This window comes from Felis catus, chromosome C2 (assembly GCF_018350175.1).
Source record: "Felis catus isolate Fca126 chromosome C2, F.catus_Fca126_mat1.0, whole genome shotgun sequence".
Taxonomy (NCBI): Eukaryota; Metazoa; Chordata; class Mammalia; order Carnivora; family Felidae; genus Felis; species Felis catus.
Genome location: NC_058376.1, coordinates 68,487,501 through 68,619,110, shown reverse-complemented (window position 1 = coordinate 68,619,110; position 131,610 = coordinate 68,487,501). Strand labels below are relative to the sequence as shown.

At 45.7% G+C, this 131,610-nt stretch overlaps 1 protein-coding gene and 1 pseudogene across 1 annotated transcript; one reads left to right on the top strand and one right to left on the bottom strand.

Moving 5' to 3' along the window:
• Positions 1-36,021: 36,021 nt before the first annotated feature.
• On the bottom strand, positions 36,022-127,391 carry PDIA5 (protein disulfide isomerase family A member 5). Its single transcript, XM_003991711.6, has 17 exons — positions 127,221-127,391; positions 105,342-105,468; positions 102,363-102,450; positions 94,007-94,090; positions 93,712-93,757; positions 89,576-89,668; positions 85,144-85,204; positions 78,517-78,584; positions 71,539-71,630; positions 71,374-71,445; positions 64,836-64,972; positions 52,288-52,358; positions 51,580-51,740; positions 47,340-47,470; positions 43,048-43,118; positions 36,625-36,759; positions 36,022-36,252 (listed from the first exon to the last, which is right to left on the bottom strand). Exons 1-17 carry the CDS (start codon positions 127,266-127,268, stop codon positions 36,172-36,174), a joined length of 1,566 nt encoding a protein of 521 aa, XP_003991760.1. The 5' UTR covers positions 127,269-127,391; the 3' UTR covers positions 36,022-36,171.
• Positions 48,174-48,235, top strand: LOC111556428 (annotated as a pseudogene).
• Positions 127,392-131,610: the final 4,219 nt, after the last annotated feature.

The window sequence follows — 131,610 nt, the reverse complement described above, 5'->3', positions numbered from 1 at the left end:
TACACTCACACTGTTAAAAACAATACTAGGGGCACCTGGGTGGCTCAGTCTCAGTCAGTTAAGCATCCAACTTCAGCTCAGGTCATGATCTCAGGGTTCTGTGAATCCGAGCCCTGCATTGGGCTCTGTGCTGACAGCTCAGAGCCTGGAGCCTGCTTCTGATTCTGTATCTCCCTCTCTCTCTGCCTCTCCCCAGCTTGTGTTCTGTTTCTCTCTGTCTCTCAAAAATAAATAAATGTTTAAAAAAAATTTTTAAAGAAAGAAAATACTAGAAAAGATCACAGAAAAAGCCACATTCTACATAAGGAACAGACAACAATCACTACTGACTTCACATCAGAAAGAATGTAAGCCAGAATATAATAGAATAAAATCTTTACAGTCCTAAAAGAAAACCTCTGTCAATCTAGAACTTTATATCCAGCAAAAATTATTTCAAAAAATAAAGGTGAAATAAAGGCACTTTCAGACAAACAAAAGATGAGAGAATTTGTTACTAGCATACCTGAATTATAATAAATGCTAAAGAAAGTTCTTCCGATTAAACAAAAATGATTCTAGATGGAAATTTGAATTTACACAAAAGAAACAAAAACTGTCAGAAATGGTGAATATGGGAGTTAATACAAAGACTTTTCTCTTTTGCAATTTTCTCTAAAATATAAATAATCATTTAAATCAAACACAGTAACCAGGGCGCCTGGGTGGCTCAGTCAGTTAAGCGTCCAACTTCAGATCAGGTCATGATCTCACAGTTTGTGAGATTGAGCCCCACATGGGGCTCTCTGCTGTCAGTACAGAGCCTGCTTCAGATCCGCTGTCCCCCTCACTCTCTACCCCTCCCCTGCTCGTTCTCTCTAAATAAATAATTAAATAAATAAATAATAAACTTAAAAAAAAAAAAAGAATTAGCCACTATCGGCTTACCTAAGCTCTTTAAAAAAAAAAAAAAGTAATAATGTTTTGTGAGGTTTATATCACATGAACAAGTAAAATACACATTAGCAATATAAAGAAAAGGAGACTGGATATAAGGATACTATGACTGGATATGGGATACTGGTATAAGGTTCTTACACCATACTTGAAATGGTATAATTTGAAGGTAGAATGTGATATTTTAAAGATATGTATTGTAAGACAAATGACTACAAGGAAAAAGAAGAGGTATTTAAAATTTAATCAGCCGACAGAGGAATTAAAATCAGAATGCTATAAAATACTCAATCCAAAAGAAAGCAAGAAAAGAGTTAAAATGGAACAAAGAACAGATAGACAGATAAAAACCAAATAGCCTGGGCACCTGGGTGGCTCAGTTGGTTAAGCATCTGACTTTGGTTCAGGTCACGATCCCACAGTTTATGAGTTTGAGCCAGCAGTGAACTCTCACTGTCTGTGCTGACAGCTCATAGCCTAAAGCCTGCTTCAGATTATGTGTCTCCCTCTCTCTCTGCCCCTCCCCTGCTTGCTTTCGGTCTCTGTCTCTCAACAAATAAATAAACGTTGAAAAAAAAATTTAAAAAAAATAATAATAATAAAAAAATTTTAAAAAAAACAAATAGCCTATATGACTGATTTACACATAACACATTGAAAACTATATTAAATGCAAATGGTCTAAACTCTGCTTTAAAAGGCAAATTGTCTTATTGGATTTGAAAAATTAGTCAAGGCCCAACTATATGCTATCTACAAAAAAATTCAGTTTAAATATAATGACATAGATCAGTTAAAAGTAAAAAAAATGAAGAAAGAGGGTTGCCTGGGTGGCTCAGTCGGTTTAGCATCCAACGTCAGCTCAGGTCATGATCTCACAGTTTTTGAGTTTGAGCCCCACATCAGGGACAGCACAGAGCCCACTTTGGATCCTCTGCCCCCTCTCTCTCTCTACTCTCTCTTTCTCTCAAAAATAAATAAACATTTTTTTTAAAAAAAGAAAAAAAAAACCCAATCACTAATTTAAAAAAAGGTGAAGTAGTTATATTAGTATCAAAGTGAACTTCAGAACAAGGAATATTATCAAGGTTAAAGAGAGATATTTTATAATGATAAGAGATTTATTTCATCAAAATAAGCACACATCCTAATAGAAATGCATCTAATAACAGAGCTTCAAATACACAAAGCAAAAATGGATAGAAGAACTGAAAGGAGAAGTAGGCAAGTCCACAATATAGGTGGAGATCTCGTCACTTTCCCTCAGTAAGTGAGAACAAGTAGACAGAAAGTCAATACGGTAATAGAAGACATGAATTAGCAACCAACTTGGCACAACTGATATTTATAAAACGGTTCACCAAACAACAGCAGAGTACACTTTCTTTCCTAGCCAAGATAGACCATATGTTGGGCAATAAAAATAATTTTTTTAATTTTTGAAAATGTTTTTATTTATTTTTGAGAGAGAGAGAGAGAGAGAGAGAGAGAGAGAGAGAAAGCAGGGGAGGGACACAGAGAGAGAGGGAGACACAGAAACCAAAGCAAGCTCCAGGCTCTGAGCAGTCAGCACAGAGCCCAACACAGGGCTCGAACCCACAAACTGTGACATCATGACCTGAGCCGAAGTCGGACACCCAACTGACAGCCACCCAGGTGTCCTGGCAGTAAAAATAATTTTTAAAAAACATTAAGCAAAAGAAACCAGATACTAAAAAGTACATTCTGTATTTGTCCATTTACGTGAAGTTCTAAACAAATACAACTAATCTGTAGTGAGAAGAAAATCATAAAATGGTTGCCTCTAGTGGCTGGGTTGACTAGAAAGGGGCATGAGGGAATTTTCCAGAGTTGGTGATAATGTTCTCTCTTTTTTTTTTTTTTAAGAAATTTGAACTTTTCTTTGTTTTATGTTTATTTTTGAGAGAGAGGAGAGAGAGAGAGACAGACAGACAGAACATGAACAGGATAGGGGCAGAGAGAGAGGGAGACACAGAATCCAAAGCAGGCTCCAGGCTCTGAGCTGTCAGCACAGAGCCCGATGCAGGGCTCAAACCCATGAACTGTGAGATCATGACCTGAGCTGAAGTCAGATGCTTAACTGACTGAGCCACCCAGGGGCACTCTATCTTGACAAGGGTTTGGGTTGCAGGGATGTATGCATTTTCCAGAACTCATTAAATGGTATGCTTGAGACTTTTGCATTTCATTGTATATAAATTTTATCTCAAAAGTAAAAAATAGCATAAAAATATTAAAGTCTATTTAGCAATTCTGAAACTACTTTCTGCATTTTCTAGGTCTCAGCAAATGAGTAAATACATTGAGGATAATGCAAGCCAGTTTCCTCACATCAGAGAAGGTAGTTAAAAATAAGGGAGTTATCTAAAAATAAGGAAGTTATCTAAAAATAAGGAAGTTACTTAAAAATAAAGGAGTTACTTAAAAATAAGGGAACATAGTGCCATTTCCACTGAAAGGAACCAGAGATCTTGGTGGGGGGGGGGGGGATTTCATCTCAGTCCTGAGCCACAGAAAGAATAATGTGAGCCTGTACCATCTTGTGTCAGAAAGCAAAGAAGTACCAAAGAATGTCAGGACATAGCAGCCAGCTTAAGGAACTCCCACGGATTCAGTCTGGGACATTATAAACATCAATCTAAACAGTGATTGTAATATTTTATAACGCATTGACTGGAATAAAAGTAATGAGTTAAACAAATAGTCCATAGTCCATACACATAAATTTAAATAATAAATAAACACATTTAAAAATAAGGAGGGAAAGCTTTTCCTGATAGTAGAACACCAAGTAATAAACACCAAAGGAATGATGGAGTTAGAAAATCATGAACAGATGCCAATGCCAACATTACTAGTCAAAAGTTGAATGAGGGACAGGATACTTATCCATTCTCAAAACATCTCCCCAAATTGCCTATTAAACAATGGAACAACCAGGAACTTTACAGTAAAGAAGTCTGGCAGACAATGATAATGACAATGCTAATTGCAATAAGCTAAAAGTCAATAAAAATCTAACCAAAGGTTCTGGGAGGATTACAAAGGGATAACTGACTGAGCTTGAGAGAAGCAAAAAAAAAAAAAAAAAAAAAAAAAAAAAAAAGTTTGTTTTACAAAAAGGGGTGATGTTTGAGGAGACTTACAGGAAGAAGAAAAGTGTATCAGGCAAACTGTGGTGGGGCATGGAGAATTTAGATATTTAGATATAGGCATGTGGAACAGCATTAAAAATTCAGGGAACTGCAAGTGATCTCCTAGTGCTACAGTGTGGATGGGAAATGAAGCAAAAAGAAAGGCCAGACTTCAAAGAGCTGATATGCCAAACTACCAAGTTTGACTTTTTCCTGCAGGCAATGGGAAGGCACTGAAGGATTTTAGGCAGAATAATAGTAAATGCATGTATTCTTGAAAGAAAGAAAGAAAGAAAGAAAGAAAGAAAGAAAGAAAGAAAGAAAGAAAGAAAGAAAGAAAGAAAAATAAACCTTAGTGTTTTAAAAATAAACACATTCTAGAATGGTACAAAAAAATGTCTAACTATAAAATAGCTGTAAGAAAATAAAGATGGATTTGGCTTTGAGATAAAGAAATATTTCTATGCATAAAAGCAATGAAGAAACCGCAAAGAAAAGGATTAGAAGATCACATCAAAGTATAAAGTGTCTGTACATGAAAACAAATAAATGAAAATTCAGGCAACAAACTGAGTGAAATATATGCAACATATGACAAAGAATGCCAACATACCTCAACAAAATAAAAAGCTTCTGCACAGCGAAGGAAACAATCAGCAAAACTAAAAGGCAACCAACAGAATGGGAGAAGATATTCGCAAATGACATATCAGATAAAGGGTTAGTATCCAAAATCTATAAAGAACTTATCAAACTCAACATCCAAAACACAAATAATCCAGTGAAGAAATGGGCAAAAGATATGAATAGACACTTCTCCAAAGACTATATCTAGATGGCTAACAGACACTTAAGATGCTCAACATCACTCATCATCAGGGAAAAATACAAATCAAAACCACAATGAGATACCACCTCACACCTGTCAGAATGGCTAAAATTAACAACTCAGGCAACAACAGATGTTGGCGAGGATGCAGAGAAAGAGGATCTCTTTGGCACTGCTGGTGGGAATGCAAACTGGTGCAGCCACTCTGGAAAACAGTATGGAAGTTCCTCAGAAAATTAGAAATAGAACTACCCTACAACCCAGCAATTGCACTACTAGGTATTTATCCAAGAGATACAGGTGTACTGTTTCAAAGGGGCACATGCACCCCCATGTTTATAGCAGCACTATCAACAATAGCCAAAGTATGGAAAGAGCCCAAATGTCCATCGATGGATGAATGGATAAAGAAGATGTGGTATATATATACAATGGAGTATTACTCAGCAATCAAAAAGAGTGAAATCTTGCCATTTGCAGCTACATGGATAGAACTAGAGGGTATTTGCTAAGCAAAATTAGTCAGAGAAAGACAAATATCATATGACTTCACTCAGATGAGGACTTTAAGATACAAAACTTCACAATGAACTTAAGGGAAAAGAAGCAAAAATAATATAAAAACAGGGAAGGGGACAAAACATAAGAGACTCTTAAATATGGAGAACAAACAGGGTTTCTGGAGGGGTTGTGGAAGGGGGGATGGGCTAAATTGGTAAGGGGCACTAGGGAATCTACTCCTGAAATCTTGTTGCACTATATGCTAACTAACTTGAATGTAAATGAAAAGAGAGAGAGAGACAGAGACAGAGAATTAGGAACATGCCCATTGCAAATAGGCAAGGGCACTAAAAAGATAATTCACAAAAGAATTATAAGTGGTCAACAAACATTTAAATGGTAATTAAACGGGGAAACATACCACTTTTCTAGAAGGAACTGTATTTCAGAGTAAACAAGTAGTCCCAGTTGATGAGAGAAAGCGCTACTTAATAGAATAATAAAAATAAATATAACAGAAGGGATGACAGATTTATAAAATCATCACTTTCAACTCAAATGAAAACATTGATTTAGGCAGAAATTAGCCAGGTGGTAAAGTCAGGAGGTGAGTGGTGGATGAACAAAGGACATTCTTCTGATGCCAAAATACACCACATAGATTACTGTTCAGTTGCAAAGGGGAAAACCCACCCATCCAATGAAGTGGAAAGGTTGCTACCACTCTAATCCCAAGTCAATCTGAACATCCCCAATTGACTGTAAAATGTTATAGCTCAGCCACCTGATGTGATGAAGAAGTGCACATCACCTGTGATACATTCTTTCCAAAACAATGTTTAGCTTGAATCTATCATATCGTTACAGCTAGCTCCCCATTCACAAAAAAACACATAAAATTTTAATTTTTTAGACATAGATAAAGTTAAAAAAAAGTCATCATTTAACCTTTAGATAAAGTTAAAAAAAAGTCATCATTTAACCTTTTTAAAAGAATCTTCCTCTTACTATTTTAATGGGTATCTTCCACACAAACTTTTTTTAAAAAAATGAAATTGGGGGCGCCTGGGTGGCTCAGGTGGTTAAGTGACTGACTTTGGCTCAGGTCATGATCTCCCAGTTCGTGGGTTCAAGCCCTGCATTAGGCTCTGTGCTGACAGCTCAGAGCCTGGAACCTGCTTTGGATGCTGTGTCTCCCTCTCTCTATGCCCCTCCCCCACTTCTAATCTCTCTCTCTCTGTCTCTCAAAATTAAATAAACAGTAAAAAAAAATTTTTTTAATGAGATCATAGGGGCGCCTGGGTGGCTTACTTGGTTAGGCGACCAACTTCGGCTCAGGTCATGATCTCACAGTTTGTGAGTTCGAGCCCGCATCGGGCTCTGTGCTGACAGCTCAGAACCTAGAGCCTGCTTCAGATTCTGTGTCTCCCCCTCTCTCTTCCCCTCCCCGGTTCAAGCTCTGTGTCTCTCAATAATAAATAAACATTAAATTTTTTTTTTAAAAATGAGATCACATTCTACATCTTGTTCTACAACTTGATGATATTTCATGGACAATCCCTCTTCCTACCCCATCTGTCACTATCTGTGGATTTACTTCATTCTTTTTCACAGTGGCAGATGGTAATACGGATGTATGGTAAGTTATTGAATCACTTTCTATTAATGGATGTTCAGGTTCCCTTTTCATGTCATTACAAATATTGCTATCAGAAACACCATCAAATGTACATCTATGTGATGTATTTAGGTTGGACAGATCCCTTGAAATAGAATTTCCTGGTTAAAGGGCACGCCAGATTGCTCTAAAAAACCCTATACTATCTTATACATACATAACCAATAATGTGTGCAATTTTCCCACATCCTCAAACAAAGCTGGATTTGTATCATCAAGCTGTTTCATTTTTTCCAGTTTGAATAGTGGGGAGGGGGCGGAAGTTTACCTCATTGTTAAGCTCATAATTTTGATATTATTAATGAGGATGGCAATTGTTTTATATGTTTCTTGGAAAAATGTGTTTCATCTTTTATAAACTGCCCATTCATCTGTCTCTTTGCCAAAACAACCTATGAATAACTATTAGTCTGATGAAATCCTGGATTTAAAGTAGCTTTTCTAGGGGTACCTGAGTGGCTCAGTTGGTTGAGCTTCTGACTCTTGATTTTGACTCAGTTCGTGATCTCACAGTTTGTGGGTTTGAGCCCCATATCAGGCTCTGCACTGACAGTATGGAGCTTGCTTGGGATTGTCTCTCTCTCTCTCTCTCTCTCTCCCTACTTCTCTCCCCCTTCCCCATTCTCTCTCTCAAGATAAATAAACTTAAAAAAAAATAAAGTAGCTTCAAATATTACAACCTCCATTAACCAAGAATAAAATGTTTCCTAGACCCTTGTTATTAATGTGTGTCTGTTTGGATCCAAGAGTCCAAAAATCTTTTTGATGTTCTCCCTTTAAAAAAGTAGACTTTCATGCCATACTTTCCAGATAGTTATATTATCATAATCTTCCAGGTGGAGAACCAGAGCACGACTACGTTGTACTCATTTAGAGTCACAAAATGATTCAGTGGCAGACATGCATCTCAAATCCATCATTCCATCTTATTTTTCAATTATGCTCCCCACACTTTCCTTCTCCAATTCACTCCCCACCAGTCTCATTTACTGGAATAAAGAGCCAGTTAGTATTCATAGGTTTTATTCAACACATAAATATGTAAGTTCATGAAAGAAGGAAACGATCGCACATAAGCTATAAATTATTTCTTATTCCTGTTTACAAATAATGTTTTAATTACTGTATACTTCTTGGCTATAGGAAAAATGACTTAGAAATGATTTCCCCTCCAACCAAAATTCAGTAATATATATGTTTTAGTACAGTGGTGCTTGCACAGAGAAACCTCAATGTGACATTGCTGCTGTAGTTTAAGGAGAAAAAAAAAAAAAGTAAGCTGCAAGGAAAGGACTTTAAACTTTTATTACAGGAGAGGGTTTTAGGTAGGGGAAGTTCTCCAAATCCAAAATACTGTTTCCCTAACAGCTATAAATACATCCGTCATTTCTTCACCGCCCCCATACAGCAGTGACCTTGTAGGATAGATGCAGTGAAGAGAAAAACCTATTTCAGAAATGAGGAATTAACCATGTGGTATAACAATACCTCCTCTTTAACCATTTCCTGGGGACTATGAAATGTCGCTATTAACACGGATAAAAATGATTTAAAATAACAATTACCATTTGTTTATTATATGCTAATTACTTTGCACTCATTTTGTTTTTCTAGCAACTCTGTGCCTTAACTATTATAATTAAATTATTATTTTATAGGACTAACTAAGCCTCAGAAAACTTGGCCATGTTCCCACAGTTAGTGAATATAAGAGCCAGGATTCAAATCCAGGCTGCTGACTCACATGCTGGTTCTTTTCCCTGCGAAGCTTTGCTGCCACAGCACCACAGGTGGTTCTGCAGGGGTGATGGCAGACCGGCTGTTTTAGACTTGTCCTCTTAGGACACTGCACATGTCACCGGGATCCAGCCACATCTGGGTTTTCCTTTCAGCTGTGCAAGTTCAGAAAGTCTGTGTTGTGAATTGGTTTATCCTGGAGTGGAGTAAAATACTAGGCCATGAGCATCCCAAGCAAGATCTAGCCAGGCACAGACAAAATCCACAGGTCTGTGGAGGGGAGAAGAAATAAAAACTAAGGAGGGCACCGAGATTGGAGACAGAAATACCAAAGCAAGACAACATAAGAGGAGATGTGAAGTCCATGCCAAAGATCATAGCAGTCTATTATTGAAAGCCACATAATGGTATGGTCAAGGTTCTCCCGTGGCCAAACAGCAACCAGGGGCAGTAAGGTCTACAGGAGCTTTAGCTTCTCCCACTTGGGGAGAAACCAGCCTGTGCAAATCTGGAAGCTAGCTGTGAATGAAAGGCAAACTGTGGGCTGGGGCTGCAGAGCAGAGGGCAGGTGCAGCTTTTTGAGGTGGCCCAATTGACTCAGAGGGGCAGCCATATTAGAAACTAAGTTGTTTCCTGAGAAACTTAACAGAAGACCATAGGGGAGGGGAAGAGGGAAAAAAGGATACAGAGAGGGAAGGAGGCAAACCATGAGAGACTCTTAAAAACTGAGAATAAACTGAGGGTTGATGGGGCGTGGGAGAGAGGGGAAAGTGGGTGATGGGCATTGAGGAGCGCACCTGTTGCGATGAGCACTGGGTGTTGTATGGAAACCAATTTGACAGTAAATTTCATATTAAAAAAAGAAAAAGAAAAAAACCTAAGTTGTAGGTTACTTCGCCGAGCACACTCAACTTCCCTTTCCAGCCTGTTTCTGACTTATATTCTTGGAAGGATTAGTTTATCAATTACATGATCCATTCCTGCTTAGCCACAGCTGACTGAACCATCTGACCAAAGGAGCTGGTCAGCAACCAGTCAGACTCTAAATTTGATCTAAGAAATATAAAGAGTGAGTTGGTCAGATGCCATGTTCATGGAGCTGCAAGGTCATGTAGTGGGTAGGACAGTGAGTCTACGAAGTGCCACACATGGCTCAAATTACAGGGGAGCAAATTGTTTGGAACATAGCAAGAAAAGCCCAAGAGAAACAAACAAGACTGTGTATGCTCAGTCAGAGACACAGGCAAGTAACTCATTTTATGGTTTCCAATTGAGGAGAGGGGATTTCCTCCAATTAAATTCTCTGTGAGGTTCCCCTCAATCTTAATTTTTTTTAAATCCTCTTTTTATGAGTTTTTTAGAGTGGATTTCTTTTCTTACCAATAATTTCTGACTCAGGCATTGATTTGTGAATATGAATAACATTGTGGTACAGCATAGGGAATACAGTCAATGGTATTAGAATCATGTTGTATGATAATAGATGGTAGCTACACTTGTGGTGAGCATAGCATAACATAAACTTGTCACAACACTATCTCGTACACCTGAAACTAATGTAACACTGTGTGCCAAATTTTTTAATTAAGAAAATGACAACACACACACACACACACACACACACACTGCATGCATGGAGGACATAATTCTACTTAAAAAAAAAATAGAATGCCATTGTATTCATGAACAGTGAGACAGTCCTTTCCAACAAGAACTTTTACGTCCAAATACATGGAAAATGGAATTCGTAATCTTTGTGATCAGAGTGCCAGAGCCCAGAGTGTTGGGTCATCTTATAAGAAGTTTGGCTTTGGCCAAGGCAGCAGCTGGAGAGCGCTCCTTCCTGGAGAAGCAGAGGGAAAAGAGCCATCTTTGAGCACCTACGAAGGGACCCTTGGATGTTACATAGAATTATATCCTTTAACTCTCACAGCCTTATTATTCAGTTATAGAAAGAATGTGAAGCTCCAAAAGGTTAAGTAAACTGCTCAAGGTCACAAAACTAAGAACAAACACAGCTGAGAATCAAAGTCAGGCCACTTTTCCTTGTGGGAACTCTGTTTCCCAAAGACCAACATCCTAACAGCCACCCATTACAGCCCCATCCTCCTTGGGCAGTGCAATGGTTAATATTATGTGTCGACCTGGCTGGGCCGCAGTGTTTGGTGGTTGCTCAAACATTATTCTGGATGTTTCTGAGATGGTGTTTTTTGGATGAGATTTCATTTAAATCTGCAGACTTTTGAGAAAAACAACTTGTCCTGCATAATGTGAGTGAGACTCATCCAGATAGTAGAAGGTCTAAATAGAAGAAAGATACTGACCTCTCCCAAGCAAAAAGGAATTCTGCCAGCAGACAGCCTTCAGAATTGAACTGCAGCACTGGCTCTTCTTTGGGTCTCCAGCCTGCTGGCCCACCCTGCAGGTTTTAGCCTTATTAGCCTCTATAATCGTGTGAGCCAATTCCTTAAAATCAATCTCTCTCTCCTACTCTCTCTGTCTCTTTCTCTGCATGCACACACACACACACACACACACATACACACACACACACACACACACACATCCATCTGCATCTCTAGACAGCCCTGCTTATACAGGTAGTGATAGATAATTAATATTAGATTCTTTTTATTCTAGATAAGTTAGGGCTATTACTTCTAACATCTTAGGTTCATAGGAAAGCACACAAAACCACAAAACAGAATATGGTATAAAAACTCCCCTCCCTTGTATATTAAATCCCATTAGACTCCATTTTAGAGACTTACTTTCCTAACCTTGTCTGCAGATTCAAGCTTTAGCTCAGTGGGAATATATAAATTCACCAGGATATTACTTGTCATACTTTAACACCAGCAATAATAAGTACTGATTCTGGACCTATATTCTTCGGCACAATCACAAATCTCCGTAACCTCTATCCACACACAAATGTCATTGGTACCTGCAAGTGCCAGAGGGATGTTAATTTGAAAACTCTTACTGGCTGTAATTTGTTTGAAGATGGCGAACTGAATCACAAATCAACTAAAGGTGTGCTTCAATACTCTTCATTAGTATACAAAATTATCGGAAAGGTATGGGGACAGTGCATCAAAACTGAAACCTCTGATCATTCAGTCAATGACACACACGCTATTCTGAAACATTCTCCTCTTTCCAGGCAGCCAATGACTGTTTTACTGGGAAGAGCAAAGAGCAGATGGACAGTATTTATTAAAATTGTACTGTGAACCTTGTGCCAAATGGCAATTATATTATTTAGAGTATAAGAATGCCCATGTTGTAATAAGATAAAAATCATCATAATAAAAAATTACAGTTAAAAATTATATAAATTCCATGTTAAATTATATATTTAAAAATATAACTTTTATTTTTAAGTTATATAAAAATATATCCTATACATTTTGAAATAAAAGGCATACTTATAAATAACCCATGGGTTAAGGGAAAAATATTAATAGAAATTATGACTGTTAACATTGTACAACAATGATCCTGGAAGGCTCAGTCAGTTAAGTGTCCAACTCTTGATTTCGGCTCAGGTCATGATCTCACGGTTTATGGGTTTGAGCCCCACATCGGGCTCTGCACTGACAGCGTGGAGCCTGCTTGAGATTCTCTCTCCCTCTCCCTCTGTCCCTCCCTTACTCACTCACACATGTGTGCACTCTCTCTTTCAAAATAAATAAATAAACTTTAAAATAAAAAGATAAGAAGTAACAAGTGTTAGCCAGGATATGGAGAAAAAAGAACACTTGTGGACTGTTTGTGGGAATGTAAATTGGTACAGCCAGTGTGGAAAACAGTATGAAGTTTCCTCAAACAATTAAAAATATGACACATATGATCCAGGAATGGATCATACCCACTAATGAGTATTTTCCCAAAGAAAATGAAAATACTAATTTGAAAAGATATATACACCCTTATGTTTACTGCAGCATTATTTATAATAGTCAAGATATAGAAGCAGCCTGAGTGTCCATCGATAAATGAATAGATAAAGATGTGATACACACACACACACACACACACACACACACACACACCGGAATATTACTCAGCTATAAAAAAGAATGAGGTCTTGCCATTTGCATCAACATGGATAGATCTAGAGGATATTATGCTAGGTAAAATGTCAGACAGAGAAAGACAAATACTGTATCATTTCACTTATGTGTAGAATCTAAAACACAAGTGAATAAACAAAAAATGCAGAAACAGATCCATAAATACAGGGAACAAAAGGGTGCCCGAGGGGAGAAGTGGGGGTGGGTTGGGTAAAATGGGTGTAGGGGAACGGGAATACAGGCTTCCAGTTATGGAACAAACAAGTCACAGGAATAAAAAGCACAGACTGAGATATATAGTCACTGGTGTTATGATAGCATCGTATGGTGACAGATGGTAACTGCACTATGGTGAGCAGAGCAGAACATACAGACTTGTCCAATCACTACATCATACACCTGAAACTAACATAACATTGTATGTCGACTATACTTCAATTAAAAAACAAAGTGTGTGGTTTCATGGAATTAAGTGATTTGGTGGTAGAGAGGTGCCCAGTAGTGAGGGTGAACAAAAGGAAAGAGAGAGGGTGATTGGGGCTGGTGGCAAAAGGGGCACTGGTGACAGAGAGGAGAAAGCTAGAGGGAGGCGGGTCTGGCAGTAGAGAGGATCCTGGTGGCAAAGATGAGAAAGCTAGGACGGGGTGAAAAAAGGGTAAGTGAAAAATAAAATGAGCCTGGTGGCAAGGATGGCTTTGAGGCAGAGGAAATAAGACATTGGTAGGAGGGGAGCAAAGGTTAGCAGACAGGGACCCAATGGCAAAGTGGTGGCAGGGAGGACAGTTCCAGGTGAAGGGAGGGAATGGAGTGTGAAGTCCAGATGAGGTGAGAGACGGGGAGAGACAGGGAGCATTAAGAGGTCAGAGCCAAGGTCGGTACCTTGCCAGAAGCTGCTGATAGGCCAGCATTCCGAAGGACTCCTGCAGAGGGCTGCTAACTGCTCTCCCAGAGAGTATGGTGAGAGCCTGGATGCCAGAGTTAGAGAGGGTACAGCCACAGTCACTATGGAAGCCAAGTAGGACCAGAGGGAGCATCCCTTCCCACATACTCAGCCACCACTGATGCGTGGCTATCCTCATCAGAACACTTGCCCAGGTGGCTGCAAGACACAGAGGAGGGAGCTGCGTCAGAAGCCAGATGAGCAAGGAGGGCCAGGCAGGCTTGTCTGGTGCTCGGGGAAGGAGCACCAGAAGCTGTAACCCCCTCACTTCCAAGAATCCACTCTTGGAGAAGTTCCTTCGTGTACACAAGAGAACATGCTCAACAATGGTCACATCAGCATCGTTTGTCACAGCAAAAATAAAGTTTAGTCATGCAAGAAAACAGGTGGCAATGGGATTGGAATGAATTAGAACCGCACATATTAAGAAAACAAAAGTCTCCAAAGAAGTTCAATAAAAAAGTAAGTTACACAAGGATACTAAGAGTACAATATCATTTATATAAGATTTCAACTCTACCAAATAGTACTACTGTTTTGGATGCACATAGGAGTAGTAAACGCGTAGACTTACATGGGAATCACAAACACAGAATTCAAGATAATGGTGATTTTAGAGGTGGAAGGATAGAGGGGAATTGGATCAGGAAGGTACTTTCAACTGTGTAAGCTCTAAAGCTGAGGAATGGATACAGTGATGCTCTATATTCTTTTAGTGTCTTTTTAAGTATCTGAAATAAACTAATTTTTAAAGAAGAAATTTGGAGGCACGTGGTTTATTATTCTCTCTACTTTTCTGGAATTTGAAGGGTTTTTCAAATCAATAAGATACCATATTTTAACATATACTCTACATGAATAACTCCCCCTCTCCTGTCACCTGTATTTTACCACTCAAATGAATTAACAGGAAGATGGAATGAGGTAGTGATATTATTATGAAAGTAGTGAGCCAAGGCCTTCTCTACTGAGAACCAGAACTTGAAATAAATTAAGTTCGGTTCAGTCTGGAGTATTAATAGGATTTAATTATTTATAAGCTAAGTGTCATAAGGGTCCATGATCCTTAAAAGAACTAATCACATTTCACAGGGCATTGAAAACCGTATAAACGTAATAAAGTTGCATAGTCTAATCATCAGCTTGTTACCTGAAAGTCTGTGGAGGAAGATACCTTACTTACTTACTTATATTCTAGAAACCAGCCTATACTTCCATCAGACTTTATAACAATGTTATTTAACATTTACGGAGAATAAACAAAGATTTTACACATAAACATACACACAAACGCACACACACACTCACACCCAACCCATATTTTATAAGGATACGTACATATTTAACAACATCAGATACATTGGGAGACGACTATCAGGGTGCATGGACTGATGATAATTTGCCATGAATCAAGGAGTAAGCTTAACTCAACTCTCAGCACTTGAGATTAAGAGCAAAAACACAAACCAACCAAACAAAAATAGAAACCTGGTCCCCTGACCTTATGGTGCTTATAAATTAGAGGGGAAAAGCAAATTTGTAATATGAATGTGATGGCTTATAAAATGCTAAGAACTTCTGGATTCTTAGCAAAAGAGACAGTATGATAATCTCTCTAATGAATTAGTAATTTGGTTACCAATTTTTTTTTCCCAAGAGGGGAAAGAGCTACCATCTTGAGTTGAAAGGAAGGCATTTCATAGATACACCCTTTGTCATGCTCTTAGTTCTCTTGAACTGTTGCACGTGGCTACAAGTGAAGAACCAAGAGAAGCCCATAGAGAGAAAAGAGAGCTCTGCTGAAGGATGTCACATCTCCTGGCATGGGTAAACACAAGCCTTCTCTTATGTTGAAGTGAAAAGAACATAAAGGCAAATATCCAAGGGATGCCACGTGTAACATGTAAGGATACAGGCTTCGTCAACATCTGATCCTACTTCTATTACTAAAAGCAGAACCAAATATATACCAAAACTACTCACAGTTAGTATGATGTGACACCACCCCTGTGATGGGAGAATTCGGGGTTTTGGGTATTAAAAAGCAATTTGTTTTGATAAGACAGGATATAGGCTTAATACAGTAAAGGTTTTAGGGGCGCCTGGGTGGCTCTGTCGGTTAAGCGTCCGACTTCAGCTCAGGTCATGATCTCACAGTGTGAGTTCAAGCCCCACGTCGGGCTCTGTGCTGACAGCTCAGAGCCTGGAGCCTGCTTCAGATTCTGTGTCTCCTTCTCTCTCTGCCCCTCCCTTGCTCATGCTCTGTCTCTCTCTGTCTCAAAAATAAATAAAAAATACAATAAAGGTTTTTATTTACCACTCACATCACCGTCTGGGGTAGTGTGGCTCCCTTGGCAGCTCCTCTCCAAAGAGGAAGTCAGGAATCTTGGTTCCTTCATCTCAAACACATGGAAAGTAGGGATGAGAGAGTTGGAGGATCACACAGGTCGTTTTAAGACCAAACTGGGGACACCTGTGTGGCTCATTCGGTTAAGCATGGCTCAGTCGGTTAAGCATCCGACTTCAGCTCAGGTCATGGTCTCAAGGTTTGTGAGTTCAAGCCCCGCGTCAGGCTCTGTGCTGACAGCTCAGAGCCTGGAGCCTGCTTCAGATTCTGTGTCTCCTCTCCTTCTGCCTCTCCCCTACTCACGCTCTATCTCTCTCTCAAAAGTAAGTAAACAGTAAAAAAAAAAAAAAAATTAAATGAAAAAAACAAAAAGAGCCAAACTCAAGGTGGCTTACTTCACTCCCCTACATTTCATGGATAAAAGCAAAGCCATAGACTCCCGTACCTGCAAGGAAACAGAATTTCTGAGGGCCCAAGAAAAGCAAACAGGATGAGAAATGCATTGTGCTCCCCCTGCCAGAGGACTGGCTTAAGGAAAATTATTGAGGAAATAAAAAACTGCTAATTTTTGATGCATGTGACAATAGTATGTGGCCACTTATTTATAGAAACAGCCAATCCTGACTTTTCACACTGATCTCAACAGCAAATCTAAGCATAAAAAAGAGCAAAAAAATCCATCCTACTCTCTCCCTAGTTGTGCCAATGCTCAGTAAAATTGTAGAATTTATGCTGACAAGACAGGTCTGATAGTGATAAATAAACCTTCTATCCCATTAAGGTCCATTCCTTTATGTCTCTCAAAGTGTAGTTTTTTGAATCCTAGTTGAAAAAGAAATTAAAATTCAACCATTTATTTGGATGTGAATTTCAAAAAGAAAAATGAAAGGGAACAAATTAATTGTACAGAGCAGCAAAAATAAATAAATAAATATAAATATAAATATAAATATAAATATAAATATAAATATAAATATAAATATAAAGAAATATAAATATAAATATAAATATAAATATAAATATAAATATAAATATAAATATATACTCTGCCTCTGCCTGGCTTCCCTCTGGGCTGCCAGAAACAAACAAAACAAAACAAAGCTCAGAAACAAAACAAAACAAAAACACAAAACAAAAACAAAACAGTAGTAGGAATTCACATGCTCAGAAAAGCAAAAGAAGGCTTCTCTCAACATTTTCTGCAGAAGCCCTGTGAGTTGCCTTCCTTGCCCTCCTCTCTTATAACAACTGACCAACCTGCAGAGAGAGGGCCTTACCACTGGAGGTGCCTGTACTTATCTCGTCTTTTCTGGCAATTCTGGGTCTCTTATCACTACTACCACTAGTACTCCTACCACTACTGTTATCCTGTGGTCACTCCTATCATCAACCTGCAGTTCGTGGGTTTGTCATAGGCCGTGCACTGGGCTCTGCTGTTTCGCAACTTTCTGTTATTGCTTGAAACAACCCAGTATGGAGAAATAATCATGATATCTTTTGTGAAGAAGAAATTAAGGCACGGAGACATCAGGTAATGTTATCCAAGGTCGCACAAGTAGATGATAGCAGCCTGGAGCAAGGACTGTGACCTAAGCCCTAACTGAAGCATTTAGCACCTTTGCCTCACTGGCCCTCTGATAATATTTAACAGTAATTATTGATATTAATACTGACTAACACAAAAAATGGCGGGGGGGAGTCACGTGCCATTCTAGAGGCTACATTAAGAGGTAACAACTATTAATTTATCGCTGTATTTCCTTTAACACTTTTTTTTCACCCTTGGGTCAAAATAGAGGTGATGTTATTATTATTATTATTATTATTATTATTATTTATTATTATTATTTTAGAAATAGAGAGCAAGGGAGAGGGGTAGAGAGGGACAGAGAGAGAATCTTAAGCAGGCTCCATACCCAGCATGGAGCCCAACATGGGACTCAATCCTATGACCCTGGGCTCATGACCTGAGCCAAAATTAAGAGTCAGATGCTCAACTGGCTGAGCTCATTATTTCTTTTTTAACTGCTTTGTTGAAGTATAATTCACATACCACATAATGACCACTTAAAGTACAGTGTATGGATTCATGGCTTCTAGTACCTGGAAAAAGTTGTGCCAACATCACTACCATCTAATTTTAGATTATTTTCATCACTCCAAAAAGAAGCTCCATATACACACCCCCACACTCTTACCTCCAACTCCAGGTAACCACTAATGTATTTTCTGTCCCTATAGGTGTGCCTACTCTGGACACTTCATGTAAGTAGAATTATGCAACATACAACACGTGGTCTTTTTTGATGACTGGCTTCTTTCACTTAGCATGAAGCTTTCAAAGTTGATTCATGCTGTAGCACTTATCAGAACTTCCTTCCGTTTGATAACATTCCATGGTATGTATATGCCACATTTCTTTATTCATCTGTTGATGGACACTTGGGTTATTTCTACTTTTGGGCTATTATATATAATATTGTTTTAAAGATTCACATATGAGTTTTTATATGGACACACATTTTCATTTTTCCTACGAGTGGAATTGTTGGCTCACATGGCCACCTGATGTTTTAATTTTTTTCCAAACTGTTCTTCAAAGTAGGTGCCCCACTACAGATTCCCACCACAGTGAATGAGAGTTTCTCTTGCTCCACATCCCGCCAACACTGGTCATCTTTTTGATTATAGCCATCCTAGTGAGGGTGAAGTTGTATCTCATTGTGCTTTTAATTTGCATTTCCCTAATGGCTAGTGATGTTGCCCATCTTTCATGTGCTTCTTGGCCATTTGTATATCTTTGGAGAAATGTCTATTTAAATATTTTGTCCATTTGAAAAATTGGGTTACTTGTCTTTTTTGTTATGAATTCCTTACATATTTTGGATATAAGTCCTTTGTAAGATACCTGATTTGCAAATATTTTCTCCCACTCTACAGATTGTCTTTTCACTCTCCACTGGTGTCCTTTGAATCACAAAAGTTTTTAATTTTGATGAAGTCCAACTTATCTATTTTTTCTTTTGTTGCTCGTTATTTTCATATCATATATAAGAAGGTCAAGGCTTATTTTTAATAAAAAATATTTAAAAATAAGAATCATATTAGATAAAACATTTTGTTCCCATATACTTTTTTTCACATATTTCATCGTGAGCATTTTTACCTGTAATTTACCTAAAATTTTCCCCCAAAATTTTACTTTAAGGTTATACTATCTGGTTTTATCAAGCCTTCAAAGAAATAGTAGAATTGGAGAAGATTCTGGGAAAACATTGCAAAAAAAAAAAAAAAAAGTCCTAAACTAGCAAGTTCCCAACAAGAATTTAATAACCCATTCATTTCTATTTATTTATTCTTTAAACATATATTTATTTTTGAGAAGTGCAAACAGGGGAAGGGCAGAGAGAAAGGGGTGTATGGAGGATCTGAAGTGGGCTCTGTGCTGACAGCAGCAAGCCCAATGCAGGGCTCGAGCTCACAAACTGCAAGATCATGACCTGAGCCAAGTCATACCCCAAACCAATGGAGCCACCCAAGCATCATCCATTTATTTTTAAAGTAATATAATCACATCACAAAAATGCAGAAAGTAGAAAAAAGGTGTAAAAGTGCCCACACTCTGATCACCCTGGTAGTCCCATCATTATCATCTTCATGTACTTACTTCTGGTACATTTTTGTAGCTTATCTTTGCAGAATTGCAATCATACAGTATATATAAATTTGCATTCTGCTGTTAAGTTTAACCCACCATAAGATTCTTGACATGTTTCTCCCTCATTTTCATAACTAGCATTTTTACCAGCTGCAGGATATATCAAATGAATGTACTATAGTTTACATAACTATTCTTTTATTCAATATTTGGCATTTTTTCCAGAAACTCTCGCCTTTTGCTTTGTTTCCTACTATGAGTAATGCATAGATGAACATTTTCTTGCTTATAGTGGCTGTTTCCACGTTTGGGATTATTTCCTTGGGATACATACCTAGAATTGTTAAACTGAAAGTTATAATTTTGTGTGTGTGCCTCTCAAGAGAGATTGCCAGATTACTTTCCAAAAGGTTTGATTCGCTTCGAATTGCTGCTGGTGATGATTGATGATGATATTTTGGGCACGATCATTTAAAAAAATACTTCATTAATTTAAGTGAGAAAAAAAAGTTCCTTGTTTTAAGTTTCATTTCATTTTTTTTTTTTTTTAAGTAGGCTTCACACCCAGCACAGAGACCAACGCAGGGCTTGAACTCACAATCCTGAGATCAAGACCTGAGCTTAGATCAAGAGTAGAATGCTTAACTGACTGAGCCACTCAGGTGCCCCAAATTGGCATTTCATTTTATGACTACTTAAATTCAACATCCTTTGTAGGTAGGACATTCCAGTTTTATTTCTTCTAAATTAATTATTGTGAGGAACATGGTCTGATCTGTCATGTATTACATACGTGGCTATCTACAGCTATAGATATATGAATTTGAATATATAGGTCTGGGGATCTATTACTTTCAAATGTTATTTCAATAGTAAATTTATGTTTATAACCTTGTCACAGAGATACAACTCCAGTAAATTTCTCCTATACCTGCTGAACCAGGGTCTGTATATAAGTAGATTTGGGTTTGTTTGTTTTTTTCCCTAGGCAGAAGGGCAAGTGAGGTGAACAGATAGGTTAATAAAAAAAACATACTCATTTAGGTAAGGTATTATTATGTCTTGATATTGCTCGGTTAACATTTTATAGCCAAGTTCCCATCATTTTGTAGACATCTTTTAGTATGTAATTATTTTAAATATAGCCTATTATTTTAATTATCTCTAATTAAAAGCACTTTCCAAGATCAATGTGTATTCTAGTAAAAAGGAACTTTGAATTCTTCCCACTTTATAATACAGTCCCCTATTTCTCTCTTCAAAGTAATTTTATATGTAGGCAGTAAGTCCCAGGGAGCCCCTTTAGAGGAGCTATGAATTTTAAAACTAACCCACATTTTTATTTTATTGTGCTACAAAAATAATGTTACAGGATTTTTCACTAAGTGTTTTTGTGCCTTCACGAAGTACTTTCCTTTTATCTGATTATTCACATGCAGCTTTCCATGAATACCAACTACTTCTATTTGGCATTTTACTTCATAGTGAGAAGGTGGATTCACCTTATCTTAATTATCATTATTATTCCATCACCCAAGTAGTCTTTGGAGACCACAAGAATGTGTCCTGTTATTTGCAGTTATGGTCAGTCATCACCATTGGAATTAATGCACAATTAAGTCAAGTCATGAATACGTAGACTCAGGTGCCTCTCTTGAAAAACTGGAGTGAAGACTTTGGGGGGTAATTTCACAATGTATTTTTTTCTTCACTGCTTTTTAAAAGAGCCCATCAGAAGTTTACAAAATAATATCTATTTACTTCCCACTTAACTTTGGGACTTTTCCAAAATTTAGGATGTTCTGAGGGCAGGCATTTATCTGAATCAAATGAAGGAAAGTCCAACTTACTTAGTTTTAAGGCCATTGTTCCACTTCTCCTTCTCCACTATTATATTCATCACTCCAAGTGGTTGGTTTCTTCTTTCCCTATCACTATTTTATTTTAGTCTCATCAAGGGCCCCATTCCCATATTATTCCTTCCTTCTGGGTGCCCTTCTTTTTATCTTCTCCTGTTCTTTCTTTGAATACCACCAAATATCTGGCAGCATCTCTAGTTAAGGAGACCTCATTTTTTATAATTTCTGTTTTTTCATATTAATATTTGTCTTAATTTTCATAATCAAAGTAATTCATGCCCATTATAAAAACTGCAAAAGTACAACAAAGTAAGAAGGAATGAAAACTTCCTGTTATTCCAACTTCCAGAGGTAATCACTTTTAACTGATTGCTGTATTTCCTTCAAGTCTTTTTTTTTTAAGTTTACTTACTTATTTTCAGAGAAAGAGAGAGACAGAGTGTGCAAGCAGGGGAAGGGCAGAGAGAGAGGGAGAGAATCCCAGGCAAGCTCCATGCTCAAACCCACAAACCATGAGCACATGACCTAAGTCGCAGTCAAGAGTCAGACACGTAACTGACTGAGCCACCCAGATGTCCCAAGTCTTTTTTATTTGTATACTAATACTAATACTAATACTAATACTAATACTAATACTAAACCTGAACAAATCAGGATCAGGATCTTATTAGATACATTTTGTAACTAGCTTTTCTCACTTTTGCTTCTAATTTATCTAAAATTTGTAATATGTCATTGAAAAGAAGTCAGAATATCTAGAAAGCAAGATAAAGAAAATGAAAATCAACCATAATTTTATCATCCAGAGATAATCACTTTTAATATTCTGACCTATATATTTCTGGTCTTTTTTCCTATGTATATTCCTATGCACATTATTGTGAAAATTGGATCATACTCTCTCTATATTTTGTAAAATATTCAAGTCTTTGTGAAAATTTCCAACATTTACTCAACACACATTCATCAAGCACTTACCATGCTCTTAGTGTTGGGTCAATATGGAAAAGTAGACAGAAAATTTCTTTGCTGTCCTAGACCTTATAGTCTAGTGAGGAAGAAAGACAAGAAGCAAACAAATAATAATAGATAGGACATCCAAAGAGACATGTGCTATGGAATAAAAGAAAGCAAGGTAAAGGTTAAAGACCAATGGAAAGGGAGCTGCCTTTGCATGGGGAGGTGAGAGAAGGAGGGCTCCCTGGGGAGATGGTATTTGAGCAGATTCCAAACTAGCAAACAAACAGTATTATTTTCCTGGATTTTGTGGTATTTCTGGTATAGTGCATTTTTAAGTGTTTTATTTGTGATTTCTCCTTTTCATTCTGAATAAATATTTGCCGTTGTCCCTAATTTTGTATTCCCTTTATTAAAGAGGGCCCCTAAATTGTGTAAGCATCAGTCCTCACTCATGATGGATCCATGGCTGGCAGCACTCTGTAAGGGAGGCTGGGAGATGGACCTCTTAACAATGATATTGGGCATCAGTCCCTCATCTCTGTCAGGGGTGGGTGGTCACTGGCTCAGCAGATCGGAAGCCCAGCCTGGTAGTGGAAAAGCCCAGAAGCAGATTCATGTTACAGAACTCTGGGCAGGCTTAGGATTTGGGGGTCCCAAGTACACCCAAAAGTGAGGCTGAAAAAAAGAGGACAGGTATAATACACGCAGGGCAAAAGATACACTCCCAGATTCTACTGCCAACCTCCCTCCCCACCCTGGCCAATGGAGCTTGGTTTGTTCCAATTCATTCTCTGAGTTCTTGCTATCAGCAATTTACCTGCTTCAGACACCTCTTTTATTTTCAACATGTCAAAGACTTCTGAAACCAGTGTCTGCTTGCATTCAGATAAGCCCCTCTATGCTTCACATGTTAGTTTATTTCTTGATAGAAGAATTTTGAAACCCAGACCAATTTCTTTCCATGCTACAGAAAGTGGAAGGTTTGAAAGCAGTCAGATGATGACAGGAATTAAAGTCTTAGTCTGCTGAGGCTTTAACATCCTGTTAGAAGAGACATTTGCCTGGCAGACTCTCAGCCTAGATGCCAGGCTGATCACCCAGTGATGTGGCAGCATTTGAAATGTCATGTTCTGCGTGTCCTGCTCACTCTATGCTCTGCACAAATATAGTGGTGTTGTTACCATCACTTACTTGGCTTTTGAGTCCTGGAGCCAAGATATTTTAGCTGCATGGATCCTGCATTGCATTGATAATGTGGACAGATTTATATATGTAGCTTCCTATTGAATGTTTCTGAAACAATTTTCAGAAGAGTTAAAGGTAGCAATAGATCACAGCAACTTAATCACTTAATCATAATGAAAAATTTCCACCTTTGGAGAATAATATTGGGAAAACATATTTCCCTTAATTTTTTTCAAATTCCTCTTGCCTTGCTTCCATCTGTATAAGTGAGCTCGGTATTGCACACTGGTGAAGCCTGCAGGACTCAACCTGCTGGTTCTGAACTTCAGCAGCACATCAGAACAACCTGGGATCTTGTAATACATATCGATGCCAGGGATTCATTCCCTGAGATTCTGGTTTGGTGGTTTGGGGTGGGCCCCTGGCTCTGATTGTTTTCAAGATCCCTAGGTGGTTAATCATGCAGCCAAGATTGAGAACCATTGTATCTAAAAACGGCAAAGAATGTCGATCTATCCCTTTCCCAAGGAGTGAAAGAGCAGAAAATCCTGGCAAGTGTACTGAATTCAGCCCTTAGGGCTAACAATTTCCAATGACAAAATGCTGATGGCATCTCTTCCTTCTTTTTTCTCATTGTGAGGGACTTAGAGCTTGAGAGAGGAGGACATCTGGGCCCCATGGGGCATAACTCTGCGCTCAGACTATAAGGTGCTGTTGTAGAAAGAACGCCTTCCCTCTAAGCTAAAATACTTGGAGTAGGAGATGTGATCCAAGAGGATGAAGAGGTTCTTGGAAATGTATTTTCTGACTTTACACTTGGAAGTGATCTCGGTGAAAAGAAAAGGAGGACACACAGAAAAAATATCCAGTGGAGGCCGGCTCAGATGGGAAAGCAACAGGGAACAAGGAGGGCATATAAAGAGATCTGGAGGGTGTTCCTGGGAAGCCCAATTGACTGAGGCTTGCAACGAAAAGCTATGGATGAGGGAAAGGGCCGCTGTAATGAAGTGAGAAGAGGTTCTTGGAAGGAGACATGGGCTCACTGCTTAAAGCCAACTACTTAATGTTGATGGATGATAAAAGAAAGTGAAATGCCATAACTGTTAATCTTTTTTTTTTTTACCATCTCTACATTATACTTAATTCGTTCAATCACTGCTTACCAAATCTTTTTTTTATATAATCTATTGTCAAGTTAGCTAACATACAGTGTATACAGTGTGCTCTTGGTTTTGAGGGTAGATTCCTGTGATTCATCACTTACAACACCCAGTGCTCCTCCCAAGAAGTGCCCTCCTCAATGCCCATCACACATTTTCCCCTCTCTCCCACCCCCATCAACCCTCAGTTTGTTCTCTGTATTTAAGAGTCTCTTATGGCTTGCCTCCCTCCCTCGGTTTGTAACTATTTTTTCCCCTTTCCTTCCCCTATGTTCTGTTTACTCTGTCAAGGAGGATGATCACTGTACTGAAAAGGATAGAATGATCATTGATTATGAGGAACGGAGATCCAAGACAGAAAGTTTAACTAAAAAAAAATATGCAAAAACAGCCAGGAAAATTCTAAAAATAAAAAAAAGTAGTTAGAATGGGATGTTTAAAAATGAAACGAAATGAAAATGGGTAAAGCAGTGGAACAGGGCAGGATGTACAGCACCCAAATAGATTTTGAAATTTGCTATGCAATAATAGTGGCATTTCAGTGAGGAAAAAAAGATAAATTATTCAAAATGTTGTTGGGGCAAGTGGCAAGCCATCTTGGATATTGATTCCTCAAATTGAAACAAATTTGAGAGGTATTTTTAAATGCCAAGAAAAACACAAAGGAATGTATACAGTTGATCCCTGAACAACGTGGGTTTGAACTGTGCAAATCCATTTAATGTGGACTTTTTCAATAAATACAGTGCTGTGAATGTGTTTTCTCTTCTTTATGATTTTGAAAATGACATCTTTTCTAGCTTTTTTATAAGAATACAGCATATAATACATATAACATACAAAATATTTGTTGATTGCGTTTTTAGTAATGCTTTTGGTCAACAGTAGGCTATTAGCAGTTAAGTTTTGGGGGAGTCAAAGTTATATGTAGAGTTTTGATTGCCTGGGAGAGGGAGGTTGGTGCCCCTCATCCCCATGTTGCCCAAGGGTCAACTATATGGTGGAAAAGAATTTTCTTTTCTTTTCTTTTTTTTTCAATATATGAAATTTATTGTCAAATTGGTTTCCATACAACACCCAGTGCTCATCCCAAAAGGTGCCCTCCTCAATACCCATCCCCCACCCTTCCCTCCCTCCCACCCCCCATCAACCCTCAGTTTGTTCTCAGTTTTTTTTTTTTTAATTTTTTTTCAACGTTTATTTATTTTTGGGACAGAGAGAGACAGAGCATGAACGGGGGAGGGGCAGAGAGAGAGGGAGACACAGAATCGGAAACAGGCTCCAGGCTCTGAGCCATCAGCCCAGAGCCTGACGCGGGGCTCGAACTCACAGACCTCGAGATCGTGACCTGGCTGAAGTCGGACGCTTAACCGACTGCGCCACCCAGGCGCCCCTGTTCTCAGTTTTTAAGAGTCTCTTATGCTTTGGCTCTCTCCCACTCTAACTTCTTTTTTTTTTTTTTTCTTCCCCTCCCCCATGGGTTTCTGTTAAGTTTCTCAGGATCCACGTAAGAGTGAAACCATATGGTATCTGTCTTTCTCTGTATGGCTTATTTCACTTAGCATCACACTCTCCAGTTCCATCCACGTTGCTACAAAGGGCCATAGTTCGTTCTTTCTCATTGCCACGTAGTACTCCATTGTGTATATAAACCACAATTTCTTTATCCATTCATCAGTTGATGGACATTTAGGCTCTTTCCATAATTTGGCTATTGTTGAGAGTGCTGCTATAAACATTGGGGTACAAGTGCCCCTATGCATCAGTACTCCTGTATCCCTTGGGTAAATTCCTAGCAGTGCTATTGCTAGGCCATAGGGTAGGTCTATTTTTAATTTTCTGAGGAACCTCCACACTGTTTTCCAGAGTGGCTGCACCAGTTTGCATTCCCACCAACAGTGCAAGAGGGTTCCCATTGCTCCACATCCTCTCCAGCATCTATAGTCTCCTGATTTGTTCATTTTGGCCACTCTGACTGGCGTGAGGTGATATCTGAGTGTGGTTTTGATTTGCATTTCCCTGGTAAGGAGCGACGTTGAGCATCTTTTCATGTGCCTGTTGGCCATCTGGATGTCTTCTTTAGAGAAGTGTCTATTCATGTTTTCTGCCCATTTCTTCACTGGGTTCTTTGTTTTTCGGGTGTGGAGTTTGGTGAGCTCTTTATAGATTTTGGATACTAGCCCTTTGTCCGATATGTCATTTGCAAATATCTTTTCTAAATCTGTGTATCTAAATACACATGCATATATACATGTATACATACATATACACACAAACATACATACACACACAAAAAGCATACTACATGTTTGTTCATAAACTAAAAGAAGAAAACAAAACAAATTCTTGGCAGGATGCACATCAAACTTGACAGGAGTTATTTCTGGGACATGAAACTAGAGGACAATAAAGATAGTTTCTCTCTCTCTTTCTCTCAATCTCCCTCTCTCTCTCTCTCTCTCTCTCTCTATATATATATATATTATTTGGTTATTAACTTAGTGTATATATATATTTCTATATATAAATATACATATACAGACATAAAACATATATGTATATGCATACATAAAATATATGCATACTAAGTTAATAACTAAATACATTATCTTATATATAATATAAATATATATTATATATTTATTTATTAGCTAGGTATTAGTTGATTTAGTATTACAGAGAAGATATATAAAATAAAGACAAATTTGTAGAAAAACAACATTGGTTTAGAGTTTGAAGAAAAGCACTTGCTTGCTCTAAATAATTTCAAAATTTTTAGCTCAGAAAAATCTCCCCCCAGGGTCCTGAAAGAATGTGAGATGTGGCTGTGTCATAGCCCAGGAAGTGAAGATGTACTGAGCAGGCATTATGCTGGTTAGTTCAGTCATGACTCATGGGGCTGGGGAGGAGGCAATGGCCACTAGAAAGAAGCATCAGCAACTAAAAGTTCTGTTGGTCATGGAGGAGACAAAGGGACCCTGTGTTGCATCTGAGCTCAGCTACTCCCCAGCCCTGTGAACTTGGCCAACCTGCCTAACCTCACCTAACCTCCTAGAGCCTTGGCCTCCCCATCACACCACAGCTGGGTGTGAGCACTGGCTGAAATGGAGCAGCTAAAGATGCTTCCACACTGTAAGGGGCTGTGCACAGGTGAGGGGAAGCTTTAGTATTCTTTCACAGGGTTATTAGATTGATTCAGCAGAGGAACATGATTAGATGCAGGATAGCCAGACCTCAACAAAACATCTGATAACATTTTTCATTGTATTCTTCAGGCGAGGCTGGAAAATAGGAGTTGGAGGCTGGGGCAACCGAGTGGGTTAGGAACTTGCTGAATGACCGTGCCTCTGGATGCTGAACTAATTGACTGACAGGAAATTTCTGTTGGCCCGTCACAACGTTCTAGGCTATACTCTATTTTCACATTTTAATTCTTATCAAACTTGCAAGTGACATGAAGTTAAAGATAGAAAGCTTGTCAGAGACAAAAACAGAATCTAAAACACCCTGTCAGGCTAAAACAAAGATGGATTTTTCAAGATAAAATGTAACTAAAATAATTTTGTCTCATAATTATATCAAAAATATAATTTGCAAAGATCTTTAAAAATTATAATTCCCAGAGTTAAAAAAAAAACAGGTAATCTCAAATACTCTTGGTAAGAGTATAAATAGGTATAGCACAGAAGGAAAATTGACAGTACATATCACATGCCTTAAAAGTAAGCATATTCTAGGGCTCCTGTGTGGTTCAGTTGGTTAAGCGTTGACTCTTGATTTCCTCTCAGATCATGATCTCACGGTGGTGAGAGCGAGTCCCTTGTTGGGCTCCATGCTGGGCGTGCAGTCTGCTTAAGATTCTCTCTCTCTCCCTTTGCCCCTTTCCAGACCCATGCACGTGGCACACACGCTCTCACTCTCACACAACAAAAGCTTATTTTTTGACCCAGAAAGCCGCTTCTGAAAATGTGTAAAATAGCAAAACCAAAGATATCCATCCCAGCATTACTTATGACCAAGAATAACTATAAATAACATACACATCTAATGATATAGATTTGTAAGTAAAGGATGGTATTCACATAGGATGAAGTACTATATAGCAGCAGTTCTCAACTGAGGGGTGATTTTGCCCCCCAGGCGATTTTGGCAAAGTCTGGAGTCTTCTGGTTGTCACAACCTGTTGGGGAGGGGAGGTGGTACTGACATTAAGGGGGTACAGGCCAGAGATATCGCTAAAACTTCTCCAATGTACAGGAAAACGACAACAAAGAACGATCTGTCCCAAAATGTCAATAGTGCCAACAAATAGTGTTGAGAAACTCTGCTATATGATCTTTAAAAATTATGTTGAGGAAGAATACCGGATGATACCAAAAAATATTTAAACATTTTATAAAATTTTTTCAAAGTTATAAAATACTAAAAGATTTCATTTGTGTGTGATAAAAAAATTGAAAGACAATACACCAACATACTGGATAATAACTGATGAGTAGCAAGTCTACAAGTGATTTAAATTTTCTTCTGCATGCTTTTCTGCAAAGTTTCTTATCACACCTTGAAGATCAGTGAAGAAAAAATTCAATGAAGATGAACTATCAAGGGTTGGTCTTTTCTGTAAACAGTGTGAAAAAGTTTTGATGGCTTTGGTTGACATTGGGCCTGCAGTCTTGGACTAGATTAGCCAAGATCTATCTTATAAGATCTGGAATGAGGGATTCATGGTCCTCTCCCCCTGTGCTGTCCAGGTCTCACCTGGACTCTTGTGTTCAGTACTGGGCACTACATTTTATCAGAAATGTAGGAGTTGTGTATTTACACAGTGCCTATTTATCCAGAGAAAGATGCATGTGAGTGTGTTTTCCCATTAACTGATTTAGTAGAAGCAGTGATCTCAGTCTGACCCAATAAACTGAAAATTCTCTTTAGGCAACTATAGGATGACTCCCTAGATAAATGCCCAGTCTTTCAGAACTCCCTTCCTCTACAAGGGAGAGGATTTAGATGCACAGCCAGGGAGGGACTTAGATGTACACCAGGTCCTGCAGGTCCTTGCACCCCCTGCTGGTCAACACTGCACGTGAAGTGGTGGCTGCTAAGGGCCAACTGGGCCTGCTCTGGGGTCTTCAGTGCCTGTCTGCCACTGAAACCAGGGGCTTCCTTCCTCCTTTAGTGCTGGCTGGGCACCACCTCATCCCTGCCGGTACCGCGGACCCCTGAGGTTGGCTGTGATCTCCCTGCCGTGATACCCCCTAGCAAACCCAGCCAGATTCGTCAACTTCCCTACCCTTCTGGGTGAGGGCACAGGAAAACTCCGGTTCCTGGACACAATGGAAGCACGGCTGTCTAGAGAGAGAGTTAAACTCAAGCTCTCCCTGCTAAACTGGGTCGCTGAGTTTATATATTGAGGGCAGGCTTTTTCTCCCCCATATATAAAAATGTTTTTGTGGGAGATTGGAGGAAGGAAAGCACTTTTTATTTTGATGTAATTTTCAAACTTATAAAAAGTCATATATACCCTTTGCCTAAAATTCAGCATTTACATTTTGTGTATTTGGCTTTATCTTTCTCTCTGTGTGTATGCATGTGTATATGTATGTATATATATATATATATATACACACATATTTCTATATATACAGAAATATCATACAGAAATATTTCTCCAGAAATACAATATAAATGTATATATATATATATACAGAAATATCATATATTTCTGTATATATACACATATATGTGTACCTATATATTCTTTTCCTGAATCATCTGAAATGATGAAATCCCAGAAAAAATTTTGATATAGATATGTGTATATGTATATATACACATATATGTGTACCTATATATTCTTTTCCTGAATCATCTGAAATGATGAAATCCCAGAAAAAATTTTGATATAGACAAGATTATTCTAAAATTTATGTGGAAAAGGAACTACAACAGCTAAAAACAATTTTGAAAAGAAAAGGTAATGGGAGAAATCAGTCTACTTGATTTGAAGACTTATAACAAGTACATTATATAAGTATAATCTTATATAATCGTATATATCATGTATTATGTATCATATATATAATCAACAGAACAGAGAACCCAGAAATAGACCTCTGGAAGTACAGCCAACTGATTTTCTGCAAAGGCACAAAAACAATGCAGTGGAGGAAAGAGTCTACAACAAATGTTGCTGGAATAATTGGACATCCACGGGCCTGATCAAAGTTTCACACCTTGTACAAAAATTAACTCAAAAGTATCTTATGTTTAAATGTAAAACTTTAGAAAAAAAAAAAAAAACAGAAGAAAATCTTTAAGACCAAAGGCTTGGTCATGAGTTCTTAGATATGACACCAAAAGCATGATCCATGAAAAAAAAAAAAAAGTCGATATACTGGACTATGTCAAAATTAAAAATTTTTGCTCTGTAAAACACCCTACAGATGGGAGAAAATATTTACAAGCCATATATCTGACAAAGGACTAGTATCTAGAATAGATAAAGAACTTTTAAAATTCAACAATAAAATCTGAAAAATTAGAAAATGGGCAAAAGACATGAATAGGCATTTCATTGAAGAGGATAAAGAGATGGCAAATAAACACATGAAAAAATATCCAACATCACTAATTGCTGGGGAAACATATGGTAAGACCATGATGATATCTTATTATATACCTATTAGAACAGCTAAAATTTAAAAAATAATAATAATGACAATACCAAATGTCAGGAAGGATATGGAGAAACTGGATTTCTCATACATTGTTGGTGAGAAAGTAAATGATAAAGTCACTCTGGAAAAGTTTGGCAGTTTCCTTAAAAGCAAAATACACCCTTAACATATGATCCAGCATTTATATTCCTGGGTATTTAACCTAGAGCAATGAAAATTTACATCTAGATAAAAGGCCACTTTATTTGTAATGGCCCCAAACTGGAAACAAAAATGTTTCCTAATAGGTAAATAGTTAAACTGTGGTACTTCCATCTGTACCATGGAATACTGCTCAGCAATAAAAAGAAACAAAACATTGAACACAAATTCGGATGGATCTCAAGGACATTATGTAGAATAAGAAAAGCTCATCTTAATAGATAACTTATTGTATGATTCCATTTATATAACATTCCCCAAATAAAAAAAGGATAGAGATGGAAAACAAGTTAGTGGTTGCCAGTGTTTGTGATCAGAGGGAGGGGAGAATAGGTGTGAACATAAAGGAACACAGCAGAAACCTTTAGAGTGATGGAGCAGTTCTACATTTTGATTGCAGGGTGGATTTTGCAAATTACACACGTGATTAATGGCATAGATGTGTGGAATTTTAAGGAACCCTGAATAGCCTAAATCATCTTTAAAAAGAATAGAGTTGGGGCGCCTGGGCGGCTCAGTCGGTTGAGTGTCCAACTTCGGCTCAGGTCGTGATCTCACAGTCTGTGAGTTTGAGCCTCGCGTCGGGCTCTGTGCCGACAGCTCAGAGCCTGGAGCCTGTTTCGGATTCTGTGTCTCCCTCTCTCTCTGACCCTCTTGCGTTCATGCTCTGTCTCTCTCGGTCTCAAAAAAGTAAATAAAGGTTAAAAAAAAATTAAAAAGAATAGAGTTGGAGGAATCTCCCTTCTTGATTTCAAAATTTACTACAAATCTACAGTAATCCAGTGTGGCACTGTGATAAAGACAGATAGACCAATGCCAGAAATAACTCCTCACATTTATGGTCAAATGATTTTTGACTGTTCATTGAGAAAAGAACAGTCTTTTCCACAAATGGTGGTGGGGAAACTGGATAGCCATGTATAAAACAATAAAGCTGGACTCTTTACATTTAACTCAAAATGGATCAAAGTCCTAACATAAGACCTAAAGCTAGGGACACCTAGGTAGCTCAGTTGGTTAAGCATCGACTCTTGATTTTGGCTCAGGTCACGATCCCAGGGATATGGGATCAAGCCCCGTGTTGGTCTCTGTGCTGAGCATGGAGCCTGCTTCGGATTCTCTCTCCTCTCTCTCCCCCCCCTCCATCTGCTCCTCTCCCTCGCTCGTGTGCTCTCTCTTTCTCTAAAATAAAAAATAAAAGACCTAAAACTATAAAACTCTTAGATGGAAACATAGGACAAAAGCTTTGGATGTTGGGTTTGGTAATGATTTCTTGGATATCACACCAAAAGCACAGGCAACAAAAGAAAAAATACATAAACTAGACTTTATCAAAATTAAAAACTTTTGTGTATCAAAGCACATTATTAAGAAAATGAAAAAGACAACCCACAGAATTGCAGAAAATATTTGCATATCATAGCTAAGGGATTAATATCTAGAAATATATAGAACTCCTATAAGACAGCAACAACAACAAAAAACAAACAACCCATTTGACAAATGGGCAAAGGACCTGAATAGGCATTTTTCCAAAGAAGATATAAAAATGTCCAAAAAGCAGTGAAAAGATGCTCAACAGCACTAATCACTAAGGAGATGAAAATCAAAACCACAATGAGATACCACACACACACACACACACACACACACACACTCCTTAAACCTAGAGCATCATCTTCCTGTGCCTGGCACAGAGCTTTCTGGAAGCCAAGCACCTCTAGAAAGGGAGGCAGCAGCATGGGGAAGATGACATGGGTTGGGGGGCTAGCTCTGAAAGCTCCAGTTAGGCAGTGATGGGGAATCACTGGTGTGTGAGGGGCATGGCAGGGCAGGGGGGTACAGAGTAAGGTGGGAAACTAAGGCAAACCAGTGGGAGGGGTAAACAGAAACAGTAACCCAAAGGAGAGAAGCTGAGGTGAAGGTTATGTCAAAGCCTCAGAAAGAAGACTGGGAATCAGTTCTCTCCTATCACATATACTTCTGTAGAGACCTCAGTCTGCAAATGCAGGATCCAGAGGAATAGAGGCGGTGAGGTGACAGCAGGTCCTCAAGGGATAGACAGGGGTCTGCACGGAGGACCAAGGAACTCCAAATGAAACAAGTGTGGGCATGAGGAATGGAACTAACCAGATGCCGTGGTACATGCTCCATCTGCACAGAGCTCCAGAATTGAAGAATGAGGGTGAAGGGTGCAGGAGACAGTGTACAAGCAGAGGGTGGGGGTGGGGAGTGGAGGAAAAGAGCTCTATCCACAGAGACCGTTGCCCAGAGCTGGGGTGAGCTTGCTCAGGTCATGCCCAAAGTCATGGTAAACACTAGACATTCCAACAAAGCCTTTTAATGACAAAATCCTGCAAATAGAGAAGTGAAGAGGATGCCATTCCTTGGTGCTTTCAAGCCTTCACCAAGAAGCCAGACCAGGCAAATCTGACCTTGAGGCTATGAAATGGACAAAAAGAAAGCAAGCTCCATGCCTTGAAGGTGGGTGCCAGTGGTCCTCAGGCAGGAAGTGGCTTTTGTCAGGTATTGTTCTAAAGATGCAGTTAAAAATAACTTTTTTTTTTTAAGTAGGCTTTACATTCAGCACGGAGCCCAATGCGGGCCTTGAACTCAGAACCCTGAGATCAAAACCTGAGCTGAGATCAAGTCAGATGCTTAACCAACTGAACCACCCAGGTGCCTCAACAACTTTTTTTGAAGACACGAGCAAATCAGTTCCTCCCACAAACACTCCACACCACCATTAAGGAAAAGCATGTCCATGTGCACACGTCCTCCCCAAATCCCCTTGTAGGAATGAGTATACTGCACAATGTCAGGATTACGCGGCTCCTGTATGCCTGTGTACAGAACCCAGCAGGAGCTCAGTACGTGTGTTTAAATGCATGCTTCTTTCTTTCATGCCCATTCACCTGGGGCAAGACCAGGGGCCACTGCTGAGAAAGTGCCTGCTTGGGATTAAAAAAGGAAGGCTGAAGCAGCAGGAGGTGGATTGGGAAGCTGGGAACCCCCAATTTCCCCCAGCAGAGCAGTGGCACCCGTCAGCACAGCCATGAGGAGCTCTGTGGCTCTGTGCTGCTCTGGCCCTCCTCTCAGCAGACTCGTCAGCAAGAAGGACAGAGGCCACAGGGCGGGGGGCTGGTCTAGGAGACAAGAGTGTTCCTGAAGGCCAAGCCACCAACAAAACCACCCTACTAAGTAGCTAAGTGCTTAGGCAACCCCGCTTCTGAACTGCCCAAATCCAAGGCTAGGATGGCTGCAAGGCAGAGGGAGCAGGGCTGTTCTCCCCGTGAAAAAGTACCACTGGATGGACGAGACACGTCACAGGGTGCTTTGGCTCTGACAGCACCGCTGGGCAAACAGCTGGTGTTAGTCACCCAGCGATGCAGAAAGCACGACCAGCATGGGAAAGCCAGTCAGGACAGAGACGTATGGAGGCAGGAGGCAGACTGAGATGTAGGGTAGAGCAGGGGCCTGGGTGGCGCCCATCCATGGAGAACACGGTCGGGGGAAGGTTTGGAGGTTACTGTGGCGGGTGAGGGGATGCTGACCCAGCATCTGCATGCCTACAGAGAATATGCCACCCACGTCCCCTACCCTGCCCCTTCCCAGCCAGTGTGCAGAGCAAGCAGCAGCACAAAAGCCCCTTCCCCACTCCATTCTAGATGGCCCTTTGAGCCCGGGCTTCACCACTATACTCGTCCCCAGAGACTTAGCTTTTCTGTAAAGGGAGAGCAGGGAGGGACTGCAGAGAGGAACAGAGAAGACAGAAATAGCTGAAGAAAGGGAAACATGTCAATGAGTTCCAGGAAAACGCACACACACTGAAACCGCAATGATCCAGAAGAGGCTAGTACTTGGTTACCGTCAGCTTCAGGATCCCGTTTTCCCTGATTATCTTAATGCGTTTCCTGTCCGAAGCAGTCATTTCCAACAGGATATTCTGTGGTCTGATCTCCCTGTTCTGTTCTCCAATGGCTGATAGAGGCAGTGCCCTGCGCAACCCTCCTCATGCCCTGTCCCCGCCCTCAAGAGTCTCTGCCCCGCCTCCCAGAAGAGGACTTCATGAGTACCCACCTGTTACTACAGGCTCCGTGGAAACAACCCACACCACCAAACAATTGGTTTAATTTTATTTCAAAATTGTACAAAATGGCCATAAGCGGCTATAAAAAATTTTGTCTTCAGAACACGTGGAAATTCAGAAAGAACAACAAAACAGGTATTATTCACAGTGTAATGGAAAAGCTTTCTCTGAGGCAGAAATTACAACTCTTCCTTCTTCTTCCCTAGTCTCTCGTGGTCTCCTTCCCGGAGCGTTCGAATAAAATTGGTAAACCCCAATTCCTATAGGGAATGGGAAGAGAAAGAGAAAAAGGAAACTTTAACCCCTGATGTGGATGTGCACCCTCTCTCCCCCTTCCCTGATGCCCCACGTGCTCACTTCTCTGGACAGAGGAGCAGCCAGTGGAAGCAGCTGGCAATGCGGGGACAGTCTGCTTGGCTACTGGGGAGCCCTTTCCGACACCCTGGAACCTGTCCCTGCTCCGGGAGCTGGACTCTGGGACAACCTCTTGGGGAACTCTTCCAGCCAGGCTCACGGCCCTTGCTTCCCAGCAGAGTGCTAGCGCTGACCTCTGCCCTGCTCTGGAAGCCTCCCTCTGCTGCCCTCTCGGTGGCTGTTTCCCTGCCCAGGGCAGATGCCTCTCCCCAGCTCACCGTGCGATCGCTGTCATACTTTTCTGCAAATTTCCCGTAGTGGTAGTAGTGGAATGTGGGGTAGGCCTTGATGGCCTCTTGCTGACACAGGTCCTGGTTTTTGTCTCTGACGCAGTCAACAGCAGCACAGGCAATCTACAGGCCCAAAGAAAGGGTGGGTCAGCACAGGAGGCCTCCCACGTGAGACCTGGGGCCTGGACCCTCTGCACACAGACGGCACTTCAGGCCTACGTCATGTGCTTTCTTTTTTTCTCCTCAATAGCAGGGATGAGCCGAACCAAACAGCCTCAGCCCAGAGCTCCACTGAGACTGGTGATGCCTGTTTCCAATTCTCAAGGCAGCTGGGTAAGGTTAGGGGACTCAGCTTGCAGCACCCTCAGACTACCCTTTAAAATCAAGAGTATAATGGCCATAAAGGAAATTATGACTTGAAAGCATCTGTAAACACCACAGGTTTTGTGAGGCTCATTTCTATGAGGCATGGTAGGACTCATTCATTTATCAACTAACACTTCCTGAACATCTGTTTGCAGAGGGAGGACAGTACCAAGGTTAAGAACAAAAGCTTTGAAGTGAAGTTTCCCAAGTGCAAATCTTGGCTTGGTTGCATATTCAGACTTAAGGAAAATTACCTAGCCTCTAGCCTCAATTTCCTCATCTGTAAAATGGGGGTAATAACAACACATAGGTTATCAGGAAATTATGAAGACTGAGTAAGAGAATTCAGGGGAGGTGAATCGGCCACAGGACCTGGCACATGGTTAGTGGTCAGTAATGTTAGCTACTGTTATAGTCACGCCTACCGGCTCCAGACACAAGCCCTGTCTCCAGTAGGAGCTCAGCGTCCGGTCAGGGGAGTCAGATAAAGAGACAACTCCGAGGCACGATAGGGGGTGTGACGTGACGGAGGTGGTCCAGGGTGCCAAGGGAACTGGCACAAAGGTGCTCTGCCCTAGTTTGCCGTCTGAGCGGCGTCCTGAAGGAGGAGGAGAAAGAAGTTTCGGCCAGGGGAGCACATTCCAGGAACTGGAAGAGTTAGTTCAGCAGGACTACAGCAAACAGGGTTTTTGGTCAGAAGGAGGTTCCCAAACTGGCCACTGGCCTCTTCCTGCCCTTCTAACAAATTCCACATGCTGGGTAGTTTTTCCTAATTATTGTTCTTTCAAAATAAGAGGGTATCAAGCAGGCACGGGAGAACCTTTTTTCTGTTGAGGGTCACAACGCAGAGAAGGGGGGAGAGGGTCGCTTAATGGGAATACACCATACACAAGCATTACAGAAGAAGGGAGGGCAGATTCTGAGGAAAGGCAGCATTTCACCCAAGTGCTGCTATGTGCCAAGCCTGTCCTAGATGTCAGGGGTACAGTGATGACCTTGAAAAAATCTAGTCATCAAGTGACTGCCATCCTTACTGCAGGAAAGCAGTTAACAGACACATAACAAGGGAGATCATTTTAGAGCCCAGGGAATGCTCTCAAGAAATTAAAAGAGGGTGATTCAAGAAAACGATAGCCGGAGGGGCTCCTTTCTGGCCAAGAAGGCCTTTCCGAGGAGATAGCATTTGATCGGAGACCTGAGTCAGGAGGAGGCAGCAGGTGCACGAAGGCCTGAGCAGAGAGCACCCACCTAGAAACCAGCCCATGCCGGGACCAGGGAGAAAAATAAGCACGCTGCCTCAGAGAACCAGAGCCCATTAAGGCATTCAGACTGAACTCTTACCGTACTTGAAAGAAAGTTAAAATCGTTCAATAGCCACAATTCACATGGTTCTATGGCTACGGGTTTTTCACATTGGGATGGGGGCCCCCTTTCCAGGCAGAAGAGCCCTGCAGGCCACCAACAGTCACATTTACTGGTCACTGACCTCGTGCCCGAGTGAGCAGGGCCACTGCTCTGCAGGCAGCGGGACTGACAGAGTGAAGTGTGGCCCGCTCTCTCTCTGGTGACCAGCATGCCACACTTGCCCCTCCCCCGCCTTCACGCTTCCCTCCCACTTCAGCTACATAACGTCTGTATAATAAGACTTCTCAGAGCAGAGTTTGCAAACTTGCTGCGCACAATCCATATCTGGCTTTCAGTCCTGTTCTATTTGGCCCACACAGAATTAAAAAAAAATAAACCTGAATTAGCTGCCAACCTAGAAAAAGAGCCAGAAGATTTTATATAAAAGTTTGGCTCTCCAGCTTCTCTTTAAAAGCCAGATTTGATGGCACTTGCCCTGCATTCCCACAGGCAACACGTGGCTGGAGCAGAGGGCAGCGGTCTCCTTCAGGTGGGTTCCCCCAGCCGTTTGCTGAGGTCTACACGGAGCCTGACTCGCCGGGCTAGGAGGTGGGCCCCTGCAGTCTCCTGAGAACCTCAGCTCACCCTGTAAAACACTTCCTGAATTATTTAGAAACACGAGGCAGGTGCTCCTCTGACTGTCCTCGGCGTTCCACTTCTTGGGGCCCGGCCCAGGGGAGCCCTCACACACCGGGCAGCCCTCTGCGTCCGGCCCTCAGTGAGCGGCCGATGCCCCTCTGCTACGCTGACAGAGTGTCTGAGGAGTGTTGCTCCAGGCTGCTGCTCTCCCCGCATCTGCTTTAAATTATGAATTTAATTTGTATACATGCCCTGGAGCTGTGGGAAATATAGTGTATGGTTTTATAAATTGACTAAATTAAAAATGTGTACTTATTTTGAATCCCCTCAACTAGCTGCCAGCCACGTACATAGAGTGCTACTTCTGGCTGCAAAGGCTCCTCTACCCTCCATTTCTACAGGAAGAGAGGAGTGAAGTGCGGCTCCTTCTAAAGGAAGTGGCTTAGGGGGCGCCTGGGTGGCTCAGTCTGTTAAGGGTCGACTTTGGCTCAGGTCATGATCTCACAGCTGTGAGTTCAAGCCCCACGTCAGGCTCTGTGCTGACAGCTCTGTGCTCACAGTTCAGATTCTGTGTCTCCCTCTCTCTCTCTGCCCCTCCCCCTCTCATGCTCTGTCCCTCCTCTCTCTCTCAAAAACAAACAGACATTAAAAAAAAATTTAAAGGAAGGGGCTTAGACTCTGGAAAAAAGACAGCAAATATTCCGCTTCTCATCTATCCCCATTTCTCCTGTCTAAATGCCTGCACCCCTTACACTCACTCCAGGTTTGCACTGACTGAACTACAGCACTGAACGTACACTATCACTTTGAGATCTGCTCCACGGTACTTGGTATCCTGCTGTGGCCCCTTGGCCAAATACTTGTTAACTGGCACCCATAACTCTTGGCTGCAGGGAACAACTGCGTAAGGCCAGTGATGGACGGGGCTTGAGAATGTGGTCCCCCGTGAGGTCTCCAGGGACTGAACCTAATCACCCATGCACTAATCTGCTCATCAACCCCCCCTGCTCTGGCTCCTTCCCCGCCTGCTCCCCGTTCCTCCATCCTTGAGGCTGTAGCCTAAGACCATCTCCCAAATAAACCCCCTACACACAAGGGCCAGAACCTGAGTTTGCTTTGGGGAAACATCTGACAATGCCTGTTTATCTGGTTCTGAGATGCTCCTTTCCAGCTGGACAAGTTTGACAGAGTTTTTTAACCTCTGTAAGATCCAATCTCCTCTTTTGTAAAATGGGAGATTAATAATATCTCCTTGGTTATGCTATGATGAGGACAACATGACATAATGCTCTCAAGTATCAGTGGAAGAGTTTTCAGAAAATATCAAATATATTATTGCTTCTTCATTCAGTCAACATTTACAGAGGCTTCAGGCATCAAGACTGGAGGGAATTCAAGGGCAAATGAAGTCCCTGCCCTCAGGGAGCCTTCCTTTCTGAAGGACAGAGAGCCCTGTAAACACAAGGGACTAAACACACCAGGGCCAGGGTTCCATCAGCTCCTGCTGCCTAAGGGCACCTGTCCTGGGATGACCTTCACACCTCCCCAACAGCTGCCTTCAAGGCCAGTCCCACCCCCAGCCCCACACCTTGCCAGCCCAGTGGTCGCCTGACCCCTGCCTGCAATCCACCAGCCTTCCACCTCAGGTCCTTGTCCTCCATGGCCCCTTCCCTACGGTCATCTGTTCCAACATTAGCAGTATGCAGCCTTTTCTCCACCCAGTGTGTCAACTGCTAAAGCTCCCCAGTAAGCTCCTGGGAGGGTGGAGGCTCCCCAGCTAAACTATGAGCTGCCTCATGCGGATTTATTGATTCAGTAAAATAAATCTCTGCAGGAGCTAATATTGACTTTGGCTATGAAAATGGAAGTGAACAACCAACTGCATATTGATTGGGGAAGGAACAGAGACTGGCTTCTGGGTAGAAAAAAATACAATTCCAGCTAAGAGGTGGCAGCATGGGTGTCCGGAAGAACTAGGAGTCAAGAGACTCTGTTCTGGCTATCAGTGACCAGCCAGGTGTCCCTGGGCAAGAGACACGGTCGTCTCTGGGCCTTGATCCCTCATGAGTAGGAGAGGGCTGGACGGGCCACCACTCCCCAAATACCAGCCAGTAGCCAGTACAAGAGCTCTTAAAAATTATAAATTCCTGGAACTGTCTCTAGACCTCTGATGTGATAGTTCTAGGATGCACCCAGCAATCGTGGCACCAGTAACTTTAGTCCCCCAGGCCGAGAGCGAACACTTCCCTGGTGTTACTGAGAGCCACCTCCAGGAACCTCAGGCCTGCCAACTGCCTGGCAGAGAGGGACAGAGAGAGTAAACATGTTCCTGGAAATGAGCGAGGGTAATCTCTGGCTTAGAATAAGGGAAGCTGGAAGGAGAGAACAGAGGGAATGACACAGAGGAAATGACCCCCGGAAAAGGCCAGTGACATTACTGGCTCAAGTTAAGACAATTAAGCAAGGGCATATCAGTGTCTCAGAGAAGGAGGGGGTCTCCATAGAAATGGCGTCCCTGTGCATCAGCAGATGGGAATGAGGAAGAGGAGGGCTGGCCCTCGGCTGCTCACTATGGGCATAGCCAGCCTGGCCCTGCTTGGACTGATGTGATCCCTTCACAGATCCTGGAGCCATGGAGACCCGAGCAGCCGGAGGTCGGGGGGCAGGGGGTGCAGGGAGACCCCACACTTCAGCCACTCTCTTGTCTACCCAGAGTTCTCCGGGTGAGGGGTGAAGGGAGTCAGTGTGGAGTGACTGACAGTCCTGGGCTGGCTCCAGGGAGTAAAGGCATCTCCACACCGACCAACCAACACCCAGATTGTGAGGGAGTCCTGCCGGGATGGACCTCCCCAGGCCCCCAGGAGGAGCTCCTGTGTATGCACTGGCCCTGGGTGGCAGAAGAGGGCAGGTGGGGACAGAGATGAAGACGGGAAGCCCCTTCTTGCCACACCCCTCTCAATGCAGGCCAAGTGGCAGGCAAAGGAGAAAAGGACAAGTGAGCCATAGGGGCACAGCCAGTTTTGTGGGTGATGACAGGACATCGTGAGTCCAGGGAAGGGTCCTGGGGTCTGAGTCCTGAGTCTGCCCCCTCCCCACACATGCGCCCCAGCCTGGCTCTCTCTGACCTGCTGGCCCTGTATAGTTCTCACATGTCATCACAGGGCCAACCCCAGGAAATCCAGCCTGCCCTGGCTGCACCTGAGGAACTCACTCAAAAAAATGTAAGGCACCACAGCAGAGATGCGTGTGACTTTGAGTCTGGGTGTGTGTGAGCACACTTCTGGGGCCTCTTGGGTGAAGAGAGTCCCAGGCTGGGAAGAGTCTTCGTGATCGTCTAGAGAAGCACCCCGATCTTAGAGAGAGGAGAATTCAAGGCCTGAAGAGCTGATGTGACTTCGCCAAGTCACACAGTTTAGCAGCAGCCAAAAGCTGCACCAGCCTGAGTTCCAGTCTTCTCCTGCCACACACCCTTTGGCCCCAAAGTCACACTTTGCTCTCACCTGGGAGGGACCCACACTGCCCTCACTGCTGGAGCTGCCTGGGGGACGTGCCTGGGGGGTCCCCTCTCCTCCTCTCTAATCCAATCCCGAAGCTCTGGCTTGTTAATTTTATGCTTCATCGGTTGGCAGCTACAGGAGCCTTTCCCTTAGGCAGGATGAGGCTCTGCACACAGCCTTGCTCTCCTCCACCTTGGCTGCCTCCAGTTGACTTTTGTTGAATTTTTTTATTTGTAGTTTCAATTATATAAATGATGCATGACTACAAATCCTACTGTAAAAAGATTGAAGCACTAAGAAAATATAAACAGATGACCCCTTTACCGCCCCCCTCTTCCAATGAAGGGCTGTAACGGTTCAGTGTATCCCTTTTAGCTGACTTTACAGCAAACATTCAGCCTGCTCTATGCTGCCTTTATGAAAAGAATGTCCTGGTTCCCAGGAATTCTCTGATCTCAGCAGAGCCTATTCAGGAACGGGACCTGAACGGGAAGGGAGGAAGGTGTAGGAAATGGCGGCAGAGCAAAGTCAGAGGCAGGGCAAGAGACAAAGAGGGGTCTCTTACCTTTCGGTCATCTTTAAAGACGTTGGCGGTGGCCGTAAAGTGCGGGATGACCTTCTTACAGTGTGGGCACCCTGCGGGAAAGGAGGACAGAATGTTGCATGTGCAGGGGAGGCTGCAGAGCCAGGTGCCCCTCCTGGAACTGATAGAGAAACCTTTCCAGGAGCTTCCCTCCACCCAACAGACTGTGGGGGGGGGGGGTTCATCTGACTCCTACCCGTTGCACACCACACTGTCAGGGTCCTGTGTCAACTCTGCCCCTCAAACACTGCCCTGTGTTTCTGCTGTCAGCACGAGGGCTTTGTAGGAGTCTGTGTGCAAACGTCAGGTCCACTCCTGCCCGGGACCTCCCACCCCACATCCTCCTGCCATGCACCGGGTCTAAGAGGCTGAGGGTGGAGGAGATGGTCACTGCAGTCTTGCTCTGCAAGCTCCTTCCACGGAGGGCTGCCTGGGAGCTATGGCACAGAGGGAGCTTTGGGCCTGGAAAAGGAGAATGTGTGCTCAGGACTCTCTGAGTCTGTTACAAAGCCCTGCTCTTGCCTTATGGACAATGATAAATCTGTCCATGTCATGACTGAGAAAACGGGACGGAGAAAGGTGGTGGCAGGAGCAACCGTCTGAGCCCCCACTGCTCATGTTTTGCTGCTAACGTCTACATTCCCAACAAATCCCCACCCCAGACCAAGCAGCCAGACCAGGCCCCAGGTCCTCACGCTATCCTTCTATCCTCTGCTCTACAATCAACCTGAGCCCTGGATCCAGGGACAGGAGACCCAAGGTCAGGTTAAGAGGAGAATAAGCCACTGGGTTATCAGGACCTGGGTTCCCGACTATGGAGAGAGGCCTATCACAATGGATGAGGACCCATAACTCCGGAGGCCCAGGGTGTGACAACAGTGCTAGTGTCAGCTGGGGTGACAGACCTCCTTTCTTGGCCCTTCCCTCAGCATGAGCAGATCCAAACCCAAGCCCACCTCTTTCTACCATTCCCCAGACACTGAACACAACTGCCATGAGAACAGAACTGCTTTGAGGGAGGATTTCCTTGACTCTGGTAATTAATTCTGATCAAAGCACAGGTGGGAAAGGCCAAATGCCCTATGGGGAGAGTTGGTGAACAGTCGGGCCGGCCAAGGCGAGGAACAGAAATGGCTTTGCCCATCTGCTTTCTCTCTTTTTAAAATAAGATAATAACGACTGGCATTTCAAAGAGTTTTGTGAAACCAAATTAAAGCTGAGCTACAACTTTAATGTGAATTTAGCGTTGGAGCCAGTTCCTGAGATGGGCAGGATCACCCATATGGCCTGGCTGGTGGAGCTGCCAGCTGGCCCCAGAACAGTGTGGACAATGATGGGGAGGGGCAGGAAAAGGATTTTCCCAACATCCACTGCAGGTGTAGAGAAGAGAGCTGGGCTGGATGTGAGTTCTATCAGAACTGAATGCCGCAGAGTGCCTAACTTGTGGCAGATACTAACAGATGATTTTTTAACGGCCTCAATGGCTATTACAAGAGCTCTTTACTAATCTGACCCAATGGAGGGAAGAATAGCTCAAATTCATGAAAATTTCACACTATAGAGGAATGATGGTTATAGATTCCAAAACATCTAGAGGGCACAATGTGCTGGTCGACAAGGCTCACCAGAGCAGCATCTTTGCAGCACCTAGCGGTCCCCTGTGAGCGGCACACGGATGCCCACTAATAGCATTAGGCTGGCTGGAAAGAAGTTATCCTCTCCCCCAAACCTGGTATCACTATTAATTTTTCCTTTCTAAGCTCTTTGCTTACTGAATGTATAAAGGTAATTGTCAGCCTAGTGCAAATTCCTATTACCATCAATTTAAAGTATCTAGATCTCAGATTAATCACCTTCTGGTGCATCTAATTTTATCATTATCCAAAAGAAAGAGCATGGCAGATGAATAACTGGAGGGGAGGCTGTTTTAGGAAGGGCATGAAGATGTTCCCAAGAGGTGTCAGGTGGGCCAGAAGAGGCATGATCTTTTAATCTGGGCTCTTTAAAAAAAGGCACCACCTATGTGTAGCAAGGAAAGAAACTTCCCAGAGTGGGGAGACAGAAAGAAAGACCGAGGACAGGACAGAAAATTCCAATGCTAAAGACTCAGCACGCTGGCCTAAGAAGGGCAGTCACCATGATCAGACCACTGAGAGCAAAGTGGGGGCTTGGAACAGGAGAAAACAATGAAATAGCCAGAGGAAGATCTCTGTATAAACCGGCAGGAGGTAGGAGGAGGAGGTGGGAGGAGGAGGTGGGAGGAGGAGGTGGGAGGAGGAGGTGGGAGGTGGGGAACATAGGGAAGAAGTGGGAGGTGGGAGGGGGCAGGAACTTGAGGACATGGGGGGAGCTGGGAAGTATGGGCCATGTCGGGGAGGTGGGAGGCAGATGGGAGGTGGGGGACATGGGGGGAGGTGAGAAGGAGTAGAGATTGGGGAAGGATATGGGGATTGGCTTTTGCTTCTACTTTATACTTACCTTTATCAGGTGTGTGATCTTTCTTAGAATTAGGTTCTTTATATGTAAATAACCATAAGGATGTGTCATATACTATATATAAATAAGTATATATTATTTTCATAACTGAAAATTTTTTAAAGATTTGCCTTTGGATAGATCCACCTCCCTGATGAGCATCTCTGGAACAGGGTTCAGGCACAGGAACATGCAGTAGAGAAGGGAAACTCTAGGTGCCAGGCCCTTTGATGGAAGCCGAGTCGCCCAGTGGAGCAGCCCTGAACGGGCTGTTTCGAGTTGTTTCTTGCCAGAGTACATAGACTGTGAAGCCCTTGAGCTGTGGCAGGGACCATGCCTCCTTCTCTTGTATCCTGGGCCCTAGATACCACCCAACACACAGTGGTTCTGTGAGGGAGGTCGTTAGCACCCCACTGGGGTAGGAGTCCTGACTCCAGAGGTCTGGGGGAAAGAGGGGAGCAATCCCAGGGGAAAGTTTGTAGTCTGGACTTTCTAAAGTCCACCCAGGGGTTAGTCAAGGACCTCTGCTTCTGTGGCCAGGGTTTCACTGCTGCTGAGAAAGCTCATGCTCTCTGAATTATGTCTATGGCAGAAAGAGCACCAGCCCAGGCTGCAGGGAGGGCTCTGTCGCTTCAGTGCTCCGAAGACTTGGGTAGGTCACACATCTTCTGGGTCTTAGTCCTGTGCCTGGCATTCTGCCCAGAAGGAAGACAACTTCTTAAAACTCACTCAGCCTTCTAGGCATATGCTAAGGACAGATGAGGACAGACAAAGACAGTGAGAGGCTCTGCAAGGAATGGAGAGAGCCCAAGTCCTGCTCTGACCTGGAGAAGAAAAGGCAAAAACAGAGGGACACTTTGCTGCCTGAGGGCAGGGGTCTGAGGCTGGGAAAGGTGGGCAGGAGGCAAGCCCTCTCAGAAAGTGAGAGGGAGGAGTGACTTTACAGATTACTGACACTTGAAAAGTGGGGCAGGAGGGGAGGCAACAGGAGGGCTGGCTACAAGCAAGCAGGTTTATGACTAGATTGAGTTGCCTGGCTTCTCTGTAGAGCGAAGCTTTATTATCCCCACTCCATTAAGCTGAGCTGTAACCGGGGGGAGAGAGACAAGGGCAACAGAACAGTGGGAAATTCAAGAGCCTTCCCTTTTAAATATCAATTAACTTCAAGATGGAACAACACAAAATCCAAAGGTCACAATCACACGTGTCACTTCCTCAACTTAAACTTTGATTAAAAGGGGGATAGAGGGGGAAGCTAGCTCAGAAAAATGTGGTGTGCTTTTCCCACAGATTCAAACCTGATGGCATCAAAGCCACGTGGAGGAGGTCAGGGAGGAGGACTGGGCTGGGGTACTCAGGAAGACCAGGAAAGCAGAGGCCAAAACAGGTCGGCTAAATTCCAGGGTTTGAAGGTGAAGTCAGTGCTCTGTGGGACAGAAGGAGCCAAGGGGTAGGTGGAATTGGCAGGTGGGAGGCAAGCAGCCTAGAAGATTCCAGGGACATGAGGAGACTGAATAATTTTATGGCAGGCCCCTGCCACAAACAGAAGCAGAGGGCTTTGCGACTGATGTGAGCAAGGCTCCCCAGAAACAGGGAGAGAGACCCTGACAGAGCTAACAGGAAGAGGCCTTGGATTTGGAAGGACCTCAGCCTGGGATGAAACTGAGGAGCCCTGACACAGCAGGGATGAGCCCAGGGTCCGCCTGTGGCTGCACTGTTCCCTGGTGGAGGGATCTTCTTGGTTCAGTCTGGCCCACCCCTCCACCCTGCACCTTGGCGAGCACCCCCCAGCTACTTACAAGGGGCATAGAACATGACCAGGGTGTGCTTCTTCTTCTTCAGGGTCTCCCGGAAGTTGTCCCCTACCAGGTGCAACACGCTGGTCTGCTGCTCTTCCCACGTGGGCTCTGGGGGTGGAGGGGCCTCAGGGCTGCAGGAATGGCAGGGAGGGGAGACGGTCATAAAGGGAGGCCTGTGCAAGGGCATACACTTCCACCCCCACCTGCTCAGGGGAGCACCCAAGAAGAAATCACTTTGCATCCTTTCTAAAATTTAATTTAAAACCTGTGTTCCAACGTGAATAAATCTGTACCATCAACAAAGATATTCTGATTTCCTCTGAGGAGCTTATTAAAAAGCCATTTTGTGATGGTGTGGAAGACCTGAGCTCCTTTTAGGGCAGAGCAGGCTCTCCAGGTGTCAGCCATCATCTTGCCACGGGTACAGAAACTCCTTCGCCTGGGTTCCCCTCCCTCTCTCTCCCTCCCTCTTCCTACTGCCTCTTCTGGGATCCTGAAGGACCCTCCATTATGCTTTGCGCTGGTGGAGAGAGCATGGACCAAGGAGTGAGATGGGTCTGGATCCAGATTGCTTATCACCTGTGTGAACTTAGGTAAATTACCAAACCCCTCTGAGCTTCATTTTCTTTTCTGTTAAGTGAGTACAATGATACCTATTTCCTGGGATCCCTATGAAGAGCAGAGACAGTGTACCTAGGGCACCTAGTCAGGCCAGCAACTAACAGTTGCTAAGAGCCCATGTGCTCTAAGAAATACTAGGCATTCATTGTGTGTTTCTAATTTTTCAGTCTTTTTCTGTCCACTAGTTCCCTCCATTGTGCCTCACAAAAGGACAGATCTCAGCATGGCCCCTGTGCAAGGATGACACACAAATTCATGAAACGTTCCGTATTTTTTCGTGATGAGCACTGGGTGTTATATATAAGTGATGAATCACTAAGTTCTACTCCTAAAGCCAATATTATACTGTATGTTAACCAACTAGAATTTAAATAAAAACTTGAAAAAAAAAAACACCCAGAAACAAAAAAGACAGATCTCAGGGTCTTTTAAAAGCCTTTGTTGCCTTGTCCCCCTCTCTACAACCACACTGCTCTGCTACTTCTCTGAGAAGGGTCTCTGGGGAGTGGTCTGCACCCAGTGCTGCCACATCATCCCCTGCACTCTCTCCTTCACCAATGCATCACTGGTTTCCACCCCTGGCCTCAGCCCTGGCCCCAGCCCCGAACCCAGCTGAGTGCAGCCCTGAGCCAGCCCAGAACCATTCCTCTTTCAAAAGTCCCCTCTATCGAGGGGTTCACAGGGTCTCCCTCCTCTTCAGGTTCTATCTGAGCCCCTGCAATTCTCAAAAGATCCCATTCATCCACATGGCTTCCATAATTCCTGTGCCTGAGGAGGATCTGAGCCCAGACCTCTCAACAAGGCTCCCTAATTCCAGGTGTTTTTCAGATACTTCTGCTGGAAGGCCCCACTTGGAGGTCACCCCAATCCTAACAAAACAGAACAGATCACTCTTCCCCCTCCTCCACACCTCCCAAACCAGCTTTCCTCAGCTACCTCTCCATTTTGGTCAATGGCACTGCTGTTCCTGTGACCAAGACCGGCCCCTCCCAGCCACCCTGTCTTCCTCCCTTTTCTTCCTCTAGGTCCCCTGCCCTAACCCTGGCTCGTGGACGACACCTGACCTCCCTGCTCTACCTTATCCCTGAATCCTGCCTCCCCGGGCTGGCCTACTGGTGGGCCTGTCTCAGTCACTCACAGCACACTTGTGTACAAGCCTGGAAACACCATCGGCCTCACCCAAATTCCTCACCCTGCTCCTGCGTGACAGGCCTCGGTCCTCCATCTCAGAGCTATCTGCTGTTCATGCTCTGCCTGAGAATTCTTTCCGAGCTCCCAAAAGAACTACTATTTGTCTCTGGGCAAGGCCGCCAACCTCTCTGAACCTAAGTTCCTTCATCAAAGAAATAGGAATAAAAACTCTTGACCTCATAGGATCTGAGGATGAAACGGGCAACAGATACAAAAGCAATTGGCAAAGCCTGGGAAGGTATTGCCACTTATGTGGCAATACTGTCAGTTATAGATCCAAATAACAGCTGGCATCAATAATAAAAACAGCTTCCTTTCTCTGAGTATTGCCACACCACACACCGTGCTAAGCACAATAGTCTAATTTAATTCTCTAGATGAGTCTTTGGGAAAGTGTTGTCTCCGTTCTACAGATGGGAACAGGCTTAGTGAGGTCAAGAAAATGGCCCAGGGTCACAATCTAAGCACAGGTCTCTTAGACTCCAAAGTCCATGTTTTACCCTCAGTGCTTTTCAGGTGCTCAGCAGCAGAGAGACTCTGCAAAGAACAGACACAGCTCCTCTGTGCTCACTACCTGCAGCCAGGCCTCTCCTGATTCCCTCAGCTCTCCCACCACAAGTGCAAGCACCAAGAAACTGCCTGAACCCCACCCTGTTCAATCCTCCCAGGGTACCAGCTCTGGCACCGGAGGGAGGCTGGAGAGGCAGGTGTGAATGGCAACCTGCTTCTGACGCCAGAAAACCCAGAAGAGGGAGTACCTTGTCCCTTCTGGAAGTGAGCCACCACTCGCCTCTGATCCCTAAGAGGGAGGCCAGGCTATTCTGAGAACCTGCCCCCAGTGATGAGCAGGACAAAGTGGGAGAAGCTGAGACTAGGACCTCGCTAGTGCACCCACCTCTTCCCAGGGGTCTCTCCTGAACCTAGTGGAACCTTCGTTCCCATTCTATAAGTGGGTATTTCTCAAAACACTATGGCTGTGGGTTCCATTCCCACTTCCTGAATCAAAGCTTCAGGGACAGCAGCCCCAGGATCTGCACTTTAAACAAGCACCTCAGTACAATGTGACACGTATATACTCCTAAGTTTGAGCACAAATGTCCTAACAAAGTAACTCAATCTAGATGCTGCTATTTTGCTTGGTTCTCATGTCACATTTGACCCTAAAGTCTTGGTTTTCATATGGGAATATACTATGCTTTGTACCAGGGACCTCAGCAAAGGCTGGAATATGTCTTCTTTTACTTTATCTCCCCTGCCTACCCAGTGCTGAAATGAGGAAATATTCCCAAATATTCAAGGGTGTGTGTGTGTGTGTGTATGCACGCGCATCTTGGGGGAAGGGTGTAGATAGGAGAAAGTCTCCTTAACTACGTCCTAACAATTTCTGCCTCTCAAGCAAGGCCTGGGACTTCCTCCATTTCCCAGGGTACCTGTGTAATGGTTCTTCTTCCTCATAGGACAGGGAAATGCTAAGAACTGCAGGTTCCAAAGACCTTGGGTGAGGAGGAGGTCCTTGGGCTAGTAATTATGAGGCTACTCAGGTTCTCTGGACTTGCAGGCTGTTATGGGCTGAGTTGTGACCGTACCCACCCCCCAGCCCCCATTTACATGTTGAAGTCCCAGCCTCCAAGTACCTCAGAATGTGACTGTACTTGGAGACAGGGTCTTTAGAGAGACAATTAAGTTAAAATGAATTCACTGAGATGAGCCCTACCCTAATCTAACTGGTGCCCTTCCAAGAAGAGGAGATTAGGACACAGACACAGAGGGAAGACTGTGTGAAGACGTGGAGAGGAAGAAGACAGTCAAGGAGAGAGGCCTCAGAAGAAACCAGCTCTGCTGACGTCTCATCTTGGACTTCTGGTCTGTGGAACTGCGAGAAAATAAACTTCTGCTGTTAAGCTCCCAAGTCTGTGTTACCTGTTGTGATAAATCAGCAAACTAATACATACACTGAGGGAGCTCTTCACAATCTGTATTGTCAGCCCCAGACCACCACAGGCTGCCTCGTGGACACGTTACCGGAGGCCTGGTCAACCACCAGCAGACCTGGTCCTGAATGAGTTCAGCTCTGAGCGTGAAGAGCTATGTGTGTCCTCCAGCCATCAAAGCAGATGGAATAAAACGCCATGAGGAAGCCTGGGGCTAGGTCACGGGGAGAGGGGGTGGTCTAAGAAGACAGACATGCCACCTGCTGCACTGGTGCTGGTGAAACTGCATCCGGGAAGGCTACCAGTGACGTGCTGCGTGAGAACATGTGGCCAGCACCCCAGAGGTGGCTTTAGAATTGGAGAAATCCAGTCCGCCTTGGCTCTTGTGGCCCTCAGCCAGGGTTAGCAGCCTCTAAGGTTTACTCTGTCTCCTCCAGGCCTGTTCCAGTGGCCGCCAGCCAGGAGTCAGGATGTGCTACTGAGACCACCACACTTACTTTCGCATCCACTCAATAAAGTTCTTCTTTGTTCTGAGCGCAGGCACTGCATATTTCTCTCCGTTCTTAAAATACTTCAATGTAGGAAACTCGGAGATGTGGAATCTTTCTGCCAGGGCCTTGTTGACAGTGGCATCGACAGCTGCAAGGACACCAGAGCTCTGGGATGGGGGAGAGGCCAACCATGCATGACAGCCTCAGACACCGTGCTGGCAGAAGAGGAGCCCAGATGCCAGCCCCCAACCCGCCCAGGACCTGCCAGTGTTTCACTGGGAGTGGCTGTCTCCCTGGGCTCATATATTCCAGGGAATGACTGCACTCTAGAAAGTGCATTATTTCTCATTTGTGGGCTGAAATGAGACTTTTAAATCTGCCCTGCCAATTAGGCTGTGTAGACTGTGGCCGTTCCCAATAGCCAGGGTCCCAGAGCAAAGAGAGAGAACTTTGAGGCTTCACCCCAGAGCCATGACCTGGCGGAGGCCACATGGACAGCGTGGGAACACGACCCCATCGTCTCTCTGCACCGCTCCATCCCTGCTACGGGCCCCACTGTCTACAACATGTGTACTCAGGGACAGTGACGTCCTGCAGACCTCAGGGATCAGGGAAGTGGCTGCGGAGCCTGCGCGGGAAAGTCACTGTGATGATTCAGGTCACTGATTCTTCAGAAGAAAATGGTGGTGGGGAGGTTAAGAAAAGGAAGCTTACGTCTGCTTCTCCATGGAGGACTTCTGCTGCATTCTCAAACTCTGGCTTCATTTTCTTACAGTGACCACACCCTGTGGGAAGAAATCAAGAGAAAACATCCCCTTGGCATGGAGGCTCCAGTGATGCCCCTGCCTCTGTGCAACAGATGGGCCCTATTCACAGACACCAGGGGGACCTGAGAGAAAAGAAGCAGCACCAGCTCAGAGGCAAGAAATCTTTTCCCTAATCCGCTTGGTAGAGAGGGGAAGGTGTGCAAGAGGCAAAAAATGAAGTCACTACATGAAAAAGACTGGCTATATGTATCTATAGGTCCTATACTGGATATATGCATATATAGGTCCTGTGTGCCAGGCACTGCTATAAGAGCTTTATATCCTCACAACAGCCCTGCAAGGTATAACCTGATTATCTCCATTTTACAGATGAGAAAACTAAGGCACGAAGAAGGTAGGGGACTGGCCAAGGCTACTTACACTGCCACAGGTCACAGAGCCAGGGTGCGAACCCAAGCAGTGTGGCCGGAGGCCACAGTCACAGGCAGTGTGTGCTTCCCAGCACCACTACCACTGCCATCCCCTTCCCCAGGGGCAAAGGGAGCCCGAGGCTTGAACCAGGAATAAGCATTCACAGAAGCAAAAATACATTCCAATTGTCCCCACAGGAGAGGATGTATGACAGGCACAGGGATCAGGCCTGTCATTTCCAAATGCCTATTTCTTCATATAAAGATTGCTCTGCTCTCTCCTCCAACCACACACATGCAGTAACATCATGAATAATAAAATTTGATACATTAAAAAGTAAACAAACACTTTGATAGGTGATGTCAGGACATTTGTACATGGCTTTCATTTTAGTAGAGAGTATTTTCTGGCTTCTAACACTGCAGGGGCTGTGAAGCAAGGAGGTCCAGACTGGCTCAGGCTCGGGACAGCTGAAAGGTGAACCTGGCTGCGTGGGGGCCATGCTTGAAGCAGGCTAAGCAGAAGGCAGGGACAGAGCTCGGCCTTCTCGTGGGGGTACGGCTGTGTGGAAGCCAACAGCACTGCAATTCTGTAGCTAACTTGGGAGAAAGGGAGGCAGACAGACATACCAGTATTAGCAGAGGAGACCTCCCACAGCCTCCAGAAGCCACCAAGCCATGGGAAGGGCTTTCCTGCTTCCATCTGAGCACTTGGGTGGGGCAAAAGTTCCTGTCTTCTCCAAGGTCACTCCTGCAGAGCTCAGCCCCAGGGGGTACCAGAACACAAACATGTCCCCTCCACCCCTGTCTGTTCTCAGCTTCCTCAGTCCACGCTTACCCGTTCCTCCTAGGGACAAGGGGTTCCCACAAGGGGCTATGCTGCATCCCCCCTCCCCCACCCACACACTGACAGTAGAAACTTTAAGTGATCATGCAGCATCCAGGCCAGAGCCATCAAGCCCCTCTTTGGACAGAGCACTCTGGGGAGCCATGAGATGACTCAGTGGATAGAACTGTCCCTGATGGAATTCAGCCCAGGGAGCAGCTACAATTCTCAGTGGCACCAGCATTTTGGTCTTTCTCAAATGGGCCCAAGGATAAGGGAAACCTGTGGGTTCATGGTCTGACTACAGCCCACTCAGGATGCCATGAACCACAGATCACCATGACATTGAAACATAAGAACATCATTTGCCAGAAATGAACATTTAGTGCTATCACAAGCCATTAGTCACTTTCTAAGCAATTAGGTTACAAAGGATTGTTTTGTTTTGTTTCGGTTAAGTTTATCTAGAACTGAAAACACGTTTTCCCCAAAGAAACAATTTCATACACAGATTATAGGCAGGTTCTCAGGAAAGACTATAAAAACCCATTTAACAGAATGTGCCTGAAGCATATAGAGCGTGCAGTGCTATTTCTACTTCACTGAACTGTCCCCCAGATGGAAAACACACGATCCAGCTCCGGACACCACACAGGCCTCTGCCTGCGGCGAGCAGCTACCCACAACAGCAAGAGAGAGCATCTTCCTCAGCTCAGGGTGGGACTCTGGGCCTTCTTGGGTCACTGACACTCTTAAGAATTTAATAAAAGCTTCTCCTTCCCTTCTCCCAGACTGATGCGTATAAAGTCCAAATTTACGTATAACTTCATAGGGATCCGATCCCCTATCTGGCTCACAGTTCCCAGTTAAAAGCCAAGGCACACAAGGCCCAACTCCAAGGCATTCTTTCCCATGGGAGGTGGGGCAGAAGAGCACAGAGCTGTCCCTACAGGTGTCCAGGCTCAAGTGTCCATTCACACCAATCCATGTGTCAGGAGTAATGGAATATTTTGCAGAAGAGTCTACTGACTTGACGTGGAATATACTAAAATGAACTTTTTTTTCCTGGTTCTCACTAAGAGCAAAGGAGTAAGTCATTCTCTGGAGCTTATGGTCAGGATGAAGGGGTTCTAGAATTCTTAAAGTGGACCCCCACTCCTTCGGCCTGCCTCCAGGCTGACAGCTCCTGGCAGCCTGCCCCAAGGGATCACCCATTCTCCCGTTCCCAGACTGGCCCTTCCTGACTGTGGTGGTGGAGGCTCACCTTGCATGAAGAGAAGTCAGGAAAAGGAAGCTCAGAGGAACTCCTAATGCTGATCTGTCACCCAAGAATTCAGCCTGCCCTGGAGAAGAGGAAGTGAGTGGCCGGGGTCACCCACTCAGTCCAGTGGAGACCTGGGCTCAAGGCTCCGACTGGCCTCTAAAAAAGGCAGGAGTGGCAGGGAGACTCACCCCTGACCACCTCCCCCATAAACAAGATATGAATGGTATCGTCAGGCCAAGTGCCAGCAGGGCCCATGGTCAAGGTGGGCAGTGCGATGGACTGGGGACTGGGGGAGGGAAGACAAAGAAAAGCCAGCCATTGCTACTGACAGAAAACCACTATTTCTTTCCAAAATGTCCCAATGTGACAGGACCCCTGAAGATAAGAGAATTCACCTTCATACCTTTATCAAGTTCTGGCCCTTTGATGCCACTGTCCTGCTGGGTTGGCAAATAGACTTCCATATCACCTGCTAGCTTCTATCCGTGGTGGGCCAGAGATGGACTCTGAGCCTGAGAATTGGCTCACTGGGAGGAAGAGTCTATCACAGACATGGGAGGGACAAGTGGAAGATATGCCGGGAAATGTCCAGCCTCTTTAGTTTGCACTCATGCCTCTCTCCTGGACTTCTGGCCCGGTTTCCCAGGACTCTCCTTAAGATAATAAAAGTACTTGCTCACTGTACTGGGCTTTGCCAGCCCAATGAGACAGACGGGACAAGCTCATTAGAGCCAGAGATGGGCCCTGACATGGGATTGAGGTGGATCTTCTGGCTGGAGTTCCCATCACTGTGTCCACATGACACAAAATTCCCCCAAAATTCTTCTGTCCGTCAGCACCCACTCTTCATCATCACAGCCCTTGCCCTGATGGACCAGGCATCTCCACACAGTGCCTGCCAGGCTCTGGCCCCTACCCTGAGTCTTTGGTTCATTCCATCCCCACCAAACCAACCATTTCTCTTCTACTCACAAAGTACTTATTCATATATTTCCATGGCATTTAATTTTGTACTGCCTTGTGACTGTTATATTGCTGTCTTCTGATATTTAGGAGCAGCCAGGACATCTTTTCAAGACATAAATCAGATCAAACTCTCTTGGTTATAACTTTGCAATGGCTGTCCATTACAGGTACATCAAAATCCAAACTCTACCATGGCCGTAAACTGCACGCCATCTGACTCTCCCACCCACCGACCTCAGCTCCTGTCACCTCCCTCCTGTCCTCTGCTCTGCAACCTGTGGTCTTCTTTCTGTTCTACTTCACGGGTCTTCATGTACTCTCACCTGGAACATGTCTTTTCCCCATGTCTGTGCACGGCTGACCACTTTCACATCATTCAGGTGTTAGCTCAGATGTCACTTCCACAGAGAAATTCCCTGACCATCTAATCCGGAGGAGCCTCACACCATCATGTTCTCTTCCAATATCCTATTTATTTTCTTAACTGTACTCAAAACAACTGGAGTAATCAGGAGGTGCCTATGGTGGCTCAGCCAGTTAAGCATCTGAATCTTGATGTCGGCTTGGGTCACGATCTTGTAGTTTGTGAGTTCAAGCCCCGCTTCGTGCTTTGTGCTGACAGAGCGAAGCCTGCTTGGGATTCTCTCTCTCCCTCTCTCTGCGTCTCCGCAGCTCGTGCTCTCTCTCTCAAAATAAATAAATAAACTTTAAAAAAAACAACAACTGGAGTCATCTTCTTACTTGAACCTGTCCATTCCAACTGGAATGCAAGCTCTGTACAGACTTGGCTGTGTGTCTAGCTCACCACCATATCCCTGGTACTGAGGATGGCAGTCAACACACATTTTGGATGAGTTAACTTCATGCCTATACTGTTCAGGTTTACACCTGTGCGCACAAAGTTTAACTGGACTAAATTCTTTTGGGGCAAGGGTCATGCTTGTATCCGAATAGTTGCTAGTTTGACTATTTAGTATAACTGGCAGCCAAGCCAGTTACTGGGTACATACCCACCCCCTGCCCACCATTTATTCACTTCTGCTCCTTACAAGGTCTGTAAAACATCTCTGGAAATCTCCAACATCTATGGATTTTGTTCTACAGCTTCTCCTTCATACCCTAGAGTACTCTTCCCCTTGCTTACAGCACCAGTTCCCTCTGCTTCCTGAACAAGATACGAAGGCTAGGCAATAAACCTCTGTAAAGAGAGTTATGACAAGGAGAATGACCAGGCCCCAAAGAAGAGAAAGGTCTGGCCAGACAAACATCTCCCTTGTTGGCACCCACCTGTTCAGGAGCTCTGTGGGTCCTGGGCAGTGCCTGCCTTGACCCCAGCCCCAGCCTTTTGGGCCTGGCCTTCAGGATGTCCTGGCCATGGGGGCTGCATGAGAGCCAGAGGAGGAGGTTACAGAGCAGAAGCAGGACTCCAGCCCACTGAGTTTTAGTGTCCTGATTGTGATTTGATAGGCCATTAAGTTTTACTGCCAAACTTCCTTGTTGGGTTTTTATCATCTGTGTAAGTGCACTTACGCTGATTTTCATGACCTGGCACAGGGGCTGCATGTCAACTCCTCGAGCACATTCTTTTCTGGCTGTGGGAATGTTAGCCTCCCGTCAACCCCAAGCTTTCCAATTCCTCTGGATTACACCAACTTTAATTATACCTATGATTTTATTACAGATCAGCTATGGAGACTTCCCTGGATCCTGGAACCAGGATTTTCCAGGGGACCAGATTAATCTGGAAAGCTCCCATGTAACTGGGACCCTATAGGGAGCCTGGATTTTCCTATCCACATTCCTCCTGCCTTGCCTGGAACTTGGCTGAGAGCATGTCAGGAAGTGGGGCTCCTACAGATGCTAGCAGACACACTCAGATTTTAACACTGTGATGAGCTCCTCCAGGGACCGCAGGGCTCTTTCAAAGCTTCTAGCTGTATACACAACAAAGCTGACTCGTAGATACTCACAGACACTCTGGGGGCAGGCTCACACACTGACGGATGCCTCCATCCATCACACAGCCCTCTTCTTGTGCAAAAAGAGAGTGTTTTTTTTTTTTTTTTCTCTTCCTTTACATTAGTGGAAAATGTAGATAACAAGCTTTTAAATTTTTTCTTCCAGGCTTCTATCCTAAGGAAATAATCTGACATGTGGACAAATATTTATGCATGAAACTGTTCTCTGCAGTGTGATTTATCATGGGGAAATACGGTAAACAACTCGAACCTGCAACATTACGGTGCTGGCTAAGTAATTTATGGTGCCATTATACAATGGAATATTATGTGACCACAAAAAGCATGTACAAAAAAGAATTTTTAATAACATAAGAAAACACAAGATAATTTTAAGAAAGATGTAAAGGAAAAACATGCATGGAAAAAAAGGACTTAAATAAAATTAAATCCTTTCTTCCCATCTGGTACAACAAGATGAAGAATACAGAGGAATTAAAGAACAAGATGAAAAAACAAAAATATTAGAACAAAATGCAGGGCACTGGTTTTATAACCTAGGGATGGATTTCCCAGGCAAGCCATGAATCCCAGAGGTCAAGATGGGGAAAGACAGGCTTGCAGAAGGCTCAGGTTTTAATCCTGCCTCTATCTTTTTGGCTAAGTGACCTTTGGCCAGTTTCTCAACCTTCTGGTGCCTTTCTGTCCCAACCTATAAATTAGGGAAAATCATGATATCTACTTCTTAAGATCTGTTGTGAATATCAAATGAGTTAGTAGATACAAACTGCTTAGAACAAATGCCTGAACCATGGTAAGTGCTCCATAAATATTCTACTTAACTATTTGACTACAAAAAAGGAAGCTTTTGTACAATGAAAGGCACCATAAAGTTAGAGCTAGTAACAGACTACAAAGAGAACACGTGGCTCGTGTGAGAAAACATATCAAGATTACTATCGATTAGTATAGAGTTCCAGCTCGAGAAGAAAAAAAACCAGCAGAAAAATGGGCAAAGGATACGAATAAGTGGTTCACAGAAGAACTACGGAAGGCTGACTAGCACATGAAAGGATGCTCAATTTCTCCAGAGGCCAAGGAGCTGTGGGCAAGTTGCCCTTTTGCCCAGTTTGGCAGGAATTGAGAAGGCGGACGGTATCCGTGGCTGGCAAGGATGCAGGCTGTCACACACTGCCAGGTGTGGCAAAGACTTTCTGGAGGGAAGCTGGCAGTATCTATCAAAGCTCAAGCACACTCATCCTGTGGTCCAGAACTTCAGTTTCAGGAGTGAGTCACGAATATTTAGACATGTTCCCGAATACAAATGCTTACAAATGTTCACTGCACTGTTTGACTAATCAAAGACTGGTGGCCAATGTCTATCACTAGGGAATGGTTTAAAATCTGTATCTCAATTATTAAATACTATTCAATGGTTGGAAAGATCGAGGTAGATTTATATGCCAACATCTACATGTACACAAAAACTTCTTCAAGACCCACTGGTAAGTGAAAAAAAGCAAGCCACAGAAGAAGACAGGAAATGATACTATTAACATAAAAAACCTAAACTCAAAACACTGATATTTAGGTAGAAGCACAAAAGGAGGAGAAAGATGTTCCAACTGGTAGCAATGGTCAACCCCAGTAGGGGCTCAGGGGAGGGAGTGGGGACTTCACTGTTCATACTAGATTCTTCTATATCCCTTGAACCTTGCGCTGTCAATAATAAACACGTTAATATTATCCTTATGTTCTTTGTGCAATTAAAAATAAAAGTGATAGCATGAAGGACTTTTATGGCATGACAGTTACACAAATCCACACATGTCAGAAAAAAAACTCTATTTACCTATATGTTGATTGAAAAAATTAAAAAAAAAAGGGGGGGGGGAATAAACTAGAAAGAATGATGCCAAAAAGTGACAAGTGGTTGCTTCTGGATAACGGGATTGTAGGTGGTTTTTTTCCACCTTGATCATTTATACTTCTCTGTACCTTCTAGGTTTTATACGAAGATCATATTAATTGAGAATAAGACAGAAAGTAAGAAGCAGAAAATCTGGAGTCTGACAGGGCTCTGCTACCGAGCCGAGGGAGACAGCCCAGCTCCTGGAAGGCAGGCCAGGCCCAGCAGCCTCCAGCACACGTTTCCAAGAAAACCCCTGGACCTGTTGCCCCGGAATGCAGGTGGATGCGCAGGGGTGCATGGGGGGGACAAGCTGCTTCTCGGGGACACCCTCCCTGTGAGCCCTCCTTTGTTCCTTCTACCAGCCCCACGTAGGTGACGCTCCCTCAGGTAGTGTCCTTCCGTGGCCCAATGCAGGGCTGCAGGCACACAGACGGGGGGAGCAGGTGGGTGTTCCTGCAGCCAAACACACAGTGACAAGAAGATGAGGACAATGCATTCTGACTTTTCTCCTTCAGGAAGTTGCAGAAAGAAACAAAAGGCTCCAGGAGCGGCAGTAGTCTGTGTTCGGCCACCACACCCTTTTTGGACACTGTCCTCTGCGGGGTCAGAGAGCTGGGCCTGGTGCTGCAGCCTCCCTCGTCCATGCCAGGCCCCACACTGAAGGCCAGATGGATGCAAAGGGGGAAGCGCTGAGCCATGGAGGGTTGCCCCAGGGCTACGAGTGAGGCCCCCACTCTATCCCTACACTGCACAGCACACACCCTCCTCTCAGAGCCCACTGCTCACACTCAGACTGTCCTCCCCAGGAGGCTCATCCCAATTCCGGAAGGCGAGGTCCACGGAGCAAACCTGCTTGTAAATCTCAGCCCCTGTCGTTCCCTCGGTGTGATCTGGGCCAGGACTGGAGCTAACGTACGTGGGGGGCCCTGCACTGTGCTGAGCGCCTGTGCTTATTTGCTCAGTGATGACTCAGGCATCAGATGTAGAGGCTGCAGAAGGATCTGTGTGAGGTTTCTAACCCACTCCAGCTAGAAGGCAAGGGTGAGGGAAAGAAGGTAATAAGGCAAGAGGAGAGGCTGAGGTGGAAAGTAAGTGGCAAGAAAGCTGGAAAAGACGGTAAAGAAGCAGGAGGCCACTGGAGGTTTGATAATAGGCAACAACAGGGGCTTTTCCTGCCAAGAATCCAGGGGGTCAGCTCCATAGGTACCCTGTGAAAGTTCAAGCACAGAACCAAGTGATTTGCTTCTGGAACGTACAGATGCCAGGGAGCACCCACCTGGGGCAGGCATCAGTCAGGTGGAAAGCTGAAGATCCTTTCTCTTCCTGGCCTTTCAGAGTGGAACCGGGAAGCATCTGACATTGAGCAAGCACACACTCTGTGCATAGAAATAACACTGCAAAGAGGGACCATGACTCTTTCTGGGAGTCAGTGTCAGGAAGGTTAATTTTCTTCTCTATATTTTCCTACATTATCCCTTTATAAAATGTACATGCATCCCTTTTTAATTACCAGGAAGTCAGAAAAACAAATTCAGCTTTTTAGTTTGAGCCCTATTTCAGACTATTGGCATCTTTAAAAATCTTAAATGCAATTGTTCAGTATTTTAGCTAGCTATCCTTTTTCCAGCTCTAACCCTTGCAGATTTAGAAGTATGCCTTGTTTTTTAGAGTGTTAACAAAACTGTTGAATAAAAAACAAGTACCACCCTCTAGACAGAGCCAGGCCTGACTCACATTCATTCAGCACCAAGGAGGTGCTCCTGTCAGGGCGGCCCCATCCCGCCCCTCTTATCCATACAGTCAGGAAAACAGAGATTTGCTTTTGATAAAAGAAAGACGTGCTAATTCACGAACTCAGTAATCATGTCCTAAGAGACAAATCAAGCACATCCAGCAATCCTTAGTAGAAACTATGGTCTCCTGTGTTGAAAGATCCCAACTTGTTCTTCTAAGTCTCCAAACGGTCTGCTTCTAAACTACTTCCTGTTTGCTCTGGGATGGAAGCCTGTAATACTACTGATTTCCAGCATTCACCTTTTATGCACTTGGGAAAACTAGGACAGCACTGCCAGTCTCTGGCCTCCTGCCGTTTGTCCTTTTCCCCAGGTCAAATGCCACAAAAGTGGTTTCCCAAGCACTGCAGGTTATGGGGAGCACTCCAGCATCAGACGCACAGCTAGGCAGCCAAAAGTTCGGTGCTTGCGGCTCTCCCCTCTTGGGTTCCGAATTCCCTCAAAACTGCGTGCATTCCCTCCCTTCTCAGATGACAGACCATGCTCCTGGATATGGAAGTACTGTGCAGAGAGATTATCCAATGGGAAGCCATTCCCCTCTGACGGGAACATTAACAGGCAGCTCATCAGGAAGTTTCCCCTCATGCTATTGCCCTGATCCCTATCACTGCTGGTCCAGCAGAAATAAACCCACACACATACACACGTGCACAGCCAGGGGGCTAGCAGGTACTTCGTCTGGGAACGCAGGGGCCCTCACAGGCAGACACCCACCAGCAGAAGCCACAGATGTCTCCCGTTTGCTAAGTTTGAAATCAGAGCCCCCTCAACAGGGCTCTACACAGAGCGAGGTGGCTTTCAAAATATTTATTAATAACAATGACTAATGGGGAAAACAAGAGCCATCTGGTTTCTGGCTCTCTAATTTAGCTCTAAACAACTTTATTAGTTTGTTTTCTCATTCTTTAAGCCCTTATTCCATGCCCACAGATGACCTTGGGTGGGGGAGGGGTGAAGTAATGAACAAGATCCTTCTGGTTCAGGGAGGGAAGAGGGTAAGGGACAGACAGGTTCCAGGCCCCAGACCCTGTAAGCATCAGCTACTACAATAGACTGCTCACAACCAAAGACTACAAGAAAGAACACAGACAAAAATTACCCAGTGTGCAACCCAGGTTCTGAAAAAGAAACGGCTTAATAAACAATTATTAAACAATTCCAATATGGGGCGCCTGTGAGGCTCAGTGGGTTAAGCACTTGACTTCGGCTCAGGTCATGATCTCGTGGTTCGTGAGCTCGAGCCCTGCTTCAGGTGAGCCCCGCTTCTTTCTCTCTCCCCCTCTCTCTGCCCCTCACTCACTTGTACCCCCCTTCTCAAAAAACAAAACAAAACAATTCCAATGTATCTGGTACATATTGTTTTGGAATAATATACAGGATTCATCAAAGGGGTCCATACTCTTCACGCTGAGATGCATAAACCACAAATCACTGCTCACACCATTCTGTACTGTGTCAGGAGCTGGGTAGGCTCTCTTGATGCAGGCTGCAAGGACCGACACGCAGGGGTGACATTCCCAGGGAGGAACTGATCACAGTCAGCCAGTACTGCTGGGACAGGGATGCAGGCGGTGTGATCCCAATTCTAGACGCAATGTAACTTGCTGCCAGACTGGCTTCCATCGGCAGCTCTGACATGGGTGGGGAGAGCACATCTCAGCCAGGAAGACGCTGCAGGGCTCACTGGCAGGCAGCTTTTCGGTTCCTGCCAACCACAGGGACACGCTCACTAAGGCCCTGGCAGGGCTGGGGGTGAAATGCTCCCAAGGCCCCATCATCACCCTTAAGCAGGAAGCTCTTTGAAACTTAGTTGTTTGCGTGTTTTGTCAGTTTTCTAGAAATTCAGAAAAAAGGGTATAGGAATACTTTCCTTTGGATTCTCTTAAAAATCTGGCACTTATTAGAAAGAAAGGAGCTGAGGAAATCCCCAATGGTGATCTGCTTGTGAACAGCTCCCAACTAACCAAACCCATGCGATACAGCAGAGAAAGGGGAGAGTGGGGAGACCAGGGCTCAGCAGTATAGGACTTATACAGCAATGTACAATTTGTGCCATTTCTCTGTGAGACAGTCTCCTTGTCTGTAAAATGGGGCTAATCATACTTGCCTTTTGGCGCTGTGGGTAAGGTGAAAGGTGACCCTAGGGGGAGCCACTTTATCACCACAGGGTGATACACAGCTGTTAGCATAAAGATCCCTACACATGCGACGATTAATACTGCATTCTCCTCACTGAATATGCCTCTGTGGACAGGACGGTTTATGGCACTAATCTACAAAGTAGTTATTTATAGGGGTGTCTGGGTGGCTCAGTCGGTGAAGCATCCAACCCTTGGTTTTGGCTCACGTCATGATCTCATGGTTTCATGGGTTCGAGCCCCATGTCAGGCTCCATGCTGATAGTACGGAGCCTGCTTGGGATTCTCTGTCTCCCTCTCTCTCTGCCCCTCCCCTGCTCGTGCTGTCTCTCTCAAAATAAACAAATAAACTTTAAAAACTAAAATAAAATAAACCCAAAGTGGTTATTTCTTGCTTGTTTTTCTTCACAATCTCTTTCCTGCCATCACTGGACCAAAGAGCTGGCCAGAAGCTCTAAGAGAAGGGCATGCCCCGCCTCCCATCTGTCCCAGGGTGCCGAGGACCCTGGGCACCCATGGCAGTGGGCCTGACTTTCCTAGGAACTCTGTGTCCCAGGGCTGTCATCCCCTTGCTCACCCCTCCAGGTGCAACCTTCTCCCTCTTGGAAACAAATTGTAATCAATTTCTCCATTCTCCAAGAGGATGGGGAGGACATCCTGAGGCCTCCCAGTCATTATTGCAGACACCTTTTACAGCACTCACACATTTCCCTTCCTTGATCCACTGTGGCCACTTCAGGGCATGAAACTTTCAGGTGAAGCAGAAGGAAGGCACTTTACATGCTGGGGGATCTGAGGCTCCAGACCTGGCCTCGCTGGGCCGTCTCAGCTGCTGGGCAAGATACAGGCTCTGTTGGGGCCTCAATTTCCCCCACCTAGATTAGAGGTGATTACTGGGTAGTATCTCAGGACCCCTCCAGTCCTAATTCCTCCAATTCTGGGAAATTTATTTGCATTTCCCAACTTATGCTGACTTAGGGGAACGTACTCAGGCCCACTAGGTTGAGGTGAGGAACACCGGGGCCCGATGAGGACATGGGTACTGTTCCAATGGTGATGCAGGGTGGGCTGTGTGTGCCGTGGGGGCGGGGAACCTTGCCTGGCACCAGTGCATCCTGGCATAGAGGAGGCATCCAACAGGCCAGTGCTCACTGGACTCGTGTCCCAGAGCAGTGCCTGTCCTATGCTGAGAGAGGAAAGGCTGTGGCAGGAGCAAGGTTCCACTCACATGGGGCGTGGAACATGACGAGAACAGAGGAGTGTTCCTTCACAAACTGGTCAAAGTCTTCGTCGGTCAGGTGATAAACGGAGCCGCCCTCATCTGCCCAGGGAGTCTCGGGGACCTGGGGCTGTGGCGGCTGCGGACTGGAAGACCAAAAACAGGCAGAGCTCAGAGCAAGCCCGGGGCCTGAGCAGCCCTTACGAAATCCAGCCCCCTGGTGAAAGCTCCCACTGGCTCATATGGCCTGCTGCAAGGGCTCACCAGAAACCCCTCAGTGGAGAAGCCAGGGGTGAGCGATCTGGCCCTGCCCACCCTGCCTTCCCCTGAGAGCCCCAGAAGTGCAGAGCTGATGTCTTCTTATAAATAATGGCTTTCAGCCAGAGCTCCCTAGGCAATTCAAGAAACCCCACTTCCTCCCAAGAATCTGGGGGTTTGATAGCATCTCAAGCTCTTTCAAACTTTCAGCAAACTGGCAAGAATAAATAGCAACAAAAAAGTGACCTTTGGAAAAGCTCTCTGTTGTGCTTGGTAGCTCCCCACAGGAAGGGCAGAGAGTGGGGAGAGGAAAGAACGGGGGGGCAGGGTATGTGCAGTGGTATGGAGGAAAGAGAGAGGCCAAGTGTATGAGAAAGACCAAATTTGGGCTGAGGAAGGGGCTGGGAAAGGGAGGCTGCCACATGGGTGGTGCGAGGTGTTCACTGACCAGCATGGGAGGAAGGTTGTGATGAGGAAGAGTGAGGCCAAGGGAAACAAGATCAGGGACACCCTAACCTTGACGGCATCTACACTATATCACTAATCCTTCCTAGAGACAACTGGATAACTGGAAGGAAGTTATCTAGTTCTCTCAGAGGAAGAGCGCTGGAGCAGGAAGTCAGGCTTGGAGGTCAGTCCAGATCCCTCCTCCCCACCTGCTAGCTGAAAACCTGGGGAAGCTGTCTAACCTCCCAGGAGCCTGCTTCCACCTGGGATGACCGCATGCTGGTATCTGCATCACCAGACGTTCTGGGGAGAGGCTGCAGGAGCCCTCTGTTGCTCCAGAGTTGAAGACAAGACTGCTGGTGACACAGAGCTCCGGCTGGTTTGCTGCCACACGCACCTTTGCCAGAGCACCTTAATTGCCGCTTGAAAAAACCCTTTAGGATGACAAATGTGAAAAGACAACCATCGTTTCCTGCCTTTGAGAGCCTACAGTAGAGAAAAGGTGTACGGTCCCAGCAGCCAGAACTAGAGATAATGAGACAAAATGTGGCTGACACAATGGGATCTGCCGACCCCGCCGTGTGACTAGCAGAGCGGAACCTGCCACTCCCCACCCACAGAGGGCCTGGGTTTGATGTCACCTTCAGAAGCCCTCCCTTCTGGCCTCAGCCACCCTGAACCCAAGCAATGGGAAATAGCAGTAAGAGGGCAAACCACTTCCAGCCCACGCACGGCCAGTGTCAGATGCGGCTGGTGGCAAAATCAAGCTTTAGAATGGGTCGCTAGCCAGACGACGGTCCTAGACCGACACCAGGAGACCTAGGCTCCCATACTTGGACTCAAAATACCACTAATTCCACTTTAGGGAATTTATCTTTCCAGTACACCTGCACACAGGCAAAACTATGTATGTTTGAGGTATTTGTTGTAGGATGGTCTGTCATGGCAAAGACTAGAAACAACCTGTGTTAGTTGGTAGGAAATGGTTACATAAACTGCGGTCCGTCCACACTATGGGGGTTCAGCATGATGAAGAACAAAAAGCTCTCTATGCATGGACGTGGATAGACCACGGGGACGTACCGAACAGGCCATAATGTACTAATTTTTGCATAAAATAGGGAGAGATAAAAAAAATTAGTAATCTGCATTTGCTTGTATCTGCATAAAGAAACTAATCAAAGTCGTTGCCTCTAGGGGGTTGGGGGGTGGGGAACAGGATGAAGGAAACACATGGAAGCAAGACCTGTCAATGTAGGATTTTTAAGTATCTTTTTAAAGAATCATTTTTATTACGTGAATGGAATCTATTAAAAATGAAAATAACTTTTAAACATCTTGTGACAGCACAGAATGGAAAAGACATGGCTTAGCTGCTGTACAAATGTATGAAAGTGCCTGAGAAACTTCTAGTTAAGCACAGAGAACACACTCTAAAACCACCACAGTAATAGTACAAGACTTAAAAAGAAGAAAGTAAGAACCCACAGAAGCAAAAAGAACAGGAAAGAATACAACGGCGAAGATAGAAAAAGAGGTCAGTGCAATTTTAGAAGCTAGGAAACGGACCTAGCAAAACAGAAGGCAGAGACCTGAGGTGCTGGGTGCGGTCAGGGGGCGGGGGACAACCACACCCATAGCAAAGGTGCTTAAGGACCCCGAGGCACCACCCCTTGAAGCAGGGCTGTGGCTGGGGCTAGAAACAAGGGCACATGGAAAGCCTGAAAGCCAGGCCCTCAGATCCTGGCCCTCAGACTAGCAGCCAGGTGAACACCCCTCTCCCACCCAGTAGACAACAGCTGACTCTCTGGAGAGGATTGCCAGAGCTGGGCACAGTGGCAAGAGTACTCACTAGACAGAGAAGGATTGAGCAGAAGTCTGAGGCCAAACGCAATGGCTGAATTATGCCTTTTACATCTCTCTCCTTGAAGACTGGGGCTCCCACTTACCACTGTACCTCCCACACTTAATGATGCACACACCCAGGAGATGCGTTTTGAATAAATGATGGAATGAGAGAAGAATGGTTGAAGGAACTGTGTGTTTAATATGGAGAGGACGTGGGGAACACAATAGCTATCTTCAAATATTTCACACTGCATCAGAAAGAGAAAGTAACGTTTATTTTCTATGGCTCCGAAGGGGAGAACCAACAAGTAGAAGCTCCAGAGAAAGAACCTTCAGTCAACAGAAGAACCTTCTACCTACAAGAGATGGGAGGGAAAGAGAGCCATGCTGGGAGCCAGAAGAGCTGCGTTTGAGTCCTATTTCCTCCATTTACCAGCTCTGCAGCTTAAGCCACCAACCTGACCTCAGACACCTACAAGACAAAGTATTTGGAGGCCTTTCCTTACCTCTCAGGTACATCTAGACAGATAATGTTCCAGAGTAAGATATTTTATAAATTTATAAAGTACTACCCAAATGTTCCTACATATCCTTCATAACTGAAATCATAGAAATCATTCAAACATGAGTGGGCGACCTCAACATGAGGCAAGGCCCTGTTCTCTGAGGCGTTCGAGTGGGACTGAGGTAGGTAACCATATCTGTTCTAGAGGTAATACAAACATTACAAGGGAAACTCTAAGGGCAGATTCACTGATGTTTCTATTCCCTTCCCATCCTGCGACTCTGATTTCCTGGGCTCTCCAGACTGGGAAATTCACACAAATCAGATCCTTATCTGAGGTAGGTGCCCATGCCACAGGTGAGAAGATGCAATAAGCATCAGAAGTCAAGAAAACTTTGTGATTACTTTCAGTTCACTGCTGGTTGGGATAAAAATACACAGGCAGAAACAGGTGGCTAAGTCAAAATGGACTGCCATGTATATACCCTCTATGTGCCAACCCACTCAGCAGCATGAAACCTACAGAGAGGAGAATGAGAAACATAGCCAGTGGGGGCCCAAAGGGGTCCCACCTGCCATGATAAACACACCCACGCTGGGGCCCTTGCACACTCAGACCCCAAGGTCTTCACCTGGCCTCACTCAGTGCCCAGTGGCTAGCCACTCGTTGGGGGCGGTGGGAAGGAGATCTGGATTCCTCTCTCCTGGTCTTCTGAAAGTCATCCAGAGAATTAACAAGGCCAGATCCATTCTCATTCTTCTACACTTGGCCACACATAAGCCCTGAGCAACCAACAGGGAGGCCCAGGGAAGAGGTGCAAGGAAGCAGGAAATGTGAGAACACTGCTATCCACCAAGACGTAGGACAAAACCGGTAAAGACATGAAACACCTGGCACGGCAGGGGGAGGGGGGCACACCTGGGTGGCTCAGTCAGTTAAGTGTCCGACTTCAGCCCAGGTCATGATCTTGTAGTCTGTGACTTCAAGTCCCATGTCAGGCTCCATGCTGACAGCTCAGAGCCTGGAGGCTGCTTCGGATTCTGTGTCTCCCTCTCTCTCTGCCCTTCTCCCACTCACACTCTGTCTCTCTGTCTCTCTCTCAAAAATAAATAAAACATTAAAAAAATTTAAGAAAAATAACATCTGGCACAGGGAAAAATCACACACAGACCTGGGTACCTGTAGGGGGAAATTCACAAAAACATCACAACACATAATCTTACAGTGGGGTGATGGAAGGGCCTTCCTTTCCTTTTGTTTAAATATATTTTTAAGTTTTTCTATAATAACGTGTCTCACTTGGAGAGTCCTAAAATCAGGAAACATTTTAAAAAATTAAAAAACAGTGATATTGCTAGCTTGTGCTGGGGTGTGAGAGGAGGCAGCTCACTGCGGGGTCCTTTAGGACCTACCCTTGCTATGCTGGGGTGGGGTGGGCTACAGCCATGCCTTCGGAGGAGCTGCCCCCATGAGTGCCTCTGACACAGTGATCATGGGGGGTTGGGCAGCTGGGCAGGGCTGCTCAGGGAGACCCCGATGCTGCACGCCCCCTCCCTGGAATCACCCTACTAACCTTCTCAAAGAGCCTGGAGACCAGGGCTGGACCAGGGGCTGCTAACAAGGTTTCCTTTCCAAGTTCCCATGTGGGGTGAGGAGAGGGAGGAAGGAGGAGATGGGAAGTGGGGAGGCACCAGCCCAGGACTGCCTCCAGGTCTCTGTCCAGAGCACAGTGTGGTGGAGGAGGTGGGATGGCGGTGGGCAGAGGGGGGTGGGGTGGAGAACAAACTGCCAGGCTCCAGTGGGGAGCTAATCACCTGTCTCAGAAATTCCACTGACGTGCTCCCCTTGTGCAGGGTTAGCAAGCAAGTCTGAACACTATTTAAAAGAAAACTAAACCTTATCCTTCCAAAAAGATAGGAGTATATTTTGAAACCAGAAAAGGTTAGAGAAGGGGGAGGGAAGCAGACAGATTTTATGCTCTGGTGACAAAAGAGATGGCTATTTGTTGAAACCTTCTCCCAAAGCAGAGTGAGATGTGTCTGGCTGGAAGAGAGGACATGCTTATTATCAAATGACAAAAGAAACCAGGGGAGTGAAGGCCCAGGTTAAGACAATGAATACACAAGAATGGGGGGCCACCTTCCCGGGCAGGGGCTGGAAATGAGTGATAGATGGGGACAGACATGTGGAAATGCTTCCAAGAAACAAAAGATGCTATGCAAACACGATGCTTCCGCTGTGTTTTATCTCCTGGGGACTGACAACAGAAGACAGAGATTCAACCGTTAGAATCTGACAGTTTGTTGTTTTTTGGCGGGGGAGGGTACAAAATTCATCCTCCTTTCCCATTCTGAAAATACACATTTTCAACCTCCGTATCTTCGGATAACTAATTACTTAACCTTTTGCCCCTCAGGGAATGATGTCAATGAAGACCCACCATGCTGGCAACTGGGGAAGGGGTAGAGGGCTCCAGCCAAAACTCAGGGGAGCTGCTGTTGCCCAGGGGCAAGCCTGGCCCTGCTACCTGTCACCTGCAGGAGCCTGGACAAGCTCTTTATGGCTTTGCACTGCTACCTTTTTCATTAAATAAGGCTAACAATAATGTCGTCCTTACAAGGCAGTTCTGAGGATTACATGAGAATCCATAGGAAGTCTTTAGAACAGGGTCAGTCACAAAGTAGAGCCCAAAAAATGTTAGCTGGTTATTATTCCAAGAATTATGCACAAAGAGCCATACATCGGCAGTGACTGGTAAGTGCCAGACTGATAACAGGTAGAGCCAGAGCAAGCAGGGTAAGTGCTCAGCTGGGGATGGCCCGAGGAGGCTGCCAGGAGAGGCGACCCCCTCCCCTGCTCCCGTGACGGGAAGGGGTGGGGGGGACAGACTCCCCATTCAACACACCAGTCAAGGTCATGCCCAAGCCACACGCCTAGTACGATGGGGGTCCAGGTGAGGGATACTTTGGGTTGTAAGGATCTATCACGTTACAAATAGGCACACAAGGTCGCCAAGAAGCAGCGTCTGTGGGGAGTGCACATGAATGGCAAAGCACTCTGCAAATCTAAGCTATGAGAGTATTTCCTAGCAGCTTCACAGCACCGAACACAGAATTATGTTTGAAATAAGTGTTCAGTTGACAATTCAATTTTCAGAGAGACCTGCAGTGGGGCCTCTCTCAAAACTGACATCCAAGGCGAGAAATACCCTTAGCCAGCAGATAGACAGTAAGGGGGAAACGCTATTTAAAATGCTGTCACCATGGCCACAGTCACACCAAGTCCTCCTGGCTCCCATATCCTAACCCCACAAAGACCCCATCTTCACCTAGAAGCAACCCAGAAACCACAGTGTGGCAGCACAAAGGGCCCTTTGCCTTCCTGCTTCTCTTCCCCAGCTCCAGCCACAGCCCTGTGACCAGGGACCGCCCTGGGGAAGGGGTACCCTCCCTCCAGGCACACACCCCTGAGCCAACCGCCCCACTTACTTTTTCAGCCATTCCACAATGTCCTCAGCTGTGGACCCATAGTTGTCATACTGGAACAGAAACCGTCCTTTCCTGTGAAATGTGGACAGACAATGTCGGCTCAGCCAGGGATGCAAATGCCACCATGGAGGGGAGCGAGCGTCAGAAGGGAGGCAGGAGACTTACTCGAAATAGCAGATGGTGGGGTAGCCTCGCACATTATACTCCTCCTTGACGTTTTCAAATTCCGAGGGGTAGACGTTCATCCCAGCCAGCACCTAGGAGCAAAGGGAGAACAGGCCTATTGGCCCTCTGCCCCACAGACAACATCCCCACCTTGCCAAGCACAGCTTATCTGTCTATCCCACCAGAAACAGATGAAGGGGACAAAGCCTCACAAACTGACGTGCAGCCCTGGGCAGAGGGGGGAGCATGGGAAGCTAATGCAGCTGGGAATGAGGGCTGAGAGCTCTGGAAGACATGGGGCCTGGGTCAGGTGGCACCCTCTGTACAGGCATTCCCTTTACTTGCCTGCGGGGTGGCTATCCCAGAGTGAAACCCAAGTTCTGAGGGCTGAGGAAGACAGGTGGCTTTGCCACCAAGTTCAAGCAGGTCCTAGAGTGGGGCTGCTGCCATCCAAAAAAACATTATGCCTCCTCCCTGCCCCTGTCAACTAAGGTTTCACTCCTCTCTTAAGTTACAGTCACTGCTCAGCCACCCCACAACATCCTCATGGCCTGTCCTCAGTCTGTCCACCCAGGCTTTGTGTGCAATGTTCTTGGACCTCACAGCTTGTACGTGGCCAGGGAGAGAGTGTGGCTCTTGTACAATCCATCTGCCTGACTCTCCTCCCTCCAGACTCCCAGATTCCCCACCTCTCTCCTCCTGTTTGTAAGCATCGCCTACAGCCTGATTGTACCATCTTCAAAGTTTGAACATTTTTTTGGTTGCAGGGGTCCCCATATCCAACACTTCTAACTGGGAAAGGAGAATTTTAGTAGCTGTGTTACTGACAACAGGGCTAAATACTAAGAACAACCCAGAGTCCTCTAAAACTCCTTCCCTGAAGCAGTAATCTTTTCTAGGGCAGGATCAGGTGCCCGGAAAGGACTTTGAATCTGTTCTTCTAAGGAGAATGAAGATAGAGTGGCCAGATACAGGAAGGCTGTTCCACAAAGCAGGGCAGCATGGAGGAAAAGGGAAGGGGACTTCAAAAAGCCAGGAGCAGTTATAGAGGCAGAGAGAAGAAACACGGGAAGCTCATTTTGCTGAACAATATAGAAGGAAACATAGGATGGGAGGGGGATGGGCTAAATGGGTAAGGGGCACTAAGGAATCTACTCCTGAAATCATTGTTGCACTAGATGCTAACTAACTTGGATGTAAATTAAAAAAATAAAATTAAAAAAACAAAGAAGGAAGCATAGGACAAGAAAAACGACAATAGTCTCAGTGGACAAGAAACTTGATTCAGAAGACTGTGTCCACTTAGGAATCATGTGGCCTTGGGCAAGTCACTTACCCTCCCTGAGGCTCCTTGTGTGGAAGACATGGGCGATGGGAATATCACAGGGCTCTTAAGAGAACTGAACCAGGTGACCCAGGTCAGAGGTTCAGCACAGGACTGATGTTGAACAATCGTCAAGTTCTTGACTTCCTACCAATCCTCCTGGTGATGAAAGCCTCTGGCAGCACCATCCCTAGAGGCATCTAAACAAGTCTTTCTGGGGCGCCTGGGTGATTCAGTCTGTTGCATGTCCAGCTCTTGATTTCGGCTCAGGACATGATCTCATGGTTGTGGGATCAAGCCCTGAATCAGGCTCTGCACTGAGCGTGGAGTCTGCTTGGGATTCTCTCCCTCCCTCTCCCTCTGCACATGCATATATGTGTGCTTGCACGCTCGCTCTCTCTCTCTCTCTCGCAATAAATAAAAAACATTAACCATGTCTTTCCAACTGTTTTAGGTACCTAGCACAATGCCTGGCATACAGTAAGCACACAATGTTTACTAAATCTCCAATTTCTACACACCCCCCCCCAGCTCATTTGTGGGATGTTGCAAGGAATACAGGGAGAATTAGTCTGAAATAGAACTTACTAGAAGACCTGGAACCCTCTAAAAGCCATTCTGTTCATTTCCCCAGACTGATTCAGCAGCCTGTTCCAGTAATAATTGTCTACTTTAAAGTTCTTTTTTTATTCTAATTGATCTCCCTAGTGTCAGTGCACATCCACCATGAGATTAATCTTCCACATCCTCCTCTTTCATTACATCACTTCCCTGCACAAAACCTTTCAATTCCACTAAATATGAGCTAGAATCTAACTGCACGCTCAAAGATCATACAGTCCCTATCTCATTTCTGAATTCTTCTTTCTTACAAAACCCTTAATTGTACACCTGCTAGAGTCTAGGTTTATGATTCTCCCAGGAATTGGAAAGTCTGAGATCTCTGCACAGGGAGGAAGTTGGACCGATCTCCGTCTAAGGCACCTTGCAGATGGGTAATATACCACAGTGGCCAGGAGCCTAGGCTCAGGCGTCATGATGTTGGGTCCGAGCCCTAACTCCTCACTTAGTAGACACATTTCTTTGAATAAGTCAGATGCCTCTGTGCCAGTTTCCTCATCTGTAACCACCTCTTATGACTGCTGTGAAGACTGAATGAGATAGTACAAGCAGCGTAACTACAGCACTCAGAACATGCCAGCTGTTTTCATCAATACTACGAAGCAGCTCTGAACTCTGCACATGCTGTGCTCCCCTGGCCCTGACATTTTGTCTTCTCGTCCCTCTGCTTAGGATGCCCACGTCCCATCTCTCAGTTACTACAGAAGACTTATTCATCCTGTAAGGCAAATCCAATCCCACCTTCCAGACAGCCTTTCCAAACCACCTTTGCTTGTGATGAACTTTCAACTCTCTGGGTTTTTGTAGCACTCTTGTACCACTTGGGGGCATTTATTAATGAGATAAATATTTTTTGAACAACTACGTACACTTTTTGGAGTCTGGAAAGCCAACTGAGGCAAAACTGGCCTCGGCTTAAAAGTTACGGCCACAACACCTGACCCTGAGCCACATGTGCCGGTGCCGTTCGGTTAGCGCGACCCGTTCTGCCTCATGTTCAGCCCGTGTTCTGACAGGAACAATCATGGATGCTTCACAGAGCAGACAACACATGAGCTGGTGCTCAAGGGAGAGTGAGATTTCCACAGACATTCCAGAAAGAGAACGTGGAAGCAAGACAAAACAAGATGCAGCCCAAGAGGTAGGGAATATATGCTGGTTTAACTGGACTGTAGGACACAGAAGGGGGCAGGAAGAGAAGGCTGGACAGGTTCAGTGAACTCACTCTGGAAAAGGCTCTCGTGCCTAAGAAACCAGGACTTTGTTCAAGAGGTACTGGAGGGTTTTCCAGCTGCATTCTTTTCTTTTTTAAAAAAAATGTAAACAGGTCAAGCTGTAAGGGGCGAGTCGTGGGTCAGGGAGAGAAGTCAGCAGCCTTCGGCAACCACTCTGTGTGGGCTAACCAGGGCCTGACCCAGGATGGCAGGCAGGGAGAGGACAGAGGGTGTGAGGAAGAGAGATGTGTGATGATGCTCTGGCAGAAAGGCACGTTGTCAGCGCAGCCTGGGGTACTTGGGAAGTCATGAAAGAAAGCTGCCAGTCTGCTGGATGGAAAGGTACTGAATTTTATTTTAGACATTCTGCATTTGGGACACAGGGAGAAAAATCCAGACCAAGATGTCAAGCAGGGAATCTGATACATGATACTGGAGCTCAGGGTCTCAGGCTCCATGGAGCTACATTTTGTTGAAATTATGGATGTAGATAAAATCACCGAGGGAGAGGCCATCACAACAAGGAAAGCACGGTGCCAAGCCCTTGGTCCTAATAAGAAAAGAAGCTGAAAAGGCAGAATCTTGGGAGCACCCTCATTTAGTGAGTGGGAGGAATGGGAAGTACAAATAGGAAGTGTGTCTATGAAGTGTCTGTAGCTCACAGAGCTGTTTCCACACACCAGCCACTTGCTCTTCACAACAACCTAGTGAGGTGGGCGGGGTTTGCGTTATCATATCATTTTACAGATAGGGAAACAGAGACTCCGAGCCTATTTGCCCAAGATCTCCTCGCCGGTTAGTAAGAGCCAGATCCAGAGTCTGATGTGCACAGGTCTATCACCATGACCACCCCATGTCATGGTGTTTACATCTAGATGGCCCATCATGGCCAAGAGAAACAAAAGACTCAGCGTGGACCTCAGTAACTAGCAAAGCTGGGAAGAGGAAGCAGATGGGGACAGGCTCACTCCGACAGCTGCTCTGAGACAGGGAGCAGCAACGGCTGCTGACGAGGATGGCAATTAGCAGGGATAGGTGGGACAGACACCGATGATTCACCAGACATTAATGACAGCAAAAGAGAGGCAGAACTGAGTTTGGAAAATGGCAAAGGCTGAGCATCCCTGATCCGGCCTGGCTTACATCTTCATGACATCATCAAGTTGGACACCTCCCAAGAAATCTGTAGAGGAGGAAGGTTTCTGACCCTTGCCACAGACATGGGCTAGCCAGAAAGGGTTCGTGGACGACAGAGATGAAGAGGAGACGAGGTGCCAGTCCAGCTAGGTCTCAGCAGTGGTGAGGGGTAGGCTTTAGATTTCCGGGGGCAGCCCACCTCTGCCCTGCGTGTGCGGACGGAAAGGAATCATGCTTCCAGTCACCCTCTCTGGGGAGCTGTGGCTGCACCATGAGCCCTGGCCTCCAGAGGCCTCTCGCAGAAGGTGGTGTCTATATGGCCAGACCTTTCCCTATTTATGGAGTGGGGAAAGGGTGAGAACTTTCAAAAGGTGCTTTCCTAAGAAACAGAACAAAACATACCCCAAGCGAGAAAATACAGAAGGAAATGAATGTGTTCATACAAACAGATGCCTTAGGCCAAGGTAACTAACACCTGGCAAAGCTGGGCTTGACCAGCCAGGCTCTCCAGGTACTCAGACGATCCCACTGAGTTTTCTGTAACGTTGTCTAGGGAACTGGGAGGGTCACTTTTTATGTTTCTTGACCTGGGTGCAGGCAGGAAAGGCAGGCACTGCTGTTGTTGTTGTTTCCTTTTTTGGAACCAACTACCCTTAACACAAATAATCTTCAGGGATAATCTTGAGAAAGAGCATAGTATGAGCCCAGGGCCAAGGGGCAAGCCCTCAGAGCTCACAAACATCCTTCCCACTTTGTCTCTTTCCTTAATAACTGATGCTCTGAATTCCTTCAAAAAGAGAAACATTTTTAGTGTAAATACCGAGCTTAAAATAAAACGTGCTCAAGAGTGATAAGCCACACATTCATTCATTCACTTATCCGTATGTATGGGGTACCACAAGCTTGGCCCTGTGCTCTGTGTTGAAGAAACAGATGTGAACCAAAGAGTGTCCCAGTGCTCAAGAAGCTCACACTACAGTGAGAAAATCATACTATAATTAGTAGCAACTGGTGAAGGAAGTGATCTGGAATACAAGCAAAGATGAGCAGACCTGGCTATGCACGGCAAGGACAAACTCTATGGGAGCATGGAAGGGACTGGAACACTGAGTTTAGCAGGGAGATGCAGCATTGGCTGGGAACCTTCCAGAAGGTGCACAAGAATAGCACCAAGACCTTACCTGCTTTGGTGGGGCTGGCCAGGTATTTGTGATGTGACTGGGGCTGGAGCTATTTAACTTCCACCGCACCACAGAGTTAGGAAGTTGAGTGGAGAAGTTTTCTAAGGGTATGCGAGTTATGAGTAGGGAGAACACTGGATAATTAAGTCTTTTCTCCAGGCGAAATAATCGTCATATATGCTATCTATTAAGGCCCCAAAATGCGAAGTGAAACTTCCCCCAAGTGATGTATGTGTGCCCCGAGGCCAAACATCTCCAGGTGAGTTGCTAAAAATTCATTAGTGATAAACAAGCAGGACCTTGGCATTGCCCCAGAATGAGGTCAAAAGAGAAAGCACTGGTTCTTTACAACCCAGGCTTGTAGCGGGCTAGGCTAGCAGGGCTGTGTCACCATGCCCATGTAAACTTTTTAAATTGACTCTGAACTAATCACCAACTTCATTTGATCTGTAAAGATCATGATTCAGTTTTAAGAAATCAGAACTCCCTTAGTGGGACTTTGGCCAGCCCCACCATGGTGATGGCTCTCCTCCCCACAACCTTTCATGAAAAGCATATGGATTTTTCCATGCTCCCTAGAGGGGCCAACAGTTATTTTTCTGTTACCACCAACAAAAACGAAACAAAAAACCCTCGGTATTTGTGTGGCTCAGGGAATGCGAAAAACTAGACAGACACGTGGCACAGAAGAGACAAGGCTGGCAGGTGGAGGCTGCCCAGAGATGACTGGGACCTTCAGTGAGTGGTCCTCAGCCTGGTGAGGTCTGACTGTCCAGTCTCCCCCGCCCTTGCTGCACCATCCTGGTTGTTCTTCCTTCCTGAGGCTCGTTTCCTCAGCGGCTCCTCTTCCCCCTCCTGTCCCTGAAAGATGGGCACTCCTGACACAACCCTGCCTCCTGTCTGCCCCCCACACACACACACACACACTGCACACTCTCCTTCAGAGAGCGCCTGCGAGTTCGGGTGTCCGACTCCCCACCTGGACTGCCTCTTTCTGCTGTCGTTTCCACGGCTCCTCCAGCCCCACATAAAACAGATCCCTGGTAAGCCTGGCAGGAAACTTCCCCGTGAATCTGCTTGTGCTTTGGGCCCACCACTGGTCACCATGCCCCTTTTGCCGTCACTGGGCTGCCCAGCACCAGGAGCCTTGGCCTGCTTTGGAGCCCAGCCCCAGTAATTCTGGAGCCCTGATGCTCTGCTGATGGCCCCTGGCCACCCAGCAATACCACCTGGGCTTCTTGCTGGTTTCCTGGTTATTTCATCACTGGCCTTGCTTGGAGAAGCACTGAACTCTCCTGGTCCCAGCAACTCTGGGGAGTTCTTGCCATCCACCAAGAACAGGTCTGAGTCACATGCCCAGGGCAGCGGGAGGGTGACTCCTTGAGATTTGCAGACCTGCCCTCTCCCTGCACCCTAGGCCCCTTCCTCCCACCGCCTCTCCAGGTGAGAGGGAGAAGTCTGGGAGGCGGCCAGCCCTGCCAGGCCCATGGGCCTCACTCACAACGTGGCCTCGCAGCTGGGTCGCGGCCTTCTGGAAATGTGGCATTATCCTCTTGCACACGCTGCACCCTGGTCACAGATAGAAGAGAAACAAACTCAGTTACGGTGGGTGCCGGACCCCTATGCCCTGGCTTCCCTCCCCTCAGGCTAACCTCTGCCAGCAAACATTTATTCAACCTGCAGAAGGGCAGGACTGCTGCTGACCCTGAGGACACAGAAGGAATAGAGGCCCTGCCCTCCAAAGAGCTTACCATCTTGATAGTGTAGATCACGACACAGCCCGGCAGTCCCTCGATAAATGTGGGACTGACTAAGCAAATGTGACACAGCTGGAGAAGGTCAAAGCGTGGAATAGTTTAGGGCTGATCATGAGTTCAACAGGAATACAGGGAACCCGAACAGGTTGACAGGAAAGCACAGTCAGGGACTGTAAATGAACCTGAATCAGATGCCATTAGGAAGAAAAATGTGCAACCACGGGTACAATGACTCTTGGGATTTCCATGCCCCTTAAGCAACAAGAATAACTGGGCAGTGAGTGGAGACGGGCTGGGTGTGAAATACTGACTCTGGCCTTGCAGGAGGCGTACCAGGCCAGGATTGGCACACCTGAGGGCCTGTCTTCCCTGGATGCACTGCGTGGTAGCCCTGGACATGGCTCTCTGGGTGATGGCTCCTTCTGGCAAATGAGGAGGGTTGGAGCAGACAACCTCAGGCCCCTTCCAGCTCTGACATCGAGGATTCTGTGATGTCTCTGGCTCAACCCTCTGTGGGGTTCTGTGGTCACTCTTCTCCTGGGATGATGAAGGGCCCCCAAGCCTTGGGGGACACAGGGCCAAGATAGCCAGGCCCCAAACATCCACTACTACTTCAGAGCGACCTTGCTTTAAAACCTCTCCGCCCACCCTGCCCCCGCATCGATCAGAGCAGGCCACATTTCCATAGTGATCCCACAGGACACATGTACCAGTTTCTTCAGACATAAGGAATTCAGACATGTCAGGATGTTACTCTTTCTGACAGCCGCTCTGCTGCAAAAAGGCTTTGAGATGCACTTAAAGGCTGTAGACACCAAAGCTGACCAGACCCCTGTGTCAGGCTGGATCTCATCTCAACATGACAGTGGGGACAGGGCCAAGCAGCAGTAGGTGGACAAGCTCTAATCCGTGTTTAGCTAACACCTTGGCAGACTGTGGGCAGAGTAATACAGATCGGAGAGGTGCTCTCACCCACGGGGCCAGACAGATACAGACACTGGAGAACTGTGAGCAGGTCCAAGGTTCCACAGGAACCTCCCCAGCACAAGTCCGCTGGACCAAATGTGATGCAGGGGGTTTTGACATGGAACTCCCCAAATGCCCATGGTCCTCCTGTGACATTCCTGCCCAGCAGACAGACGGACACACACTGTACACACACCAGCCTGGGCTTAGGTTCATGCCATTAGTTCAGGCTCAGACTCAGGGGGACTCAGGAGTGTGGGAATGGTTGCAAGGACAGCCCGCAGCATCTGTCCTCAGAAGACAAGATGCACCTTTCTCCATCAGCTGCCACACACAGCCCCATCCCCACCAAGTGTCATGAAGAAAAGAACGTGACATTTGTCAGGGGACACTGTTCCCATGGTGGAACACTCACAGAGGAGGGAAACAGGGACAACAAGGCCGACCCAGCCAGGTGCCCATGCTCCATGGTGGATGACACACAGCAGGGACAACGGGGGGCACACAGCAAACAAGATGCTCAGCTCTGGGGAGCATGAGACCCAGGTCTCCCCTTGACTGTCTGCTGCCTGGGCTAAGACTGAGCGAGTAGTCTGAGCCTCAGCTTTCCCATCTATGGAGTGGACACAGAGTCTCCCCTGGAGGCTGAGGGGCAGAGCCAACACTTGGGAGGACAGAGCCGGACGCTCAGCAAGGAAGGCACTGTCAATACAAGACCTGAGTGTCTGCACCTGCTAGGTCTGCAGTGGGGGAACACTCCACAGGGGACAGAGGATGTCACTCCCAGGAGGGAAAATAAGTCGGGGGCAGGGGGGAGTGCACTTGGAGTTCATCTACTCTTTATTCAGTGGCTTGATGAGATGGTGGGAGTCTGACGCCCACTGGGCCACATCAGTCAGGGGCTTAATTTATGAACTACTCCCACAGGGGTGGCGTCTCTTTTCCAGCTCTGCCCGTCTGCAGCCTGCAGCAACATTACCCTCATGTCCCCCCCAAATCCCCATGGGTGGAGCCCAGCAGCTCTGGGAGAAGAAGTTAGTGAGGTGAAGAGGTGATGGAAGAGTAATAGGAAGCTACAGGCCAAGCCAGTTTCCAATTTAACTTGACCAAAAATAGAGCTGGTACCATGATCCCTATCTGAATCTCTCTTTCAATGGATTCAACCAGGAGGCACAGGAAGAGATAAGACTAATTGTCACTCTCAAACCCTGAAAGTTAGAGTGGTCACCCTTTTATTTTCTCACTAATTCTGTCAACACGACTGAATAAACAATAGGTCCCAGGGACCCAGATTCCTTGTCACAAGTAAAGCCTCCCACTGCCTTTGGGTTCATTCACCCCGAACATGATCAAAGGATCAGAGTCCTAAAAGACTTCCCAGTTAGGGAACTGGTGTGTTTCCAGGAATAAGCTGAATTATGAGGCCATGAAGGCTTGAGTGGACTAGTATAATAAAAAGCACACGTCTGTTTCAACAAAAACAACAACAAAAGAGTCCTGAGGTTACCTGGGACCCAGGAGGCCATCCAGTCTGACCCCTTCACAAATTTGAACTTAACGGCTCCAAGTTTTCATCCTCCCTTCTCGACTATTAACTGCTCTGTGACACCAACAAGGGACCTAACTTCTATCCCACTTTCCATTATATAAAGGTAATAACTATGCATGCCTCTCTGCCTGCTATGGGGAGGAGGATGGGCACCCTCCCAGACAGCCTGGGAAAGGGGTGGGGGAGATAGCACACACATTCCAGCGCAAACTGCTAGGGAACCACCTTTGTAAGTGATGGACTAGTGTCATTTTAATGAAACCCACACGACTATACCATGATCCTGCCTGTGACATGAACTATATACAGACATATACTCGGTTTTAATCTCATCTAGCCCATACATTGAATCCTGAAAGGTTCTGAGATAAACCAAAGGGGGCCCTCTCCTCAAGGGGCTGGGTAGGCAGGACAATTCCTGAAGCAACTCACAGCTAAGCAGTTAATAAGATCCCTCCAAGGAGAAACAAAAAGGCGTGAAACCAACCAGTGAACATTAAAGAAGAGAATGACCCAAGGTTAAAGTGCATGACCATTCTGAGCAAAGCCTGATCTAACTAGAAGTAGGACACCAGGGCCTCCTTTCTATAGGCAGGCACACCCTTAAGGCCAGCAAGGTATCTGAGAGGAGGCTGGGTTAGGGGGATACCCAGCAATCAACAGGGGCTGGGGACAGGCTATTGTTATGGTGAACTAACCACAGAACCACCAGAACCTCATAAAAGGGCAGCCATCTTGGGAGGCATGATCATTCAGGTGGAAATGGGAGGGGTCTTTGTCCAAAGAACTTCTCAAGAAAAGGGATTCAAGGCAGGCTTACAAGAGTAAATAGAACTGAAATGAGAAGTTACAACTCACATCATAGAAATACAAAGGATCCTAAGAGACTAGTATGGACAATTAGTCACCAAAAAAAATTGGATAATTTAGAAGAAATATGCAAATTCCTAGAAACATATAATCTTCTAGGACTAAATCAGTAAGAAACAGAAAACCTGAATAGACCAATTACTAGCAATGAGATTGAATCAGTAATCAAAAACCTGCCAAAAACAAAAGTCCAGGACCAGACAGCTTCACTGATAAATTCTTTCAAAGATTCAAAGATTCAATATCTATTCTCCTCTAACTCTTTCAAAACACTGAAAAGGAGGGGAATACCTCCAAATACATTTTATGAGGCCAGTTACTCTGATACCAAAACCAGACAAGAACACCACAAAAAGAGAAAATTATAGGCCAATATCCTTGATGAACATAGACATGAAAATCCTCATCAAAATATTAGCAAACCAAATTCAACAATACATTAAAAGGATCATTCAACACAATCAAGTGAGCCAACAGACACATGAAAAGATGTTCAACATCACTCATCAGGGAAATGCAAATCAAAACCACAATGATATATCATTGTGTGCCACGCCTGTCAGAAGGGATTTTATCAAAAAGAAATAGCAAGTGTTGGCGAAGATGTGGAGAAATAGGAACCCTTGTACACTGTTGGTAGGAACGTACGTTGGTACAACTACTATGAAAACAGTATGGAGATTCCTCAAAAAATTAAGAATACAACTCCCATATGATCCAGCTGTTCCACTACTGGAACAGTATTTATCTGAAGAATATAAAAACATTAATTTGAAAAGATACATGCACTCTATGTTTATTGCAGGATTATTTACAATAACCAATATATGGAAACAACCTATATGTCCATCAGTGGATGAATGGATAATGAGCTGTGGTATGTATAGTATATATACGTGTGTATATATACATATATATATATATGTATATATATATACACATACACATATATACACAACAGAATTACTACTCAGCCATAAAAAATAATGAACTCTTGCCCCCTGCAACAACAAGGATGGACGCTGAGGGCATTATGCTAGTGAAATAAGTCAGAAGGAGAAAGACAAAAACCTTATCATTTTACTTCCATGTGAAATCTAAAAACTAAACAAAACAAAACAAAACAAAAACAAACTCATAGTTCAGTGGTTACCAGAGGGGAAAGGGGCCTGGGGTGTGTGAAGGAAGTCCACTGTGGGGTGATGGATGATAGCCACTGATACTCCTCCAAGCCACGGACAGGCCAGGGCACACCTACATCCCACCACACATGGCCCCTCTCTCTCCAGTCTTTAGTTTTCTGAAGGGCATTATGCAGATCACAGAGCCACAGCTCTAGGGGCCTTACATAGGCTGTATTCCAGGGTTTTTCAATCTGTGGGTTGGGACCTGTTAGACTCCAGGGTGGCCCAGGCAGAATATTTGAGGCTTTGTAGAACATACTATCAACTAATTAACTCTGCTTAGCTTTTGAAAGCAGCCACAATCTATAAACAAATGAATATATCTATTCCAACAAAAATTAACTTACCAAAAAAGATGGACAGCCCACAGGCCATAGTTTTCAGACCCTCTATTAGAGGGTTATAGGAAAAACCAGTAACTTCTGGATAAAACAAAATAGACTGGGGTGCATGGGTAGCTCAGTTGGTTAAAGCATCCGACTTCAGCTCAGGTCACGATCTCATGGCTTATGAGTTTGGGCCCCGCATCGGTCTCTGTGCTGACAGCTAGGAGTCTGGAGCCTGCTTCAGGTTCTGTTTCCCTCTCTCTCTGCCCCTCCCCAGCTTGTGCTCTGTCTCTCTCTCAAATATAAACAAACATACATACATAAAACAAAATAGAAAAACGAAATAGTGCATACTACATCTGGCAGAGTAGATGGCAAGTAGTAAGGGTAAAGTATGGTTTTGTAAAACTGTGGTTTCAGCTTATTTACTTAGTCAACTTATTTACTATAAGTATATAGAAGTTACATGTATACTTATAGCACCAGGTTGCCATGAAAAGTATTTTTAAATTAATACTAGGAAATACAGTCAAAAAGTCTGAAAGCCACTGCTCTGATACACTCTCTTTTCATATAGAAATGGAAACTGAGGGGGGTGGGGGCACCTGAGTAGCTCAGTTGGTTAAGCATCCGATTTTGGCTCAGGTCATGATCTCATGGCTCCTGAGTTCGAGCCCCATGTCGGGGTCTGTGCTGACAGCTTGGAGCGTGGTATCTGCTTCAGATTCTGTGTCTCTCTCTCTGCCTCTTCCCTGCTCACGCTCTCTCTCCTCCTCAAAAATAAGTAAATATTAAAAAAAATTTTTTTAAAGCAATGGAAACTGAGGGGCAGAGATGTGAAGGATTTGAAGATGAAGGATTTGAAGGCAAAGGATTTGACCAAGGTCACCCAGCTTGATTGTTGGCATAGCTGGAATTAGAACCTGGGTCTTCTGGTTGTCATCTCAATGATCTTTCTGCTGTTCCCATGGCTTTGTGCCTCATCTAGAGAATGAACCAAAATATGAGGCCCTTTTCTCCCTGGTCCTGATTCCCCCACACCTCCCAGGTGACACCAGCAGAGGTGTGCAGGAGCCAGAGCTGGGCAAATGGCTGCCTTGGGGGGCTGGCCAGGCTCTGGCTGGTGAGCAGCAGTGGACCTAGAGGGTGAGGCATGGCTCCATCGGCACATAGCTCCACCAGGCACACAGCTGGTGGGAAAGGAATACCTGGAGAGACCTGTGTTGTTGCTAGGTAGAGCTTGGGGCAAGGAGGGCAGAAGGATGCAGATTCTAGTGAGAGAAAAACTGATGTGGACAGTAGGAGGGGAGGAGCCAAATGAAAAGGCAAAGAGGCAGACGGAGAGATGGGGTGAGGGACGCACTTCACATTCTAAGACAGTTGGGGCTAGTTCCCAGTCCCCCGCCTCCCAACCCCCAGCTGCCCCTCCAAGAGGCTGAACAATGAACTCTGGCCCAAAGGAGAAAGGTCACTCACAGGGGGCATAAAACATCATCAGGAGGGGCTTCTCTTCCTTCTTCAGGAGCCGTCTGAAGTCCTGAGGCACAAAGAGAGAACACGGCAGGTCACACACACGATAACACAACAGGGAGGCAACATGCCCCTGGCTCTGGAGGGTGGGGGCACCACCATGGTGGAAGGAGCTGTCCAGCATTTCAGATGTCCCATGGTCTGACATGGGGTTTGGGGCATGCAGCCAGAGTTTCAGCCTGTCAGGAGCTGGACGATCGAGACAATCTGTACTACCCCTGCATATTACAGATGAGGAAACTGAGGCCCCAAGGGGGCACATGGCTTTCCCAAGGCCACCTGGTATGATGAAGTAGTCAGGACCAGGCTACCAGCTTTACCTGCAGCTCCACCTGAACGATTAAAAACCTGCAAGGAACTATTTATGTCCTGTGAGGCTCAACCAGCCTGCCCCCTCATGTGATTTGTGGAGTGGTTGTGTTGTAGGGGGTTGGTTGTTTTCACGTGGCCCAACTTGGCTAGACGGAGATCTGCTGGTTAAGGTCACACAGGGCTAACCCAAACCTACTGTCTCTTTCCCCAGCCCTACAGCCACCGTCCATGTGCCCAGGAGCCCATTGTGTGCACAGGAACACACAGATGAGACATGCCCTCCTGCCCCCATGGGGTACAGATCATCTGTATTTGTAAAACCCTCCAAACAGTGCCTGGCACATTATTATGCAATACATAATTATTTGTTAAATAAATACAATAAATGCAAAAAAAAGACATTTTTATATTTCACAACAGTGCTAATGGAGAGACTTCAGTGTCAAGCAGGGTCAAAGACCTTTCTTCCAACGAAAGTCAACGATGTTCCGGAAAAAGCAAATCTATCAAGGACTGCAGAGAAACGCAATGACAAAGCATGTTTTGATTAAAATAATTTGCTTCTCTAACCAGTTTCCATAGAAGAAAATTAGAGGTTTTTCTCTTTTGAATAATAAGGAAAGTAAAAGGAGATTGCGAAATGCAGCTTTCTGGCAGCAACAAGGCATTAGGTAAATAGATGAGGGTACATCCCGCTCTATGGAATACTACTGCATCATTAAAAACGATGAAGAGGAATATTTAATGTCACAATAAGATATGCCTGTTACGTTAAGTGGGGGGAAGAAAGCAAGTTAGAAAGCAGCATATAAAATGTAATGACACTTTTGTGAGTAAAAATATGTATGCATTATGTTGAAAGCCTGGAAGGCTACAGAAAATACCAGCAGTGGGTACTTCTCAATGGGAAGGGATAAAGTAACTTGTTTTTCTTTTTAAACTTAAGCTGTATTTTCTAAATTTTCAACAATGAATACGCATTGCTTATAATTTTTCAGTTAGATAAAAAATATTACAAATATTTTGTAGGAATTTAAAACATTTTATAATAAATTCTGAAAATGTTCACCCTTGTTTACATAACTAGAATTATATAATTTTACAAAACAGAATTAGCAACTAAGATCTTTGACCCTGACTATGGGTAGAAAATGCAAACGCTTTGAAAATGATCTTCTGAAATCCCTGGAGAAAAAACCTGGAGATCTGAGAAGAAAAGGGTTTTCTGAGCCTGTAGCCATTTGGTTTCATACCCTGGGTAGTAACAATCATTACATTATATTTAAAGATGCTTAATTACCTTCAACAGTGCAGAATACTAACCTCACAAATACAATTGGCAATTAACTTGAATTGGGAACTTTTAGTTATTTTATGTGGAGATTCTATCAGCAGAAAGGCAGCTGTACCTTAAACTTCTACAGAAAAGTATAGCAAGAGGATTGCCTACAGGTGTGAAAACATTTTTTTTCTCCTTAATATTTCTAGTTACAGAAGAGCGATCTTAGGAGTTTCAGGACATGATCATCTCAGGGGAAGGAGACAGCAGGCAATCACTTTCCAGAAAGGCTAGAAACATGCATTATCACAAAATCTTCCCACGAGCAACAGTGAGTTTAGGCTGCTTGTTTTCCTCATAACTACGGGCACAGATGCCACCACCTCCTGACATTTGCCCCTCTTCCCCTGCCAGCAACATACTTTTTACCTTCTGATGATACTGGCATTTTCTATCCCAGAGAAATGCTGATGGCCAGCCCCTTAATTCAAATTGCCCAGCCCGTAACGATCACACATGATCCCTCCTCCAGAAAGTATAAATGGCATCCTTTTCTTCTGGATTAACAAGCATTAAGGGTCAATAATTTTAAATGAAAAGGGAGGGGAGGCAGAGGAATATAAAAAGTACATTTCATGTTATCAAGATAAGAACAAACATTCTCCAGTTCCTATCACAAAAACAAATGACAAGTGTTAGCGAGGATGCACTCTTGGTGGAAATATAAACTGGTGCAGTCACTATGCAAAGAGTATGGAGGTTCACCCAAAAATTGAGAGTAGAAATCCCATATGACCCAGTAATTCCCACTAGCTGGTATTTACCCAAAGAAAATAAAAACACTAACTTGAAAAGATATACATGTCCCTATGTTTACTGCAGCATTATTAATTTTTTTTTCCAACGTTTATTTATTTTTGGGACAGAGAAAGACAGAGCATGAACGGGGGAGGGGCAGAGAGAGAGGGAGACACAGAATCGGAAACAGGCTCCAGGCTCTGAGCCATCAGCCCAGAGCCTGACGCGGGGCTCGAACTCACGGACCGTGAGATCGTGACCTGGCTGAAGTCGGAGGCTTAACCGACTGCGCCACCCAGGCGCCCCTACTGCAGCATTATTTACAACAGCCAAGATACAGAAGCAACCCAAGTGTTCATCAACTGATAAATGGATAAAGAAGATGTGGTATGTATGTATGTGTATATATATGTGTGTGTGTGTATACACATACATATATACATACACACACACACACACACACACAACAAACAATGGAATATTACTCAGCCATAAAAAAAATGAGGTCTTACCATCTGCAGCAACATGGATGGATCTAGAGGGTAATGCTAAGTGAAATAATTCAGAGAAAGACAAATACCATATGATTTCACTTATATGTGGAATCTAAGAAACAAAACAAACGAACAAAACCAAACAAATAAAAACAGACTGATAAAACCAGAGAAAAAACTGGTGGTTGCCAGAGCGAAGGGAGTGGGGGCATAAGTGAAACAGGTGAAGGGGATTAAGAGGTATAAACGTCCAGAAGCGCCTGGGTGGCTCAGTCAGTTTAGTGCCCGACTTCATCTCAGGTCAGGATCTCACGGTCTGTGGGTTCCAGCCCCACATTGAGCTCTGTGCTGACACCTCAGAGCATGGAGCCTGCTTTGGATTCCGTGTCTCCCTCTTTCTCTGCCCCTCCCCTGCTTGCATTCTCTCTCTCTCTCTCTCTCTCTCTCTCAAAAATAAATAAACATTTAAAAAAAATTTTTTAAAGAGGTATAAATGTCTAATTATAAGAGAAATAAGTCACAGAGATGAAAAGTACAACAAAGGGAACAGAGTCAGTAATACTGCCATAACTTTGTATCATGACAGATGGTAACCACACTTCTCATGGTGAGCACTCTGTAATATGTAGAACTGTCGAATCACTATGTTATATATCTGAAACTAATATAGCACTGTATGTCAACAGTATTTCATAGATTTTTAAAAAAAGGACATTCTCCTTCCATCTACAAAATAGCACTGCCTGCCTCACAGACCATCTGGAATATAACAAAGACGTTCTTGCCCATCCTTAGGTGAAGACACAGCCAAACAAATGAGGTACGCACGTGTCACAATACATGGATAAAGATGCACATTCAGGTCGGGTGGGGCAGGCTTAGAAAGGAGGGTCAGGTTGTATGGAGACTATAAATCAGAACCACTGTTCTACTCCCTAACTCCCTAGCCCAGCCAAATCCAGAAATTAAAACTTAAGAGGGTAAATAATTTGCTCAAATTTACATGACTTAGAATTATAGAGATCTGACCCAAGTCTCTGGAACTCCAACCCAAACCTCTGAGATTATTCTTAAAGAAAACAAAAAAACAAAACTTACTTTTAAACACACACACACACACACACACACACACACACACACACACACACACACAGCCAATCCCAGCAATGACTGGGTTACATAATAAGGAAAGGCTTTTTAAATGGATATTTCTCTGAGAAAAATCTAAACACATTAAAATACATTAAATAAGGCAGTGAAGAATGGGAGGTCTCAGGCAAGGTCTCAGGCAGCCAGTCTGTGATCTCCTGTGGGTTCCGTCACGGAGCTGGGAAGGAGAACAAATATTAGGGGCCTAGGGGCCCGGCTCCCTTGGAGAAAAGTACAACTGGTCTCTGAAAAGTCCCATTCCTCATTTCTTTGGGCATCCCTCCTAGGGAGACCCTGGTTGGGGGAAGCTTCCAGTGTCCACCAGAATTGATGCAAGATAAGTTACCTTTTCACTGTCAATGTGGACAACGTCTTTGGCTCCAGGATCTTCCTCCCACAGTGGAGGCCCTTTTGGATCCTTCAGAAAGGCCACTATAGACTGAGGAAAAGAACAAAGAAGGGAAAAGTCGTTTTAGCCAGGAAAAGAGGGAGGTGGGGAAATCAGGAACCTGCCCCATCTCTCTGCCCAGAGACCCACGTGCCTGGAGAGGGTCTGCATGTCGCACGTGGGCAACCCCATGGGGGGCAGGGGTGCCATTCCATTGCCCACTGACTTCACTGCTGAGGGCCCTAAAAATGCACCCGCACTGCCTCCACCAAAATTTTTCAGCCACGTGACACCTTAATCTGATCAGCTGATCCATACCTACTGTGCTTCTTCATGGACATCAAAGAGGAGATTTGAGACAATTCATTGGCTTATTCAAACCAGAGACAGGCTCATGCTTCTAAGTCTCATCTCCTCCAGGAAGCCTTTCTGATCAATTTGAATAAAGGTCTCCAGTCCTGTCCAAGGATTCCACATTCGTGCAGCCTCCAAAACTGCTGACCACACAAGCAGGTAAGCACACCTAATTGCCACCTGCTCAATATTTTGTGATCTAAACTGGTTTGAGAGTGCGTTAAATCTTGATCATCCTCTGAGGAGCTCAAGCCAGGAAGCCCCCAGGGGCAGGGTGCTCATCTCTGTGACTGCCTACTTGCCTGAATACCCTCCCTCTACATGCCCAGGATGAAGATCTGACAAGGACCTTCAGGATAAAGGACTTACCTAGCCTTTGTCATGTGGACAACTGACTCAAATCTCACTCCCTCTGGGAAAGACACAATCTTCCCATGTGGAGGCCGCTGTCCCTCTACTGCCCTCTATCCCTGCCACACTTCACTGGTCCAGGACAGAAGCAGCCTTCCCTCAGACAGCCATTCTGCGAAATGGTGCTCAAAGTCTATGAGAGCCAGGAACGAATATCAGAAACCAGCCAACCTCCATCCCTTCAACCCTGGAGGGGAGTTGCTGGCTTCCATGCCAACAGACAGAGCCTTCAGCGTCCCCAATTTGATGCAAGATTTTGTGACTTCTGTCCACTTCGATCAAGTCCCAAAGAGCAGATGACAACCTGAATGTGTCCACAAGTGTGGTGGGAGGGAGGAGGGCTGAGGTGAGAAAAGGAAACACGTTCTTCGGGAGGCTGTGCATTCAGCCATCCACTGGTCACGCACACAGGACCTCCGTGAGCTTATTATTTGGGAAGAGCTACTATGGAAAAATGGGAGACAGCTAAGATTTCGTAGAATTTCATTCAGGTAATGCTCCCTTGCTGTTCCAAATGGGGCTGTGAAACGCCTTCTGGCAAGAAGAGAGGGCCATTTCCACATGGCAAAGGCAGGTCTGCCTCCTCTGTCCCTGTCAAAGCTTCCCTGTGACAGTATAAGCCAGAATGGAACTGGAGGGCCTCCTGAAACCCATATTCACCCACAGCTGCACAGGCACCTGCCCACCTGAGCCATGTGAGAAAGATGCTTACAGCTGCCCACCTGTTTCAGAAAATGCCTGGTACAGGGGTTCTCAATCTAGGGTACACGGGCAGCCTTCAGGGGTCTGTGAAACCCCAGCCTCACATGAAAGCATTACTCTTTATGTTACTTTACTTAACATTTACATTTACTCACACGACAACATTTTACATTTACTTCATGCAAACACACTGTTTCTATGAAGAAGATCCATGCCTTTCAGTCGATTCTCAGTGGCACAAGGAACCCAAAATCGGTTAGGAACTATTGCTCTCAGGGGCCTCCTGTCCACGCACCAGCACAAGCAGAGTTAAAGGGTTAGCACCATCTCCCATTCCCCGACTCCCACCCCTGCCTCAGGAGAAAAGACAAGGAGAAAAGACAAGGAGAAAAGACAAGGAGAAAAGACAAAAGTGGATGCAAAGAGGAAAGGAGCCACCCCTTCTAACGTAAGAACTGAAATAATCATACTAGCAATCTTTTGCTTTTCAGGTGGAGATTATTCTTGTTTAACTGAAGTTGAGTGATTCCATCCATAGGTTCTCTCCAAAGCACTGTAACCGATGAGATCTTGGGTGGAAAAATCTGCAGGGAGCCGCATGGGGAACACCCCACTCCCTCAGCCATCCTGTCCTGGGTGCTCTGAATGCCAGGGAAATGGCCCCACACCCACACCTTGGTTTTCAGGACATCTTCACGTCTGGGAAACCACACTCATAGCTACATGGTCTTGGGAGAAGGTTGTCAGAGGGTCATCTGAATCCTGGCTCCCAGGCATCTCCAGTCCTCACCACTGACACATAATAAGGATTTTGCAGGACAGACTGCTGACCAGCAAAAGGCCACTTATACAGGAAGTTCCCCTCTTTGAGCTTCCTGCTCTTTACCCTCACTTGTCTGGTCTCTGGCTTCTTTAGGGGCCACAGCGTGGTGCCTATGACTAGGCCCCCCCAGAACCACACAGGACGACAGCAACAATAGCCAGAGCATGAACCTGCAACTGGGCACCCAACCCTGGCAGGGACTCCTCTGTCTCTCTGGAGATGGAGGCCCAGGAGGAAACTTGAGAAGAAAACCAACCTGTGACCAAGGAGGGCACTGGTCTCAGCTGCTCCTGCTCAATGATGAGCAGAAGCCATCAGGCAGTTATGGGAAACAATATGCTGCTTACCCTTGCCCTGAGAACTCCAGGGACCCTACCCCAGTCCCTGATGACCCTGTGGGCTTTGGGGAACCCTTGAACTAAGGATGCCCTGTCTCCACTAAAGACTCTGACCCTGTCCAACGCTCAGCCTGCTTCTCCAACTTATTGATGCAGAAATCCTAGGAAGGATGAAGAGTGAGCAAATGCCACACACCTGGTCTTTGTAAGGGGTGGACAGAGGCCAGGACTCAGCCTCCCGACCTAGGCAAGCTCAGACCACTTGGGCTCCTTGCTCCTTCCTAGCTACTACAGTTCTGAGCAGCTGCTATTTCCTGCTCCATGATCCCAGGACAGACTGCTCAGAGGGAGCCGCTAAATGTAAACTGAACACAGCCTCCAAAGACAAAACTAAAAGCCCCCGGCACCCCCTTCCATCACTGCATAGCACTTCCCCTGCCCTGCCCGGCTACACGTTGTTCCTGGGGAGTGCGTGTTCTCTCTGAGGGCTTCGGCTGACATCTTAACACAGAACAAGAGGTTAAGAAACTCTAGGTGGTAGAATTTTCTCTAAGTGTCTAAGTGGGTGTTAAGATGAGTAATCAGGCTGAATCTGTATAAGGTAAAGCTGTAGCAACTTAAAAAAGAACGAGTGCTGGTAGATAAGCAAGAAGTGACCAGGGAGCCGAGGAAGAGCGGTAGAGGAGTGGGACACTGACAGCTGCACGGATGGATGAACAGGAAAGAATGGAAGGAGATGGAGAAAGAGAGACAGAAAGAGGAGCGCAAAGCAGGAGAGTCTGAAAAAATAAGTTCAGTCTATGTTGAGAACAGAAGAAATACATGGCCCCAGACAGGGCAGAGGCATGCCGCCCGGACCAGAGATAGGAGAAGACTTGTCTGAGGAAGAGAATGGGTAGCTAAAGGAGGAGAATCTAAAGGCAATCGAAGGACTCAGGGCGGCGGGTCAAAGACCTTCCACACCTATTTTCACGGATGCTTTTCCATCCACTGCTAAATCAGACTTGTAGCAGGGGAATGACTCAGTGACATCGGCGTGTCATCTGAAATGAAGTGCATCAGCCAACAGGTGCCAACCTGCCCGTGTCCTGCACCCTGTGCTAAGTGCCCCCCAGACTCTGGATAGCCAGTATGGACACTACCGTGGAGATGAAGGAGCGCTTCAAGCCACAGCAAAAGGAAACCCAGGCCTCTGGAGGAGAGAGGTGTAACGTCACATGTCTCACCCACATGCCTCTGCTGATAGATTCACACACTTATCTACAAGGCTGGCCATCCCCATTGTGCTAACAGTTACAAACTTTTCCAGATATTCTGCTGACATGTGCTCTAGAGATAAGAATCCCTCAGGTCATTTGAAAGAGCTATCTGTGCAATCTGCCCTTCCTTCTCTCAGAGAAAACCTGCCAGGCTTTTGGCATCTGTTCAGACTCTACCTCTGCTGAGAATGAGGGAGGTAAATTTACCTTAAATGTCACAGCTCGGTTATATTCAGTATGAAATGCACCGTCCCTGTCGAATGAGGAGAAAAAGGTGTTAACTTTAAGAATGGTTATGAAGATACATACCTTTGGTTTCCTGCAGCATCTTAATAACATTCAGCTATTGAACACAGTTCAAGATTTTTTTTAAAAAAAGAACTGTAAACACAGAAGAAAAACACTGAAATAAAATTAACCTAACTCAAAACTGTTCACTGGGAATACCAATGAAAGCTTTCTAGCACTTACTTGGAAATTGGAAATGCCCACATGTACTTACTGGTAATGGAATAATTCAACCTTTTTGTCCTTTGGGCTCAGGTCAACTTTCATCTTCTTGCACAATTTTCTACTCTCAGCATCACTGAAAAGACACAAATGTCCGAAACCATTTGTTACCTGAGGTCCTCACAAAGGTGTTGACAGAGTAAAATCTGCTCGTGGCCTAAAAAAAAGCCTGGTACCTTGAAATTCTCAATAGCAGGGAAGGCCCTGACTATAGGTGGGCTCTCAGAGGACTGGAGGAAGCAGAGTAACCAAAAGGATATGGGCTGATCAAGAAAGACAGAGATAAGCAGAGGGGCAACATGGACAGCTCTGGACAAAGCAAGTCCCCAGGAGTACAGCCCATTCTAAGAAGAAAAACCAACTACAGTATAGATCTGTGGCTCCCAGTCCTGGCTGCTCATCAGCACCACCTGGGAAATTTAAAAGACTACAGATTAACGTGGCCCTTCCCAGACCATTACTTCAGACTCTCTGCCTAAGGCCCAAGCAAGTTTTTGTTTTTAAGCTCAAATGTGTACCATATCCCACCTACTATATACCATCTGACCAGGATAAGAGGAGAATGTCCTACAAGGCTGAAGAAGTTACGAAATCTGAGCAGGTACTGACAGAAGCCACAGGGAGAGAGGAGAACGCTTCAGTGAGGTGCAGCTCCTGCAATATCACACTCTCACACTTCTTCTGATAAGAAACGTCTGTCTGGTGCCACTCAGCGTTTACAGAGTGCTCATGCCCGATCTCATCTCCGGTTTCCTTCCTGTGAGATCAACAGACCTCAAAATGTGGTCCTTGGACCAGCGGCATCAGCACCACCCAGGAACCTGTTAGAAATGCAAATTCTCGGCCCCATCCCAAATCTGCTGAATCAAAACTCTGCGGGTACTTGAGCAACTATGTCTTAAGGAGCCTTCCAGGTGATCCTGATGCACACCACTGTCCTCTTCTGGCTCTTCCTCCTTTCCCTCATCTTTCCAAAGTTTGGCCTCCCCTATGACTCCCACCAGCCCCTCAGAGACCCCATCTGTCTCATAGCTTTCCCCATAACCTCACCATACTCAGCCAAGTCTGCCCAATGGCCAGCCAAAGGCAGCCAGCTACCCCACCCATGCAGGGCCCTCTCTCCAGAGCCACATGGACTTAGTGAGGGTATCTTGACTACCCAAGTCCACTGGTTCCCACTGACCACACTGCATGAGAAACTTTGTTCTGCCAGGTATGACAGCCACCTGAGGGAAGTCCTTTCATCTCTCACCTGTTTTACATACCTCACTACCTTCTACAGCCATCAGCTTCACACAGCTGTGCACCAGCCCCAATACAGATAGACTAATTCAACCATTCAGCTCAATTCTAAAAGCAACATTCATCAATGGACAAGCAAAAATGTGGGACCTCATTTTAAGTATAGAACACACTTTGCAATTCAAGAAGCATGTCTTACTAGAGAGATGTGTGTAGGTCAGAGAGGGCGCCGCCCTCCTGCCCCCACCCCAACCCAGGCCCAGGCTTTTCCCTCCCTATTTAGTCTTGCCTGTGGTAGTCAACACCACAGCCACTGACCTGGCAAACAGTGGGGACTCAAAAGAAATGCATGATAAATTCCAAAAGGAAAGGCTAATGACAATACAGTGGCTGCTCCCCCAAGGTGGCAAGGGCATTTAGAGACAGGGAATCCAGAGAGAAGGTAGATAAGCAGAGATGGGGAGGAGATCCAGATGGGCTGAGGGTATACATCAGAAAGCTCCTGGAAGGGCAGCCCACGGAATCCAGTTGCTAGAAACTCGTCCCCTAAAGCCCCTTGGGGATGCCATACACACCTCCAAGTGACAAGGGCTATTACAGTTTGGGTTTGCCCTGCCCACAGGGGCTCTGTGGTGAAGCCCTTCTATTACAGGTGGTAGATTTGTTTGCAAACAACTGCATCTAAGGTGCCCTTTCCCTGCCTGAGTTAATTCCCCAGGAGAGGACTCCACTTGGGATGTTTACAACCATTCACTTGGCACTTGCCTTGTCCAGCTTTGTTCTGCCGATCTCAACTGTTTCTGGGTGACCACCTGCCATTCACCCAACTGCAACAACAATCTCAAGCACCTCAGGCCTCCCTCAGCCCCATCCTGGCATCCAGCAGGGGCACCCAATGGGCCTGCCCACTCTGCCACACCTGAGGTGGCCGCTCAGACTTTGCAAGGCAGCCAACCGGAGGGGAGAAGCGCCACCCCACGCTGGCTCTCTTCCCTCAAGCCTGGCTGGCAGCCTCTTCCCGTGACTTTCATAAAGTAGAGAGAGGAGGGACAGGGCTCAGAATCATTCTAACCCCAATCCCTGCCTGCTCTGCCAGAACCCACGCGAAAGAAAAGTCTTGCTGCTGCAGCAGTAGGGTCCCCGGGGAGCTCAGACCAGGCTTAGGGGAACCAGGGGAACCAACAAGGCTGAGTGGAGCCGGGGAAGGGGGGCACAGAGGTTCTCCCGCCTGTTCCTCAGAGTGGACCCCTGGCTGCGGGTCCGGCCCTGCCTTCGGCCTGTGGCCCCCCCACTCCAGTTAAGTGAGTCACAGCTGTCCCTGCCACAGGATTCCTTGTTGCAGACTTGGTGCAACCCACTTCCCTCTTTGGGTTATGACACTCCCCCCAGGATTCTCTCTTCTCCCCTGCTCCCTACAGACAGACAGACACACACACACACACACACACACACACACACACACACAAATGCGCACAACACGCGTGCTTGCAATAACGCACAGTTCTTAGGGGGGTCACTGGGGAGGTGGCTTCCTGGCCTATTTGAGCACCTCTGTCACAGATCTCAGAGCCTCAGCCAAGCACCTCCCACATTCCCACACTCCCTTCCCCGCGGTCTTTCTCTCCACAGAGCACAGCTCCACATCTGACCGTGTCCACTGTTACCCCCATCGTAAATGTTTGCTCCATGAAGGTGAGGGCTTTGTTTGATTCCCCAGAGTTACAACAGCAGCGGGCACCTAGCAGACACTCTCTAAATAGCCTGAGCGAAGGAGTGAATGAATGAATGATGCTGTCTTTTCACTGTCGGGATGAGGCCCTGCACTTCTGGCTCTCTGGGCTCTGTCTACTGAGCTCCAGTAAGTGATGTTAAATATGCTTACACATGAAGAAGCAAATGCTAAATTTAAATAATTTTTAGAAGAAAACATAAGACTTCAAAATATGTTATGCCTGCCCCGGAAGGCCCCAAGTCTTGATCTGGAAGCCAGCACTGCTCTGGGGAAACTAAAGCAGATGGGAGAAAGAGAAGGGAGAAGAAGGAAAATGTGGCTATAGGTAATGACCTTAAACCTTCAGGAAAAGAAAGCAATGAGCTCCCGATATGCAGCCTCAGCCCAGTGAGAATCGGCCCCAGGAATTAGCATACCAGGCACAGCTCCCGCCTGCTGGCTCCGGCTCAGCTGCCCTGACAGCAGCACTCCGTGCCAAGGCCGAGCCCAATGCCAGGCTGCAGGGCACGAGGGGAATACCAACTCCCTAGCACACAACCCGCTTAACAGCCGGACAACCACCACCAGCCAACCCGAGCGTGCCTGCTGAGGTCTGAGCCAGGAGGTGGAGGGAGGGGAAGGGACAGCTAACAAACCCCTGGATAGAATCCAGACACCCTACAGACACCTCACAGCCACAAGCTACCAGGCCTGGGACCTGGGAGAAAACCAGCATAGGTGGGGGTGGGGGTGGGGGTGGGGGTGGGGGTGGGGGTGGGGGTGGGGGTGGGGGTGGGGGGTGCCTTCAGCCATACAGGCAAGGGTAGGGAGTGGAGAGCCAGGAAATTGAGAATAAGGGGAAAAGAAATACCCATATAAAGAAGAGCAGAGGAAAAAGACCAAACAAATGGGGGAGGCAGGGACCCAGAGGTGGGAAGAGGCGACAGAAACCAGCAAGGAAGAGGGAACAAAGCGGGAGAGAGGACAGAGGCTCTAAGGAAAAAACAGGAGAGACCTAAGAAGCAGACGCCCAGAATGGGGGGAGACACGAAAGACCCCCCAAAAGACTGGAGGACACTTAGGTACATACGCACTACACACAAAGCCTGGCAGCTTCCAGGATTTTCTGAACCAGGCTATTTAGGGATGAGAGCAAACTGGAAGATTCAACTCCATGGTTCACACAAGTATAAACTGAAGCCCAGAGGGGGCAGCGACTTGCCAAAGATCCCACAGCTATTAGCTGTCAGAGTCTGGACTTAAAACCAAGCCCCAGGACCCGCAGTCCTGTAAGTCCCAATGCGCTCCAGACTTCTTAAGGGTCACAGCAAATCATCCTGAACACTGGGGCTGACTGTGATGCCCAGGACTTTGTTCAGGGGCATCCTCTCAACAACCAAGCGATCCTCACCCAAGAAAGAGCCATTGAACAATGCATGCACCACTTCTCCCCATCAGCTTCTGGGAATGCTCTGAAACAATCCTGCCCAGATGAAAAATAACAGTAAAATGGGATCTCACATTTATATTCTAGAAAAAGCTCATTTACTGGGACCTGGAAAGAAGGCAGAATATGCACTATTGTCCCATTTTACAGATGAGTAAACAGACCTGTCCAAGGTCACAGGGCTAGTAAGTAGCAGAACAGAACCTTCAACCCAGGCCTCTGCCCTTATTAGGCACACCTTCAAAGACACTTCACACCAGAGCACTGTCTTCTCTTGCCCTAGAATGTCCCCTGTTCCCTTCACCTGTCCTTTATTTATTTATTTTTTTTAAGTTTTATTTATTTTGAGAGGCAGAGGAGGGGCAGAGAGAGGGAGAGAGAATCCCAGGCAGTGCATTGCCTGATGCGGGACTTGAACCCATGAACCATGAGATCATGACCTGAGCCGAAGTCTGATGCTTAACTGACTGAGCCTCCCCTACATGAGGGGAGGCACACTCTGGCTGACCACCTGCTATTTAGTAGCCGCTAGGATAAAAAGCGAGCAGACATTGGCTCCGTTCCACATGCTCACTCCACTGCAGACAGCAAGAGAAAGCGTTCTCGAAAGCACTTCTGCCCATCCCTGGAGCGTCTCACTCAGACTCATAAACACAGACTGAATGCACTTAGGACACGGTGAGAGCTTTCATCACTGGGCCACGGGGTTAACGTGGTAGGCTCCCCTAATGCTTTACGGGACACATTCTGAAGGCCAGGAGCAGGTGTGGCCAAGCAGGAGGGCAGACCCATCACCCTTGGGGAACTCCTTATGTAATGGTGATCTGTGAGAACTGCCACCCCTCCCACACCCGTGGCCTCTGTGGACTAGAGCCCCAAGTTTTGTCCCTTGGGCTGCCCTGGGAAGATTTCAGTACACCCTACCTATGATTTCCAATTTGGACCCAGATATCCCCCTCTTCTAACACAATCCATTAGAGCTCCATAATCCATCTACTTATCTAAACTATTTTAAAAGCTATTTAACATTTCAGTTTATACTTCTTAGAGGAATGAATTGAGTGGCAACTACACAGAACAATCTATCCTTTTGTCTTAAGGTTACCTCTTTAGGCTCTAAGATGCCTCCCTAGATTTCCATTTTAGCACATCAAAAGTCATAGGATTATTTCTCCCATTGGCACTTTCATTGACTCCAGACATCTTGTCTCCAAACGAGTCCTGAATTCTAATGTTCTTTGTCTTCACACATTAACCCTGGCCCCATTTAGTCCTGCCTCTGCATGGAGCAGAGCAGGACTGCCACCTCTACACCCATCGGCAGATGGCCCAGGCAGTCCTCGGGGCCCATACCACAGGGAGCTGCCTGCAGGGAAAGCCAGGGCACTTTAAAGACCTGGTACTCAAAGGTCTTTGCATCACACTGGAACTCCACCTACTCTGTGAAGCTTTCTCAGGCAGACTTTTACAGGCAGAATAAAGTGAAACCCCTCTCATGTATAGCCTCCACTCACTACACTTCTCACATGGATTATAATCACCTGGTTCGATGTCTGCTTCCTCCTTGCACACTGAGCTCCTGAGGACACTACTGTCCATCTGTGTACCTCAAGGCACATAGTAAATGCTTGGGAATGTTGCAGGGGAATGCAGCAACTAAATCAAAGCTCTTCTGCCCATTTCTGCCACCTGCAAGCCTAAGAACTTCCTGTGATAAGGCTCCATCGGCTGGCGTGGCAGAACCGGTGTCATCCTCAGATATGGAGATTCCAAAGTGTCCTGTCCCCTCTAATACTGACAAAGGCTATGTACCAGTCACGTAGCACGCTCCTGGTAAAATGTGGGAGACTGAGACATACCTACAAGACAAGAACACTTTTAGACCAACTATGCACTAGAATTAACCAATGGCCAAGATCTTATCAAATGTCTGGGGAGCAGTCTCTTCCAGTAAATTGATGTCTGAATAAATCAGGAGGTGTGAGGCCAGACAGGAGCATGAACCCATGCACATACACCCCTACAGCAAACACCACTCAGCTAAGACTCCTTCTCCTGGTCTCATTCAGTGCTTTGTCAAAATATAAATCTCCTTCAATTCTCCTCAATCATGGGCAAGACTAACTTGAGGCCATCAACTTATAAATCAGTTGTGTGCCAGAAGTTCATTCACAAAACAGCTGTTTAGGGGCACCTGGTGGGCTCAGGCAGTGTCCAACTCTTGGTTTTGGCTCATAGTTTGTGAGATCAAGCCCCACATGGGGCTCTGTGCTGACAGCACAGAGTCTGCTTGAGATTCTCTCTCACACTCTCTCTCTCTCTAAATAAAAATAAACTTTAAAAACAAATTTTAAAAAACCCAGAAATTTATTTTTATTAAAAAAAAAATTTTTTTTTAATGTTTATTTATTTTTGAGAGACAGAGACAGGGCATGAGCAGGGGAGGGGCAGAGAGAGGAGCAGACACAAAATCCAAAGCAGGCTCCAGGCTCTGAGCTGTCAGCACAGAGCCCAACACGGGGCTTGAACTCACGAACTACGAGATCATGACCTGAGCTGACGTCAGATGCTCAACGGACTGAGCCACCCGAGCGCCCCTAAAAAACCAGAAATTTAGAACTCAGATTGAAGAGGAAGAAGGCTATACTGCAGTACAGCCCTAAAGCTCATTTAACCCACAGGGTTAAATGTGGTAGCCAGGCTGTAGCTCAGGCAAGAACAGCCACAATAAAAGTGAAGGTTAAAAAGCCCTTTTCCCAGCAGAGACCCACCTCTTTCCCGTACTTGCAAGAGTGCAATATTCTCCTTTCCCCTCCTCTTCCCAGGCTCATACTCCCGATAAACCCTAAGTCCAGGTGAGAAGTGGCTGGACACAGTGACTCCGGAAACTCTTCCTGTCCGAAGTCACAAGGGCGTATAACGCTGGTATCCAGGTCAAGTGCAACATAGACCCTTGCATACAATAGGTGTTCAAACATGCAAAGGACAAACCTGCTCTTAGTTACCTCTCCTCCTAAGTTCCTTCACTATCTAAGTGCCTTTTATGCATTTATGCCAATCTAGGCCAAATTGGGAGCTAATTATATAACAAGAAGGGGTGTGGGTGTGTGTGCATTGCATGCACAATGCACTGACCACAGAGAGATGTGGAAATTATTCCTAATGATTGAAAAGAAAGGGAAGCTGAGTACACCCTGGACTCAAACTCCCACACTAGGAAGAATCAGAGGAATTCCATCAAGAGCCCCCTTCCCCACACTAAGAAGTAGCCCCCCCTTCCTACAGACTCCCTCCTGTGGGCTGGTGTTTGATCCTGCCGCCTTAACACAGACAAGAAAGTCTCTGGGAGGAGGGAAGTCAGGAAGGAGGAGAAAGAGAAGGAGAAGGAGCTGGGAGCACCAGCACTAGGACAGGCAGTGGCAGGCAGGTAGACAAAGGTCAGAAGAGAGCGCTAGAAGGACAAAGCCACTGACACATCTAATGGAGCCACCTCGGAAGGCAAGGTGGCTGATTCCACCACCTTTGCACCGAGGGCAGTGGAGACCTCTATTAATGCCCTGGACTGGAGATGAAGCCCATGATTCTTGCTGCAGACCCCCCTCACGAGCAAGCCCACTGGGTGCCTCTGAAAAGAACCTTGTCTCTCTGGCCATCAAGGCCCCCTCTCTCACCTGCTGGGAAGAAAAAAGTCAAGTCACACAGGACAACAGAGTAAAAAGGGAGGAAGAATGCTGGGGTTGGAAAGAACAAGTGGGAGAGCCAGAACTGCCCCTTCTCCAGTCCACAGGTGACCCTCAAGTAGGGTTAGGGAAGCTTTTCTGCAGCAATCTCTCCTATCACAGCCTCTCTCCCAAAGAGTTAATCAGGGACAACTCCCTACCCCACCCTCCAGATCCCCCAAGGATGCCCCATCCTCCAGCCACCACGCCCCATGTCCCCAGGACATACCCACAGTCTACCCAGCAGATGGTGCCTTGTCCTTTCACTGCCTGGGCCACAGTGGACAATAACCTGAGATGACTTTCCGCTGCAGCCTCTGTAAAAAAATAAAAAATTAAACATCTGTGCCCAAGTCCACGAGGGTCACCCCTGCCATCTTCCTCTAGGGGCAAGGAAGAATGGGGAGCCATCCTTGAGGTGAGATCCTGAGCGCCACTAAAACACTGACCCTGTAATCAGTAGTTCGGGGAGAACTCTTCTCAGAAACCCCTGCTCCTGCCAGGCTCTGGACTCCTCCCCACAGACACCGAGACCCCAACTCACACCTCTGTTACGCTACATCTCATGCCTCACTGTTCCAAGGATCTCGCGGTCAGATCCTCCACTCTGACTCATTACTTTTCTGGGACAAACTGTGAAAATTCTATAACCAAACAATTACAGTTCTATAACTAATATAGGGAACAAGGTTGCCAATTCCACACTCATCTGCCCTGGAGCTCAAACTGCAAGCTGACAACAGCAGGGACCAGATACTTCCTTTACTTGTGCATCACATCTTCATCTTGGCAGGGGCTCAGCAACCTGGTGGCTAAATAAGGATTATATGGGACACTGGTCCCAGATGGACCAACGTCAAGTGTACCCAAGTCACATTTCACAGCCCATTTCCCCAGAAGCGACAGAAGGGCCAGCCCTGGCAGTACCTCAGGGGTTAGCTATAAAAACATGGACTACACCTTGAGGCAAGGTAGGGTGAACACAAGAAAGGAAGTTTTTCATTTGTCCAGGTACCTGGGCAAAGCACTGGGAACTACTGTAGGAGGGCAGGTACTTGGGGATGAAGCCTCCATGGCCAGGATTTCAACATTGACAACTTGCAAGGGTCTGCTGCAGAGTGGCTATGGCCAGTGTGTCCTCTTCCCCCATCACATCTGTGAGCTCACTTGAAGGGCCCGCCACACAGACACTGGTAGCAAGAGCAGGTCTGCTGCCTCCCTCACCAAAAACCCTAAGATACATTCCAAAGCCAAGCAAAACTGATGTCTGAATTATTCACCTCCACAGATCCCCTTTTCTAGCGTGGATAATGGTAGCTGTTTGTGAATACAAAGCATGCTGAGCCTTTCATGCAAGTGAACAAAAAGCATCTTTCTAGAGACGCACAGGGAGCCACCCGAGGGAGGCACTCCCAAGAACCCCCACAAGGACAGGTGGAGGAGGGAGCGTGGCAGAGGCGGGAAAGGCCATGGCCCCACCACTCCTCTGGGCTCAGCCTGGGCTTGGTGAGGCACAGGAAAGGTACACACTGCTTGAGAGGGTGGAAGTGGAGAAAATCCAGTTATTGCGCTGCTCCAAAAACCCACTGAGGGTCACATGTGTTGCAGCAGGCCTGGGCAAGGAGGCAGGAGGGTAGTCACCTGGGTCCTGCTACCCCAGCAGTAGGAGGCAGAGAGGGGTCTAGTAAGCAGGAAGCACCGGAAGTCCCAGTGCCAACAAGGGTTGGCTGAGGGCAGAAGAGAAAAGAAGTGCGGTCCTCGCCCTGCCCCCTGCCCCACAAGCCCCTACCAAGAGACCCCACATTCCCACTCTCTAACTTACCATAACCATTTAGTGATCTCAGAGCCCTTCCGTCCCAGCAGGATTAATATTATTTCTTCCGACCCTCCAGCAGAGGAAGCACAGAGAACAGCTCCACCATCTACCGGCTGCTAGACCTCAGATGAGTTGGCTATTCTCCCTCTGCTTCAATTTCCTCACTTGTACACTGGACATTATCTGACAACCTGCACCGCCTCCCTCAAGGAGGCAAAGGAGCAAACAGGAGCATGTCGCAGAAGGTCCTTGCAGTCCTTGTCAGATGATGAGCTTATGTGACGGGACCTACCCAGAGAAGGAAGTGACCATGGTCCAGCACTGGCAACTGCCCAGCTCCAAGAATATCCAAGGGGATGAGCCATGCTTACTCAGGGCCCTATGCCCCAGGCCTCAGGAGCAATTCTGCTCCTCCCTTGCCTCAATTTCCCCCCTACTCCTGACAACAGAGATGCTAGACACATTCTGGGCTCCCAACAACAACCTCAGGAAGTGTGTGCCAGGCCCTCAAAAGGGCAAGAAGTAGCATGTGCCAGGGTGCTTAGAGGATGCAGGGTTCAGGAGAGACACACGTCCAAAACATCCATCAGCCCCTAGTGCCAATGAGTGTCAAGGATGAGCTGCCAGGGAGAACTGTGCCCAGGAACTGGCCCAGCCACTGGCTGTTGCTTCTCCAGGGCACAGAAAACTTGGCATCCTTAGGAGCAGTGAAAACACTTAACTCTGCTGGAACAACCCCAACAGTCAGATGTTCAAAGTCGCAGCCAAGAGCTGAGCAAACCTCTCTCCATCCACTATGCCCTTGCCAGCCTCAAGGTCAGAAGAGGCAAGCAAGCCACAGTCCCACCCTCCACTGAAACTGCTCTGTTGGAGCCCACTGCAAACTCAGTCTCATGTTCTGACCCCAAAGCAGGACAGATGGGGGCCAGGCAGGGCCAGGGCTGTGAACCTGGGTGCGTGCTCCCAAGCCTGGGACCAATTCAGCTGGTGACAGGCCGACCCAGCCAGCTAATCAACAGCTCTGGCAAAGCATGTCCTGTGATGGCCAGTCCGTGCCTGTCCAGGAAGCCACAACATCCACCCCACTGACCACCATCCTCCATCTCCCTTCACACACATCCTCTCCCTCCTGAGGTAGTGAGGACTCCAGAGGCTCTTCCCAAGAAAGACTGATTATAGGGAACTGAAACAACCTCTCAGGATGCAAAAGAAACAGAACTAACACCCCTCTGTGCTTCTGCCTCATCTCTTGGGGAAAGTGGACAAGCCCGATGACCCTTGGACCCTCCCTGAGCGGCTCCTGGTCCTGAGGTCTCTGCCTCCCACTGGTGCCCCGAACCCAAACCATCCCATCGCTGATGGATGACCCCCAAGGCCAGGTTGGGCACTCACCAGATTTGGAGTAAAGCACCAGCACATTATTCCGGGTCCTGAGAAGTTTTTTCAAGTCCTTGGGGTCAGAAATTCTCTCGATGAGTGAGGAGACCTTTGTGCAGGACAGCCACGTCGGCAGGACGACCTGGGGATCAAGGAGCCAAGGACCATGAGCCCCAGCTTCCCGCTAAGCCCAAGGAAGAATGGGTGCCCGCAGAAGTGCTGCCTAGAACACATTTTACTTCAGAAGGATAAGGGCACACCGACCCTTCTCAGGACTACATCAACCTTTCCACATCATCCCTTTTCCAAATTACCAACACCTCTCCCCCAAGACACTTCCCAGACCATTCCCAGTCTTCAACTCCCCCCTCGTCTTCAGGCACGTTTGTCAAGCTGTAGGGGCTGCATACTACACAAGAATGCTGCATGGACACACTTGCCACCCACTCAATCAAGACCTGTCTGGGAGGTGGACATCTGTACTCCGCACGGCACTCCAACACCACACACCAGAGCAACGTGAAAATGCCACCCACCTAGAAGCACGGATGCACAAATCCACAGAGAAGTAACATCACTTCTCATATTCAGGATGGGAATGGAAGGTTTTCAGCTTTTCCCACTCAGCCAATGATCTCAGGAGGCCAGCCAACAAGAAACGAGCCAATTCTTCCCAGAGAACCCTGAGAACTCTGAGCAGTGGAGGCACCAGGCACCTCTGCAGGCACAAGGAGGTGTGGCCAGAAGCAGAGGCTGGGGGAGGAGGTGTGTTAAAAGTCCAAATAAGGAACAGTCATATAGCAGATCCCCTCACCCAGCCTACATAGCTGGCTCCTTGCCTAGCTGTCAGAAAACACGGGGCTACTATATGGAGAGACTAAGAAAAGCTCTCCTGGGAGATACCAGGCAGGGAGTAGAAGTATGGCCCTGACAGAAAACGAGGGGATTTAGGGGAAAGTCTATACACGGAACCTTGAGATCACTGATCCTCAAGCCCCAACTCCCCCCACATCTCCCTTCCTTTTTCCAGAATGTTGTCAGTCTTATTCCCCTAGGCAGGACATTAGAGAATGTTTCTCTAAGGAAACTGAGAAGCACAAGAAAAATAACCTAAAGATGGTGATTTGGAGATCCTCCAATGAAACAACTAACTTCCCACTGAAATACCCACTGTGAGGCCCTCTCAGTAAACAAATGCCCTTCACCTCCTCCTCACACTCACAGAGTCTCCAATGCCCATGCCAGTGCCTTGCTATTCAATACAGATAACTCAAGTTCACCAGATATTTGAGGAAAGCCCTTAACACAAAAGACAGGGATGAAAACAAACTAAAAGAAAGATGATACTTAGAAGAAAAGAAAAACAACAGAAGAAAACAGCAAAACTATAATTATTATTCTCAGAGAAACAAAATACTGCATCCATAAAACAAGAATTGAATGCTATGAGACAGGAATAGTCAAAGAGAATCAGGAAAAACTCTTACAAAAAACTCTCACAGAAATAAAAAATTTCAAAAGAGTTGAAAGTAGAATTAAAAAAAAAAACTCCTAGAAAATAAAACACAAAAATAAAAGATAAAAAATAGAAGAAAAGATAAGAAAAATAAGATGGATCCATTAAGTGCAAGTACCAAATTAAACTACAGTAAAACCTTGGATTGTGAGTACTTGTTCTGCAAGTGCTCTGCAAGGCTAGCAAATATTTCTAATAAATTTTAACTTGATAAATGAGCAATGTCTTGCAATATGAGTAGTACATGATGCCAAACATCACATGATCACAACTGAGCCAATGGTTTCTCTCTCTCTCTCTCTCTCTCTCTCTCTCTCTCTCTCTCTTGCTTTAGGATTATGGGTGACCAGCTCCCACACTCAGATGCTCGGCCTCAGGCTGTGGCATTTGACAGAAATCAGTGATTTTTCAGAACACTGGAAGGTACCCACAACTGGCACTAGTGCATTTTTTGTCACTTCAAAGCACCTATGGACAGTCTTTTGCTTTTCCATACAAGTAAGCTAATGAATACTTTGCTTCATTCTGGGTCAGGCTGCCTACAGATATAGATCCCTTTCCTCTGTTGCCTTACTGCCAGTTACATTAAATATAGTATATGACAAGAGTTTATTAATACTGCACTATAGCCAACATCTATGTGAGTGTATACAATGGCCCCCATGCAAAAAAAGATTCCATGGAGCCAACAGATAGCAGTGATTCCATTAGTGATAGTGAAAGTCATCCTACACAATAGCCCTCTTCTTTCATCTCCCTCACACCAGTAACGAAGGCTTTAAAAGTTTAACTGCAGGTTGTTTATTTTTCTTTATATTTTTTATGTTCTTTATTATTTTGTATTATATTACAGTATCATAATAATTTTTATATGAATATTTTTGGGTTGCGGAATGAATCATGTGAGTTTCCATTATTTCTTTTTTTTAATTAAAAAAATTTTTTTGGGGGGTGTGCACCTGGGTGGCTCAGTCGGTTGAGCGTCCGACTTCAGCTCAGGTCATGATCTCACAGCTAGCGAGTTCGAGCTCTGCATCGGGCTCTGTGCTGACAGCTCAGAGCCTGGAGCCTGCTTCAGATTCTGTGTCTCTCTCTCTCTCTCTCTGCCCCTAACCCACTCGCATTCTGTCTCTGTCTCTCTTAAAAATAAACATTAAAAAAATTAATATTTATTTAGTTTTGAGAGAGAGAGAGAGAGAGAGAGAGAAAGCACAAGGGGGAGGGGCAAAGAGGGAGACAGAATCTGAAGCAGGCTCCAGGTTCTGAGCTGTCAGCACAGAGCCCAACACGGGGCCTGAACCCACAAGCCATAAGATCATGACCTGAGCTGAAGTCGGATGCTTAACTGACTGAGCCACCTAGAAGCCCCTCTTTTTTTTTAAATTTTTAATGTTTATTTATTTTTGAGAGACACAGAGAGACAGAGCTTGAGTGGGGGAGGGGCAGAGAGAGAGAGGGAGACACAAAATCTGAAGCAGGCTCCAGGCTCTAAGCTGTGAGCACAGAGCCTGACGCAGGGCTCAAACCCACCAACTGTGAGATCATGACCTGAGCTGAAGTCCGAGACTTAACCAACTGAGCCACCCAGGTGCCCCTCCATTATTTCTTACAGGGAAATTTGCTTTAATATGCAAGTGCTCTGGATTACAAGCATGTTTCTGGAACAAATTATGTTCACAAACCAAGGTTTTACTGTAACTCCAGGAAAAGAAGTAAACAGAGGAAAAGAAATTATTAAAAAAAAAAAATCACTCAAGAAAATATCCCAGAATTGAAGAATATAAGTTTCCAGTCAAGAGAGCCCTGCACGAGTTAAAAAAAAAACAAAACGAAACAAAAAAAACAAAGTCTCACCAAAGTACATCACTGAAAACTTTCAGAAAACTGCTGACAAAGAGGAGATTCCGAAAATTTCAAAGAAAAAAAAAAATCCCACCATATACAAAAGATCAGGAGTCAGAATTGGCATAAGACTGCTCATTAGCACACCACAGAATAATGAGGCCTTGCCTTCATGACTCTCATGCAACATGATCTCCAACTGGAATTTTATACCCAGCCAAACTATCTGTCAATAGTGAGTATAGACTTACTTACACTTAAGAGCTGAGATGTGAAAAACTTACCACCAATACACCCTTTCTCAGGAAGGTACTGGAACTCATGCTCCACCAAAACAACAAGTGAATAAAAAATGAGAAAAAACATGGAACCTAGGAAACAAAGGATCCCACAGACAGAGGCAAGGAAAATTACCATGTTGACAGTGAAGAGGAGTCCAGGACAAATATCCTGTAGTCTATAAAGCAATGAGCCCATAATGGAGCAAAGACAAAAGGTTATGGATGAATGAGACAATTGTAGATTATCTGATATGCTTGATTATACTGATCAGTTAAATAATCTGACCAAAGTTACATAGTTAATGAGTAACAGGACCAGAACCTGAACCTAGTCTCTCTACTTAACCTGATGCCCTGCCAATCCACTGCCTCTTTGCAGCCAGAAGTCTTGAGCTGCCTCTGAGCTCTACTACTTAGTACCTAAGATGCCTAGCCAACATCACTCAAACTTCTACAGCTTAGTGCTTTGCATCTGACATGGAGATAATGATACCTCCCTAGTGGGACTGCTGTGAGGATGAAATGGGGTAACTTACTGAACATGCTTTATAAATCATAAAGCACTTCAACAGTATCAGTTACCATAATATATAATACAAATTTCCATCTCAGCAGAATAGAAGATAGAAATGTGGCCATATTCTAGTGTTTCTAAATATAATCTGCCATTGGCATTCAAAGTTTCCTTCTCCCTAGGGTAAAACTATCCAGGAGGAAGAGTTGAGGAATTATTTCACCCTCATTCTGCCCTCCCAGAGCTGTGTATAATGCCTAAGGACCCACTGCCCTTGCACAGCCCACCTTGAGAGCTCGCCAAAAAGGTCATTCCATTATGTTATTACATGTTATTCTAGTGCTCCCGGGGAGCTAATGGACTTCAGACTAAAAAGTCCATAGCTCAATGCACATGATTAAAGGAAAAAAAGAAAAGAATCTGTTGGAAAACCATAATGATGCTGCTCTGTGTTTAATCCCCAGATAATATTATCAGTCAGGAAAAACAACTACCCTTGCCCAGTGCCTCAGCACTTTGACCTGTAGACCAGCACTCCTGAGACTGGCAGGCACCTACGCTTCTGGAACTGGTGAGAAGGAAAGGGGAAAGGAGGGAGGATGGGTCCAGAGCCCACTTGCCCAGGCAGCACAGTGGCATGCTGGTGGGCCACAGTGACAGCAAAGTGTGTACAGCAGAAGCCTCAAGAGTCAAGTCTTATGGCATACCCACAGCTTCCTTTCTAAACAAACCCAGTGAACCCCTCAGATCATCTAACCAATAGCCACCCTCAAAGTAAAACCACTTTCCAGCCAGCTACCAAAGGCTCTGACCTAACGTTCACTCTCACACAGCAGGGAACTTAAGCTCAATAAGAAATACACTGAGCAAATTGACTTTGCTTGAATACTATCACCCAGTAGGATGCTAGGACTTAAACTGGGCACTGCCCATAGCCAGCCTAGTTTAGAACTCTCTATGGAGGTGTCTCCTCTCCACCTCCCCCAATCCCTATTCCACCCCTAGACTAAGAGCTCCGGAGGGCTGGGCCCAGCAGAGTGCCTGGCCCCTTGAAAGCCCACAGGAAATATCTGCCCAGCAACATAAACCTGACAAATCACACTGGTTACCACACTCCTGACCTCTACAGAGATCACACACTAGGAAGATGTTATAAAGTGAAGGCATAATAGCTCTTGGGAGACATGGAAGGGGCCACCCAAAGCAGACAAACCACAGCACAGTGAAGGTCTGGGAGAGAGTGGGTAGGACCATGCCCCACCTCAAGAAAGCCTGGCTCAAGAGCCTCATCTGGCCATGACCTTAGCCTGGGAAGCCATCAGGGAGGCTAGAGGTGGAAGGACCAACGAGGTGGCTGCCCAAGAAATGGGTCTATCCAAGAGCCTTGGGGGAAAACAACAGAACTCAGTGACTATTCCTATGTAAGCAAGGAGGGTACAGAGAAGAGGCTAAAGTGACTCCAAGGATCTGGGCTAGGAGTGTGGAACAACAGCCAAGATGGAAGACGGGAGCAGTGGCAGAAGAGGCTCTGGTCTTCTGCTGAGGGAGGTGATAGATAATATGCTCAGGCATGGACATGTGGACACACAGGCTTTCTTCAGGCTGGAGAGCGAGCCCTGAGGCCAGTGAAGGCTCCAGGGTCAGGTTCAGAGGGAGATGACAAGGGAAATCCTCAGTTGAGGAGAGGAGGAAGGACCAGGAGGAAGATCAGGAAGGATAAAGTGGAAGTGCCGCGTCAACACAGACCAGGGAGGAGACACACAGGAAAGGGGGTGATCAATCTGCAGGCAAAGACCGTGGCAAAGTCCCCAGGGACATAACAAGCAAACCTTAACAGCAGAGAGGCGGGGGGAAGGCAGCCGGAAGTCAGGCTGCTGAGAAGGGAAAGCACACCCCAGTGTGGGAGCCGGGGTGACGAGGGGAAGCCATGCAGGTAGTCCAGTGGGTCAGGAGAAGGATGGGCTGTCTCCACTGTGGACAAGTGTGGGCACAGGAGAAAAGAACTGGCCTAGAGAGGCAGGATTTGGAGATTTGGGGGCAAGAGAGGAAAAAGAGTCAGGATACCCAGATCCGAGAGAACCAGAAGACTTGGTTACTAAGAGCTAAGATGCCGTGCTTAGTATCTTTGAGAGGGGGGGAAGATGAAAGGCCCCTGGGTGCCTGGCCTCAGACGGACCATCACGTCAGCTCACAACCACGGAGCAGTCAGGAGGACTGCCCTTGCCTCCCTCCCCAAGAGGTCTCTCCTCCAGCCACTTAACATTCTCCTTTCTCCTCTGCTTCCGTCTATTTTAACCTTTGCAGTGTGCACGCTCCTTCCTTTCCTGAAGATGCAGCTCCAGTGAGCCTTGAATCGCCTTGCCAAGAGCCTTCCTGCAGACTTCATAAGTCACAACCCACAAACCCTGATAACAACAATAATAACAACATTAATGATGCACAAACTCTCTGCTTTGTCAAGCCCTCAGGGGGGAGAGGGCAGCGTCTGAGAAGTGCTTCAGCAGCCAGCCACCTTCCCAGCCAGCCATAGAACTGTTCCCGGGTATGGCAGCTCTTTACATTCTAAGTCACTGGCTTCGGATCGTTCTGCTCACCAACCCTCAGCTTTAACAGTATTTACACTAGGGCCTGGGCTCAGACCCATAAAACGTTCCCCCAGTGCAGGGCAGAACACTGCTGGGAAGGCCAGCTGCCTCTGTTCCTGCTGCTGGGGAATCCTGGAGCCCCACATGTCAGCGTCCCCTGTCAAAGTATATACCCCCTCTTAGAACACCATGCCCCTCCGTCAGGGTAACAGCAGCCTCCACCCCCACTCAGAGCACAGGTCCCCTTCAGGGCCTAGCAGCACCCCGGCTGCTGGGCGCAGAAGCCCTCACTCCACCTCCACCACAGCTGGAGGCATGAGCCTTCTCATCTTCCAGACGCCCTGAGTGCTCTCCTGCCCATATCAGGGCCAGCCTACAGGCCCACTCTCATCTTCTCCCTTTGAGGGATCCCCACCCCTCAGACAGCACAGAGAGAGCACTGCTTCGGGAGCCAAACAGACCTGGGGTCAAACACGGGCACCGTCATTTAGAGCAACATGACCTCTCAGAGCACCATTTCCCCACCTGTAAAGTGGAAAGGATAATACTGATACCTCCTTTGCGGGCATGGCTGAGGATTAAATGAAGGGGGAAAAAGCACATAGAGAACCTAACATAATGCTTGGCACACAGAAGTACATAATAATCATAATTATCTTATTAGTACTATTAGTGAGACAAATCACAGAGCAAGAACAACAGTGAAACGGGAACCACCTCTTCCTCTCCAGGGCCCTGGCTACAATGAGGCAAAACAGCACGTCCAGGCAGGAAGGAGCATGCACGTACACAACATTCAGGATATAACCTGAAACCTGCAATAATCACCCATCTGCATGGCAACCCAGACCAAGAGGCCACGCGGTACATGTAGAATGCTCCTTCCAGATTCTGTGCCCGTTTGCTCCTCACAAAACCTAACAAGTGGGTGCTGGCCTCATCTCACAGATGAGGAAACTGAGGCTCAGAGAGGTTAAATTGCTTACCAAGTCACACAACAGGTAAGCAGCAGAGCAAGGACTAGAGCTCAGGTCTCCCAGCTCCTGCCCAGAGGTGGTCTATTATTCTCAACCCCACAAGCTCCCTGGACCCAAGCAGAAAAAGAGCACCTCCTTCCCTTCAGAGCAGCCAGGAAAAGCCCCAAACTTCCAAAATACCATGGCAAGAAGGGATTTATAACCCTCTGCAGTACCCTGTTCTCAGGGCCCTGGATCAATGAGCCCAGATGTGCTGTTCATTAGAAGTTGTGTACAGGAGTCTGAGCCCCTTTCCAGCTCACTCTCTCCCTCTCTAACACACAGCACACTTAAACTGCTTTCTCTTCATTTAACCTCACCCACCATCCCCACCAGACTAAGGAGATAAAGAGTGGTACAATCCTGAAAAATAATAGGGAGAACACTCCTTGCCACACTATACCCTCTGTTGGAAAAAGTTCCAGATCTCTGGGGTGCGTGCCAGCACCCTCATGTTCTCTGTAGCCGGGGAGGCTGGCTGTCATTACAGATTCACTATTCAATGTGGATCATGAAGCCAGGGGTATTCAATTATGTAAAAGCAGCTTGCTAAAGGAGGGTGATTTGAAGACAGAAATTTTAGCATTTAGGAAAAGGGGTGGAGGTGGAACTTGACCTTTTTTGCTCTGTCACCTGAAAAAAGATACCCTTCCTATGTTGGGAGCTGTGAAGAAACCGGTTTTAATTTAGTGTAACCCACATTTTGCTCAAAATAGTTTTCAAATGTCAGAATCTAAAAGTCTAGACTCTAAAGAAGCTGGTGGTAAAGGGATCCAGGAAAAATGTTAAAAACAGATGACCTGAACCCAAGGTCAGAGAATTTGAGCTGACTGAGAATTTAGAGCTGGAGGTTTGGTGGAAAGAGCCAGAAACCCAAGTTTTGCACTGGCTTTACCTTTTGGTCGTGTGACCTTGGGCAAGTCTCTCTTTTCTAAGTCTCTGTAAAATGAAGGGACTTAAAATAATTTCCAAAGTCCCTGCCAATTGTGACATTTTGATAAATCTATCCTCATGATCACTACCAGAGAAGTACTGTAAGGTAATTATACCTTGTGACAAAAACTGCTGAGTTTCTCTGGATCTGTGGCCACCCACATTAAAAGTCACTCCTCTGTGTCCCGTGCAGCAAGTGTGGCTGGCTGTGCAACTAAACTCTGGCCCCTCAAATATAAGCAGAAGTGTTTGGAACTGTTCCTAATAGACATTTGGGTCTTCTTAGTCTTCTCCTCCTCCTGCCAGATGGAATTTAGACAAGATGGCTAGAACTCAAGCAGCCACCTTGAGACAATGAGGAGAAAGGACTTGTTACAGAGGTGTAGTAGTAAGATAAAAGGTACCTGGGTCCCTGACCCACAGGAGTATGTACTGGTCCTAGAACACCCCTTCCTAGGCTTCAACATGAGTGAATTACATGACCTCTGTAAGGTACTCATTCTGGATTTTCTGGCAGACATACAAATGGATATTGAGTCCCTACTGGAACAAAAGCCTAAATTGGAAAGAAATATTAACATTTGCTCCAGTTGGGATATTTCAAAGAGTCTAAGGCACTAAATCATGTATTATACTTCAGATAAATTGTTGTAAGGAAGGAGACAGAGGGACTATGAAAGATTTGGTTCACTGTGTTCCTCCTAAATTACCCAAGTTTCACCATGCTTGTTCCCGTCAGGTGTCTTGGTCACTTGGTGACAACTACCCACAAATGAAAGGAAAGTCAGCTAGTAGCTCTCCAGTTTCCCTGCAACCTCGGCCCTTTATGACTAAGAGGACCACTGCAGGAGACCAGAAGGCCTTGCAGTTCACAGGCTTGAGCTGGGCTGGCTGGTTTCCCCAACACAGCATTCCTCACATGCCACCTCAGGCCTCCAGGTAGCCCTCCAGAGCCAAGGACTCAAAATTCCTGAGGCTGCTCCATGCAGTGGGCCCACAGGGCTGAGAGAACGAAATATTTACCAGTCCATGTCCTCCACCCTACCATTTCATCTTAGATAGCTTATCATCAGAAAGCTCAAATTCCTCCCTCTCCCATGCCTATCAACCTACTGCACTCTGAAAAGAGCAAACACATTCCTTCTTAGGATCCTAGAGGTGAAATACCCTAGCTCCTCACATGTGCCCTCAAATCCCTCACCATCCTGAATGATCTACCTTAGACACAGACATGTTCATGATTCTCAGAGCTATCCCCATAGCTGGCAGCAGAGTGTTAGAGCTTAAAAAGAATAATGTGCTATATTACTAGAACTTATTTGGGGAAATAAATATTGATGCTTTCATAATTCAAAATAGAGGAAATTAGTCTCAACACAAATCTTGACTGGTGGGTCACAGTTAAAAAAAAATTGAGAAACATCATTAACGAATCTCTTAAAATATGGCGCCCAAATGTCACAAAGTGCTGGCAAAAGTACAATTCTTTTCAAAGTTATTTGGCACAATTCACCAAGTATCTCAAAAAAAAGTATTTATGCTTCTTGACTTGGTAATTCCACTTTTGGGAATCTGTCCTGAGGAAATTAGCAGGGGTTCTGACAGATGACTCACACGGTCCTACTCGTAAGAGTCAAAAATTGTAAACAACCTAAATATTCAAGAGCAGGGGAATGGTCATTTAGAGGAAAACATTCAACAGAATAATACAGCCATTTAGATGATGTTTTCGAAGACTGTGCAATGAAGAAATATTTGCTTTAGTGTTAAGTTTCAAAAAATGGAGTTCAAATGTACATGGCATGATTATAACTACACACAAAATTATGCTCAGAAAAAGACTGGAAGAAAAAAATGCACCAAAGTAAAACTTCATCCTTAGATAAATTTCATTCTTCCCCTTTGTTTTTCTCAGTCACCATAATAGGCATGTCCAATTTAAATCTTTAAAGAAAAAAAAAATTATCACCACTTGGCCACCATCAAGGAAATAATTAACAATCTCTAAGTATCACCCCATAAGCAAATGTAACTTCACAGCAGAGAAGCCTGGCAGAGACCTCCTTAACTAAGGGGCCAGCATTAGCACCACCAATAATGGGTAAAATTAGCACCATATGCCTCCGGATATAACGCACTGAACAGAAACATCATCAAAAACCCAGCTAAAGGACATTCTTCAAAATTATCAAGGTCACAAAAGACAAAGCCTGGGAAACTGGTCCGGATTAAAGGAGACTAAAGAGATGATGACAATTCAGCGTGCCATTCTGAACTGGGTTCTGAGCCAAATGCTACATTCCTGATTTTGATCATTGTACTGTGGTTATGTAAGGGAATATCCTTGCCTTTTAGGAAATATTTAGGGGGCAAAGGTGCATCACGTCTGTGAACTTTATAAACGGTGAGGGAGAATGTGATAAAACAAATGTGATAAAATGTTAATATGTGTGGAATCTGGGTAAAGAGCAGATGGGAATCCTTTGTATTCTTCTTGCAACTCCTCTGTAAGTCTGAAATTAGTTAGAAAAAAAAAATTTTTTTTTTTTTACCTAAAAAAAGACAGGGGAAAAAAAAAAAAAAAAGATGCCCAGAAAACAACCAAATACTGCCCCCACCTCTTCCACAGGACTTTCAAAACCCTTGGCCAGCCGGCCGGCTGGCCAGCGCTCACTAGTACTTTCCCGTGTAAGAGGAGAGCTCATCTGCCATTCTTCACTTCCAGCTACCTGTCTGCTCCTCTGCTCACCTGGCACCGCGTAGTTTTTTATAGGAACTATTATACGAAATCTGCAAAGCACTGTGCATGCAACACATACCCAGAACGTCTTTGATGAGAGACAGAGAAAGAGAAATACAAAAGAACATTAATTTTTAAATATGGGTAATTTACATCCCTTAATAAAGGCAAATTTTAAGCATCTGTCACCAACCACCATGGCTAAACAGCACTCTTCACCAGGAATGAAGACCTAACCTCAAACCAAGTTTGGGAATTTCACCACTGGTACTTCCCAACATGCAAATGTCTACCCTACAGCCTCCGAAATAAAGGCAAGCACCATGAGTCCCTGAATGGGGTGTGTGGGTATGTGGGTGTAAGACAGACAGACAGGGCCTGGCTGAGACATGGACCCCTGACTAGCTGCAGCGAGGAGCTAAATGTGCTTTTTAAGAGAGAGAGATGGGAAAGCACTTGGCAAGGAACAGAACCCAAGAGAGAATTCTTCAGTTCCAAAATTCAAGGCCTAGGGATTAGCCCATAATAATGATAATAGCTCCATGTACAGAGTGCTTACTGTGTGATCAGGAGCAGCTGAGCAGCTCACATGCCTATCTAATTTAATTATCTTGGCAAGAGACTTCAGTAGGTACTTGCAGTACATCTATTATATAGGTGAGGAAACTGAAACTAAGGAGAGCCAAGAAACCTGCTCAACATCACACAGCAAGAAGGTGAGAGAGCTGTGACTCAGACCCCCATCGCTGGTGCCCCAATTGGAGCACAAAGACCACAGATTCCTGGAGCCACCCACATCTCATTGTTTGTTCTTCCAAATACAAAGCTAGCTGCATTTATGTGTTGCTTCCTTTAAAAACCATCCCTTACATGTGGTCTACACAGTACAGTTTTCCTCCCCTCTCTTCCCCCGCAACATGTGGCTGTCAACAAGGGACAATTCAGGGGCAGGACAACTGATCCGAGAGCTTATAAAAACAGGTTTTCTTATCCTGAAATTGCAACCGCAGTGCATTTAACCAGGACTTAAGTCCCTAAAGCTTTTAATGTTTTGAAAAACCTCTCCTAATGCCAAGAGGGCTTTGGGTCACTGCCAGCCTGGTGTGCCAGGCCTGCTAACAAGAGCTGGTAGAGGGAATAGTGAATTAGGCAGCAGAGAAGGGGGAAGAGCAGGTAAATTCCCACTCCAGAAATCGAACTCTGGCTCAAAGCTCAGTTAATTGATAAGAAAATAACAACTCAAGTGCTCATGACCCATGGTGTACATCCATGCTTTTACACACATTATCTCGCTCAATCCTCTAAAGCTGAGGGTTTAAACCAGTGTTTTCCACCCTTCAGGACTCAACCCAAGAGCTGAGTCACAAATCAATTCAGTGGATTACCACCAACATTTTTTAAGTGACATCAAATAGAAAACATCAGTATGTATCATAAATAACAAGACTAAGTATTCAGCAAAACATTTATATCTGTTACATATACTTGGCTATAATGTGTACAGTTGTGCTTGCAGGAGTTGCAGCAAAAATATCTGAAAAAATGTCACAATCTGTGTGGGAGGTGGTGCTATCCCCACTTTAGAGATACGACCACTGAGGCTCACAGAAGTGAACAAACGCCCCTCAGGTGAAGCCCAGGACTCAGCCCAGACCTTCTGAGCACAGTGAGTCAAGGTGAACGCTCCCCACTGGTGCCCCTCAAGCCCTCTCCACTCACTAGAGTTCCACCCAATACAAGACCGGAGAGGCCGGCAAATCTGCCTCCCCTTCCAACGCAGCCATTAAGCACAACCAACTGGAAAAAGCCACAGTGACAGCCTGACCCATCTTTTCCCTGCTCTCTGCTTGCCTGCAGTTCTCTACACGCCTTCAGGGAAAAGCAAAGCAGTGTGTGTTCAAGCCAAGTGCCACCTCACACTGTGCCCGGTGTACATGGATCATGACCTGGGCAGAACCTGGGCCACACCACCCAGCCCAGAGCAGCAGCCCTGGCTGGCAAAATACTATCCACCACACAAAATTAATGTTGTTTACTTGTAAATCTGCCTGGTTTGCACGCACACCAGCTCTAAGTCTAGGCTTTTTAGAAATAGATTCCTGGGCCTTATCCTTAAAAAATAGCATCTCACAGATCTGGGGAGGCCAGGAATACAACTGTATACATAGACCCTTACGGTGATTTGGATCCACAGCCTGGTAGGAAAAACCTCTATCACTGACCCATCTTTGGAGCCCACATCACTCCCCTCTCAGAGAGGCTCTCTGAGGACTCGCAACAACTTCCACATGGATAACGTTACAGATACCTCCAGTTCTCCTTTGCCTCAACCTCTTGAACCCCAGCAGGACACTCTTGGCCTCCCTTCTACCTCTCCAGCCACCCTTCCTATCTTCTTTGTAATCCCTCGTCCCCCCAACCTCCAAACGTTGAAGTTCCTCAGGGCTTGTTTGTTCTACCTTCTCTTCCTTCTCTACATTCTCCATGGGGATCTCACCCACCTCCTGAGCAGCACCCCTAAATTAACATGTCCAGTCCAGATCTCTCTCTTCAGAGCCACATCCTCACATCCTGCTCACTCTGGTTCCTAAACTAGGGTCACATAGAATTCTCAAATGTTAAGAACCTAAATCTCATACAAATAGCATATTTCGAAGGGTTACTGAACTCAGTTTTAAGTTTATTTTGAGAGAGAGAAAGAGAGAGCAGGAGAGGGACAGAGAGAGAGGAAGAGAGACAGAATCCCAAGCAGGCTGTATGCTGTCAGCACAGAGCTTTATGCAGGACTCAAACTCATGAACCATGAGATCATGACACTCAACCGACTGAGCCACTCAGATGCCCCAGGGTTACTGACCTCTTAATAAGTGACCCACTAAAAATAGTTACATCAAAAAAGGATATAAGGGAAAAAAGGTTTAAAGAAGATCTCAAAAAAAAAAAAGTTATAAGAAACTAATATGCATATGGTTCACGAAAAAAAAGAAAGAATCCTGTTGTAAGACTGCTAAATTAGGTATCAAACTGGTTAAAGTCCTGCAGGGCAATCACCTCTGGGTCTCTCTTCTCTACCAAACAGAAATCATTTGCATCTTATCTACCTTTAAAATATGGGTCCTAGAGGCGTCTGGGTGGCTCAGTCGGTTAAGCGTCCGACTTCAGCTCAGGTCACGATCTCGAGGTCCATGAGTTCGAGCCCTGCGTCGGGCTCTGGGCTGATGGCTCGGAGCCTGGAGCCTGCTTCCAATTCTGTGTCTCCCTCTCTCTCTCTGCCCCTCCCCCGTTCATGCTCTGTCTCTCTCTGTCTCAAAAATAAATAAACGTTAAATAAATAAATAAATAAATAAATAAATAAATAAATAAATAAATATAAATAAATAAAATAAAATAAAATAAAATAAAATAAAATAAAATAAAATAAAATAAAATATGGGTCCTAAAGAATAATACAGTTATATTCCCTAGAGTACTGGATGGCCCTTAGGTGTCCCTCTTAGACAATGCTCTAATATGACATTAAAGAGACACTAAATCATCTTTTATTTCCATGGTTTTGGATAACTCTTTTTTAAATATTTACTTATTTATTTTGAGAGAGAGTGAGAAAGAGCACACGTTGGGGGTGGGGGGGTGGGGGAAGGGGAGATTGGGAGAGAATCCCAAGCAGGCTCCAGGCTGTCAGCACAGAGGAGCCTGGCATAGGGCTCCACCTCATAAACTGCAAGATCATGACCTGAACCGAAATCAAAAGTCAGACACTTAATCGACTGAGCCACCCAGGCGCCCCTGGATAATTCTTCTTTACACTGGGGCCTGTGAACTTGAGTGAGGAAATAGTATCTTTATTTTCACTAACCTCTAACTGAAATTTAGCCTTACTTTTATCATGAGTGTAGGCAACAAATTATAGTAGCACTAGCAGTGTCTGTGACTTTGCCACCAACAGAAATCATGTATTTTTTAGCCCTTACCCCCAGAAACCACACTTTTCATATTACAATAGGCATAGATATCCTGAAACACTGTTGATGCTCATCACTAAATATTACCAAAAATATCAAACCTGCCATTAGATCTTCCTAAATGAAACATTATAATAAATACAAATATTTTATCACATATTTGTTATAGAATTTGGGAACTATATTTCAATATCATTCGTTTCCTTTGTTGTACTATGCATTGTTTTATACACTTGAAAACTTGATTCTAAGAAAGTCCTCTGAAAAGCCTTTCCTGACTTGCTGCATTAGGTTAGGGACCCATGTTACACATTCTCTTATCACCTTGTATTTCCTCTTTCCGGCACTTTACCACCTGAATTAAGTAATAAGTTAGTGACTCTCCCACTAAGCAACAGGAGGAAGGGATGGTGGCCATCTTATTTATCATTATGTCCCTAATGCCTTAGCATGGTATGTCTGACTCATAAAAGACTGTCAAGAAGTATCTGTTTAAAGAAAAAAGAAAAAATAGGGCACCTGGATGGCTCAGTTGGTTGAGCAACTGACTCTTGATTTTGGCTCAGGTCATGATCCCAGAGCCATGGGATTGAGCCCTGCATCGGGCTCCATGCTGAGTATGGAGCCTGCTTAAGATTCTCCCTCTCTCTCCCTCTACCCCTCTCCCCCACTCGCGCCCTCTCTCTAAAGTAGAACAATTAAAATTAAAACTAAATACATAAAAAAGAGCTATGGGATGAATGAACATCTGGGACACGGGTAGCATGCAGGTGCTGGTCTACATTCCTTGGAAATAAGGAACAGGTACCATACTCTGCCCAGGACCTAGGAAAGTCAGACCCTTTGACAAAAGTAAACCCACTTATTCTTCACAAGCCTGCCCTACTTGGCCCAACAACAGAACTTTCCAGCCAACCCCACTTCTCAGCTCAGATACTAGACCACCTCTGTGTTTCAGCCCCAGCCTAGGGCTCTCAACCTAGATCTCCGTTAATACCTTCCAAAGCAAGGATTAAAGCATCTGCTCATGAGTTAATGACATCTGCTCGTGCCAAAGGGTTGGGGGAATAGTAGGATTCTCTGGGGGGTCAGAAGATGGACATTCTACTCCAATCCCAGCCAGCTGCAATGAAGCCAGGCACAGCCTCACCATCAGGCCATCTGGGAACAGAGTACACATCAAACTGGGGGCTCAGGATGCCCTTAGAGAATAAAAAGACACCAAAGGCTATTCTAACCCCACAGTCCATCTGAGTATTTAACCCCCCACCGCATGATTGCAAAGCTAATTATTTAGAAGTGGTTTCACCAAAATGAAATACGTGGGAATGCTTTGCAAACTCCAAAGCCCTCTATAGATATGCCAAGTGTTTTATAATTCTCATCAACAGATCACCTGGGTAGCCAGAGGCTCCAGCCAGTACTGCAGGATGGGCCAGGCAGCCCAGCAATGGGTGGGCATCCCTGCTCCTCCCCTCTCCCACTAGCATCTAAGATGCTAGATGTGAAAAAAAAAGGAAGGAGGAATGGGAGTGTGGGGCCAAAGAAACCGTGGAAGTCCTGGTAACATGAGCACTTAGGTTCCTTACACCCCATGCATCACTCTCTGACTCACTGTCACTTAGCCACCACCACCAGTTGAGACACAAGAGCCCCACTGAGCAAAACCGCAAAGCTGAAGCAAACCCGTCAGGGAGGCAGTGTGGTTGGTATCATCATTCTCAAAAGAGTATCCACTTTCAGAAGAAAGGGGAGAGAAACATAAATCTTTAGACCCTCTGCAGCCCCCTCTACTTCCTCAGAGGCTCTGCAAGGGCCCACTGGGGAGTGGCAAGGAGCGAGTCAAGAGCCCAGCTCAGAGGAACTGTGATGGGGAGAATCCCAACAGCACAGCCCCCCAACTCACAGCCTGCAGTCTCTGCTCACACCCTCTCTGGCCTCCTAACCGGCTTCCCCAGCACCTCTCCTTCCCAACTTGAGATAATTGCCCTGGCTCCTATTTATTGTGCCCCCCCCCCCGCCCCCATATGCCAAGCACTGTGCTGGGTGCTTCCTGTATTATTTCTGATGCTTTCAACTCTGCAAATGGATATTATTACCACCACTGACAAACAAGAAAACTGAGGCAGGGCCCAAGGTCACACAGCTCTTCAGTGCCCAGCTGGCTAAAAACCCATGTTCTACCCATTACATCACACTTTGACTTTACCTTATAGATACAAGAGAAGAGAGAGGAAGAAAGTGTTGTTTTGGGAAAATTAATCCAGTCTCTTCCATTCCAACCCCACAGTGTGGACTGACTGATCTTATTATTAAAAGGGCAGCTTTCATCACGTCTCTCCATCACCTACAGAACCAAGTCCCAAAAGCTTTGCCAGGCATTTAACATTCATCACAATCCACTTTTCCAATGTGATTTCCCCCTCCCGAGACTCAAATCTCTCCTTCCATCCAGACTGGCCCATAACTCCTCATTGTCTGTACTTCTACCCCAGATGGTTTCCTTCCTTTGCCTGCAAAACTAGTTCCTCCGGCCAACCATGGACTGGGGAGGACTGCATGCCAGGTCCTGGGCTAGGTGCTGGGAACACAACAGGCAGAACAGGGAAGATCCCCATCGTCACAGAGCCTGGAGTCGGCCCTCGTGAGGCGTGAGCTAGGACCCTTCTCTAGTGACTGGGGGCCCTCGGCCTGACCCTTGCCCAAACGCACAGCACTCAGCATTTGCCACCCACACGGAGCTCAGCTATTCCTCCCATTGATGTGCCAGTTCTGTTTTAAAATTTCCTCTGTAATGTGTTTGTTTCTGTGGGAAAAGTGCACTCCAGGTTCCAAACAGCATTATAAATGGCAATTAGGTCCCCAGGCCAGCCCACAAAAGCCTATTAAATATATAATGGTGTAGAACCTAAATATGTATACATTAAAAGCTCTGCAGGAGAGACCAGGGACAAACATCTCCTGCTTCCTGCACCTCCACCCACTGTCCCACCAGGTTCTGAGCATCAAGCCAGCGTCAAGCCACCGTCAAGGGCAGAGGCCCTAGCAGTGGCTTGGGAGGAAGGAAGCAGGTGGAAGATGGGGGGCTGGGATGGCAGAGATGGAGCAGGAAGAAATCTGATCTATAATTCAGGAGACTGGCACCAATCCCAGCTCTGTCTTTACAAACCCAGCAGCCTTGAGACCCTTCCCTCTCAAAGCCCCACTTCTCTAAAATCAAAGAGCTGAGTTATATCAGGAGTTCTCAGACCTCTGAATCTCAGGGATTGGCAAAATATATTTTTCAAAATGTATTTTATATATTTTTAAAAACATTTTAAAATATATAACATGTTTAAAATATATAATGTATATTATACATTTAAAAATAAGTTTTATCTAGAAAAGACTTTCTTAAAAAAAAAATCAATATACCATCACTACTTAACTTTTTCTAAAGGACACTGAAAACCACCCCTTCCCTCCAATATGGACATCATGTCAGAAAAATGGACAAATTTTTAAACTGAAAGTATCTGGATTCGTGGAAAAACCATTCACCATTATTACTTTTCCAGTGTGTCTATGGACCAGTGAAAATTGTCACAGCCCAGTTCCAATCCTTGGCCTGATGCTGGAACCACTTGAGCCTGATGACTTCACGTCCCCTCCAGCTCCGACATGTCTCTATTCTGAGGACTGGATGTCGACTACACCACAATCAGCATGGATGGCCTGGGGAAGGGGCCACCAGAGGGAGGAGCTGAGAAGGGCAGCAGGAAGGGGCAGTCAGCTGCAGGGGTGGGGCCAGGACAGCACAGCCTCCCCAGACCGAGGGCAGAGATACCTAGCCAGGAGGGAAGGGCTAGAACCAACCTGTCCCAAGTGCTGACTGTGACTCTTCATCCCAGTATTCTTCTGGAAGGCTGAGAGGCCCCAAAGGAACCTTTTTCCTTAATTAACTTTTCTGATCAAAAAACAAATACACATCCATATAGAAAACTTGGGGAAATAGAAAAAAGCATAAACAAAGAAATAAACAAAAGTCACCCAGAGCTGTGCCTTCTAGAACAATCGCTGTTAACATTCTGATGCACTGCTAATTCCTCAATCACATATGAAGCTATCTTCAGCCACCCTGGGATTCGTTCTGTACCTTGCTTTACCCCTAATTATGAAGCACTTTTCCATGTCCCTAGATATTCTTCATAAGCATATAAAATATTTTGATAGTCAACATGGCATTCTAATAAATATAAATATTCTTTATAAACATCACTTTATATGGCATGGACAGGACCCAAAATCATTTAACTATGCTGTTATTGTTGAGCATTTAAGCCATTTCTATATTTTTACTATCGTAAAAAATGCGGTAGGTATATATCCCTGTCTGTGAATCTCTATAGATCCCTTTATACTGCTTCATGTCCCTTGGGTCACAGTCCAGTGCTCTGCACATATCAGCTCTCAGTAAATATTGAGCAAACGAGGAAACCCAATACACTCCTAGGACCTTGGGAGCCCTTATTGGACATACATAGAGTTTAAATTTACAGAGGCCCACCCTGGTCTCCACCAGCCACTCAGCACTGGCCCTGCACCATTGACACCTGCTGAGCCAAGCTAGGGCATGGGGAAAGGAGAAGGTCAATTTCATGCTGCAGACTCCCAGGTTCTAGTACTCTCAGCAAACCTACCCATCCTTCCACACCTGGAGATGGAGAGCACCAGCAGACCTTAACTGCCTCACTGACTCCCCCCACCCCCACTTCGTCCAGACTGCACAACCCACTGCCTCAGGAAAGCCATGGCTGACCTCTGACCTTCCCACCAAATTAATGAGGAGGCTGCCAGCACCTCGGGTATTAGTGCTCACTGCCCTGTCTTTATTTGCTCACAGGACTGACTCCGTTGCCCAAGCCAGGGCGGCACCGGAGGTCAGGGATAATCTGTGCTTTGCTCTCCATCCAAAATCCAATCCAGCGCCAAACAACATCGTTGATAAATAAATGATTGCCGAAAGAAACCTGTTTCCAGTCAGATTCCCAAGCCCTCTATTTTTATAGAAGGGAGATGAAAAAAGAATAGAGGAAAGCAGGACCCCCTAAAACAGCCCAAACGCAAAGACCTGATAGGGGCTCCCGCTGGAGCTGGCCCCCTCTGCACAGTCCTGCGGTATCTCCTGGCCCAGAGACCTGCCCAAGCCAGCTGGCTCCAGAAAACAGAATGCAAACAGATCATCCACAGGTAGACGCAGGTAAAGGGACACTGTCCCATTCCAGACTAGTTCTATCCCAGAGGGAGAACGGTAAGATCTAGGGAACAGGAAGCAGCCTTTCCCACCGACTTCCAGACAACCAGAAAATACAGGGCCACTCCTCCTTGGTGATGCCCCAAAGGCAGGATATCAAAAGATGAAATTGTTTAAAGCAACTAAATCCACACTCCAGTTTTTCTCCTCCTGTTGCCCAGCATTCTTGTCACACCCAACAGAAAAAAAAAAACGAAAAATCTGGGTTGGAGAGGGTACCCACAGCAGAAAGTTTCTGGGAACTTCATTGGGAAAAAAGGAGCCAAGATCGTCCTAAAAGAAGGGAGACCGACCAGAAGTTACGGAGTGATGTGGAAAGAGGCCACATTATCCCATCACACACCCACAGTAACACCGAAGCCAAACCTGGAGAGCCCTGGGCACTGTGGACAAATACATACATTTTGGCCTCTTCTAGGGATTTCCCGGAGCCACCCCGCCCGCCCCTGCCCCTTTCAATTGTAAGCAAACTCCTCTCAGCGAGCCCACCACTCCCAGCACGCTGGCTCACCCCTACTCCACTCCTGCATGATTTTGCAGTTCACAGAACTTCCTCCATCCGACCCGCACCCGACGGCTTTGGGGGGGGGGGGGCTTTACCGTCCCCACTTCATGGATGAGGAGACTAAGTCGCAAGTGTCACAAACTAGAAAGTGGCTGAGGTTCGGGACAGGGCACTTGGGTGTAGAAGCAAGAACTCCTCCGCGGACCCCACCCAGCCCTGCCTGCAGGCAGGGTACCAGGTGGAGACCGGCACTTTCTCTGCTGCTCAGGGTGGAAACCAAGAACAAGGTGGCCCTAAAGCAAGGTTTCCAGCAGTACAGATATAAAACACCCTTCTCCCACCCCGCACTCACACAGGTGCAGGGCCCAGAGTATGGGCGCGGCGCACCCTCCAACCCGCCTGTGTCCCGCCCTAGCCGCCGGCTGCCCCCCCGACTTGCACCCCCGCAAAGTTGTGCCCGCGGCGCAAGCCCACTGCGTGGCTCCCTCGGACCCTGCGCCCTGGAGGGCTCCGCGGGGAGGGCACGGGGACTGCCCCACTGCCTCCCCGGCGGCCACCGGGTCCACGCCTGCCCGGCACGCATGCCCCCACCCCGGGGTTTGGAGGCAGCTCCCCGCACGTCCCGCGAGGGCCGGGAGCAGGGAGCGCGGACCCCAGCGTGGGGCGCACGTGCCGCCCCCTCCCGGACCCCAGCGCCACAGCCTCACCCAGACTGCCAGCAGCAGCAGCAGCCATGCCGGCCCGACCCGCGCCATCCCCGCCGCCGCTGCCTACGGCTGGCTCCGTTCTCCACTCAGGCTCCCGCGCCCGCAGCTCCGCCGGGTCCAACAGACACGGCCACTTCCCAGCCGCTCCCCGCCTCCGAGTTCCCGGTGCCACGTCTGCCAAAGCATGCGCACGAGGCTGAAAGAGGCGGCCTGGAAGAGGTGCTTGCTGGGAGTCGTAGTTTGCGGCAAGGCTGGGCTGGGGGCCTCCCGGCGTGGACTTGGCCCCAGAGGCACAGAGGCGCATGAGTGGAGTGCTAAACGGCGGCGAGGTCAGCCAGTAAGGGAAGGCAGTTAATTTGCGGGGCTTACTCTGTGCCTGGAGTTTCAGATCAAGATCTCATTCAGCTTACAGAGATAAGTTTTCTTTTCCCTACTTTGAGGATGGAGAGGCAACCAGAGAATTCAAGTAATTTGACCCAGACCACGGTTTGCAAAAGGCAGAGTCCAGCACTGTTTGTGAAGGGTAGGAAAAGCCCTCATTCCCTTCCTCCCAGGCTCCCACTTACCTTGTCTTTTGTTCATTCAGAAAAACTTTATTTAGCTAATGGGAAACAGTTACAACTGACTCTTGTTTCCCGCTCCGGTCATGATCTCAAGGTTTGTGGAATAGAGCCCCACATTGAGCTCTATGCTGACAGCATAGATCCTGCTTGGGATTCTCTGTCTCCCTCTCTCTCTCTGCCCCTCCTGCACTCTCTCTCTCTTTCCCAAAATAAATAAACTTAAAAAAGTTAAATATGGATTACCATACAATCTAGCAATTCCACTTCTAGCATATACCTAAAAGAGTTGAAAATAAGTACTGAAACATGTTTGTATACAAATGGTCCTAGTGCTTTTATTCACAAGAGTTGGAAACAATGCAAATGTCCACTGAGGGATTAATGGTTAACAAAGTATGGCACAAGTGAAGAAATGTGCAGAAGACACGAATAGACACTTTTCCAAAGAAGACATCCAAATGGCTAACAGATAAATGAAAAGATGCTTAACATCACTAGTCATCAGGAAAATACAAATCAAAACTACATTGAGATACCACCTCCCACTGGTCAGAGTGGCTGAAATTAACAACTCAGGAAACAACAGATGTGGGCAAGGATGTAGAGAAAGAGGAACCCTCTCGCATTGTTGGTAAGAATGCAAACTGGTGCAGCCAGTCTGGAAAACAGTGTGGAGTTTCCTCAAAAAATTAAAAATAGAATTACCCTGTGACCCAGTAATAGCACTACTGGGGATACAGGAGTGCTGATTCGTAGGGGCACATGTACCTCAATGTTTATAGCAGCACTGTCAACAATAGCCAAATTATGGAAAGAGCCCAAATGTCCATCAACTGATAAATGGATAAAGAAGATGTTATATATATAGAGAGAGAGAGAGAGAGAGAGGGAGAGAGAGAGAGAGAGAGAGAGAGAGAGAGGAAGAGAGAGAATGGAATACTACTCAGCAATTAAAAATAATTAAATTTTGGGCGCCTGGGTGGCGCAGTCGGTTAAGCATCCGACTTCAGCCAGGTCACGATCTCGCGGTCCGCGAGTTCGAGCCCCGCGTCAGGCTCTGGGCTGATGGCTCAGAGCCTGGAGCCTGTTTCTGATTCTGTGTCTCCCTCTCTCTCTGCCCCTCCCCCGTTCATGCTCTGTCTCTCTCTGTCCCAAAAATAAAAATAAATGTTGAAAAAAAATTTAAAAAAAAATAATAATTAGATTTTGCCATTTGCAAGATGGAACTGGAGGGTATTATGCGAAGTGAAATAAGTCAGTCAGAAAAAGGCAGATATCACATGTTTTCACTCATATGTGGAATTTGAGAAGCTTAACAGAAGACCATAGGGGAAGGGAAGGAAAAATAAGTAAAAACAGAGGGAGGCAAACCATAAGAGACTCTTAAATACAGAGAACAAACTGAGTGTTGATGGGAATAGGGGGTTGGGGGGATGGGGAAATGGGAGATGGGCATTGAGGAGGGCACTTGCTGGGATGAGCACTGGGTGTTGTATGTAAGTGATGAATCATGTGAACCTACTCCCAAAGCCAAGACTACACGGTATATACTGTATATTAGCTAAGCTGACAATAAATTATTTAAATATATATATATACATATATATATGTATATATATATATGTATATATATATAGTACATCCATATAGTGAAATATTATTCAGCCATAGAAAGGGAAGAAATACTGATATATGCTATAATGTGGATGAACCTAGAAAATATTATCTATTGAAATATTGTGCAAAAAAAAAAGCCAGACACAAATGATTGCATTTTGTATGATTACATTTATATAGAATATCCAGAAATAGGTAAATCCATAGGAACAGAAAGCAGATTAGTGGTTGTCTGGGACTAGTGGGCAGGAGGGTTTGTGGAATGAATGCTCAGTGGGTATAGGATCTCCTTTGGGGGTGATGAAAATATTTTGGAAAGAGATAATGGTTACACAACATTGTGAATATACTAAATGCCATTGAATTGTCCATTTTAAAATAGTTGCTTTTATGGTAATGTGAATTTTACCTCAATAAAAAATGTTTAAGAAACCTTTACTGAACTCATTCATGTGCTAAAACATTCTTGCATGTAGTTATTCATTCAAACATGTTTAGGGGCGTCTGGGTGACTCAGTCAGTTGGGTCCAGCTTCAGCTCAGGTCATGATCTCACACTTCATGAGTTTGAGCCCGACTTTGGGCTCTGTGCTGACCACTCAGAGCCTGGAGCCTGCTTTGGATTCTGTCTCCATCTCTCGCTGCCCCTCCCCCACTTGTGTTTTCTCTCTCTCTCTCTCTCTCTCTCTCTCTCTCTCTCTCTCTCTCTCTCAAATATAAATAAACTTTAGAATTTGTTTTAATGTTTATTGAACACCTACTACATCCTGAGGCCCGAGATATACAGTAGCATGATGTACAAGGAAGTGCACAGACTGGGTTTGGTAGGTTGTAAGTGAAAGATCTTTGCTCACTGTCTGGAGGTCCGTCCAACCTATCATCATGTCCTGTCATTTCTACCTTCACAATCTATCTCTTCTGCCACCTCCTGAGTCTAAGTCACTGACATGTCTCACCTAAGCAGGGGTAAAATCTCTGGATGCATTCTCCTGCACACCCCCTATAATGCATTGGATCTTGCCTGTCACTTGCCTGAAAACCTCCAGTAGCTTCCCATTGCCCTTCGAATGAAATTCAGACTCCTTCTCAGGACCTGTAAACCTGGCATGGTCTGGTCCCAGCCCCCTAGACCTCATCTCCTGCCTTGTTCACTTGGCTCCAGTTACTCAGACCATCATTTTCCTTCTCCCACCCTTAACAGCTATTCCCACTTCAGGGCTGGTACTCTTCCTATTCCCTCTGCCTCAACACTTACCCCGGCCCTTTGTCTGATTGGCTCCATCCAATCCTTCATGGCTCTCCCCGTCTACAGAAGATTTTACCCTCTCCACTCCCAAACCCCTTATTCTCTAGCTCCGGTTCTGTTTGTTCTTTGCTGTTGGGTGCTTACCACAGTCTGCAAGTACTTACCTAGTTGGTGTGTTCCTTGTCTGTTGCTACAACTGAGATGTAAGTTTCACATCTCTCTTGTTTGCCAGCTAAGTTTAAACCTACCACAGGACCCGAGCCTCTGGTGGTTCTTGGAGTGGTTCCTGATGAAAGACTGAATGATTAAATGAAGTGATACGGTGGGGAGTTTCAGAAATTCCTGAAGCAGGCTGGGGGACAGGGCTTCCTCTGCATGCTTGCTCTGCAACGTCAAGCTCGTGACCTGTATGTGGAAAAGTGGGCCTCGAAGCTCCATGGGTCTCTAGTTCTCATCTGTAAGATGAAGCAGCTGGTAAGGATGTTAGAACAACAGTACTCTCTCATACATTGCTAATGGGAGTGAACACTGGTTCAACAACTTTGGGCGACAGTACATGTACAAAATATGTAGAAAGTGTTCATAATTTTTTTAAATTTGATGTTTATTTTTGAGAGAGAGAGAGAGAGAGAGACAAAGCAAAAGCGGGGGAAGGGCAGAGAGAGAGAGGGAGGCACAGAATCCAAAGCAGGCTCCAGGCTCTGACCTGTCAGCACGGAGCCCGACGCAGGGCTGAACCACAAACCGCGAGACCATGACCTGAGCCAAAGTCTGACACTTAACTGATTGAGCCACCCAGGCGCCCCATAACAGTGTTTTCGTAGTACCTGTTGTGAGCTAAATTGTGTCCCCCAAAGTTCATATATTGAAGGTCTTAAACCCCAGTACGTTAAATATGATTATTTGGGGAGAAGGCCTTTAAAGAAGTAACTAAGGTTAAGTGAGGTCATTGGATGGACCCTTAT

Excerpts from the sequence above, each read along its gene's own strand:
- PDIA5 (XM_003991711.6), bottom strand. The coding sequence starts at position 127,268 with ATGGCGCGGGTCGGGCCGGCATGGCTGCTGCTGCTGCTGGCAGTCTGG. Across the intron at positions 102,451-105,341 it reads GGTGCTTTACTCCAAATCTG|AGGCTGCAGCGGAAAGTCAT; the intron begins GTGAGTGCCCAA and ends ATTTTTTTACAG. Across the intron at positions 64,973-71,373 it reads ATTGTGGAATGGCTGAAAAA|TCCGCAGCCGCCACAGCCCC; the intron begins GTAAGTGGGGCG and ends TTGGTCTTCCAG.